Source organism: Crassostrea angulata, chromosome 9 (assembly GCF_025612915.1).
Source record: "Crassostrea angulata isolate pt1a10 chromosome 9, ASM2561291v2, whole genome shotgun sequence".
NCBI lineage: Eukaryota > Metazoa > Mollusca > Bivalvia > Ostreida > Ostreidae > Magallana > Magallana angulata.
In genome coordinates this window covers 18,025,502-18,169,680 of record NC_069119.1, presented here as the reverse complement: position 1 = coordinate 18,169,680, position 144,179 = coordinate 18,025,502, and the positions used below count along the sequence as shown (strand labels likewise).

Sequence of the window (144,179 nt, the reverse complement as noted above, 5' to 3'; positions counted from 1 at the left end):
ATTTTTTTTTTACACTCAGAAGGTATTAGGGGCATTTTTAATATATAATAGATTGTTTTTTCTTGCAACAGGGAAAGGGTGAGATGACGACATACTGGCTTATTTCTTCCTGTCAGAGCTCTCAGGTGAAAATCCGCGAAATAGTGCAGGCTGAAAATAGCGGTAAAACGCGCGGAGGAGTACAGTTTATATAGAGAGAAGCACTCTCTCTTTGTCAAGACTATTGATAATGAAGCAAGATTTAAACATTTCATTGATTTCGTACCAATAAAATGAACTGAAAAAGTATACGATTTCTTAATGATGTTCCTGAGACAGGTACATGTTAAAGGTTACTGAAAGTTTACTGATATGTAACCGACAGATGACGGACAGGTGACTGACAGGTAATTGAAAACTACGTGTAACTGAAATGTGACTGAATTGCATACTTCTGTCATTTTGTCAAATCTTTCAGTTTTATGTAACATCAGTTGACTTCATTCTGTGTGTTTTATCTTGTACAGTGTAATCAACAACTTCTTTTTTCTTATAAAACACATTATTATTCGTGTTATGAGATGAGATTTATTTATATCTTAATTAAGTTATAATTTCAAATACTAGTATATCTTTTTTGTACGATTGGACTTAGATCGGCGATTATACAGAACAATTATATAGCATCAGTTCATGCAGGTAAGGTTTCAAAATAGATTGAAGTTTTGACAAAAATTAATTTTCTTTTTATTAAAAAGGTCATGATAGAATTTCATGAATTTTTTTTCTAAACATCTGTGATTTTCCTTTTATTGTTAAATCCTGTTTTGACATTGTGTTCATATTTAACAATGATATACATGTACTATCCATACATTGTAATACATGTGTTTTATATCATTTAATTTCAACCTCCACAAAATCACTCTTTTGTAAAAGCGCCCCTTCGAAATTAAAAATAAGCAAACAAATGAAATTACATTTTGTAAAATACTGTATACAGGGAAATATTCTTCCTTGTTTTATTTTCGCCCTTTCTCCCTCATTGCAAATAATATCTTTGTTAACACAACTGCATCTGGACGAACTCAAGACGGGGCGAAAAAGCTTGCAAGTGTAAAAATTACATGGGTGGAAAATAACCCTGTATATAGTATTTTACCATTAATTAGTCTCTATACTAATTCGTTAATTTAAATTTTTTTTAAAATAATCTACTATACATTCTAAGAAAAAACCGTCCCATTTCACAAACCAAGTATAATTCAACAAAAAATGACGAAATTCTGGATATATTTCGTATTGCTATATGGAGGAAATACCAAATTGCTAGGTTCACGCTGGTACACGATGTTGCAATTACAATGCAGGTCGAGTATCTGTACGTCTTCAAACACAATGTTTACTCTCATTGACTTAAAACCAGCAAATTGATCATGTTAAAATAAACATTCATATCTTATATCATATATTATAATTGAATCCATTTGGTTTATTTATAAATGGTTTTCCATGTTTTTAATAAGTCAAGACAGTGCATATTCCCCTTTCTTTGAGCATTGTTACAACGCACTTTGAAAAATTACGCACTTTGAAAACAAATTTTCAAAGTGCGTTAATTTGATTTTTCATGTTTTAGTGAAAATAGTTGATAGTTTTATATCCAATAAATGGTTGTTTTAACCTTGTTTAGCTAAATGTGATATTTTAAAAAAAGAACCCATGCATTCTCAGCTAACTTGATCAACAGTTTCTAGATGAGAATTTTTTTCTTTTCTTATAAGACAATAATCGACAATTTACACACCAAAAAATTCGAGAGGTTTGAATTATCCAATATGACAAACTTCCTGATAATAAGATATTAATAAAACATTTCGAGAAATTTTCAAAAATCTTCTTCTCAAGAACCATAAAGCCAGGAAAGCTGAAACTTGTGTGGAAGCATACAAGTAGTGTAGATTCAAAGTTGTGAAATTTATGACCCCCGGGGGTAGGGTGGGGCCACAATGGGGGTCGAATTTTTACCTAGAAATATATAGAGTAAATCTTTAAAAATCTTCTTCTCAGAAACTTATCGGCCAGGAAAGATTAAACTTATGTGGAAGCATCCCCAGGTAGTGTAGATTCCAAGTTGTGAAAATCATGATCCCCGGGGTAGGGTGGGCCACAATGGGGGGGGGGGGGGGTGTTAAAGTTTTACATAGGAATACATATAGTAAATCTTTAAAAATCTTCTTCTCAGAAACTAATGAGCCAGGAAAGATGAAACTTGTGTGGAAGCATCCTCAGGTTGTGTAGATTCACAGTTGTGAAATTCATGACCCCCGGGGATAGGGTTGGGCTACAATTAGGGTCGGGGTTTTACATAGGAATATATAGAGTAAATCTTTAAAAATCTTCTTCCCAGAAATTAATCAGCCAGAAAAACTGAAACTTGTGTGGAAGCATCTTCAGTAATTGTAGATTCAAAGCTGTGAAAATCATGACCCCGGGGGTAGGGTTGGGCCACAATGGGGGATCAAAGTTTTACATAGGAATATAGAGAGTATATCTTAAAAAAATCTTCTTCTCAGAAACTTATCAGCTAGGAAAGCTGAAACTTGTGTGGAAGCATCCTCAGGTAGTGTAGATTCAAAGTTGTGAAAATCATGACCTCCGGGGGTAGGGTGGGTCCTCAATGGGGGGGGGGGGGGGTCGAAGTTTTACATAGGAATATGTAGAGTAAATCTTTAAAAAAATTCTTCCCAGAAATTATTAAGCCAGGAGGACTTAAACTTGTGTGGAAGCATCCTCAGGTAGTGTAGATTCAAAGTTGTGAAAATCATGACCCCGGGAATAGGGTGGGGCCACAATAGGGTCGAAGTTTTAAATAGGAATATATAGAGTAAATCTTTAAATATCTTCTTCTCAGAAACTTATCAGCCAGGAAAACAGAAACTTGTGTGGAAGCATCCTAAGGTAGTGTAGATTCAAAGCTGTGAAAATCATGCATGACCCCGGGGGTAGGATGGGGTACAATGGGGTGTCGAATTTTTAAATAGGAATATATAGAGTAAATCTTAAAAAATCTTCTTCTCAGAAACTAATCAGCCAGGAAAGCTGAAACTTGTTTGGGAGCATCCTCAGGTAGTGAAGATTCAAAGTTGTGAAAATCATGACCCCCGGGGGTAGGGTGCGGTACAATGGAGGGTCGAAGTTTTACATAGGAATATATAGAGTAAATCTTTAAAAATCTTCTTCTCATAAAGTTATCGGCTAGAAAAGTTAAAACTTGTGTGGAAGTATCCTCAGGTAGTGTAGCTTCAAAGTTGTGAAAATTATGATCCCTGGCGGTAGAATGGGGCCACAATGGGGGGGGGGGGGGGGGTGTTAAAGTTTTACATAGGAATATACAGAGTTAATCTTTAGAAATCTTCTTAGAAACTAATCAACCAGATGATTTTTTATAATTGTTAAGACTTTGGCCCAAGGACAATTCTTTGGCCTCACAAGAAGGTTCAGAGTTTGATGTAGGTTTATATCCCATATATAAACTATTGTTAAGGATCTTTTTGAGAACTGCAATACTCAACAGGTGATATGACTATAAAATCATCCTGTTAGAAAAGGGACTAAGGATTATAAACATAAGAATATACAGGGAGGAAATGGATTTTATTTATACAGGATCTACATGTATTATTGTACATTGTCAAGATAGTTTGTATTATGACACCATTAAGCTGATTTAATCATGGACCTCTTGTTTGAGTATGCAGCAAATTTACCTTTTATCTAGTATACATGGCAATGCCCGATCAAATATGATATATATATATATATATATATATATATATATATATATATATATATATATATATATATATATATATATATATATATATATATATATATATATATATATATGAAAAATGGAGATCAATGTATAATATATTTCAACTGGCTTATTGCAATTTGTATGATGGAAAAAAGGATACCTTAGTTCTGTTATTCAAAAACAATATGATCTTTTAGAAGATCAGTGTGAGAACACTAACCAACACACTAATGCTTGTTTTTAAGTTTATAATAATTTAATGTTCGGTATGTAAATATTCCTTTAGTGAAGTGATGTATTTGATTAGAATACGAAAAGAGGGTTACTGTTGAAACACATAGATTCTTCAACATACCAATGGAGAAATTATTGTTCGGCCAGCTCGGTTTTTTTTTTCAAGAACACTGCATGTACTTATACAGAGCATTTTTCTTTTTCCGATCTTTAACAGTTAAATGCTTACCCAAAGTTGCTGAATATCATGGTTTGGAAGGAAAAATGAGGGATAGGGGACCTTCTTCTTGTAATCAATTAAATGATGCACTGGTATTTGACCTGTATCTTTGGTAAACCCACACCCCCATCCCCATTCTAAATACGTTAAATTAGATTCACGAGTGTTAACAAATCATCATACTATCAACAAATAAAAACTTCAGTTCCAGAATTTCTAATATAAAAATAATTTTTTCAAAGTGCGTTAAGAGTGTCGATACTAAAAGATGTTGATGTACCTTCCTAACGCACTTTGAAAAAATTTTTCAAAGTGGGTTAACTTGGTCAAAAATTTAACGCACTTTGAAAAAAATGTTCAAAGTGCATTAATGTTGTTCAAAATTTAACGCACTTTGAAAAAAATGTTTCAAAGTGCGTTATTTTTTCAAAGTGCGTTGCCACAGAGCATCTAACTTTAAAGAAAATATGCAGTAAATCAATATATTAACACAATAACTAATTCAATAAAGAGTTAAAAATGAATACCCGACAAAAGGTAACACCTGCTATATTGCGTCCATTAAAATCCATTTATAAGATCTTTAGAACCATACTGTTCATCGTACATACATAAAGTGCTAAATAATAGTACAAAAACGACCTCGTTTATTACAAAAAAGATACATGTATGAAATGTACAGAAGTAGAATATTACATTCGCAACATACTTTCAGATTTGATTGTTTAACAATCAACTCCAAACTCCGAACCCTCTTTTTCATTTATTACAATATGCGCGGAGCTACAAAAAAATGAGGATTCTGACAAATCACAGTGTTTACTGGAGGGATCCGAAGCCTCATTTGAAGATAAATTTACTCCGAAAGTTATAGATTTAAAATAACTATTAGAGGACCGGACCACTCCTTAACTTCGAAACCAACGCATGCATAAAACGCATATAAGCTACAGTCTGTGCAATTCTTTTACAGTCTGTGCAATTCTTTTCAATACAGCTGCATTTATATTGCTAATGTTGGTTTGCCTTAATGACTCATCATAGGCACTTAGAGCCTGTCTTAGGTTCCCTGACAGCTGATGACAAATTCCCAGAATGTCCCAGGCGATGTCCCTGGCGAGCCCGACATATCGGTCATCGTCTCTTTTGAGGAACGAATGTAACCTCTGAATGGAACGATCAGCATTCGGGCTTTCTAGTTTGTAATGACACAAAAATGTTAAGAACTCCGTAAAAAACAAACGGAGATATCGCTAAGCATGCCGGAATCCCTGGTTTCCTAAGCAAACTAATTTCAATATCCAATTCAGAAAATAATGAATTTGAATAAATATAGATCCAGAAAGCCATACCTTCTTTTATTCTTACAGACATAGGTTGGCCTTGCATTTTTCTTGTGTAAGATTGCTCGACATAATCATTATCCCAGAAGAAGACATGATCTTGATAAATTCTACGACTAATTTTTTTCAAAATATCAAGTGAATGCGAATAATTTCCATCAATGTACCAAAATAATGCTAAATATAAAGGGTGCGAGGCAGGACCATACTTTGATGTCAGCCTTAGCAGTCTAATTCCTACTTTTTTATGCTTTGTATAAATCTGTCTGTTATTTTTGCACTTTGTTTTGCAGTTACATGAGCTTTGCGTAGACAAAGCTATGTCATGAAAAATATCAAAGACATGCATTGTAGTTAAAAGTTGTTCAAAATTGGAGGTATCTATGGGCAAAATTTTGTACAAGGGTAATGCTTTCAACGCATACGTGATGTCTTGACACTGGAGGCTGTTGACATCATCAATTGCTTCTGCAATGAGACGATCCGTGAAGTGTACTTGATTGAAAATTAATTCAGTCATTTTGGGCCTAGCACCATATTTCAATGCCGTCTGTAAACGTGTGATAGTAGACAAGCACTGTTTTCCAGAACAATACAGATTGTACATTTCCGTGAAAAGTCTCTCTTGATCAGCTCCTAAAATCTTGCACACAAACAGATTGTTTTGTGGAATAAAAAAGTTCGGACAGTATCCAGCATACACCCAAGACAGTAGCAACTAGTAACATTTCCAGAAGCATTCAAAGAAGTTTTCTTTTGACCATTTATACCCAGGATCTGTTTGAATGCACCAAAACATTGCCGTTTTTATGTAATAAGAACAAAGAAGTTTCTCCTCTTCTTTTGCTTTTCTGTTTAGAACTTTCTTAATGAACACTTTTAATAATGCGTAACAAAGGAATTGACAATAGTTCATTGCACGTACTAATATCTGTTCCGCCTGTACAAACGACAAACGCCTTTCTATATCACTGTTAGGGTCATTGTCATGGCGTGACTGCCTGCTGCCAATCGGAGCAAAGAAGCACCCAGACGACACCATTTTTTCAAGAGTATTCTTCGCGGGCCATCCAAATTTCTTACATCTTGTCATAAAATCATTTGTTTGCAAAGGCCATTGGCCACATGCAAATCCATCTGCCCAATCACGTTTAAAACGCGATGATGTTCCATGAAATATTCCATTGTGCCGAATATACATGTTCATTTGAATAAAATTTTCAACCAATTTAATTCTGTTGATTTTGACACCATTTGACACCATTTTTCTCAAACAGAGATAAACCGTTCCTGGAATGGTTGGATGGTGTTCCAAAAGAATGACGAAATCTGTAACTGGATCATGACTATGCAATTCTGTTAGACTCCACACAACACGATACCTTGTCAAGTAGCCGAAACAGTCTAAATCTGAAAAGTATCTCCTAAAACCTTCTTTTCTGCTCCCGGCATTTATACGGCATTTATGTCCCCCGCATGCCTCATTGTAAAGTTGGTCATAGATGTCGATTTCAATTCGTCTCATTTTAATGTGCTTTTCTTTTCCCATCAATAGCATCATGGCATTGTACAGAGAAATTGAATAATTACTACATGTAGTTTCCATATTGATATGTTTTTCATATCCCATCAATAGCATCCTGGCTTTGTACAGAAAAACTGGAAAATTGTTACCAAAAGTTTCCAAATTTATCTGGTATTCATTTTCCATCATTAGTATGGCAATGTAGAGAGAAATGAAAAACTTGTTACAAGTAGTTTCCATATTAAAATGATCTTCATTTTCCATCAATAGTGTTTTATCTTTGTACAGAAAAATTGGAAAATTGTTACATAAGGTTTCCAAATTCATCTGTTTTTCATTTTCCATCAATAGCATAATGGCATTGCACATAGTAATAGGTTGATATTGCTTCGTAGTTTCCATTCTCTGTTTTTCTTTTTTCATCAATTCCATCATTATGGCATTACACAAATCAACTAAACAATTGCGATATGTAGCTTCCATATTTGAACTGGAAAAAAATAAATTAGCTTCACTTACTCAAATTCTTTACTTATTCCATGTGGCCAAGCCCGTTTTTACAATAATTTCAATTTAACATTAAATAAACTCATTCATAAAATATCAACCTCTGAACAAACAAGTGAGGTAAATTATTAATATGGAAATATATTAATGCAAATTAAATTATATTTCCATAGTGATAAATAAAAACAACTTACTTGATTGCTCAGAAATTACTGTAAAAACGAACGGGATTGGTCCCGTGGGAGAAATTATCATTTTACTGGATTGTTTTTACTTTGTTTTACCTGTACTTTCTAAAGAAATACATAAAAATAATTTGGGGTCAAAAAAGTTTCATAAGCTTGTAAAAAGTGGTGTAAAAAATCACATAACGCCTTGCATAATTGATCTACTGAGATATGATCAGAAGTCCTATTTTCTACCTGGGGATCTATAACTAATAATCAAGTTAAAAATGATAACTATAAATGTTAATCCTCTACATCCAACTCTACCAGCGCCCCCTCCCCCCCCCCCCCCCAATAAAATAATCAAACCTGGTGCTAAAGATTCTCCTTTTATTCTTACATGTGTACAGTTGAAAACTATCAATAATTTCTTAATTGTTTTTTTCTCTAGATGCACTTTAAGATTTTGGAAACTGCTTTACAGTTTTTTAAGATAACCAAAAAATTTATATGTATTCGCGACAGTTGTTAAGTCTCCTTAACAAAGCAGGTTCATCATTAGGCTAGGATCGAATTACCCACATGAGTCAAACACTACATATGAATAAGATACAATACATTATTATGTCCAGTTCTAGAAAGTCAGGGTGTATCCAAGGGGTTATAAAATATATAATGTTTGATGTGCAATGACACAAAGAGCAATAATAACAAGAGATGTTTGTAAAACACTTATGTCCCCTCCTTTTGAAAGTAAATTCTGTGAATCTTTTGAAGGTTGCCCACATGCAAAGCCATCTGCAAAATCACCACCACAGTTCCACGACTTTGGTTCGTCATATTGAAATATTCCGTCGTGCCGAATATACATGTTCCTGCAAGAATAATTTTTAACTAATTTAATTCGGTTAATTATGTCATTATTTTTTGAAAATGATCCTTTCAAACAGAGATAAACCGTTCAAGGAATGGATGGATGGAATTCTGCAAGAATGACTGATTCAGTGAAAGGGTCATGACTATGCATTTCTGTTAAACTCCAAACAACACGATGTCTTGTCGGGTAGAAGAAGCAATCTATATCTTTAAAGTATCTTATAAATCCTTCTTTTCTGCTCCCGGTAATATCCTGGCATTTATATTCACTGCATGCTTCATTGTAAAGTTTGTCTTTAACGTCCAATGCAGTTCGTCTCATATTAATGTGTTTTTCTTTTCCCATCAGTATCATCATGGAATTGTACAATGAAATTGAAAAATTTTCACAAGTAGTTATCATATTAACATATTTTTCATTTTCCATTAATAGCATAATGGCATTGTACATAGTAATAGGTAAATATTGGTTCGTAGTTTCCATTCTCTGTTTTTCAGTTTCTGTCAATTCAATCATCATTGCATTATACTGATCAATTGAATAATTGTGATATTTAGCTTCCATATTGGTACTGAAAAAAAGAATAAATCATCTGTGAATTTCCTCTTCGAAAACTCAAATTTTATACTCGGGTACTGTTCTCTTGAAAGCTTAACCTGGCAAAAATTTGAAAACCTGACCTTCATGTACAAATATGTCTATAGAAAACACTTCATGCAAACCTAATTCAAGTAAGGCCTACTCCTGTACTCTGTGAAACGTCAAAAATATTCTGGCCAAAACTGTTGTCAAATGATATAAAAGGCAATAAAAAGGAGTTTCTACATGTTGTTTTGTATGCAAATTAACCTTAAACAAATATAGAAAAATGCCTTTTTAACAACCCATTATTTTTTAAAAATACATAGCTTATTTCTGGCTTTATTTTTCTCTCACACTGTTTAAATTGTTTATTCTACTGTAAAATCTGTTTAGTTGCTTACCTAGCTACATGTACGTGTACAATGAACCTTCATAAAACAAAACCCTGTTTTATTTTGCCATTATTTAGTGTGTTTAAGGTTACTTCACCGTGGGGTTTTTTGGCAATATTCAAACGTGTTTAAGGTTATTGCAGTGGCTTTTGAATCCGGTGGGGTTTTTTTAATTGCAGCGTATTAAATTTTCGGTTATAGTTTTGGGCACATCACTAATCATTTTTAGATGACATGCATTTCATTTGAAATATTGTACATGTATTGTTCGGTGGCTTCAGAACAGCTATATAGCTCATTTATTTCAAAAGGAGAGAAAAACTATTGATGTGTCGAAACTACTTGTCGGAAAAGGTGAGGGGTATTACTTCACTCGTTTTTGCAGATTTACCAGCTAAGATCAAAATTTGAATATTAAATAGTTATAATATACAGTTTGAATGAGTTTGTGCTTTTTAGCGAATATATAGTAGATTGTGTCTTTTTAGGAACATTAGAATTGTGTTTTATATTTGTAAACAAAAACTATTTAAAACAATAGGGCGTATACATGTTCAAGACACTATCACATAAACAGTAGCTGGTCAAATTTGATAAACTATGGGAGCTCTTTTTGATAAGAAAAATTATAGCTGTAAATAATTGTTAGTAATAATAGTATGTAAACTCTAAAAGCTTTGGGAAATTTCCAAATTATGAAATTTTGTGTCATCTGAGTTTGAGTGAAGAATAAATGCAATATCTCTTGCAATATTCTCTTCAGAAAATCAGTAAGAATTTTACATGTTATGGCCATCATTAGATTTTCTTATATTATAACCAAACATGATGTTTTTGGTGCATGATTTAATACATGTTTGAGACCATGCTTCATTGTGGTAGAATTTGGCTGTTGAATGTTTGGACCATGAGAGCTGAAGTTCATTGTAGGAAAAACGTAAAAAGTATAAATATTTTGGCCTCTTAAGTAAGTTTATGAGGGCTTTTTTTCGCTGTTCAATTTTTATTTTATAAGTTTTGTTTGACACAAATTTCTAAATAGCTGAATCTAACATACCACGAATATCACTTTGTTTTTAGCCAAAACACGCCATCATAACAAAACAAATATTTTATTTGAATTTCAAAATGGCCGTGCCCTAGAGTAATAAAGTAGTCTAGAATACATGAGTTTCGCAGGTAAGTATTATTATAAAAATCACACCGATACATATACCTGTATGACATTAACTAAAACAACTAATCTTATTTGACGATTATTGTAATTATATGCGTTAAACAAGCATGTAATTGAACTGAACTCAAACAAAACGTCTTACCTGTCTTTAAACCCGGGAGGACAAGGTCGGAGACGAAGCTATAAATAAAGTATCCAGAATTGCACCTAGCTTTTTAAATTGAATATTGAAAGTCCCATTGCAGTTTATATTTGTTTGATATTTTCTTGTTGCTAGCAACAGCTACACTCTTTAAACAAACGGAAAAGTTGAATGTATCATTCATTGATTTTAACAAGTCAATGGCTGATTAATTGTGATGCCTTACTCAGCACACCTTCCCCCATTGATTTTTAAAGTTAAGATAATTTTACTTCCTTTTGTCAATGGAAATTAATGACCTGAGAATCTTTACTATCAACATTGTTAGAATTTACTGGTTTCTATTCATTGCAGTGCTTTTAACAGTTTAACAGTAGTGTATATGGACTCCTTGTGGGTTTAACTGTGTAACGTAAAAAAAGAAACCACCGACCATCTGTGCTAGCCAGTGTAATTTACATCTATTCAATTCCGCTGTTTTAACCACCCTTACTTCTTTAATATATATAAAATGGCGAGGTTATCTGTTTAAGCTTGATAAATATTTATTTTGATAAACTTAATATATCTGTTTAATTAATTTACTACAAATCTCATGTAAGAAAGTTGTATAAGCTTTCCCCTTTTATAAAATGTCATACAATTCGTAACTTACCGTGCATATGTTGAGAAAATAATTTTCAATTGTTTTTAATAAGAGCGGATATTTCTTAGAGTGTACTTTTTTTATTTGACTACATTTAGTTAGCTGCAGTTCTATAGCTCCCGATCTGAAATAAAAAATCGGATGGAAACTTGTAGCTACCGGTCTGGAAAATTCCGATGGACGACCTAGAAGCTACAGTGCCAGCTATTGAAAAAATTGTATATTTATTGCGCACAAAAACATTCGCTACTTTGGACTAATTCACCTTATTTATACAAATTCTTTGGAAACAATTAGTACACTTTTCAATTCTTCATGCAATTTTGTGCTGCATTTTCGTTCTCATGCTTATACTTCAGCTGAAACTATGGGGCTTACTCATAGTTGCACTCAAAACAATAAATGTTAAATGAAGAGTAGTGCAAGCATATCATATTGTAATGACGCCGCGTTATACATTATTATTTCATCATAATTACATGTATATAGAATAAAAAGGAAAGTTTTACTATTGTATTAATGAAATGTCTATATATTATATATGGGTGAATTCAAAAGTAAAGGAGATCAGAAACCAAAATTTTAAAATAACAAATAGATAGTTGGCTTCATTCTAAATGTACGTATAAAAAAACATGACCTATACTCCTCATCATTTGCAATTGCTAAATCAACGTACCTATTCAAATGACGATTTAAAAGCTCTTGCGGCGCTCAATTTTAGAATTTAGTTAAAATGTAGGTTGAACTTTCTCTAAAAACTACTAAGAATGGAGGATGAATAAAAATAACACCATCAAATTTAAGGTGGCTCTATGCACCACTTTTTGATAACGCAGTACGAAAAAAAAATAAATCTGGAAGCATGCAATTCCGGTACTGGCTGATTTAAACTGAGGCGAATTGTGTGGGGACCGCACTTTTGAAAAAATTGTTAAACGAATAGATTGAATTTTGAATGTTAAGAGATGTTATATTTTTTTAGATGTCCGAAATTTGTTAAATGAATAGAATTTTGAATGTTAAGAAGTGTTGTTTTTTTTTAGATGTCCGAAGGAAATATCCATCATATGACAAAACAAATCCTCTCAATTTGGTAATAGTTAACTTTTCGAAAATCATTTTACAAAAACACAAACAAAACACTAAAAAAATTCTTTAAAAATACCTATAGTATCCTTATCATCATTTTAATATTTGAAAAGTATATGTTTCGTGGTCTTCTATTGAAAATTGGAATATACTGTTGGTCTATAAAGCCACCTTAATCAAAAGCATATTCCGAAAATTCCAAAAAACGTTATATACCTTGTATTCATGTAATAGAAATACATGATTAATTAATAGTAATGTTTTTCTTTCTTACAGTCTCTTTTTATTTCTTGTCTCAATAATTTACGCCATAGCTTGTTGGCATATATGCTACGCCCCTGCTTTAAACGAATTACAAAATAATACCTTTAATCTTTAACAAAAGTCTCAAAATTGAAAATATAGAAATAATGATATAGGGTCTATGTTGGAAAGAGTTTTGTTAGACGATCCCCCCCCCTAAATTTTAACATTACAGGTTCATTTTACAGGGTGGACCTTTTATAAAACAGCCCCGGGCAGGTAACGTTTCCTGATGATGATCGTATTTCTGAGCTGTTCTGTTGTGACTAAATATAAATCTTCTTTCAACTCAAATATGTGTTATATTCTGTCTTATGAATAACACTTACAAGATGAGAAATTTTTGTGCAACTAATATCATTCAATGGCATTATAAACATATTTTTTATCAGTTTTCTGCCTGAACTTGAATTTCTAGCTATGGCAACAGTGTGATTAGTTTACCTTCTCTACGGAAAAGCGTACCAGGGGAGACACTTCTAACAACAGTTATGAAATGCATATGCAATGAATTATATTTATGTATATATCTGTTTATATGTATAAATCGAAAACAGTGATAACAACTTTTTTTTCTCTATTTAAAGCATGAGAACTATCTTTTTTCACTTTTATTTACATTCAAGTATATTGATTTCAATGAATGAAGATCGTTTGTGAAATAAGATTTTAAAAAAACCCACACATTTATTTCATTTAAGGAAACCTAGACACGATTTGAGATGAACGGGTTTTTTTTCTTTCTTATGTCTAAAAGGGCTTACTTGTGAATGATTCACCAAAATTTAATTGTTAGAAGTCAAGTTACAAGCGAGATACAGAGGCGAAAAGTTGTTATGTAAACAAAGCTCGAGTCTTATATTTGTTCACAAATAATGTAAAGTAAAGAAATTATCATGTCTTAGACAAAATAATTATGCCAAACAAGGTAAACTTATTCAATGTGTTTATGAATAATTTATTCAACAACAAAAAGCAACATTATATTGAAATCTATACCAATACAACACATACGTAAACAAAAACAGGATTTGAGGTTTGTTTACAAAACAAAGAATTCTAAACTCTGAAACTCACTTGTAACTCGGTACTTGTAATTCAAATTTTGAAAAAGCATTAAAAAGTTTTATATTGACCATTCAAGACATTAAAAAGTAAAAAAAAAATAAATTTGAAAATATTGAGCTCAACTAAATCTTTTTAAAATTGGGATTTTTTGTGTTACTTTTTAAAACTGCTTGGTTCATTTTTTTTTGTAATTACAGTATCAAATTTTTTTCATACAAGTCATTTATCTTAGAAAGTTATGGACTTTCTCCTATTTACACCAGCAGAATCGGTCTCCTTCAAAGTTAGAAATATTCAAAGTAAATAAAAATAATTTCTCTTTGGGCATACGAAAAAACAAACCAAAATGCATCACGGGAATGTTTAAAAAAGGAAACCGCATGGTTTCGTGTCCCGAATGATTGGGGTTATTTAACCCGCATGCTTTGCGTCGATTGTAAGGAATGCAGACTTTAGAAATATTGGCGAACAAAACATACACGTTTATTTGTAATTTGTCTGATCATTTCGACCTTTATTTATAGCGATGTCAAATTCGTAATACAACCATAACTGTCTCGTCGTCAGGGGTGAAATTTAACATAAGGCGAAATAACGCGGTACCTTTAAATGCCGTTTGTTTTGTTAGCAAATTTTGTACGTATTTTCTTCATTGAAATTTGGCAGAATTGACGGGTAAAACTACTGCAATGTCTATTATTATACATATGCTAAGCATAGCCATCGTTTAAAAGCGTGCATAAAATTTGATGTAAAATTGGACCAAGCAGCTTTAATCTTTGAGTCCGAAGGTGGATTTTATATAAAGGAAACAAAACATTAGAGTTTTTATTAATATGTTTTAGAAATTGAAGTGTCACATTCTGAGAAATTTTTTCTCAAAATTTGACAAAAATCATTTCCATCAGTGGTTCATTATTGTTAATATAGAAATATGAAATAAAAAATAAAAAATCGTCTTTGAAAATAGTCGTCTTTTCTTCGAATGATGTTTATACATGTTATAATTAATTACTGAATTTGACAATGATTTTCATACATTTTCTATATTTTAGAAGCATATAAACCAAAATGCAATATATACTGGATGTTACTATAAATAGACACATCCAGTGCAAAAACAAGCATCATATATCTTACTCTAACTAGGTATATATCCTTTAAAGCCATGATAAAATTCTGTTTATTCTTGAGACTTGCTACCATAGCCATTTTTGCATAGTTTTGTCGTAAACATTATCTTAATAAGTATATATCAATCTGATTTAAATCAGATCCTCGATCCGCTCCTTGTTTTTCTTTTGTTGTTACTTCGTGTAGCGACAATAGAAAAACAAGGAGCGGATCGAGAATTTTAATCAGATTGAAGTAGATATATGAATTAAATTGAATTATGAGTTTTATTGAATTTTGAACTGCCTATCTTTTCTTGCGTCAAAACATGTTAAAAATGACGCTGGATTCAAGTGAAATATGCACCGATTGCGTAGTCTTAGCTCAAAAGCCAGACAAATCGTGTTGATTTCAATGAGCTTTCACTGAGCGGACAGCAATGAAATAGACAGGCATACGTCACATTGCTGTTTGACACAACTACCCAAAGTCCAAGCTCCTGTTATAATGGTTCTATTCTTCATTATCTCAGTCCATCCAGCTTGAATTGGGTATCACGCTTAATTATGCTGCATGGGAGTAAACCTGCGATGGACTGGTGTAAAGCCTTTGTTTACTTGTTTACTGTCAGCCTTACCGGGAACAAACTTGTGGAATAGATAAAAGACGCATTATGCATTTAGAAATTTCCTGTCAAAATAGTTTGTACAACATTAGTACCTACAATGTGAATAACTTCAAGGCTTTTCCTCTATATATAGCAAGTGGCAGATTATTACCTGCGTGACCCATGTTTGAATCCACGTATGGAATAAATTATTTCAAACAATCACGTGGGTTTACCAAGAAGTCTTGCCAAATGTGCTCACTGTAAAACACTGGCAAGTACGTTTTAAATCGCTTTCCATCAAATGTGTATGGTCAGGAATGTTTATTTGATCACTATGGTTATATGCAACTTCAAAGCTTTTTATGATTTTTTCAGATGTAAAATAATGAATAAAGTATAATTCAGCAGAGGCGCCAATCGATCCACCAACAGTATAATGTTGATTTAAATGTCTCTTCCCTCTGATTTAAATAAAACAATTCATGAAGGTTGGTTCGATTTTCCCGATTATCTTTAGGCATTGTTTAAAATGTATGCTAGTTAGGTTAATTTGAGCGTGCATATAAATCAGAAGGATCCGTCAGTGCTTAAATATTACGGGAAAAAGCAATTTTTTGATATTTTTTTTTTTTACATAAAAACGGCACTGAAAAAGGGCCTATGTTCCATAGTTTACATGTAAGTGCATTTGTTCTTTTACTATCTGCACACGCATTGCGTCTCAAATTGCACTACTTTATTTACTATGCAACGACAACCTCAATTAAATCTTCAATTAGACGTACATTACTGAAAACGTTACTTTTATCAGTTTGCATTGAAAACAATACATTTATATAGGTATATACACAATTATTTAAGGATGACGTTTACTCAGAATGAAAAAAAATTCCACTGATGATAATGAAAAACCAACTATTGTGTGTTATAGACCTTTTATTGTAGTGTTATTTTTCATTTTCAAAAAAGTAGGTCAATGACCTACTTTTTGAGTAAATGGCCATTGTATATTTTTGGAAAATTAAAGGAAAATCACTTAAAATTTTACACTATGATTGAGATTTTCTTAATTGTGAAAATAATACAAATTGCTCAACACTTTTGAAAATGAAATTCAATTTATGAATGGCAGTGACACTAAATACATACAAAACATTAAGTTTTCATTCACAATTTTAATAAATATTCCAGTCCGAATTTCCTCTATCACTTTTCAAATTCCTACCCATTTTTGATCCAATTTTACAAAAAATTGAATGATGATAATACAAAAACATTTATAGCATTAAACTACTTTTATTGGTCTTATTCTGTTGGCATATAATTTATATGAGGTCAATGATCAAAATTTTGAGATATGGTGTCTTTTCTCGTTTTTAAGCATATTTCAATATTTTTTAAATTCATGCCATACGGTTATTATAATGAATAAATGAGGAAAAACTACCAGAAAATATGCAAAATTATATAGACTAAAATATAAAATCTTAACTTTTAATATTAGAGTACTTCCAGAAATGTTTTAGCAGAAAACAAAATCTGCAAAATTTAGTCCGAATTTCCTCTGTTTGGCTAAAAGTCTATTTTTGTTTTGGCATAATTCCATAATATAGTAGAAATATCGAATGTTATGTCAATAATAATTCATTTCACAGATACTTTTTGTATTTAGAACAAATTTTACTCATGACATTTAACTTTATAACAATCCGAATTCGAGAACTCAAACCCTGAGTAAACAACACCCTTAAATCACGTTTTTCTTCACATACCCGTAGGAATATTTATCGGAAGTATATTTAGCCTACTGAAAGTAAAGCCTATTCAATCTTTTGCTATTTCGGAAATCAACAAAACGGTGCTATATATAGTTTATTTCAGCGTAATGCTTTCGTATTACATTAACAGAGATTACCAATTATATTATATGCCGATCATTCCTTTTAAAGGAATACTTGTTTATCTATTCAATAATTTTTTTCGCATGCTTTGAAAACTATGCATGCTTCTTTCTGTAGTCATACCAACAGCCGCAGAGAGAAACATATACAAGCCAGTTGACCATCTCTAAAACAAAGACAACTATCAAAAATGATTATGTAATTTCAATGCATTCCTTTTAAATACATGCAATCAATAAACATCGATAATGTGTTATTTTATGCTAATATAAGTATCATATAAATATCATCTGCGTGTCTTCTCCTCAATTCTTATAAAAACTGATTGAAAGTAACATGATTAATAATAGATAGTATATATCTAACTACTCTTCTACAATGCGCTTTACAGCAACCAGTAAGTCAAGAACAAGTAAGGTGTATTTTTTCGATTTCTATGAAAATAAAATCTTTCGTACTTTTTCTGAATGAAAACTTCAATTTATTGTAAAAAAATATATAAGGGAATCTCCTCGTTGAAAACGTTGAAACGACTTGTGCTAAAATGCATTATTTTTTAGATAAACTGTTTATTTGTTTTGAAGTTACATGTACTAATAACATTTATAGCTCTTATTGTAGAACATATCTAATTTGTCAGCCTCCTTATTTCTCATGGAGTCCAGAGGCAATCAAAAAAGTGTTTACATTAAGTACTTGTACTTTTATATATGCTGTTATATAGCTGTCGGGGAGGAAGTCAGAATATCGTTTAAGCCGTGCGGCAGACATTGGGGGAGACCTTTCGATGAAATGGAAATTCTAAGTAGTGACTTATGGTCTGTGACAAGGGTGAGATGTTTTACACACAGGTAGGTATTGAATTTATGTATACCCCGATAGATAAGATGGACTTCTTTGTCTATCTCTGAGTATCCATCATCTGCTTTTGTTCACTTAAAGGTTCCTAAAATGTATACAAAAAAAACACACCCGCAGTTAATGCCATATGAGATGCGTCTCATTATAGTTTTAAGTGACGTTCTGGGTTGTAATAGCATAACACTTGTTCATAAGCAAGCATATATTTCAACATCCTTAATGAGCATCTTGTGAATCTGCCCATCCCATCTTACCTTGTAAGGGGTCAAGAACATTAGAGTAATTTGGAATGAATCAGTGGTAACGATAAATTTTACCAGCACAAGAAATGCTCGTAGGTGGGTACTGTTTTCAGAATTTATCAGTCTCATGTCCACAGTTCAATCAACTCTTCAAAGGTTTTTGCGATGGTTTTTTGGTTCTGGGAACTTTAAAGTTGGTACCTTTTTTCGTTTGCTACATGTTCTTCATTCGCTCAAATATATTGTCGAAAATTCCAAGCTTACCGATTGCAACAGTAGCCATCTTAGAACGTACAGGTTTGTTCACTGTCGTAGAGATGAACTACAGAGTCCTCGTCTCAAATATTATAGATTTAGTTACGGGTAGGTTAAGGAGGCATATGGGCAATTTAGCGTCTTATTTTGGCTGTTATATACATACTCTTAAGATTAAATAACCGTTTTGGATCGGACCAAAAAATAAGTATTAGTCATTGAAATAAATGACAATGCAATAAAATCGGGTAGTGCATCACTGCCACATCAGTGCATTATCACGTTATAACTATATTAAATAACGTACGTACATTGTATATTCCTTAACATAAAATGATATAGAATAGCACAATCCCGCAGTTTCCAAAAAATAAATAAATAAATAAACATCAAGTGAAGGCAAATCATCTAAATTTTATTAAAACCGCAGCTAGAAACCTATATTGTCCTCTATTCAATAGTTTTCATCCGATTCTGAAAACAACCTTGATAACTTGTAAACAGTTTGTATGAAAAAACGGTATGTTACATCAAAGCAACACAAAACACATGATTCTGGCGGCACTTTTTAAGTTAGGCATTGATCAGACTATTGATACGTAAGTTCAACAACGACAGAGAAAAGCATGGCCAAGAAATAAAAGTACAATTACATACCTTTTAGCGAATGATTGATAAAACCAACATCTCTTTCAATATTGCTTTGATCAAATCTCGATAAAACACAACAAAATACTTTATTAAAGTTCTTAGATTACTTATATTTTTAATCTGAATAGAGAAACGACAATATCAGAATGTATGTTATTCCATTTTATAAAACTACACACAAAAAGACAGTACGTATGTTATACAAAATCTAGGACGAATTACATATATTATCAAAAACAAATGGGTATGAACAGTTACTTCAATACAATTACAGCAGTGTTGACCCGTAAACATGACAATAGTGACGATGTGTCCACTTATTTTAGGTTTTTATGTCTACAAAGGTATATATTAATAAGATGTACCCTAAATATAAATAAAATGAAAACTAAACTTTGTAGTATGTCAAATTACAACTATAATTGATTTACCAAGAGTTCAATGTACATTCAAAGACAGAGCTTGTCACAATTTTAGCCTATATCAAGAATTCATTTCATTGACAAATATTAATGTAAAGAAAAAGACATAATGTGTATACCATAGTTTCAATACATAGTTTCTGTGTGTGCAAGTCTTTTCTTTACAGCTTCATCGATGCTGTTAAAAAGAATCGCTGTAATGAGGTATTATACGCGTCACGCGCTTTCTCTAGATTTCCTGACAAATGATGAGAAATTCCAACGATATCCCAGGCAATATCTCTAGTGTATCTGTTAATATATCGGCCACTGTCCGTAAAAACAAAGCAATGTAGCCGTTGCAATGATTGATAGGCATGCGGGCTTTTTAGCCTATAGTGACACAAAAAGGTTAGAAACTCCAGAAAAACAAAAGGAGAGATAACTAAACTTTTCCTGGGTGTTGATTTTTTAAGCAGATCTATTTCAATATTCAACTCTAAAAATTTTGTATGATTTCTGATAAAGATGTCGGATGCCAAAGAGTTTTTTATTTTATGGGGCAAAGTTTTTCCCTGCATTTCTCTTTCATAAGCTTCTGGGTTTTGCAAATGATTATCGTAGAAAACATAGTCTTGAAATAGTCGTTTTCTTGTTTCGTCCAAAATGTTCAAGGAATTATTGAAATCCCCATTTAGATACCTATATAGTGCTAAATACAATTGGTCGGTAGCGCAACCAAATTTTAATGTAAACTTAAGCAGTCGAGCCCCTACCTTCAAATGTTTTTCATAAACTTGTTTATTTTTGCTGCATTTAGTTTTGTGGCGACAAAAGTTCTGTTCAAAAAATGCCATCTGTATACAAATATTACAGGCATGTCTAGTAATTAGGATTTTTTCAATGTGTGACATTTTTGAAACATCCATACGGACTACTTTGTACAGAGCTTCCCTATCAAAGTCGATGTCTTGCCTTTGAAACACGTTGATTAAGTGTATTGCATTATGAATGCCAACATCATTCATGTGTTCGTTAAATTTTTCTTTTAAGACAAGAGGATTGACACGAACCACTTTGGACATCACTTTTTTTACAGATGGTATTTCAGTTAGGCATCCATCTCTATGACAATAGAGATTGTACATTTGAGTAAACAATCTCTCTTGATCAGCTCCTGCAATCTTACACACAAACAGGTTGTTCTGTGGGACAAAAAAGTTCGGACAATAACCTGTGTAAACCCACTGCAATAAGACTTTATAGCATTTCCAAAAACGCTCGAAAAAATTTTCTCTGGACCAACTATAGTTGGCATCAGTTTGAATACACCAGAACATAGCAGTCTTGAGGAAGTAAGAACTTATTTTCTGATCTTCTTTTTTTGCATCTTTGTTGAGAACTTCTAGAAGGAATACTTTTAATAATGCATAACACATAAATTGGCAATGGTTCATTGCACGAACCAGTATCTGTTCAGCCAGAACAAACGAAAGACGCCATTCCATTTCAAGATTAGGGTCATTGTTATGGCGTGACTGTTTGCTTCCAATCGGTACTAAAAAGCAACCAGAGGATATCATGTTTTTAATTGTCAGATTGTCAGGCCATCCGAATTTTCCACATCTTGATATCCAATTATTTGTTTGTGGAGGCCATTTCCTGCATGCAAGGGCACAGACATAATCATATTCAGTGTCGTCAAACGTAAAAGTATGGCATGGGCCATGTTGAAATACTTTGTCATCACGGCAGTATGACTCGGCATTCTTCAGAAACAATTCGCTGCTGATATACATGTGGTCATTTTTCTGAATACAAGATAGTTTACTTATGGTTTTGTTTGATCGATGCATGTTTACCAATCGCAGATAAGCTGTCCCGGGTAAATGTTCTGGGGATTCCATAAAAATTAATGTATCAGTCGCTGGATCATAACCTTCAGAATGTGTTAAATCCCACACAACATGATGGTCTGTCAGATAGAAAAATAAATCTAAATCAGAACTTTGTGTTTTTAAACCTTCTTTTCTACTCCCAGCTGTTTCCCTGTGCACGTATCTAGGTGCATAGTGAATCTGATTAAAAAGATTATCATATACGTCAATTTCAGTTCGATTCATCTTAATTTGTTCTTCATAGCCTGCAATCAATAACATGCAGTAGTAAAGCTGAATTGAATTGTAATGGTTCTCATCCTGGTCCTGAAAATACATCTTGTTGCTGATATACTGCAATGACATTTCCATATATGTATATGGAGAATGAAGACAGTTCCTTTTCACCTTATCTAAAAAAATATATAAAAAAAAACGAACTTTTAGAATCCACAAGCACAAGATCATCATTTACTAAAAGATATTTTCGCTTTGAAAACTCTACCTCTCAATACTCAAGAAATTTGATATCCAGGCAACTTGTAAACAGGTCTAGGTCTAGTTATCGATACATAATGCAGCTATTTAAATCCATTTCATACTCTGGTATTGTATTAGCTTTAAATTTCATACACTGATCTTATTGGATATCGTACTGAATAGGACACTGTTTAATACTCTTTTGGAGAGGTAGTAAATTGGGCCTATAAAAAGAAAGAACAATCAGCAAACTAGATCACATACCCAGCCACATTGAGTTAAAATTAATGTAGTTTTGTTTGGGGGTTACATTGAATTTTTGAATAAAGGTAAGTTCTTAAATTGCTTGTATACCCTACTGAACAATCCAGCAATCTATTAAAAACTCTACCGGTATTCTGAATTCTCTGAAAATATAAACAAACATTATCAATATTGTTTTTAAGAATCATCATATGTGTAGAATATCTTTACAATGAATGTATATTAATGAATCATTTTCTCCTTTATTGTTTGAGCAATTATAGACAGGTCGATAGAAATTAAAAAATTGGGAATTCGCCAAAACTAGCAGAATTTTACTATGGTATCATCAAAATGACGGTCTACACTAAAAGTTTTAAGAGTTCACCCAGTGTAATGTATAAACTACAGTAGTTGGCCATGATTTAGTTCCAAAAATGGACGTCATTTTTAAATCGTTTTAAACTTGCCTTTTGTAAATTAAAAATATCTTTCAAACAACAATACTCTAATATTTGGTGATTTATCCTTGAGCGCAGATTAGAGCCCTTATTCGCGTCGGAAGATTTTGTTTAAGGCTTTTATCAAAGATGCCTAAACATAGGATAATAAAAAATAACAACACAAACATTACCGCATAATGATTTAATTGGCGATATAGACCACGGCTGGTTGCAATAGGGGAGCAAAGCATCAATTATTGCCTTGTTGGGCATTCCCAAACAATACAAGCAAGAATGGTGAGCCAACGGAAGAGGTGCTCATCTGCTTGATCACCTAGTATAGATTAAAATGCAAATACACAGTCAAATAGGAAACAGTTAAGCACTAATGGTGAGCCAAATAGCACCATGATACTAGGCAAAAGCATAGGCTGTGCCACCAGTATGGCAATCCCCAAACCGTTAAGCTTGAGCCCAATTAATGATTAAGTCAATATGAGTAAATTTTTATAACTAACGAGTTGTTCAAAAATCAAAATGGCACTCCTGCCGCCAAAAAAATGAAATAGCTTGCCACAAAAAAATTGAAATAGAGGTAAAATCTAATACTCGCTCTTATCATGTGACCAAGACAATACAACAAAATTATACTAGCTGTAAAAATACAAGGGCATAGACTTTCAATAGTCTATGAACAAATAAAAAAATAATCTTTGACCCAACAATTACTCATAGCGCAGCCATGGCCCATTTTGCCTAACTCCTGGCACACTTTGACACTTAAATCATTCAAAATTGCTTGTAACTCTTGTTGCAATATATACAAGAAAATGTCATTTCCCATTCCAGAAAGGTGGACATTATCTTTGCAAAACACGCCTGTGTTGGCTTTAAGTACATCAGGGTACCTGATGTACTCCCCCAACCTGATTGAAAGAGTAGCCATATAATTATTAATCCGCATTCTAGTTCTCTCCATGGCCGGCTGATTAACCCCCCCCCCCTAATGAAGGCGTGGGTGAATAATTATGGTGGAGGATTTAGTAATTCTATCACGCTTTTTAGTTTGTCAGGGAGGTCGGCTGTTTTAGCTCGCTATCAACTGTTTTGGCCGCTTTTGAAGCGGGTATGTTGTTACCCTACAAGGGATGACCAACATATTGTGCATTTTGTACCTTAAGCAGTGTTCTAACGTTTGAACAAATCTCTTCCACCCTCATCCCCCCTTTGCCTTGCCAAAATATTGGCATTATAGCGGTCTAGCACTAGGGTGGCACTGAACTGGGATTTTCTAGCGTAGCAAAATGTGTGCTTAACAAAGGAAGAAGCAAGGATCCACATCGTTCTAGGATTCAAAGAATGATATTACAAAAATTTAAAATACTAAGTGTGTTGGGTGACATTAGCAATAACCCCTAATTTCTTATGTACTGTACATGCAATGGGACTTCTATCTATCCTTGCTAGCAATATCCTGTGTGCTGGTACCCAGCAGCAAATGCTGTCCAAATTCGGAATGGATGAGGTTTGTATGATTGGTTGTCTAACCCCATTTTTTGAGTGCTAAATTAAAAATTTGGTATCTAGTGACTGGTCTTTACGAAAGGTGGCAAAAAACGTCCCCAGGTTGCTTTGTCCTGCTTGCATGAATGATTGAACTATGCATACAGGACATATGGCCAGTAGTGTGGAGGTTAGAGATATACTTGAACCTTTTCCTTCCCGGTCAGTTTTTTAATTAATGTCTAAGAAAATGTGCACCGTATTGTACATGTGCGAGATAGTTTACATCTCCATATTGAATAATATTCTAAAATACCCGAAATTTTTGGCAAGCCGAATTGCTTGCGAGAGAACTACTGACGAATTTGCGGATGACGTCACAGATTTGGTTATGTTTCTAATATCTGAAAGGCCAAAGTACCTGAGGACACTGATAATATTAATGTCAGGGGAAGACCCATATAAAACTTGAAACAAGCTTCGATAAATATATGTGTCGCAGTTGTCATATAAAAGTTTTATATTTTGCATATTTATATTTGGCGCGCATTGCCAATGGAGCGGGTATGAGAGATGAATGAGTAAACGTATGAATGAGTTTTGCGTTAGTCACGTGAGGATTTTGTTTACAGGTGTATGTTGACCACGTGTTTATTCTTTACTACTATATTACAGCTGACCAATAGAAATTTACGACTGAATTCATTAATATGCATGACTTTACTAACTCACTTTAAATAGCAAAAATCCCGCCAATTCCCCAACCCTCACGACTTTTACCTTCATGGTAGACACAGTGAAGTGTATCTTAACCTTACCTGTACAAGATATTTCATATATTTTGTTAACTCATAGTTCTGGATACCTGGTAAGCTTCCGTTTACCTTGTAATTGAAATATATTAATTGTAAATTACTTTTAATTCATTTTATTCAAATATTCTAAATTACCGTGCGATGTTGCGTATGAATTGTGAGTGTGAGTGTGTTTGTACTTATAGGTTTTATTTGATAATATACAATCCTCGAAATAAAGAACCAGTGAATACATGTAGCTGAAATCAGTACCAGCGTTATTTATTCATACAAGACCCTGCGACAATGGTGCCCACGTTAATTTTGAGGAACCAGGATCCAGAACCCATTACGAGGACGGAGACCAACGCCCAGTGAGGTTGCTGACCGTTCTATATTTTGGTGGGCCTACCGATACAACACTACCAGGAGTGGTACTTGGAATTCCACCCGAGGTTAGTCCATTCATTGCCGGCAAAACCAATACGGAAAAAAAGTGATTTGTAAAAATTTCACCAAAGTGTGCAGTATTTTGTTCTGAAACACCGCCAAAACCGTATTTAGCGTTACTCTTAAACTGGTTGGGAACCCACGGATGCGTGCAGTCTATTGTTTCCAGTGCCGCATACCGAGTTTATAGTGAGTACTCATCAGAAAAATCCGTTACTGTGTTTCGTAATGAATCAGTTCAGTTTTCATTCAAAGCCGCGGAGGACCAGTGAGGAGTGATTCTTTCTCGACGTCGATCGTTTATTGAGCTCAATTAAAAATTAAAAATCATAAAAAAAAAAATTGTTGTGCACTTCATATGATATCAAATGTGTTGTGTTTAAAAAAAATGTCTGTGTACTTGTATCTGTTGTATATGTGTTATTTTCTTTGTGTGTGAGAGTTTGAGTTATACCGGCCGGTGGTGTGCAAGGTGCAAGAATTGTATTATTTTCATCGAGCTCGATAATCATATAATTCTGACGTCAGTGTTTGTTTATAGTGATAACTTCCCGTATTTCAAAAACGTGGTTTATGATGTACAATTTACCTTGTTTCGTTTGAATTTGACATTGTCATCAGAAATAAGGACTGTTTATACTATTTATGTGTGATAGGATTGCATTTAAATATTACTTAACTTTCAGTTATATGATTAATACTTACTTTTATTGTCGATGATCAGATTTACGGGTAGATTTTTAGTAATGTTTTCTTCTATTACAGTCTCCCGCTTTCATGTCAGGCATTTGTACGTTTATAACATAAGCAGAATATAACGACGTTTCTGATTGGTTCTAATAATTTATTTTACATTCGGAAAGTTTCGTAGTTTTACATAATCATTTGGAAAACACCAGTTCGAGCTATATTTACATTCAGTCATTTTGATTGGCTAAGAGAAACACACCCCCAGAGCGGTGTATTTAAAGTCAGGTTTTGCCTTAGTCCGGCAGTTGACGTGGAATCTTCTCTAAGGTTCGAGTCAACTCACTCCCCTGGGTAGATAGGTGGGCCCCAGTCTCCGTTTCCTGTCTCGTTCATCGTTTCGTTCATAGTCTCGTTTATAACTCAATTCTCCCTTCCGTTTCTTTTATGCTAAATTTAACTTGGGAAACCTGTTAGGTTAGTTGTGTATTTCATTCAGTCCGTGCGGGGTGGTACTTATAATTTGTTCGGGCTTCTTGGACATAACATTAACTATAAGGTAGGCTTAGTAATTTATCTATTTGGTTAGGACGGTGAATTTAATGTTAGTATTCCTAGATATTTTTCATTGTGAATATCATTTTTGTGTGTCTCATTTCATGCTCATTATTAAATATATTGAAAACCTTTACACTTGTTTTTGTTCACATTGAAATTGGAATAAAGGTACTTGTTTATTTAAAGTAAACGCAAATATCTGACAGAGTGATTGAGCGTTAATATTAATTTCTAGAATCTTTACATTATTATGGAGTTTTGAATTTAGACTTAGAAAACAGACGGATTTGAGACTGACTTAACTTAAGCGACTATAGACTTAAGAATATCATGGAACTCCTGGTATAAATTAAAGTTAAAACCACTATACGATTGCATATGTGTGCAAATATGCCATCTTATGTATTGTATGTCATTTATTTTTCGTTTTGAACAGTCAGTTTTGATTTAAATACCACTCGCCCACCCCACCCTGTCCCTATGCGCTATCACTTTTGATTTGCAGCTTTACTAACAGGACTGAAAGACAAATTGACAGACAAGCAGGTCTTTACTGTGTTATTGCTAAGGTTTGTTTTCTTTAATCAGAGTTTGCACTGTGGTCAATTATTTGAATGTTGTACAGGTTGATCATGAGATTGTATGCATGTGTTTGATTGATATTTTGACAAAGTTTGATAGAGAGTGTTAATGTGATTCATTCCCGACAGATGCGCTTTGCGATAATTGCTTTTATTTGGCTTGCGATTTGTTTTCAATTTTTGAATCATTGTGGTTGTAAGATGGCAGAAGGTGCAGGGAAGGGAGAAAATCCTGAAAGTAGGAAAGAACTACAGGTTCTCATTGATCAAATCAACTCAGAACCACATTACAGAGTGATTCCGAAAGATGAGTATGAGATGTTAGTTACGAACAGTCACATGTCGACTAAGCCTCCCATAACAAGTACCCCTAGGGCTCCCTTTGCTCATTTAGGTATTGGTGCTAAGCCTAAATTTTCACCTAGAGTATCCTTACCAACCCCTGGGTTACTTAATACATCTGCTCTCTATCAGAACCCCAATTCAAACCCTGTGAATCTCTCTACATACCAGAACCCCAACCCAACCCCTGTAAAACTCCCTACATTTAGTGGAAAACAAATTCAAAAGGGTGAAGTTTTGACGTGTGGTCATATGAAGTAAGATGTTTAAAAACTCAGTATCCTGAAAGTGTTATTTTACAGTCTGTTAGAAGCTCTTTGAAAGGTACTGCCAGGGAGATGCTGATTCCTCTCGGAGAAACGGCGACAGTTGACATCATTCTTCAGAAACTGGATGACTTTTACGGAAACGTCTACACTGCAGAAAACATTATGCAGAGTTTCTACAGTGATTACCAAAGAGAAGTTGAGAGTATTGTTACTTTTGGGTCAAGATTAGAACAAACAGTTTCTAGAGCAATTAGATTTGGACACATTGATGAGGTTGCAAAGAATGCAATGTTACGATCAAAGTTTTGGTCAGGATTAAGAAATCATGAGTTAAGAAATGCAACACGAAACAAATATGAAACTGTGAAAGATTTTCATTCTCTTTTAAGAGAAATTAGACAGATTGAACATGAAGAGAAAAACTTGAAAATAGAAACCACAAAGCCTGTTCAGAGCAATACTGTGTGTAATGAAATTGAAGATCATGTGTCAAACTTTGATTTGAAAGAGCAACTTACTGAATTACTTGGTCAGATGAAAAAACTTGATGTACGAATGATTAGGTTGGAACAAGATCATGAGAATTTATCTAATGCTAATAGAGATTCTTTTTAGACACAAACTCAGAATTCCTTTATTGGAAATAGGGGGAATTCCTATGGCTACAGGAAAAGTGACCAGCGTTTTCGAGGAAGAGGAAGTTTCCGACAACAGTCTGGTAATAACAGAGGTTATGGTAACAACCAAAGAGGTAAACCTTTAAACTAGTTTCATCTTCTGTTGCGGGCGAACAGGAGATAAATTCAAGAAAAGCCCTTACTCAACAAAACCACAAAATAGAAATTTGTTGGACAGACTAGTTGGTGGTTCTAACGAATCAGAAATCATTGTTTCTGGAGTAAAGACAAAAGCACTTATTGACTCTGGCTCAGTTGTTACTTGTATATCAGAAGAATTTTATGATTCATTACACCCAAAGCCAGAACTTTTCAGTATTACAGAATTTGGATTAAGTGTACATAGTGCTAATGGGGGTGAATTACCCTACAGAGGATACATTGAATTAGACATATGTGTACCATGTCTACATAACGGTACACACTGTATTCCTGCTCTTGTGGTACCACAAACAAACTATTCAAAAAAGTGTTCCTGTCATTATTGGTACTAATTTTATTCGTATTTGTAGGGATGTTTATGACGACTCGCAGTTCCTTGATATAGATGTACCAGATGAATGGAAGCTTGCTTTTGACAGTATGTGTGATGAAACACCAGTTAAGGCAGCAAACAATCACACTGTTCAGATTGCTCCAAATGAGACCAAGGTGATCAGAGGTATTGTAAGAAATGTTCACAATATTGACTATGCTTTAACTGAACAGACAGATACTACTTTATCTGGAAATATTGTAGTCTGTCCAAGAGTTGTTCCCCTTGAAAAGGGTAGAAATTCAGTTACAATCCCTGTTCATGTGTGCAATTTGTCTGCTTCTGTTGTGCGAATCCCTCCTAGCTCATTATTATGTTCTGTACATGGAGTTAAAATAGTAGATACATGGACTCCTGACTCATCAGAAGCAGGAAAGAAGCCCAAAGTGTCACTGAAGGATTTGGACATCACAATTGCAGAGGATCATCTTACCCCAGATCAAGTAAGTAAAACAAGGGAATTTCTTTCCCACTGGACGCACTTGTTTTCAGATGGCCCCACAGACATTGGGAAGACCAATCTGCTGAAGCAGAGCATCAAACTGACCGACAACACTCCATTCAAGGAACCTTACAGACGAATACCACCTGGAATGTTTGCCGAGGTACGTCAGCATGTGCAAGAGATGTTAGATGTAGAGGCTATTCGTCCCTCACAGAGTCCATATTCTTCCAACATTGTCTTGGTAAGGAAGAAGGATGGTAGCCTTCGCTTCTGCATTGACTATAGAAAGCTCAATTCAAGGACCATCAAAGATGCTTACAATCTCCCTAGGATAGATGACACCATTGACCGACTGGTTGGATCGAAATATTTTTCAAAGTTAGATTTGACCAGCTCTTATTGGCAGGTAGAATTAGAGGAAGAAGACAAAGAAAAGACAGCCTTTTCAGTTAAGTGGTATTGGACATTTTGAGTGTAACAGAATGGGATTTGGCCTCACCAATGCCCCAACAACTTTTCAACGACTTATGGAACGCTGTATGGGTGAGTTAAACCTTAGAGACTGTTTAGTATTTTTGGATGACATCTTAATCTTTTCAAAGACATTTGACGAACATCTTGACAGACTGACAGCTGTATTTGAAAGACTTGAAAAACATTGTCTAAAACTTAAAGCTAAGAAATGTGAGTTCTACTGTGTATATGTTATTCAATCAGGTAGGGAGTTGCTTGTCTTGTTAATATTTACTGTAAATAATAGGTGATACCTTAAAAATTGCAACGATTAACTGCCAGGGTTTATCTACAATATCAAAGCGTATGGATGTTTTTGAATTTTATAGAAAAAAGGGTTATTCGATTTTATGTTTACAGGACACACATTTTATAACGGAAAGTGAACCTATTATTGAATCACAGTGGGGATATCAGTGTATTTTTAACTCTTATAAGTCTAATGCGCGTGGGGTATGCATATTGTTCAATAATAATTTTGAGTTTCATATCCACAATATTAAAAAAGATGGGGAAGGTAATTTCCTTGCTGTTGATCTTACCATAGAAGAAACCAGGGTTACTCTTGTTAATATATATGGTCCAAACTCTGACCAGCCAGGTTTTTATGAAAATATTAGAAATATATTTTTAGAATTGGATAATGAGTATTTTATTTTATGTGGAGATTTCAATCTTGTTCTCAATCCAGATATAGATACCTACAACTATAAGTATATAAACAATCCAAAGGCTAGAGAAAAACTTTTAGAAATTATGGATGATTTGCAGATAGTGGATTACTACAGGGTCTTAAACCCAGGTAAAAAAAATATATACATGGAGAAAAAAACACCTTTAAAGCAAAGTCGCCTTGATTATATTTTGATTTCAAACAGTCTGTCTAATATAGTAGAAAATTTTGATATTAAATCAGGCTACAGATCTGACCATTCTATTGTTATTTTAGAACTAAAGTTTAACCCTTTTGAAAGAGGTAGGGGGCTTTGGAAATTTAATAGTAGTTTACTGACTGACATGGTTTTCATTGATAAGGTTAAGGAAACTATAGATAGAGTAAAGAGTCAGTATGCATACAATGCTGATATTCATACATTTTTCAGTAAGGATATAGACGACAGTATATTCCTAGAGGTGCTTCTCATGGAAATCAGGGGTCTTTCTATTTCATACTCATCTCATAAGAAAAAGGAAAGAGAGAAGACTGAAATCTCCCTAGTTAATGAAATAACATCCTTAGAATCTCAAGAACACATTAATTTTGAACTAATAGAACAAAAAAAATCAAATCTTGAAAATTTAAGAAAACACAAACTTCAAGGCCATTTCATAAGATCTCGAGCAAGATTGATCGAGCAGGGAGAAAAACCAACAAAATATTTTCTAAATTTAGAGTCTAGGAATTTTCTGAACAAAACTATCAAAAAAGTAGAACTTGAAGAAGGGGAAATTATATACAAGCAATCGAATATATTGAATCACGTCAAAGAATTCTATGAAAATCTATATACATGTGCTGATTCAGATTTAATAAATATTAACCTTGAAGAAATTATTAAGGTAGATATTCCTAAGTTAGAACCAGATATATCTAGCTCGTTAGAAGCTGAAATCTCTGAAAAAGAAGTTCTTGAGGTTCTAAAAAATATGAAAAATAACAAATCACCAGGTAGTGATGGTTTTACAGTTGAATTCTTTAAATTCTTTTGGAAGGATCTAAAACTTTTTATCTTAAATGCAATCAACCTTATTTTTCTGAAAAAGGAACTTCCTATTTCCCAGATATTGAGAATTAATTCATGTTTACCAAAAGGTGACAAACCAAGACAGTATTTGAAAAACTGGAGACCCATCACTCTTCTGAATGTTCTCTATAAGCTTATATCAGGATGTATTAGTTATCGAATTAAATCTACACTAGACTATATTATATCTGATACACAAACAGGCTTTCTTAAAGGAAGATATATTGGAGAAAATACTAGAATTATTTATGATTTAATGTCATTCACTGAAAATGAAAACATACCAGGTCTTTTAGTTCTTATAGACTTTGAGAAAGCCTTCGATTCTGTTTCATGGTCCTTTATATACAAAGCTCTAGAATACTTTGGATTTGGAAATAATATTATAAATTGGATAAAGATTCTCAACAAAGATTTAAGGCTTCTGTTTTACAATGTGGCTTCCTGTCGGAACAGTTCAAAATCCAAAGAGGATGTAGACAGGGTGACCCAGTAGCTCCTTACTTTTTTTTGATATGTGCAGAAATTTTATCTTTTCTCATAAAACAAAACTTTGATATTAGAGGTATAATTGTTAATGGTAATGAACATAAGATTTCTCAGTATGCAGATGATACTTCACTCATCTTAGATGGTTCACCAATGTCACTTTTCGCAGCTCTTGATACTTTAGAATTTTTTTCACACATTTCAGGTTTGAAGATAAACAGCTCTAAAACAAAAATTGTATGGATAGGTTCTAAAAAATTTTCTAATGAAGTTTTTCACCATTCACGTTGGAAACTTGATTGGGGCTCCACTTCTTTTAATTTACTTGGACTAGAATTTTCTGTCGACTTAGATAAAATGACATCACTAAATTATAACAAACAACTGCCAAAAGTTTTTTCTCTAATTCAACAATGGAGGAGGAGAATTTTAACTCCCATTGGGCGCATCACGGATGTAAAAAGTTTGATTATTCCAAAACTTAACCACCTGTTTATTTCACTTCCAAATCCAATACAAGATGTCATTCTATCTCTTAGTAAGAGCCTGTTCGAATTCATTTGGAATTCAAAGTGTGATAAAGTTAAGAGAGAAATTGTTACTCTCGATTACCTAAAGGGTGGTTTAAAAATGGTTAACATTTCTAATTTCATGGCATCTCTTAAATGTTCATGGATTTAGAAATTAACTCAAGGCTACAAACCATGGATGGACTTTTTTTTATCAATAAATGGTAATGATTTTGCAAAAAAACTTATTGATTTTGGTGATGATTTTCTATCATGCATGGTTTTTCAAAGAAACAATATTTTTTGGCAAGATGTTTTTAATTCTTGGCTATGCTATACTAAGAAAATGATTAAAAGCTCATTAAATACCAAGAATGTTTTCAATATTCCTGTGTGGTACAACCCAAATATAAAAATTGCATGTAAATATGTATTTATCAAAGATTGGTATATGAAAGGGGTTAAAATCATTGGAGATTTTATGAATGAAAATGGAAACATATTTCAAGAATAGATTTTACTGAAAGATTCCATTTTTCATATATACCTCCAATGTTATATAATAGTGTTATATGTGCAATATCAAAATACTTGACATATTTGTCTATTGATAAGTCTACTTTGAAGAGAGACTGCACTACATTTATGCCATTTTATTATGAGTCTATTTTTTTTAAAGAAAAAGTAACAAAGCATATATACATATGTTTAACCTTAAATGATTGTGTACCTACAGCTATCAACAAATGGAATGCTGAGCTATGTGATATTTTGCCAAATGATCTCTGTGTACATGATGTGTTTAAAATATGTTTTAGAACTACCAATGATTCAATTATTAATTGGTTACAATATAGAATTCTCCATAGAATTCTTCCTGTTAAATATTATCTTAAGAAAATCAGAATTACTACCTCTGACTGCTGTACGTTCTGTAATGATATGCCTGAAACTATAAAACATGTTTTTGCAACTTGCAAGAAAATCCAGCCTCTATGGAATGCACTTAGTATACTTATATATGTGAAATGCAACAAAAATGTTTATTTTGATGTTTGTAATGTATTATTTGGTGTTTATCCCCTTGTTTGGGAGAATAGAATTCTAAACTTTGTAATCCTATATACAAAACAATATATATTTTTATGTTTAAAACAAAGTAAGCCGCCACACTTTTTCGGGCTTTTACACTATTTAAATCAGCTACTGATCCACATAAATCCACAAAAAATAAAATTATTTGTAACAAAATGCACAAGTAGCTGACTCCATAAAGAGAGATATCTGAGTAATTGTGTGGTAATATTATGTGGATGACTTGACAGAATGTTGATATTAGCATGTCTGGCATATATCTTCAATCTATATATTCAGCTACTTGAGACATATTGACAAAACTGCCAAAAAAGAATGATATTTGTAACGAAATGCACAAGTAGCTGACTACATAAAGAGAGATATCTGAGTAATTGTGTGGTAATATTATGTGGATGACTTGACAGAATGTTGATATTACCATGTCTGGCATATATCTTCAATCTATATATTCAGCTACTTGAGACATATTGACAAAACTGCCAAAAAAGAATGATATTTGTAACGAAATGCACAAGTAGCTGACTACATAAAGAGAGATATCTGAGTAATTGTGTCGTAATATTATGTGGATGACTTGACAGAATGTTGATATTAGCAAGACTGGCATATATCTTCAATCTATATATACAGCTACTTGAGATATATAGACAAAACAGCAAAAAGATAAAGATATTTGTAACAAAATGCACAAGTAGCTGACTACATAAAGAGTGATATCTGAGTAATTGTGTAGTATTATTATGTGGATGACTTGACAGAATGTTAATATTAGCATGTCTGGCATATATCTTCAATCTATATATACAGCTACTTGAGATATATTGACAAAACCGCCAAAAAAAATATTTTTAACAAAATGCAAAAGTAGCTGACTACATAAAGAGTGATATCTGAGTAATTGTGTGATCATATTATGTGGATGACTTGACAAAATGTTGATATTAGCATGTCTGGCTAAATCTTCAATCTATATATACATCTACTTGAGATATATTCACAAAACCGCCAAGAAATGAAGATATTTGTAATGAAATGTACAAGTAGTTGACTACATAACGAGAGATATCTGAGTAATTGTGTCGTAATATTATGTGGATGACTTGACAGAATGTTGATATTAGCATGTCTGGCATATATCTTCAGTCTTTTTATTCAGCTACTTGAGAAATATTGACAAAACAGCGAAAAAAAAAAGATATTTGTAACAAAATGCACAAGTAGCTGACTCCATAAAGAGAGATATCTGAGTAATTGTGTGGTAATATTACGTGGATGACTCGACAGAATGTTGATATTAGCATGTCTGGCATATATCTTCAATCTATATATTCAGCTACTTGAGATATATTGACAAAACTGCCAAAAAGAATATTTGTAACGAAATGCACAAGTAGCTGACTACATAAAGAGAGATATCTGAGTAATTGTGTGGTAATATTATGTGGATGACTTGACAGAATGTTGATATTACCATGTCTGGCATATATCTTCAATCTATATATTCAGCTACTTGAGACATATTGACAAAACTGCCAAAAAAGAATGATATTTGTAACGAAATGCACAAGTAGCTGACTACATTAAGAGAGATATCTGAGTAATTGTGTCGTAATATTATGTGGATGACTTGACAGAATGTTGATATTAGCAAGACTGGCATATGTCTTCAATCTATATATACAGCTACTTGAGATATATAGACAAAACAGCAAAAAGATAAAGATATTTGTAACAAAATGCACAAGTAGCTGACTACATAAAGAGTGATATCTGAGTAATTGTGTAGTAATATTATGTGGATGACTTGACAGAATGTTAATATTAGCATGTCTGGCATATATCTTCAATCTATATATACAGCTACTTGAGATATATTGACAATTGACAGTGATCTAGTGCAATGTACATCTTACATTTCTATTTTTGTTCTTAAGAACAAAAATAGAAATCCTTGGTATGTGTTCTCCCATGGACAGTAAGAAGTAACTAGAAGCTAAGTTTCTTTCATCTCGTAGCCAGTTACTAGTACCTAGCTTTTCTCACTTCTCGTAGCCAGTTACTAGTAGCTAACTTTACCTATCTCTTCTCCTCATAGTTCTAGAAGAAATATTTTCCACTGAATTGTTGTTAAATTTAGTGGTAAGATCTTTCAAAGTCTGCCTTCGTTTTTTCTGACCATCCATAGAAGTCGACAAACGGCTCTGCTGTCAGTTTTTTCTCTGCTGCCAGTTCATGAAATGTTTTCTTCATTACCCCTCTCTCCTATTCGTTTTAAATACGTATTTATAGTCCTAGGATTAATTCTGGTAAATTTTGATATTTTGTGGCCAGAATAACCTGTCCTACATAACCCGCAATGATTTTTTTTTCACCACCGTCAAATCTCCTCATGATCGACCCATTTTTAGCAGACGATTATCAACAATTAAATCGGAATAAACACTTAGGAACTATTTTAAAAACCAAAATAGATGTCGGTGTTTTTTCCTTATGCAAAAATATTTAATTTTCAAACGTATTGGTTAATTTAAAGACAGTTTAATTATTGCTAAAACAATCGACGGCCATATGGTGAACTAAATTATGGCCAACTACTACTGTATATTAAATAAGCACATTTATTTGTCTTGCACTCGGAATGACGGATTTCCACTTTACTTTCAAATAGTTCAGAAGGATGCATTGACCTTGACCTCTGGTTGCAACCCAATACCTTGACATTTGCTAAATATCACAAACACTCCCGGTTTGTTTGAATTTCGCGTAGAGCATTTGAATTGTTTAAAGCTGGCAATGGTAACAATATTACACTTTTTCAAGAGAAAAATTAACGTTTTCTTTGGATTGCTTGATATTTAAAACAATGTCAAAAACAAAATAAACGGTAAATTTTAAAATGGGTACAATCTTTCTTGGAAACAATGCAAACATCAATATTCCAACGGCTCTTGCTCTTACTTTAATGATCATTTTAGTCATGTTTAGTGTTTTTCTTTTTAAGATATTACCAAAGACTAATATCAATCATAAAAAGTTGACAATCATATTAAGCAGAAATATACCAATTTAATGTTTTTATAGCTTGTCAAGGGTAATTGATTTCAAACGTGTGTTCTTATTTTATTTGTCTTATTGATAAAACGACATACCAATTACGAAATGTTGAAACTTTTTTATATTTATCATGATGAGTATTTATAAGTTTTGTTAAGTGTATGGAAGACAAATCAATTTATTGACAGACGCCATTACAATTCAAGATCGGTGGCATTGTCATGCTTTGACTGGTTGCTACCAATTGGTACACAAACGCATCCAGAAAACACCACGCTGTCAAAAATTTGTTGTTTGGGCCATCCTAATTTCCTGCATCTTGCAATCTAATTTTTTGTGCACGGGGGCCATTCTTTGGATAAAAGGGATATCTACTGCAGCCTCAAATTCATAGCCAACAATCATATTACTTTGACAAGGCCCATTTATATCTACTTCATCACCGATGTACAGTGATTTTACATTCTCGAAAAGAACTTGCTGCTAATATATAGTTTCGTTGAATACAAGATAATTTACTTAAAGCATCATTTGATGGATGCATGTTCATCAAACGTAGATAAACCGTTCCAGGATTGTATTCTCAGTATTCCATAATAAAAACCCTCTCAATAGTTGAGTCGTACATTTTTGCACCAATGGAGTCCCAGACCCCATGGTGATTTGATAAGTAGTAAAATGTATCCACATCTGGAGCTTAACAACCTTAATCGTTCTTTTGTGCTCCCAGTAGTTATTCTGTGCATTGGCACATACAACATCTCATTGTATAGATAATCATAGATGTCCATTTCAGTTCGTTTCATGTTTATTTCGTCTTCTGAGCCCACCCACCATTAGTAACATGCTATTGCACAAAGTAATAGAAAGATCAGATGTCTCCATGTTAGTGCTGAAATACGATTGAAACAACTCATATTATTTCAAAAACTGAAATTGTTTTTTGAAATGCATTCCACACTTTTATTATTGGAACAAGGACTGAAAGTACGGAAACCTTTTATATAATTATACAATCTTATAATTTATCACGAGTAAAGATATCAACATTTTTTAAAGCAATATGAGCTGTATATTTTAGAAATTTATTTTGCTGCAAAAACCTGCTATTATGATAAGTCTGCCTGTAACTTAAACTTTTATGATAAATAAGATTTTAAAAAATCATTAATTTTTGTCAGGAGAAAGATTTCCCTTATAAGGAATATATAGCAGATCAATTTTTGTACAGGACGACAATAATTCAATTTTGCTCCAATTAAGGCTTCTTAATGGCTTTCCCACAAAAACAGAGCTAACAGAAATTTTAAAACCATGATATTTTTTGTCATTTTAGTACAAAATAACATTTTCTTCAAAAAAATTTCAACATGAAAATTGCAGCTCATATTGCTTTAACTAGTACAACTGTATAATTATCATGTACTTTGTTTTAAAAATATTCTTTACTATTTCGAACCAGGAAAGTCGTAGAAATAAAATAAACACAGGCAGCATGCAAAAAGTGCAGTTTTATATGGCGGAATTTTAAATTCTTTTTATTGAATATTGTCCCGCCTATGTGTGTCCCCGACTTGAGTGGCTATGAAATAATGTCAATAACTTGGTCAGGTTTTGTAATATTTTGTGTGAAAGTCGACGACATCTTTAATTTTTAACTTCAATTTCATGGGGCGTTTTATTCGAGGGTGCTTATGATATCCATCAAAATTTGGCTAACAGGAATCTGAATTGTTTAACAGATCACGAAGGCAACTAGGAAACCAGATCATAAAAATGTTTTGCATAAGTTTACTTTGCCAGACTGGTATCCGAAGTTAACTTAACAATCAATTATTAATAATTATCAATATTATTTGCATCTAAATTTATACTGACAGGTCACTACTTGAACTTTGAATGTCTTTGAAATCTATGATTCCAAGCAAAGTGGAGCACTGGTTTCTCTCACATTTAAAACATCTACAAACATGATTTTTAATACATAAACATGCTCTCTGGGTTTTGATTTGATATGTAACACTCCAAATTATGAGGAATTAATTCAAATCATCAACAGTAAACTTTGCGCCCTCTATATCTATGTATGTGTCACTATTTTCACATTACAGAAAGTTTTCCTTAAACACATATGATATAATAACTTCCCCATGTCATTTTTATTATTTTGTCGTATTATCAAATAAATTAAAAACCATTCAGTATTCCTAAACAATTTGCACCTGACAGCAGAACATTATCATGTATCTCAAATTGTGAAGCACTTTTGAATTTTAAAGGTTTGATAATAATAGATTGCCTTTTAATAAATGCATACGTAGTGTAGGTATGTATTTATCTTCACTCGTGGTGACCTCATGTTCAGATAGCAAAACCCCGAGTTTACAGGTAGGAGCTATTGGCATTGAGACGTGTGTTCATTTTTCCAAAGTCGTCATTATCCGAGACTGTGATTTTTTTTATTCTGTAAAGGAATTGATATTGTTTTAAACACCATGGCATCTTCTGAGGTAAACAATGAGAGTGTTAATTGTAACGATTTCACAAAATGTTCCATTTGCTTCGAAGATTTCAAATCGCCAAAATGTCTTCCATGTTCCCATTCGTTTTGTCACGTGTGCTTAAAGAACCACATCGAGTTTTCATGTCAATCAAAGCTAGCGCCTGTTGGGTTCTCTTGTCCCCTGTGTCGGGATTTCATTCTGGTTGAAAACATTTCAGCAAAGATAAGCGACTGGGTGAACGGTTTTCCAAATAATGACACCCTCGGAAAGATATCTGAAACTTTGCAGGGAGGTTTTTGTGATAGCTGTCAAAGAGATGGAGAAGAAGCAAAGGCAACGCAGTTTTGTTTGAAATGTAAAGAAAAACTGTGCATTGTGTGTACTAAATGTCACAAACGTAATCTTGTCACAAAAGATCATGAAGTTTTGTTATTGGACGAATTAAAGAAGTCTCCCATTGTCATTGAAACAAGAAAATCGTGTCATAAGCATGCAGATGAAATCATAAAGTATTATTGCAGAGACCATTCATTGCCTTGTTGCACATCTTGTATTTGCACTGTGCATAGAAAATGTGACAACATTGAAACGGCCAGGGAAACAGCTGAACGATTTCGTAAGACGGAACACAATAAGTTGTCCTTGGCTATGGTAGATTTAGAAAATGAACTGACAGCGATCAAACAAGAACTTGAGAAAAATGTTTCAAATATTGATGAAACGTTTGACAGTTTATCTGCGAGTGCGGAAGAGTTGTATACGAAAGTTTTGAAACACATTCAAACAGTAAGAAATGAATATCTAAATCAGTTGTCTGAGAAAACCAAGGTATGCAAAATAGAACTGCAGGAAAATGCAGAATCTATTGAAGACAAAATCTTTTACCTGAAAAGATGCAGAAAATCGCTAAACGATCTTAAAGAAGAGACCAAAGATGATCAGTACGTTCGCGAATTTCATGATGCCAACAAAAAATATACCATGCTCAGAGATCTGTATTCCAAAGACAAGTTTCGTCTAAAATTAGTGGGTTTGACGTCCATTCCTGTTACACAGGACATTGAACGCACTATTTGCTTTTGCGATGTTAACATTGTGACGACAAAGAGATTCTTTCAGAAGAAAAAATGCCGGGTAGCAGTTCGGCAAGTAATAACAATTTAATAACAAAATAAATAGAAAATTTCTTTTAAAAAGGCACACATCAAGAAACATTTTTTTGAATGTCAAAAGGATTATCGAAAATGACAAAAGTGATTAACAAAGAAGCAGTCATCAAGGTTAATCCAAAGGAATCAATGAAGAAGAATGAGTGATCCATTGATTCTTATACTGTTTTGAATGCCCAAATGAACCGATATTTGTGAATATTTGTGTATTGTATCAGATATTGTACAGTCCGAGGCACATTAGCGCCGAGAACAGTACAATATTTGACAAAATGGGTAGATAGAGGATTATAACATTTTGTCTGTTCATTGCTTTTGAACACTTTTAACAATCGTTCTGCTTCATTTCATTTCCTTAGCATTTTCAAAAAAAGTTAACAATAAGTCACCATCACGATAATCATTAGGCCAAAAACAGAACAAATTTGCGTTTGGGTACGTAAAAAACTAAATATTGAATGAATAAAGGAACACTTGTCAAGACGATGAAGCATTTTAAAAGTTTATTGGAAAACTACAGGTATTGGGGGTGGGGGTTCAGGACAACTAGAAATATACTGGACTCGGTTTAACAAAAAAAGGCGCCACAAAAATGTTTCAAATATATCTACTTCCACTAAAAATAATTCTCTCTATTTCTTAGGGAAATTAACTTTTAAACCAAAGGACTAAAATTTCCACCATCCAATTCTAACCAGTTTATCAATCGGTAGAAACTTTCAACAACCTAAGAAAAATCACGGACTGCGTTATTTATACTATGTATGTTAATATTGTTAAGGTTGTGTTATCAAGCAGAACAGTGACACTTAACATCAATTTCGAAATAGCAAAATTACGTCACACTGATCTTTGACGGCTTTGTGTTTCAATTATTGATTTAAACTCTCTATGCATGAACTGTGTTTGCATTTTTGACCATTTCTGTTTGGTTTCTCTTCACGCTTTTTTCATATAATTACTTAAATATAAATATATATTACAAACAAAAAACTGCTTGGTTTTATTTCTGACGTCGATCTTTGAATAACATCGAATTGAAAATCTTATCCCGATTAACATCAGCGTTTGATTTAATTTGAGTAACGCAGCAGGTCACCCTACCTTAGTTTTAATAGAAATAAAACTGTCTTCCATCTTTTTTTCGAACTATTTTCTAAAACCATTCCTTCTGAAATAAAGGTTACAGTTCTTTTGACCGTAACCTACTTTTATAAAGGGCTGTGTTATTTCGAATTTCCCTGAATATCTATAGTATTTGCTTACATATACAGCCTTTTAAAAATGATCAGTTAAATAAGCTGTACAATATAACTATCTTGATTATCATCGTTGTCTGTTGTTTCTCTTAGTTATTCCTTTAAGCCTGTGAGCCTGGTGAACCTTTTTCCTAAGTTTTTAACATTCTTTACTTCTTTTCTACCCTATAAAGTTTTAGATCAGCTAAAATTTATTTTGGGTCTGCTGAAACTTCAACAGCATAAGGCAAATAAGAGTTTAAGGTAAACATCACTTATATGACGTTATTCTTTTTCAAGTTAATTGGATTTTTTTCCAATATACTCCACACATTCAAAATCTCTACCAATAGGGGTTAAGAATGATATGTCATATAATAGTGCATATCTTAGCAGAACAATCTTATAAAGTTTTACAATGATTTAAGAATTTCTGGATCACTCACATTTAAAAATCATATAAGAAATGTCAACGATCTGGGTCATTAAATTAAAAATGTAACCGTATGAAATGAATCAATGATTTCTTTTTTTTTTACTTGTGTTTCTTACCATACAAATATATTGGATAGTCTTCAATGATATTGACAAGTATACACAAGCGTTGTATGATGCCGTTACTTTTTCTCTGATCTTCTCCACAGTAGAGCCATAACATTGTAATTACCAACTAAATTGTGTCAATCGATGACAGTGTTTGCTTATTCTTTGGAAAGGTCTTTTTGCTTTGTGGATTCCTAAACTAGGAATTTCATATGACATTGTATATACATGTATAATGAATATTTTATGGAACAATCAATTTTTGGTTTAAAGGACATGACTAACTTGTAACAAACATTCTTTGACTAGAAATTGGTCTTTGTTCTACATGAAACTTTTAGTTTTAGAACAGATACCTTGAATTGATGTTTTAAATTTTTTTTTAAATTCTCATTGTTTATTCTCAGATAATGTTTCTTGTGGATATAATAGTAATTTGTCTTTTACGGTTTTCAATTTAATGATTTAGCTTGTTCTGGTCTACAAATAACGCTTATATTTGTCAAGGGTATTGTTGCTTTAGTTTCCAATTCCAAATATTTGACCGTTTTAATTTTCATAATAAAAATCCACTTTTATGAAATGGAAGACTAAATATTGTGCCATCTTTACCCCGTATTTTTGTTTCAGATTCGCCTTACAACAGACTTATGTAAACTTAGAAAGAATTCTCGCTCTAACATTTCTCAATTCGGATAAACGAGGCGAGGTACTCGTTCCCAGTTTATTCAGTTTCAATTTTATTTTCGTCCTTGTACGAGTTAAATGTAAATATATAAAAAATATTACCGTTCATAAGTTTAATATAGTATCATAGTTAAGTTGAAGACTGTTTCAAGAATTCAAAATAATTTGGTTTATTTATAAGAGTCTCACTTTTGTTGTGAATATAATAATGTATTTCTATTGCGCATAAGTATTATTGCATTTTTAAATTAAAAGTCTCCTTATATCTCTTACAAAATAAAAACTGTAGAAATTGAGGTCTTTTATTCATATTAAATTGTTCTTTAGTTTGTAATCTATTGACTCTTTTTGTCACCTTTGCAATGTTCAGAATGTTTTTTATCGGCAGTGAATACACACACTGTATAACATATGCATGAAAAAGAGATATCATTTACGTGATATTTTATGCTTTCTTCTCATGTGTATTGCTCTATTTCAGGTGGCAATTGATAATTTCTTTTGAAATCTTTTACTGGCAGATCTTTATATCATTTCGTGGAAAGTGCCCGCCTGCACATTGTGGCAAAGTTGTTTCATACACATCAAAATATAAGATTGTATTCACATTATGAATATTTCATACAAAAACTTAAGCCAATGCGAAGTTGGTGTAGGTGCAGAAATTACATTAGTACATTAGACAAATGTTCAAATTTGAGTTTGTCTCTTTTACTGTTTTACATATCAAAAAATTAAATGAAATATCTTGGGGTTTTTTTCTACGGATGTTCTGTGGTTTCTGAATTGGTATTGTAAGAGAAAATGCGATAAGTAGTGTGTCATATCCACTGCGCTTTTAAGTAAGACAAACATGTGTCGATATGAACAATTGCCAATGCAATCAAATAGCTTTGTTGTGACGTACTGTCAGAAAAAGTATAATATGTACAGTGTTTTGCTTTCGTTTTAATCCACACTAGTTATTACAAATATTGTATTCCAAAAAACAACTATGTTTCATAAAGTTAAAAGCTGATCTTTATTTCTTAACTGCGAACAATCATTGAAAAATTACAATTTCGAAGTCATCATTTTTTTTTTAAAATGTAACAAGACAACATATTTTATAGAACATGAAAACTAATTTATCAAATCAAAAATGTTCGTCACTTTCTCCTTTATGGTGTAATTACTTTCAACACTTAGCAATAACCGTTTTGGTTTCATGGTAAGCAGTATCCAAGTGTTGACAACACTTTCAGTAACAGATATAAGGGAAAATATCATTTGCAGGATCAGTTCACATGAACATATGGGTAAATTTAAATATGTTGATACTTATGACATTCAACAAACTACAACAGATAGGAATATCAATATATCTATCCTTATGAATTAAGACATTTTGCCAATAAACTCAAACATGCCTGCACCAGAGTAACTGCTTACACCTTTGGTATTTCAGCACAGGACATATGATGTCCGTAAGCTATAACTGAATTTTACCTGATAAGTAGTTATTGTAAAATTAATGAAAACGTACTTTCATTTTCGATAAACCAGCCCAAATTAGCAAAATTAAGAGTAATTATAAGGTGGTGGACACGCTTTGGCGGATCCAAGTCAGTGGTAGTTTGTATCCAAATATTTCCTTGCATTGAAATGATAATGAATAATTACAAAAGAGTGAATATACACATATTTATATATATATATATATATATATATATATATATATATATATATATATATATATATATATATACCGGGAACTTATTTAAAGTATGACAAAGTATCTAAGATTTGACAAATGTTGAATAAATAAAACGAGCCCATTAGTTTTTGGAATGTGCCATTTTTGTTTTGATAGAAAAAACTCTCCAGAACGGGGTATCGAAGAACGCGGGTTGACTAAATGACACAATGGCGGAAAAAGTAGGACAAGTCAAACATGCAGCAGACAGATTCCTTGGATAATAAACTTTAGCTTAAAATGTGCATGCATTCGCGTTTAAAGACCACTGAAAGATAACTCTCTCTCTCTCCCTCTCTCTCTCACTCTCTCTCTCTCTCTCTCTCTCTCTAAACATGTTTTATATTATATTAAAAACTGTGTTAATTTTTCTACGTCTAGATATGAATAACTCATGTGAGGGTGAATTTCAGTTTAGATTTAATTCCAACACGCTCCTTCTAATATCCAGCCATTTGGTTTTAAATTCCAATTAAAAAAAAGGTTGAGAAAATAAATTAAGACAGTTATTAAGTTATTTCGCGCGCTTGCGCGGGATATTATCTAGTAAATAGATACATGTATTATATGGAGATTAATGTCGAATTCCATTTGTTGCCTTTTTTTTACTATCAGTTACACAATATTATTCAGGTATATATCCTAGGAGTTTACTTTAAACATAAGCTAATGAGAGGCATCCTGCTGGTCGACATTACGATTTTATTTATTAATTCCTCAGTAGTGACCATCTGTTTCTGAACAGAAATCGTTTCTTTTATTTACGATAGAGTTTGCATGGATATTATGAGATTGGTTATATTAATACCCTGTTTTTTAATTTTCAGTATGTATTTATCTCCTATTTTTTATGTAGCAATAAACGATTTGTTCTTAGCATTCGGCCAGCCTTAATTTAAATTAGATGCAATCATTTTTTTTATTACAGGAACAGTAAACAATAGTGTGAATAGAATTTCATTTTAAGAAAAACTGTTTCTGGGGTTTGTAATCTGATTAGGATAAATTTAACATAAACAATGTAAACAATAACTGCTTAAAGTCAGGTAAATCTCACTTTTAAGCAAACAGTTCAATAAACAAAGTCATCATTGGTGCACCTGAAACAAAATGAAGTTGCAATCTTATATATACAAAGTATAACATCAAAGATGTGCTACCAGAAATATTATAATATCTGCCTTATTCACAATGAGAGTGCAAAAACATGAGACATTCATAATTGAGATATTAGAAATGTTCAAATATCGATGTAGCAGGTTACTTATCTACGATATTCAACCATTATACAGGTAAATAAAGATACATATTAAGAAAGATATCGGATTGCTACAAATTAAAATAATAATATGTTTAAAAAGGTCAAACATATTGAAACATTCATTGTTGAGTGACCTTCAAAACAAATCGTGTTGATATAAAGTGAACAAAATGTTTATAAAACATTTGCATTGAAGATCTTTAGAAACAAACCTTGCCTAATTAATCAAATTATATATATTTAAATGAGATATGCATATCCATATCTAAGACCTTCATTAACATCGCTGAAAATCAAAGTAGGAATAAACAAACCATGTTTTGAATCTAATTGTTCGGAAAAAAAGGAAACTTTTACCTGTTGGGTCAATATACATGATCCTTTGAAGATTTTATACCGTTTATTATCTTCATATGAACAATATACTTTATATTCTTCAAGAACGGACGCAATGGATGGTAATCTTAGCTTATGTTCTAGGAATACGTTCGAATATAAAAGTTATCATTCAATGAATATATTCAGAAGACACTATTTACGTATAACTTTTTTTACATCTTCAACCCTTTGCAATTTTAGTGCAAACAGAAAAGTTATTATCCACACACAAACGCAACGACTTGTAATTGTAGCGTTTATTCTAGGTGCATGTACATGTACGTTCCGAATATAATAATGTTAATTCAACAATCACATTCTCTTGTTAAAAAATCTTTGTATTGATATCTACCATATAATACTTACCATAAATACAAACATTTTCCATTTTATGCTATTTGTAGTGAAGAGTGAAGTTAAGAAAAGCAAGGCTATTCAATATTAAATATTAATGATTTGCATGCTGTTTACATGCTAATTTATAACAGCAAATCAGTTTCAGCAAGCAATGAAGTAAAATAATATTACAAATTTCTGTGGATGTTACTCTCGAAATATCGTATCCCTGAATGCTTCACATCACTTTGAATAACAACTTTGAATAACATTGTAGACACTATTTTCCTGGAAGTCAAAATTAGCACCCAATAATAATTATATTGTTTTCAAGCACCTCATATCCCTTACTTTGTCACAAACTTGGTTGAATATTTTAAGAACTTATCTTTAGATACCAGACGAATCTTTAAAAAATAGACTTGGTGCTCTTACAGGCATTGTAGAGATTTTAATAGCAGACTAAAACTTTCGCATTTAACAAAGTTCAAATAAAATACACTGTAGTAAATAAAAGTTTTATAAATGAAAGCGTTCATTTTAACGGACTGGATTTTTATGATAATTAAAACAAAGAATAACTAAGTACGTTAGAATATTTAAGCATTGACTCATTTTTTTTATCGATCACTCGTTTCTTCCCGCCCATTTTACAGTAGAATAATAATAATTATAGACACAGTGTTTCGAAAACTGGATAGCTGTGACCATTTTAGACTACACCGGTTTATGGTGGTATGGGCGCCTCTATGTTACATGTATGTCGTATTTCCGATCCAAATAAAAAATAAACTTCATTAAAAAAATTTAAACGTTTTCTTTTTCGAAATAAAAAAAATACCTTAAATACCGATCTGTATGTCATCAGTTCAAAATCCGATGGGATTTTTATGATTTTTACCATTTAAAAAAAAATCAAAACATATTCTTGTTGAAAATTTTAAAACTATGAAAGTATTTTAATTTTCATTTTTTAAACTTAAAATCGACAAGTGTCCCATAAACCTTATTCTCCTTTAGACAAAGAGCAAAGAGTTCGATATACAGACATAAAAACTCTTCAAAATTAAACCAATGATATTTGGATTGCTTTACAATGAATAGTTTATGTCCAAAATTATCTTTTTTTAATCGCATAAGCAAAATTCAAACGAAGATGACATGTGGTGATAACGAACAGTGTTCAAAGTAAAAAATCCAAAGGAAAATAACAAATCAGGAGCAAAGCGAACACGGACCTTTCAAAAATAGAGGTAGGATCAGGTGCCATGGAGGAGTAGGCATCCTCTGTCGACCGGTCACATCCGCCGTGCGCCAAATGTCATATCGGTAAAAGGTCACTACCGGGGAAATTTGTGTAATTTGGGGAAAATACCGTAATCGGGAAAAACGTAGAACAATCCTTAGACAATTAGGTATTCAATAAATAGTCCATATATAGTAGAGCAATTACGAACCTCTGGAAAACCTCAGCTAGTAATCAATCTAGCTACTGATGACACATTTGATACATTAAATGTGTCATCAGTAGATTGATAACTAACGTAGTATATATACTTGTATACTTAGACAAAAAGAAAGGTACGATAATACTTTTCAAAAATACATATGATAATAGAAAAATGGGTAGATCCTTGTTTTATGTCATTAATAAGTCGGATTAATCAATCACTCAGATTTAAAACATCACATTTTGAATATTTTTCATTCACCTGTTGCTTTGCTGGTAATATACGTTAGGTAAAACGTACTTAAAGTTTCAAAACAGTTTAACCATTATGTTTAGATGTAATAGATATAAAAAGCCGAAATGCAACACAGTAAAATAATGTTTATAGAAATATACATATATGTTTATAATAATGTTTATATATATATATATATATATATATATATATATATATATATATATACATACATATATATATATATATATATATATATATATATATATATATATATATATATATATATATATATATATATATATATTTATTATATTTGTACGTGAATTAATCATAAGACATGAAATGACTTACTTGATGGCGTTGTTACTGTCACATCAGGTGCCACAGAAGGAGTAAAATTCCCTCTTTGGGTGATACAACTCCCACTGGTTTGTTGACAGGGAACCCCTAGCGGACAAGCACAAACCAAACTACAGTACAAGCCATAGAACCCAGTCACACAGCTGTTAACACACCCATTAGGACCACAGGGTTGTAGACAGTTTGAACACTCGTTCATGGTCGGCGTGTTCAAATCTTTCCAATCGCAAAGATGGCCTTTGTACCCAGTTTTACACCCGTACCAACAGAACGAGGTCGTCCTTGAACAGCTTCCGTCCCCTCCACATGTATCCGGGCATTCATCTTCGCACCAGAAACCCGTGTACCCAGCTTTACAACCGTGCAGACAGAACAAGTTACTCTTTATACAGCTCCCGTACCCTCCACATGTATTCGAGCATTTTTCTTGGCACAAGAAACCCGCGTACCCGGATATGCAGTCATTTTTACAGTATCCGTTTGTTTTGTAGCACGTTCCGTTCCCGCCACATTTTCCACAGCTTAAACTGCAGTCTGTTCCGTAGTAGTTCCCGGGACAATCCGAGTCATACAAACCTACAATCATGGAACTAAATTTTGAAGTGAACTAGATGGTCATGGCCATTTTTAGGCTATATGAGCATCCTTATGATGAAGAGCGCTAGATAAAGATATAAGGAAATACTCAAATTTCAAAGCTAAATTATTTGGATTTTTACTTTAATAAACGTTTAACTTAGTTTATGGCCAAAAATATCATGCCATTGTATAAGACATATACGATGTTAACTTGTTGACCACCCAACCTCCTAAAGTAGACCGGATGGTCAACGAAAACTTAAATCTAATTATTTCGTTATTAGGCACCGAAGATTGATCGAGTCTTTATTTTTATAAAGTAGGGCGCATGCAGACACTTTCCTCTCTACAGTGCGTATATACTTTCAACAACAAAAAATTATTTTTAAAATGTCAGGGGCTCAATCATTATGATATGACACATCGATAAAAGAATAAAACTCTAACAACATATCCAAACTACAGGAAAATCGATATATGAGGAATGAGATAAGAACTACAACTACCCCTACCCCCAGATCCAAATAAAATTTTTATATATGATTTTTTTAGCTATAAACTTTTTTTCAGTAACGAAAAATTTCTGGTCATTTAATCCTTAAAATTTAGATATTCTCCTTTATCCTTAAACACAGCTCTTTTTAGGGAGATGAATACAATATAGAAAATGGTGACGACCATCCTTTTCTCAAAAAAACGAAAAAGATTAAGTTTAGAGCCAATATGCTGGGCTCCGTGGTTTTAATTCACAAAGATGCTTATCTGATATACATGTGTTTAATCGATCTATTTCTTACCACTAATTCTTAACTTTTAAGTTAAAAAAAAACCATTCGAAACATTAGACAAGTTTTTCATCACTATGTTAAACTTGAAATAAAATTGATATTAAAACATACCCTGGATGGCTTGGCAGTTAAGCGCTATCAAACCCAAAGCAGCAATCATCACGCGACACTGTTACATGTATTAAAATCGTTAGTCCAATTAAACAAATATTTTTTATATGTTCTTGTTATCCGACTTCATATCCAACCAAAACCGGATTTTTAAATATTTTCTTTTAGATGTGCTTTACAATACTTATATAATTAAAAGCAACGCGACAATTGATGACTCACTTAATCAATAGCTTGGATGTACAAGGTTGTACATCGGGGATCAATGAGGGACTGAATTACAGACAATTGTTTCTGTAATAAAAGTTGACACTTTAGTAATACTACAAGTTTTATCTGAAACAAGTGTCCGAGGACTTAATTGATTCGTCTTGATTAAATGCCCTATTTTGTAATAGTTTTGTTAATTTACGCCATTCAAATTAAAAAAAAATATTGAATAAAAAACAGAATCATAGAAAAAAAAAGAAAAAGAGGGGAAAAATAAATATCATAAGCAGTAATTTTAAATAAAACTCAGAAAAATACATATTAAAAGTTTAAAAATTGAAAGAATAATTTCAGAATAACTTAAAATTCGTTTTTAGGAACTGTTGTAACCACTATTGCAATACAACCATTATTGATATAAATTAATTCAATTGTGGTTGGGGATGTATGCAATTATAAGGACTTTGCAACTACTATTGAATTTAAACCACTGTTGAAATGATTATTTCAATAGTAGTTAAGAAAGAATTTCATTATGAATATTACTTTGTAACCACTATTTAAACACAGCCAATATTAAAATTAATTATATCAATAGTAGTCGGTAGTGCATTTCATTATTAATATAACTAATATGACTTGTGTTTTTGCATATCCATTTGGTGATATTTTTTGTAATTGTTTCATGTTATTTTTCAATACACAGCAAATTTGAAGAAATATTACAGACGAAATTGTATATATAAAGTTAATCAATTATCATAAACATGGAACGGAACGGAGGAGACGGTCATTTTACAATAACATTAATCAGAATACGGAGTCGTGTGTACGCTTAGGAGATCAAAACACTGAATGGTTTAAATGTACTTCAGGTGTAAGACAAGGTAACAACCTCTCACCGACCTTATTCGCTTTGATTATTATTGGCCTTGATAATGAAGTTTAATCGCTTCAAGGGAATCCCTATTAACCAAACAAATATTAGAATTATTCTTTACGCTGATGACACCGAGGAATGAAGAGGATATGCAGGAAATTCTTCATATCTTGACTAGGTGGTGTACGAAATGGCATCTAAAAACCAATTTGGCCAAGTCAATAATTATACATTTCCGAAAGAGAAACATGAAAAACTTAGGATATGTTTCAGTTTACAAATATCTTGGTGTTTTATTTAATGAAAGCAAAAAATTCAAAAGTACCACTGGTTAAAATCAGGAAGGCGAGCGTTAGGATCGTTAATATAAAAAAAATCATAATTTGAAAGAGATGATATTTTCCTCTTTCGAAAAACTTTTTAAAAGCTTCGTTGCACCTGTCCTCGATTACATTAGTGGAGTGTGAATTTATCAGAATACTCACTCATTGGATCAAGTTATGGATCACGCTATACGATATTTCCTTGTAACTCACAAATTAGCACCATTATTAGCTATACGAGGATATTGTGGATTGGCACCTGCCAGTTCTTGACACAATCAACAGAATCTTAAACAATTTTTTATGTGTGATAAAAATTCACACAACGAGAGAAGTTGGAGCCGTCGGCTGAAATCTTCGAATCGACAAATATGATTAATATATACCAAAACACAACCATCTGCGACATCCAACAATATATTGTTATTTAACATGCTATATTGGAACACATGGCTATCAGATCTCGAAAACTCTGCGAAACTTAGAACACACCGGCTTATAAAAGGACATTTTATCGCTGAAAACTATGTGCTGATGGACATTAAAAAAACATGAGATCCATGATGGCATAACTTAGATGTGGGATACTCTCCCTTTTGCGTGGATACTCGGCGGTTTTGTGTTGAACCTCTCGACGATAGAATCTGCATCGTTTGTGAGTTAAACGAAATTAAAACTTAAGAGCACTTCCTTTTAAAATTTTCATTATACAGTTACACATATAACGACTTGCACAATTCTCTTTTAGAAACCACAATAGGTTCCGTAAATTTTAATGACGGCCATTTATTTTAAACATTACTCTGTAACTTTCCCCGACAATGTGCTCAATTCATATTTAAAGCTTTCAGGATGAGACAAACCAAACTTTCACGCTTACTTTTATATATGTATTAGAATATAAAACAGTGACATATAGATCTAATGGGCCGGGTGTAACAATAATTTGTTATATTTACATCGACCAGGTATCATTCCCTCTTCTTACGGAAACTTATAGTCATAGCTCTATAGAAACAGACAGGAAACTGACAGGACTGAAATCGACATGCCCTGTTTATCAATTTGTCGTAACCTACAGCGACCTGAGAAAAATCAGGGACTCCTAAAAATAATCATGATGATATCAGACTCGAAGTCTCACAGGAGACGATTTGATTGTTTCTTTTAGCTAACGTACTTGTGTACATTAACAGTAATTTAGCGAATTTTAGTAACTTTTTATAATCAATTTATCAATTGGTTAAAAGAAAGATTTAAATTTAAACAATAAAATACTTTCTATGATGATTCATGCGGGTTATGCAGAAAAAATTTACATAACCCGCTAACGCAGGTTATATACTTTTTCAGCAATATTGCCACCTTCATATCCCGAATGAATCTCCAAAGTGAGCATTTTATTGTTTAAATATCTCTGTGTGTATATATTCAATTGAAACACATGTCACTATACTAAATGGTTTGCTTTAAATTTACTTACTTATTAAATTATAAAAAAGACTTTGCAACTACTATTGAAATAATTATTTCAAAAGTTAAGAATGAATTTCATTATGAATTTCACTTTGTAACCACTATTAAAACACAGCCAATATTGATTTGAATTATTTCAATAGTAGTCGGTAATACATTTCATTATCAATATAACTAATATGACTTGTGCTGTTGAATATGCATTTGATGAATTTTTAAAAATTGTTTGCAATGAATATAACAGATAAAATAATATAATTTGAAGTTAATTTATATTCGTGGACATGGATTGCTTCTTAAAATTTCTAAAAAAAAAAAACAGCAAACAGAATTCGACTTATTACCAAACTCTTAAACATTAAAAACTCACATCGTTTATTTTTAATTATTACAACAAAAAATGTAATTGAAATTTGCATCATGGATAATAACGTCTGTAGAATTTCATGTAAGTATCAATGTTCTACTATAGCAGTGTTGCCGTTATATATAATTGTTTCCAAACATTATAAACTTTTATTTATTTGATAGTCATCATTGCAAAGAGGATGACACAATGTTTGTCGTTTTTAAATTATTTCCCGTACTTTTATTGCCGCCCTATTGACTTTTGGACATTTGCAATTATCTTCATGTGATATAGTGGTGATTACATTTTAATTAGATCATCAACATATATTTCCTTGATTAAAATCCAATTTATTTATTAAAAGTGTTAATTAAAAAATTTAATTGCCTATACGAAATTCTAAATTATATAATTTAAAAGAGATCATCCTAGTCACATTGATACATGTAGAAACCACACACAAAAATGCAACTGGTAGCGTTTACTCTAGGTACGTTCCGATAAAAGTAATGATAATTTAACGAGCCAATTAACTACAAACGCCTTGTAGTGTTGTATTGTTATCTTCCAAATTATACTTACCATACATAAACACTTTTTCCAATCTTTTTTCAATTTTAGCAAAAATTGTAATTATTTAATATATATGTAATTTACAAGATTTCTTCAACAACAGGAAGTTAAGAATTACAGTATTACAAACTGATACACATTAAATACTATTTATTGTTATTCCTTGATGCTTTTCGTCGCTTAATTTGAATTATTTACCTTATAAACAAGATGTTCTTATTCAAAAGAAGCACCTGATAATAATTAATACATGTATATAGTTTTCGAGCACTTCTTCTCTTTTTAATTATGTCCAAAACTTGTTTGATTAATGTTTGAAAAGTTATATAAAGAAAAAGAACGAACTTGTAGATAAAAAAAAAACTGTCTAAAACGGAAAACCATTTTGATTTTAAAATCATAACTTTAGCATAAAAACGTCGAACGGAAAACACTAATGGAGTTTAAATCATTTTGTAAGTTTTATACTATTCCTGATAAATGTACTTATATTCTAAATAGTGTGAAAACCTAACAACACTTAAAACAACAATTAAATATCATAAAATTAAAAACAAATATTGCTTAACTCAAACCTTCAATATATCATGTAAAGTACTCTTTATAATACAGAACGTTCCTACCCCCGTAGGGTTTTGGTGATGAATATACCTGTAACGTTTGCTCCTGTATCACATAGATATTGTATATGGTTAGGTGTTAGGGAGCAGTAGGAATGGTCACTGTCAGCTATGAATGGTTGCTTGCAATCCGGTATATCTTTCAGAGAACCCTGCTTGACTTCAGTGCAGGCAATTGGCTAAAATAAAAACACACATTAAGATGGGGAAATTAGATGGTTAAAAATATGCCATTTATAGACATGTTTTTCGGAGATAAAATTTTATGTCATTTCTTTCCGAGACTCTAAAGAAAATTTGCTACTCCTTGAGTTAGAGAAGCATTCCAGCATCGTTCCCAATCGAGGATAAGGATCATATTGTACTACATTTGTCTTCATCCTTTTCACCATTGTCTAAATTTGATTACTAATAAAACTTAAAAATTTCATGATTCGGACTTGCAATCAATTAAATATTAACTAATTTAAGTTTGTTTTTGGGGTTTTTTTTAAGAGTCATTTTCATTGGGGATTGGGATGGCAGGCTTGGATGTGTACAGATGTACAGTGGGTCGTTTCTTTGATGTTAATTTGTCTGTAAGTACTAGTAGCAAGCGCATCTTGGCTGCACTGCTAGCCGGTGGGAAAAGCTAGCTCTAAAACCCCTACAGATTCATGAAAAACATTTTTGGGCAGCATCACGGTATGCTTTCTAGCCCCCGTAGTGCTATGCCAAAAATGACTGACGTTTAACTCATAATCTGAGGTTCTGTGAAGTTTGAAGACATACTTTGAGTATTTTAAAAGAATTGATGAGATAAAGGAGGTTTACTATACTCTTCCATTCAGGACTTCGTATTGTGTCGAGATACGAAAACAAAGCAACCAAAAGTTTATATATGATGACGTCATAGTAATCTATCGCTATTTGTTTTCCCTCGGACTGAAATGTCACACTTTCATTGGTTTGAACATACGTGATTCATACGTGATTGCCTCATATATCTCTTTATTTGTTCTGTGAAAAATAATATTAGGGAATATGGCCGTCATTGGTCGACGCTTCGCTTACTCATTTCAACATTTCATAGTATTTAATACATAAACTGCATGCCGTATTTGAAGTAGTTGCCCTTTGAAATTCTTTAAAATTAGAGTAGTTGCCCTTAGAATATTGACGTCACATTGTTTTATCTGGAGCAGAACAAAATGGCAGCGTCGAAATTTTCTCAAATCTCTGCAGAGGAAAGGGAGAAAACATTGTAAGTAAACATGGGTGAAAAAAAGATTTTTTAAGAGTATTTGAAAGGTGAGATTGAAAATTTTGAAGAGTTTAAATGAGTTAAATTGAACGAGACGTTAAGCATCTTGTACATGACTTTGCGTAGATCATCGCTATTTGTGAATAAATATGTCGTTTGATAGTCCTCGGGAAAAACAAAACACTTATTAGGTTACTTACTGACTCACTACGGCAATATATTTGGTTGATCAATCTCATAGACGGCGAGGCGAATATTGATCAACCCGATATATTTCCGTAGTGAGTCAGTAAGTAACCTAATAAGTAATAATATCCTAATGTAATTTTCTTTTGTAAAAAGGAATAAAGAGAAAAATGAAACGGTGAAAAAAATCAATGCAGATATTGCATATGGTCAAGGGAAATTACACACGTACAAGGTTGGGGGGGGGGGGGAGGTTATGGATACAACGTATATTTAGCAGGCAAAAATAAACAATTTGAAAATAAAAAGCAAAATGTGTAAACCAGAGTAGAAAATTAAACAGATAACAAGAAGGAACAACAGAAAAATAATATTCATCGTTTACAGATTCGATCAAATTACGGATAAATTACAGATTATGCAGACTGATCAATTCTCTCCAAAAGTAATGACGGTTTTAGGTCTATGAATTGTATTCAATTTGATTTATTCTAAAAACCTAGAAATATTATTTTTCTTTCTTTTAAATGCCCTGGTGATAATTTATAATTTTCAATAGTTAAAATATCACATACATGTAGCTGACAATGATGCGATAGACATGTGTACTTCCTGCTGCGTTCGCCCCAACTGTCTCACCATAAAACACATTATACTGGCTTTACAATTTGCTTATATGCATATCCATGTCTTTCAGTCCAAGAATGATACGGTAAAAGCAATGAAATGTTATTCGCTGTTAACTGTGTTCACATTATATACCTTACTAACAGTGTCGCAAAAATCTCCCGAAAAGCCCGGTTTGCAGCTACACTTTGCATCGATGGCTAGTTCTGTGGGGTTTATTAATTCTCCACCATTTTGGCAAGGTCCATTATGTGTGTAGCTATACCTTTTGCAAAAATCTACTGAAATAAAAAATTATGACATGCTATACACGTCAAGATTACAATCAATAAATAAGAATAAAGAGCCTTGAAATTGTCACAGCTCTGTTGCCTAACTTAGCCCTGGAAATTGTCACAGTTCTGTTGCCTAACTTATAAATCTTCTTCTTTATTGCATCATTTCAAACAGTTAAAAGCGTAAAGTGTCTTACCTTTAACGTGGTCCAAACTTCCATATCTACGTGGATCAGTATTATAACATATATCAAAAATTTCTTGCGTGTACATGTCGTATGCACACACACATCTTGGGTTTATTGAATATCCATTGCATCTCGCCTTTTCTGTTCTGAAGTCTGAATGAAAGAATAATTTTTGAGAAAAGTTTTTTTCCAGATTGTAATTCATCTTGATTTTAAAATGATGACGAGGCTTACCTTTTTCTCTAGTTAAACATACTGTTTCATAATTACTACGGTTAAATAATTCTGAAAAAACAAAAGAAAAATTAATAACAATTGGCAGTTCTTTAATGTCTTTTATGGAAATTGTCTATTGCATAATTGAACGAGGGATTTGTTTCTATTCTTATGTTGTTGAATTTACCGAATGGCATTAAATACAAAATTTACAACATCACACTATTCCAGGCATTGTGGCTATTTTAATATCATGTATGACGAACTCAAAATATTATAATTGCTTTTTCGATGTAAACAAAAACTGATTTTTCAAAACCCAGTTCATAATGAATTTAATATGTAAAGATTAATGAAAGCCTTATTTTAGAACACTTTTGAATTAATAGATTTTCCTAATGATTAAAAATACAATAAATGAATTTGAAGAGTTAATAACGTTTTAATTTCTCTTTGTTTATAGTCTTTATGAATATTGTAATACAAAAATATGTTTACTGCATATGTTTACTGTCATTATCATAAAATAATCTTTGACAACATTTATTTTTAATAAGTTTTATTTGTAGGAATTGTAGATGTGGAATATGAAGGAAAATTTTCAAAAATAGATCACTTAAGCGTTGAAGCAAGGGGCTGCATCAAAAATAGTTCGGACCGGAAGTATATGGTAAAGTATCACCCCTTTGATAAACTAAGCCTAGGTTTATCATACGGGTTGTATACACCACACATATGAGATAAAGGTGAATATATATATATATATATATATATATATATATATATATATATATATATATATATATATATATATATATATATATATATATATATATGTTCAAACTTCTTTAACTTACCCTTTCCTCTTTTGATAAAAAGAGCATCATATATAATGTCTATAAATGAAGAAAAAACAGCATTTAACGGATTTCCAAACTATACTAATCATCAATTAAAAAATTAGTCGCATATTTGATTACGCCTGATCGTATTTGGTCACCTCATTACACTCAAACAATGATTTTCTAAGAAATAAGGTATAATTTTGGATATATTTCGGGATATGAATAAGGGTTGGTCACGTGATCAAGTCCCATAAAGCCCTTGTAATGGATTCGATCATGTACCAACCCGTATGTATATCCCAATATACATCCACAAATGTTACCTTATTTCTTATATTAACATTTGTTGTCAATTATGAGGATAACATTGCTCCGTACTCTCTTTTTGGCCTAGCTAGATAGCTTCTTCCAGACATTTTGAAAACATAGTCTGAAATATCTTAAGTTTTCCTGGCTTTTTGAACGATTTAGATACTTAACCTGCCAGGAAAACTAAATCGAAAAAAAAGCCAGGAAAACTTCAGTCAAATCGATTGAAAGTTGAGTTGGGTCTTCTTTGGTATTTTCAGAGGAAATTCTATCGCAGAATCAGATTGAAGAGAATTAATAATGATTTTAACATACATTGTAGAGAAATTTTTTAAGCTATTCTATTTTCTTTTACGGGACAAAACGGAGAGAGTTTCAGATCGAAGGAGTTTATTTTGACCGTGAATGGACTAAACACGAAAGGTGTGTGATATTAAAAGCTATTTTGATTGAGCCTAGTTACAAATGTCAGAAATAAATTATTATTTTGATAAATTGCGATTGTAATTTTCAAGAAAGCTTTGTTATTATGTCGATCCATTAATATGATTTGAGTGAATCATGCTCATTTATCTCCGCAATTAATGTTATATATTGTAAAAAAAAAAATGAATTGATGAAGCTTCATTTAACAAAATACAGCTAAGTTTTTGGTGCCTAAATTATGTTTTCATTACGATATTAGGTGTGTTTTTGCGTAAGTCAGTTTGTTTGAATAGATTATTCGAGAATAACAGCAGATTGTGCAAACAGTATCATATAAGGAAAAACATTTGCAAGTGTAAATATTATAATAATTCATATTCAATATAAAACTTTCACCAAATGTCAGTTAGACATTGAATTATTGAACTTTTTACGTTATTTTCAATTCGTAAAATTATGCAAACCCCGCTTGCGCCGCACAAAACGTCATTTGCGATATTGATGAAATAAATTGAACTATATGTTATGAATTTGATTCATAGTTTTATCACAGACAATGATACTGAAAAATATTATTATATTTATTATACATACAATATGATGGTTAATTGTAGTATCTTCACAAAGAGGATGACACAATATCAATCGTTCTTAAAGTGATATTCCCTGTGGGTTTTGTCACCGCCCTACTGTAAAGCCGACATACGCAATATCACCTACAAGCGGCATCGATGATTCTCAATTTTAATTTAATCATTAACATGTATTTCCTTGTTCTATTTCCTATAAAATTAGGCAAAAGATTAAATTTCCCATAGTAAACCCTTAATGATACGATAATAAAAAGAGCATCTTAGTGGCATTGACTAGTTGGATATAAATATAAATGATTGAAACAAAACTTAATTTAAAAAACAGTTGATAAGAAAGAGTTTGACATGTATTCACGATCATTAATACAGCAATAAATTTCTGAATTCTATACCTGTGGCCAAAAATGGTAATAGAAAAGCCAGATAAAATACAATCAAGTTGAACTGTAGATCCATTGGAATCAAAATGACCTGGTTCCTGCAAAAATTATTATAGATTTACAAAGTTTTCTCTTGAGTTTTTTTCTTTTTTTGTTGTTTTTTTTTCAGTCACCAAGATCATAAAAAATGTTGCAGACAGTAAATAATCATGGTCCATGGGACAGGGATCTTAAAAAAATTGACAAAAGGAATGAACTAATGCTTAAAATCTTTGAGAAACAAATCAAAATAAAAAATTCCAATTTTGGGTGTAATGAAACTGTAGTTATTGCATTTTTTGCTAACTTTTTTTAATAACTTACTTTTTTTTATTTTTATTTTACTTTTTTTTTAATAATATGTAAAATTTGATCTCATATGACTGTCTATCAATATTAAAACAACAATTACAAAATAATCTTTTGTAATTTAGTATTTTATTTCTTCTTTAAAAACATAAATAATCGTTACTCTTTTTTAAACTATATTCAGTAAACTATTCAAACTTCAAAGATAAATATATTAATTTTTTCTTTACTAAGAATATTATATACCTAAGAATATTTATATATAATATATAATATAAATATCTCTGTAGGTCTAATGGGAAATTTGTTGACTAACCAGCCTCCATAACGTGACAACATTTAACATGATACATGTATTTTTGGGTTTTTTTTGTATTCTTAACTTTATATTTACAAAATAATGTATTAAAAACACTAATCTTTAGTTAAACGTTATATTATCGTTATTATAATTATATTTTTTTCACGAATTCTTTTTTTTATATCTATGCATGTAACCTTACCTTCTGATATGTTCACCATGCTCCTATCTTTGGTCTATCTAGATATTTTGTACTGACTGAGTATGAATATACATAATCTCCACATGACAGCTGTTAGCCAATGATTTCCTTACAAATTAGCAGGAGGTAAGATATATATAAATAACAGATTTTCATTAAAACATAGCTAAATTGCTTTTGAAGAAACTGACATACAATGCACAGATGAAGAAGCTATGAAGTTTAATCTAAAGTTATATTAAAGGGATTGAAAAGACCTATAAAATTCTAATAAGAAAAATTAAATAAAACGTAACGAAAGAATACAAATTGTATCCAAAATTCTTGTTAAAGTTAAAATATTGTCATACTTTTTTTCCAATGCAGACGGTACATGTACATTATATGTGTAAAGTCTATAAAAAAAGTTTTAAAATTAAGCTGAAAAACTTCCTTTACTCCCTTTACTGTAAAATATGAGAAACAAGAATTGAAAATTTTTATTGCTTTCGCAATCTGTAGCAAATAAACAATTATACAATGTGACTTTTTTGAGAATAAAACTTATCATGTAGTATTTAACTTGGAAAAACCGGGTATCTTATTTTCCCATGATTTATTACATACGTTACTATTCAATTCAGAAGATTCAACTTTCAGAATGCATACGGCACTTTACTAATCGTTTCCCGGTTTTGCAATTTACGTCCTAATTTGAAAGTGATCACAATTTAGTAACAGCTGCATGTTCAGATTGTATAATTATATGTATTTTATTTTCGCTTTAAAGAAACGAAAAATTAGGTCAACGTTTAGAAAATGGCGTATAAATCCCCTTTATGGACAAAAATTTTTCTATCCGTTGCACTACATGTAAAAGCAGTTTAACGGATAAAAACACGTGGATTCCGACGATGAGCTAAGGTAAGTAAAAAACAAAGAAAAATATTATATATAAGGCACATTAGAAAGTTAACATGAAATCAGAGTGGAAACATAAATATTACTATTTCTAACATTAAAAGGAGCAATTACTTTACTTTTGACTATTCCACCTGATTGTATGTTTTTGCGCAATGTCAGAGAATGTTCATCTGTGCTACCTTTATCCTATATTTCGCAGTCTTTTTATACATTATGTCATGGTTTGAACCACATATGTCTTTCTTTTCTACATTAGTTTTCCCTCTCATTTTCTTTTTTTTATCCCATTATACATTTGTATGCCACGGTTTTGTTTTGGGGTTTTTTTCTTCTTTTCTTTCTTTTTTTTTTTGGGGGGGGGTCGTTTTGGTTTTAATAGCCTCGCCTTCTCTCCCTACTTCTCCCCTTTTTTTCTTTTATATTAACTTAAAATTCAATTATTATCATTTAAGGAACAATTATCCAAAGGCATAAAGATAAGTTATCATCAAATGCTAGTTTAGCAATGTATTCAATAAACTAGCAGGCATTAATATATCTCAATATTCATCATTTAAAATTCATTAGAATAATAAGAAAACTGCATTTTGGATTTGTCGAAACTTTGTGTTAAATTCTTTGTCATAATAGTATAGTAAAAAAAACTTGAACTTTTTAAAAAATTTAATGTGGAAGAATCAGATCGAACTTTTTAAAAAATGTAAATGTGGAAGAATCAGATCATTCTTTTAATTTTACCGTGATTTTAAATGATTAATAATGATTCTTATACGGTACTTTTTCAAGTGAAAAGATGCTTCAACATAGAAGCACCAAATGAATGCAGTTTTTTCAGTAGAATTTTTCTGTTCAAGTCTCCATCCTCAGAAAAAATATAAGAATCATTTCTGATCGTCTTTGAATTCATTTCCAGCTCTTCTTTCATCGTTATCAACATTTTATTAATGCATTCCACATTTATAATATGCACATAATTTCCAGTGAAGAAACAAACCTGATCAAAATAAATTAGGACTTTTCCCTTCACTTTTAACATTGATTACACAATTCAGCCATGCCAAGTGCTTCTCTTTGGAGAAACACATTAAATGTACATAAAATGCATGAGAACTTGACCAGCACTACACAATATTTCACATTGTAATAATTCACCTAATGCCACCATTTTGTTTTGATGAATTTGGAAGAAAAATGAAAATTCAGTAGTATAATAATATATAAATTTGGATGTTGGAAAAAAGCAAATAATATAATCTTTTGTGTTGGAGCATAAAGATTTTGTGCCTACACTACAGTTTCAAAACGGTACTAAGTATAATTGATTTGGGTTTATCAAATTTGATTCAAAAGTAAAACTTATCATATTGGAAAACTAAATATAAATGTTCAATTTATGAATTATGAAACTTAATAAGCAGAATAAGTATTTTTTGGCAGAAAATCTGTTAACTCTCTCTACCTAAAGTTTAACTCTCTCTATCTTTGTTTGACTTTGAAAAACTTTCAGCTTAATTTTACATCTCATTAAATGCTAAATATCACACATTTCCCTTCAAAGAGAAAAACGAAAAGAAAATATTGACTGGTGTAATGAATTAAAGCTGAAATTTTAAAGCTTTACAAAAAGGTTGTCAAAACCAATGGTGGTATTGGGGTATATACTTGTATAAACCTTTGACAGTATAGATGTACATGTTTATACCAACTGTAGCAGAGCTAGGGACCATTCCAGCATTATTAATGCAACTTGAATAAAGACGTACAACCAGGTAATAAAAAGATGGCGCATCTTTGACACAGGTTTTTCTTTACATCTTTGCTAGAGTACTTATAGTACTTAGTACATAAGTAATTAATATTATACATGTACTGGTGTCCTAAGTCAGTTATGACGATCACTCCAGGACGCTGAATGGTCCTATGAATAATCATTATATTTTCCTACACAAAAGTAATGTGTGGGTAGTTGGTAGATGTACAGAGCTCCTCTCATTGCTACAATACCAGTCATCTTTTTCCCTAAGGATAAGCTGTATGTGAGTACCAATTACCGGTACTGATGAAGTCCTCTCCCCAAGCTACTATACCGGTAATCCCTTAGTAGTGGGCTGTTTGCAAGTGACAAGTACTAATGTCCAAGCTACAGTAGTCCCTCAGTGGCGCTGAAGAGTCCACAAGATTATGAATACACTAATTGGCCATGCGCGGTTTGGTTCCAGACTTTTCAGCTTTTTTTTCCACAGACGGATTCAGAATTCCTTATGAAGGAAACTTCCAATCCTGTGTTTATTTTACATGTATAGCACTATTCCAAAATAAAATTAAATCTAACAGGAAGAAATTGCCTCTTTTTCTCTCTCTCTCTCTCTCTCTCTTTCTCTCTCTTTCACATATCTGGAACTCCAATCTTTTAATAGAATGAAACTTAATTATCCCAAGTCAGTAGGTTTTCCATGTGCTGTCTGACACACGGAAATTGTCATTTTAAACTAATTACTAATTAGCGTTATGCTATATAGCTGTATTCGTCTGAGGAATTGGCAGTCCTTTCAAGATACGATTTATCTATTAGTGATTCAATGCACTTTTTAATCATGGGTACACTAGGAGCAAATCTGGCCCGGGACTGACTAATCACCTGAAACACACAAAAAACAACACTTTACTCAATATCCATCTTATTTTCATAGTTAATCATTTTCCATGCCCAGGAAGGTTTAAATATTTTCACATTATTTTTCCAAAAATTGCATTTTCATGTGGAAACCCTGTTACATGTATAATTAAGTCATTTTTCTGATGATAGATTTCCATGGTCTTTTAATTATATCTAAACCATCATTAATTAACCGATTTTGGAAAAATAATTAATTATAACAGTTACATAATGTGAAAAGGAATGGAAGTCAACAGTTCTATTTTAATCTCAATGGTTTACCTCTTGAATGAGCATGGCATGCTTCAGGATTTTCCGAGCTTTCATTATGCGAACGATTGCTGCTTGTAGGTACATTTTTCTGTCTTCCTCTACTGCACTGTGGGTCTGTTCTACTTCCTGTTGAAATTCAAATTTACGACTTCACAAATCACTTTATGGCATTGACAAATTTATGTTCATTTTAGATTCTTTATTTTAAATCAAGTACCTTATCCTGCAATTTAACAATATGTATAAAATCAAGTGAACATAAAATTGCTAAATAAAATTGCTTTTCCTGCATTGTTAATGTCATAATTTAATTTAGCTAACATATAAGTAAAAAATTGAAGCAAAATTCTAAAATCTGCGAGATGTGCTTCTCGTGCTTTAACGTGCCTGGATATTAATTCCTCGCGTTTAATTAGAGATCTACAGTGTACAATGAACACAGTGTTCTACAACAGAGAGGCAAGCACATACACACCTGAGAGGAATCTTTCTGAATGGCTGTCGTGATCTTGAACTTTGTTCTTTTGTTGGTGTATCCCAGATTGAGTGAAATACAGCTGCATGCATTAACATCACCCTGCCAAACAATACAAACAGTTGTCAAACCATTGAAATACAATGTAATCGATGTTACTGCATGGCCATGCTACTTCATTGGGTGATTGGTAAGAACCTGCATCTACGATAAATAAATGAATTGCATTTTACAAGTGTAAACTTTAACAAATATCAAAAGACAATACACTGTAACGGGATGGGAGAAATAATGACGGACCAGACCGGGTTTCGAACTCAGGCCCCCTGAATCTCTAGTCAGGTGCTCTACCAACTGAGCTATCTGGCGCCGGTATTCGAAACGGTCTGACCGTCACAACACATTTAAGAAGGGGAAAATCTGTGAAATTGTAAGAGAAAAAACAGTAATATTGTGAAAATTTGCAATTTAAAACAGGTTAAAACCAGAAATGGTAAGATCAGAACTGTATTTTATAGTTCAATCATCTAAGCAGATGGTTTGCTTCACTAATCAGCACAGTTCCTTTTAAATACATGTATATAATAATACACAGAACCTTTATAACATTTTTAACAAAAATATGAAAAATGAAAAATAATTTGTTTTTTGTCATATCACATGTAAAATAAACATGGTTCTGAGTTTTTGATTGTCAAAACAATATATTGATATTTTTAAAATGACCTCCCTTAATGAAGAACTCTTACCTCTGTGCAGACTATTTTAGTATCTAATAAGGTCTGGAGCTGTTTAATAAGTTCTTTTTCTGGTAAATTTGTATTTTCCCGTATGTCATGAAAAGTTTGAATATCACTATTGTTAAACAGCAACAAAATGGCCATCTGAAAACTTCCCATTGTCACAAAGTAGGGGCGCTTCAAATGGTTAAACTTTAACTCAGCTGAAAAAAAATATAACAAGAAAAAATGATTTATTTGGTAGATTTTAGTTTAATATAAAAAATAATAGCGAGCGCAGCTCGCCGGCGCACAGCGCCGGCGCGAAGCGAGCTCTACCGGCAAGGCGTGTGTGAATAGAAAATTCGGACTAGTTGCACATTCATTCAACGGATTTTTTTTGCGTCAGTAAATCGGACCAGTAATGCATCGTTTTAATCGTCCCAGTAGTTCCCTGTAATCATGGCAATTTTTATCACTTCATACTCTCACGAGAATCAGCAAGACAAATTAGACAGTAAAAACAATAACGATGTAAGCGACATACAGTCAATGTTACCTCTAAAGTTCACCTCAGTACACTTTCAATCAAAAATAATCGTGTGACGTCACAAACGTTTACACATTGATCCGATATATTTTTTCGGAGTCAGTAAATTTTGACCCACAATTCATAGCACCAATGGTTTCCAACCTCACGTTCCAACATCACGTTCTCTCGAGAATCAAAGTAAAACCTTTGAAAAGCTTATAAGATGTGTAATTTTATAAACATCATGCTTTTAAGTAAATAAAACAGTATACTTCGCATACTTTTATTTCTATGGGGAGTTTTAAAGAGTAAGACGACACTTAACCGACGTCAGCTTTGACGTCACAATAAGCACTGATAAGGGGAAATTACTCTAATTGAAGTTATTGTAAAAATGCTGAAATGACCAAAATCGTCTCAAAATCTTGCAAAGGCTAAGCTAAAGAACAGCTGACATTAAGGACATTTCTTCAGATAAAGGAAACAGTTGTAAATTGCACTAATTTGGATGAATGCTCACATTTATTTTATTCACCATAATTACGGTAATTTCCTGAAACGTAACGTTATACGTAGCAGCGACTTTTTTTAAAGGGGGTGGGTGGGTGGATGGCAGCCTCATCCAAAAAATCTTTGCAAGCAAAAAGAAAAATAAATCATGAAAATTCTAATCATTCAGCTCTTTAGCAGCTCAATGGTTTCTTTATTTTCACTTCCATTTATTACATGCGGAGGGGGGGGGGGGGGACAACACCATGTTCTTTTAACATGATACGCAAATATTTTTAAGCGTAAATTAAAAATAAAATTAAACATTAATTTTTTTTTTAAAGTGGAGGGGGCAAATCCGTGGTAAGTCGATTTTCTATGTATAAATTGACAAAAATAAAAAAAAAATTAGCATGGGGGGAGCTCTATGATGAGTCAAGTATTATATGTAAGTTTAAGAAAAAATGTCTACTGCAAAAAAAGGGGAAATCAATCAATCAATCAATCACAATCACAATCACTTTAAAAGAGGAGATGCAGTGCAATGAATATTTATATATTAAAATCTTTATTATTTAACAACATTGTATCTGAGATTAAACTACTGTTATACATATAAATAAATAAACTAGTGGGTATTGTTTTTTTATACAAAAAAACACATGTCTCCCCTTCTCCCAAAGGATTGTAATATGGGGCAAATTTAATAAGTGAAAAAGAATGAAGTCAGCTTTATGTTAGATATCATCCATATATGATACAGTTTAGAAAATGAATTAATTTGAGACACAAGATTGGTCAAGGTCAAAAATTATGGAAGCGTGCACTTCTTCTCAATACCATCTACCTATGTTCCAAGTTTGAAGCCTTAATGTCAAAAGCTATCCAAGTTACCACCCAGACAAAATTTAATTATTTTTTTTTTAATTTGACCTTGAGTAAAACAAGGTCAAGGTCAAATATTAATCACTAGTACACCTCAGTGTATTATAATTAATCTTTGTGTAAAGTTTGAAGTCCTTCTGTCAAAGAATATTTAGGAGGTGAACAATGAAGTTTTTTCTAATTTGACCTTGAAATATAATTTTTAGGTCAAGGTCAAAAATTTTGGTAAGGTTGAACTGGACTATATACCATCTATGTATGATACAAGTTAAAAGATTGTATGATTAAGGAGTCTTGTGTTATGGTCCGGACTATTTATTTTATAAAACGCTTGACCTTGAAGAAGATAATAAGTCAAGGTCAAAATTTTTTTATGGCGTGCACTTCTTCTTAATACCATCTACCTACGTTCCAAGTTTGAAGTCTTAATGTCAAAAGGTATCTAAGTTATCACCCAGACAAAATTTAATTATTTTTTCTCAAGTTGACCTTGAGTAAAACAAGGTCAAGGTCAAATATTTATCAATTGTACACCCCAGTGTATTCTAATTGTTCTTTGTGTAAAGTTTGAAGTCCTTCTGTCAAAGAATATTTAGGAGGTGAACAATGAAGTTTTTTCTAATTTGACCTTGAAATATAATTTTTAGGTCAAGGTCAAAAATTTTGGTAAGGTTGAACTGGACTATATACCATCTATGTATGATACAAGTTAAAAGATTGCATGATTAAGGAGTCTTGTGTTATGGTCCGGACTATATTTTTTATAAAACGCTTGACCTTGAAGAAGATAATAGGTCAAGGTCAAAAATTTTGATAGCCTGCACTTTTTCTTAATACAATCAACCTATGTTCCAGGTTTGAAGTCTTAATGTCAAAAGGTGTCTAAGGTACCACCCAGACATAATTTAATTATTTTTTCTCAAGTTGACCTTGAGTAAAACAAGGTCAAGGTCAAATATTTATCAATAGTACACCTCAGTGTATTATAATTGTTCTTTGTGTAAAGTTTGAAGTCCTTCTGTCAAAGAATATTTAGGAGGTGAACAATGAAGTTTTTTCTGATTTGACCTTGAAATAAAATTTTAAGGTCAAGGTCAAAAATTTTGGTAAGGTTCAACTGGACTATATACCATCTATCTATGATACAAGTTAAAAGTTTGTATGTTTAAGGAATCTTGAGTTATAGTCCAAACTCTATTTTTTATAAAACGCTTGACCTTGAAAAAGAAAATAGGTCAAGGTCAAAATTTTTGGTGGCGTGCACTCCTTCTCAATACCATCTACCTATCTTCTAAGTTTGAAGTCTTAATGTCAAAGGGTATTTAAGTTACGGATTGGACAAATTTGGATGAAGAAGAATAAGAAGAACTAGACACGATCTCGTTGCGAGCAACGAGGAGGTCTTCCGTCTGATTTTAGAATTTGTTCTATCTTGATTTTGCTATTTAACAGTTAAACATGATTTAGAATAAAAAAAACAGGGTCTACATTCTAGGGGGCCAGATACTATTTTGTTACAGGTGTAAGAGCTTTGTTCAACAAGTGTTTAGAATTCGTCACTGTTCTTGAGATATCTTAGAAGAAAAAGTTTTAGGGGCCGGTCCCTTATCTCCTTATTGGAGCCGCTGAACCAAATTTTGAAGATTGCATGTTGTTAAGTACATCATTTTTAGCATCTTTTCTTCTAAACTGCATTTCAAAATATTTTTTCTTTTTGAGATATAGATGGTCATAGTTTTGGACTCTTGACCTCTAAAAAACCCTCATTACATAACACATGACATTACATTGCTTGGATACATAATTGTAAGATAAACATATTTGCTTCTATAGCCTTTCACAAAATATCCCTCAGTAAAGAGCTACAGATGAAAGACTTTAGAGCCCTTTGGTCCCCTAATTTGAGGGGCCAGCCCCTTTTTCTTGATATCAAATAAAAGGTCATTTAAATTTTAACACATTTTGTTTAACAATTGTTAAGAGATTTGTTACCGTTCTTGAGATATATAGGAAAGAACGTTTCAGGGGGCGATCCCTTAACTGCATTTAACGAAATTTTGAAAATTGTATATTATTTAGTACATCATTTTGACTATCTTTACTTCTATACTTTATTTCAAAATATATTTCCTTTTTGAGATATGGGTGATCAAAATTCTGGACTTTTGGCCCCTTAAAACCCCTAATCACGTAACACACGATAAAATCATTACATTGCTTGAATAAATAGCTGTAAGATAAACATATTTGCTTCTATAACTGTTCACAAAATATCCCTCAGTAAAGGGCTACAGATAAAAGACTTTGGAGCCCTTTGGTCCCCTAATTTGAGGGGCCAGCCCCTTTTTCTTGATATCAAATAAAAGTTCATTTAAATCTCAACACATGTTGTTCAACAAGTGTTTAGAAATTTGTTACCGTTCTTGAGATATATAGGAAAGAACGTTTTAGGGGCCGATCCCATAACTCCTTATAGGGGCCATTTAACGAAATTTTGAAAATTGCATATTATTTAGTACATCATTTTGAGCATCTTTACTTCTATACTTTATTTCAAAATATTTTTCCTTTCTGAGATATGGGTGATCAAAATTCTGGACTTTTGGCCCTTAAAAACCCCTAATTACGTAACACATGATAAAATCATTACATTCATTGGATACATAACTGTAAGATAAACATATTTGCTTCTATAACTGTTCACAAAATATCACTCAGTAAAGGGCTACAGATGAAAGACTTTAGAGCCCTTTGGTCCCTTAATTTGAGGAGCCAGCCCCTTTTTCTTGATATCAAATGAAAGGTCTTGTAAAAATTAATCTTTTTTGCATTACAAGTGTTAACAAAATATTTTTCAGAAAAGAGACAAACTAAGAAAACCAGTAAAAATTACGACGTTTTTTTAGTATCAATTTTCGGGACCAGGCGAGCTTAAACGCCTTTTGAGCATGACAAATATGAACGCCAAATAGCACATCTACAATCTCTTGTCTACAATCCCTGAAAGTTTGAACTCAATATCTTTTACCGTTTAGGAGGAGATCCCTGGACAAGCCGACCCTCTGAAAATCGTTAAAACGTCATTTTCTCAAGAACGGAAATGACGTCATCAAAATAAAAAAATGTATATTAAGTTCGGATTAATATCTATTAGATCTGAAAGTTTCACGAAAATCGGCTGAGCCATTTTCGAGAAATCGCCTGCACAAATTTTGTAAGAAAAAAAATAATAATAATAGGGAAAAAGAAACCGAACGAAAACAATAAGGTCTTCCGTTGGAAAACGGAAGACCTTAACTAGACACGATCTCGTTGCGAGCAACGAGGAGGTCTTCCGTGCGATTTTTTGAAGGTTATATGACCTTGACTTTGATATTTGACCCTTTATCTCCTTATCGGGGCAACAATAAAAAAATTGATGGTTGAATTTTGTTAGGAACATCATTCTCAGCATTTTATTCTATATTGATTTTCAAAATGATGCTTTTTAAAATATTTGTTCTGTTTGAGGTATGTTATCAACGTTTTGTACTTCTGGCCCCTTAAAACCCATTAAAAACCCCTTAATACGGAGCACATGATAAAAATAATTATAATATATTGTTAAAAAAATGTGAGATGAATATATTGCTTCCTAAACATATAACAAAATATTTTTCAGTGAAGTGCTATGGAAGAAAGACTTTAGAGCCCTTTTGGCCCCTAAATTGAAGTGCCAGCCCCTTTTTCTTGGCATCATACGAAAGTTCTTTTGATATTAAACATATTTTGTTCAACAAGTGTTTAGAAATTCTTTGCCGTTTTAGAGCTTTCTGGGATAGGACATTTTAGGGGCCGACCCCTAATCTCCTTTTTGGGGCCAGATAACGAAACTTTTATGATTGAGTATTATTTAAAACATCATTCTAAGCATCTTTTATTCTATATTGCTTTTCAAAATATTTGTCCTTTTTGAGATATATTCGATCGAAGTTTTGGACTTCTGGCCCCTTAAAACCCCTAATTACGTAACACAGAATAAAAATTTTATAATGTATAGTTTTATTAGTGAAAGATGAACATTTTTGCTTCTTAAACATATTACAAAACATTTCTCAGTAAAGTGCTATGGAAGAAAGATTTTAGAGCCCTTTTGGCCCCTAAATTGAAGGGCTAGCCCCTTTTTCTTGGCATCATACGAAAGTTCTTTTGATATTAAACATATTTTGTTCAACAAGTGTTTAGAAATTCTTTGCCGTTTTTGAGCTATCTGGGATAGGACGTTTTAGGGGCTGACCCCTAATCTCCTTATTGGGGCCAGATAACGAAACATTTTATGATTGAATATTGTTTAAAACATCATTCTAAGCATCTTTTATTCTATATTGCTTTTCAAAATATTTGTCCTTTTTGAGATATATTCGATCGAAGTTTTGGACTTCTGGCCCCTTGAAACCCGTAATTACGTAACGCATAATAAAAATTTTATAATGTATAGTTTTTAGTGATAGATGAACATTTTTGCTTCCTAAACATATAACAAAATATTTCTCAGTAAAGTGCTATGACAGAAAGACTTTAGAGCCCTTTTGGCCCCTAAATTGAAGTGCCAGCCCCTTTTTCTTGGCATCATACGAAAGTTCTTTTGATATTAAACATATTTTGTTCAACAAGTGTTTAGAAATTCTTTGCCGTTTTAGAGCTTTCTGGGATAGGACATTTTAGGGGCCAACCCCTAATCTCCTTATTGGGGCCAGATAACGAAACTCTTATGATTGAGTATTATTTAAAACATCATTCTAAGCATCTTTTATTCTATATTGCTTTTCAAAATATTTGTCCTTTTTGAGATATATTCGATCGAAGTTTTGGACTTCTGGCCCCTTAAAACCCCTAATTACGTAACGCAGAATAAAAATTTTATAATGTATAGTTTTATTAGTGAAAGATGAACATTTTTGCTTCTTTAACATATAACAAAATATTTCTCAGTAAAGGGCTATGGAAGAAAGACTTTAGAGCCCTTTTGGCCCCTAAATTGAGGGACCAGCCCCTTTTTCTTGTTATCAAAGGAAAGCTCTTGTAAATATAAATTTTATTTGCTCTATATGTTATAGTAAAATATTTTCAGGAAAGGAGATAAAGAACGAAAACCATTAAAAATTACGTCGTTTTTTCAAACTCGATTTTCGGGTCCAGGCGAGCTTCGACGCCTTTGAAGTCAGACAACCATAAATGCCTTTAAACACATCTACAATCTTTTGTCTACAATCCCTGAAAATTTAAATTCAATATCTTTTTTCGTTTAGGAGGAGATAGCAGGACAAAATGACCCTCTTAAAATCACTAAAACGTCAATATCTCCCGAACGGAAATGACGTCATTAAAATAAAAAATTATATATAAGGTTTTTATCAATATCTACAAGATCTGAAATTTTCACGAAAATCGGTCAAGCCGTTTTCAAGAAATCGCTTGTACAAAAAAGCGTAAGAAAAAAAAAAATAATAAAAGGGAAAAAGAAACAAAGCAATAACAATAAGGTCTTCCGTTGGAAACGGAAGACCTTAATAAGAAGAATAAGAAGAAGAAGAATAAGAAAGTCGACAAAAACAATATGTCTCCCCTTTGAAAGGGGAGACATAATTATAACAAATCTTATAAACTATGAATAATGAAAATCTACTGAACCATAGGTATGTTTTATTTTTTTGCATTCAAATTTCACGTTGTTAATTTTATTTTATCAATTTATTATAATTCATTGTTTAATCACATGCTGTGCTCGCCCCAATGGTCGCACCGTAAAACATATTATAGATAGCTATAGAACATATTAAAAAAAAACTTTCCTAGAATTTTAAAGAATGTTAGAATATATTAATTCAAAGAATATAAAAGCTCTTAAATAATCATATTTATCCGTAATTAAATCATATGCCTTTAATTGTTCACTATATTTTTTAGAATCAAATTTCTCTCTCTCTCTCTCTCTCTCTCTCTCTCTCTCTCTCTCTCTCTCTCTCTTTCTCTCACTCACTCACTCACTCACTCTCTCTCTCTCTCTCTCTCTCTCTCTCTCTCTCTCTCTCTCTCTCTCTCTGTTCAATACATACCACTACAGAAATTATGGAGCCAAGTCAGCTTTCTTCCACTGTATTTTACATTATAGAAAGCTTCAAACTGCAAAGAATCCAATAATATTGATTACAAATTGTTTCAAGCTTAATAAATCTATTAAATAAATGTACTTCATATAAATATAAGGATGTAAGTATGTGTATTTTAATAATTATGTTAAATGGCAGCTGCTGTAAATCAAGCAATATTTGTTATTTTTCAGAGTTCATTTTCAACTTAATACTTTTACATTCAAATTTTGAATACTTTAAAGGTCATAAATTTCTTTTTCCACTTTTTGATCAGAATCCAGAGACTCCATCATACAGACAAAAGCCTCTGAGAGACATGCTTCAAAAGATGAATGGGGGAGCCACCTTGGTTTTAATCACTGGTTCATGGGCTCATAAACCTCAGATGCACTCCGCTGACATCACAACATGTACACCCAACAGGGTGACACAAAGTCAGGCTCCACCCACAAATCTCTGCTCTGCCTTTTACCTTTCACACACCTTTTTCTCACCTTTTGCACCATTAGCAGGATTGTTCACCCTCTCTCTCTATCATATCAAGAGTATTTGTTTCAATCATCAAAGGACTAACTTGTTTGAAGAGTTTTTCATGTGAAAAACATCATTCACAGTTAACCCTTTTCATATGACGAACAGAGGTCTTCACAAAATCTACGAAAGACTCTCACCCCTCTACCACACAAGGAATCTTCAAAAGACTTCCACCCCTCTACAACACAAGGAATTTACTTTAAAAATGACAATAGATAAAAAATGCACACATTCTCCAACTCACTGGCAGAGCTAGAAGCTACATCTCTATTTCATCACTTCATTTCTAAAGCAGATCATCATGCAAATTCTGAATCGCCATGATTATGTAAAACAAATAATTTACATAAACAGTACATAAACTAGTAAATGTTATCTATATACATATTAACATTATACATTATCCATGTACGTTACTAGAGAAACTTCAAATGAATCTGCATAGTACATATAATATTTTTGTACAAAAAAAATGTACTTGTATTATGTACATATACCTGATACCTTTGTTATGAACTTGTTAAAAACCTTATGTATAACACCGTAAACAACAATGCATACAATGCATTGTGCTACATAAAATTAAATAAACATTAACCTTTCAACATTGTACAAATCATCTGACAACTTTGTACAGAGGTGTGTTCAGCAGAGGGAGAGCTAGCTCACAAAAATTTGGGTTGCAAAAATGGGCAATTTTTGCGAGTGCTCGTGAGCACATGCTCTTTTGAACACATCTTTAGTTTAATTTGTTCCAAAGGCCGCACGAATATAATTTCTTGTTTGTCGGGCCCTGTGCGCTCGTATCTAAATAAAACTATACAAATAATATTTTTATTTATTTCCCGCATCCAGAAAATTCTGAGCTGTTTTCCGTTCTATTTCCACTCTTTTTTTTGCATTTTAGATAGTTTTAATTTATAAATCGGAAACAAGTAGAAAAAAATATAACCATCTGCACAAATTTATTTCTGTACCGCCTAAAAATTTGGGCAACAAAAAATAATAACTTTATTAAATTGCTTGCCCGTTCCCACCTTTTTTCACTGGATGTCTGACAAACAATAAATTATATTGGTGTGGCCTTATATCTCAAAATATCTCCACAACATTAATATACACTTCATATTGTTAACCAAATCACAGCAGATAAAGCTCACTTGTTCACACCAAGTCTCGATCACTAACTGAATTTATGTCATTCTGTCTATTTCAATAATCTGATCAATTCAATGCGACCACATTTTTGGGAAAGAAGTGGAAGGTACAAATGCAATTTGTAACCACATGAATATCTTCAGCAATTTTTTAATACCGGTAACTCATCTAACAATAAATTTTAAGTTTTTGATCAGAATCCAGGGACTCCATCATACAGACAGAGGCCTCTGAGAGACATGCTTCAAAAGATGAATGGGGGAGCCACCTTAGTTTTAATCACTGGTTCATCTGCTCATAAACCTCAGATGCACTCCGCTGACATCACAACATGTACACCCAACAGGGTGACACGAGGTCAGGCTCCACCCACAAATCTCTGCTCTGTCTTTAACCTTTCATACACCCTTTTCCCACCTCTTACAAGATAAACAGGATTTTTCACCCTCTCTCTTTCTCTCTTTAATCAAGAATGTTTGTTTCAATCATCAGAGAATTGAATCTTATGAAGAGTTTTTTTTTCATTAAAAAAAAAAAAACATCATGATTAACTCTCTTCATACGACGACCGAAGTCTTCATAAAATCTTATAAGAAAACTTTCACTCTGCAATCACACGGGGGCTTTAAAAATTAAATCAATCAAATCATAGATAAATGTTATCACGCATTCACCAAACTCACAGACAGAGCTAGAAGCTACGTCTCTATTTCATCACTTCACTTCTCAAGCTAAAATTCAAGCAGCCCTAGTAAAACCAGATATGCTGGTTTGAAAAACAGTAATTCTCGGTTAGTAATGACATACACTGGTCCATTTCCTTTCTTTTCAAAATAATTTTAACATCATTATTCAAAATATTTTACAAATTTTCATCATTGCTAAACATGTCGAAAAAAAATTCTTTTAAGATAAAGCATTAGATAAGGGAAAATTTTCTTTAAATGTGTTCTTCATCTTCATTTGTGATAAACTTTTTATCTGGTTGTCAACAATTCAGAGCCAAGGGACTCAATCACATTTGAAAAAGGAGAATCCCAAGAGAAACATGCTTCAAGGACCCACAGAAAAGCCACAATCACCTTCTATCATTGGTTAACAAAGGGATAACCTCAGATTGCGCTCGTGACATCATGCCTATATATAGCATCAGGCTCTTCTAGCAGATCCAGTACTCGAGTTGTCATGAACTACCACCCCCTCCCATCTATAAACTACTCTTAGCCCCTCCCCTATTCCTTTTTATCTACATCTGCCCCCTCTAAGCCCAAATAATCAGATATCAGTCAAAAATTGATCTAATGAAATCATCAGTTGGCAGGCAGCCAACTTCATAACGACAGAACAGAGATCATTTCTCTGATTATTTGAGCATCCCTTTTTGGACACACCCTCCCCCCCCCCCCCCCTTTTAAAAAAGAGACCTAATGTCCCATATCTAGTAGTCAGAGGTCAGAATTATGATCAGTAAAGTAATCATTAGTTGTTTTTGAGTCAACTTCATAACGACAAACAGATATCATTAATCTGACTACTAGATAACTTGTACACATGTTCATAGGTTAAAAACAAGAATATGACAACTAGGGCGTGAAGCAAGTTTCTTTTTCATCATAATACATGAATATTGTATGTTTTGTCATGCAGTTGGTATCAAAGTTTTTTTCCTGAAAATTTTTTGTCAACTGATGACCATCATGTATTGAAATCACCAAGAATTTTTTTTTTTTTGAGTCTATTATTGTTTCTTATAAAGCAAAAGACCCAAGTATCAACAATCTGGGGCTTTCTGATGAAATCATGGCTAAACATCTTAGGTATGGAGAAGCATGACAAAGGCTCATTCTGAAACATGACTGTAACCATTGTATAAAACAAGGGAGGCCTACTTACCATTTGTACACTTTTCTCTAGTTCTTGTGGTATTGAGAAAGAAGGGAGATTACTCTGTCCTATAGGCCAAGCTCCTGCCTGAAAAAGGTCAAAAGTCATTCCTAGTTTATACCATTGACATTATGTTCAGAGATCCATTCAAAAGATATGGAAAAAAAATTTGACAAACAATACAATTATAAAATCTTTTAAAGAGCAAATGTTTTAATCTGTTATCATATATTTATGACAAATTCAAATGCCACTGACCAGCAAAATTGCAAGTGGCCATATTTGGTACTTAAAAGTTAAACCAATCAATTTGTCATATTCAATTAGAGCAAGAAGTAATTTATGACAATCAAATTTTTTTTCACATTCAGTTTACTCCTGATGTTCTTTTTATTCAAAAAATCTTTCAAAAATCTTTGTACCGGTAATCTATATTTCAAAATTCAAAAGTCATGAAAATTCAATGTAAATTTGAAAACAGAAAGTTCAAACAAACAAAATATACCACAGAAGCTTATTCAATACAGTTACCTGTAAAACCATTATAGAAAAGTTAACTCCCAACTCTACATTTTCCTTGGATTGGATGAAATCAGAAAACTCTTTATTTAAAGTCGTGCTGATGGAGACATCCGTGAACATCCGATGTAGTTTGTTGGTGAATTCATAGCCACAGGCTTGCTGAAAATACGACCAATGAAACAGATGAATTAATGACGTAAAACACATACATAGTACACCTGAAAACACGGTTACTTAATCCAAAATGTCCACAAATCAATATAAACATTATATTTATGCTGTCCTGTTCATACTAGTAAATCTAATTTTATTTCGATGAAAATTTCTTCTGCCTTCAAATCAAGCTAATAAATTATATGTGTGATCAGAGTTTGTGTACTAGAATTGAATCAATAATACAGATATCAAATGCTTAGAGCTACATTGTAAATACTACATTGTAAATACTATGTATATCAAATGAGGAATGAAGCCAAAAACTTTAGGTGGGGACTTACAGTACTTGCAGACTTGATATCAAAACTGAATACATGATAGCAATTAACCGGTAGGTCTGCACAAACCTTGAGTTTATTTATCATGGCTTCCTCTGCATCCATTGAAGCTGATTGTCCATATATCAGTCTTTTTGCCAACATGCGTGAATAAAACTGCAAAAGAAAAAAAGAGAGAGAAATTACAGTCAGCTTAGCTGAAACAAGACTCTATATGTTTTGTAGCTTCAAACAAATTGATGTAAAAATGTTCTTTACACAACATAATCAACTGATGACAAAGGTTGTAACTTTCTCAACACACTATATACAGGGAAATATTCGCCCCGTTTTATTTTCCCTCCTTTTGCCCTCATTGTTATCGAACGAATTCATGAGTGGGTAAATTCTAAAGTCTCATATTATTTTTCTTAAAAACACAACATGGTTTGGGTGAATTCAAGACAGGGCAAAACTTTTCATTAGTGCAGAAGGGCGAAAATTACACAGGGCAAAAATTAACCCTGTATACAGTACTGATTACTTTTCTAAATTTCAGAGATTTAGTAATTAGCTGAGCCATTTGTTTTTGTTTATTCTCTCACTAAAGACACTACAAATCCATATTATTGAGATATTTGAAGATGCTACACCCTCTTATATTTACCTTAAAACTACAGCCTACCCTTTGGAACAGATCTTTATCGTCGAGATATCTGAATACTGGGATACAGTTTATAGTGAGCTACCCCCACTTGGGAACACATCCTTATCGTCAAGATATTTTAAGATGCTACACCCTCTTATATTTACCTTTAATCTACAGCCTATCACATCTATATCGTTGAGATATTAGAAGAATGTGATACATTTAGTGAGTTACCTACCCTTGGCACACATCTTTATTGTCGAGATATCTGAATACATGTACTGGGATACAGTTAGTGAGCTAACTACCCTTTGGCACAAATCTTTATCATCGAGATATTTAAAGAAATGTTTACATTTAGTTTGCAACCTACCCTTTGGAACACATCTTTATCGTCGAGATATTTGAAGACCGTGATACAGTTAGTTAGCTTGTCATCCATCTCAGACTCAGAAACTCCTTTCGAACTTTTCTTTAATAGGTTATCACAGTATTTTGAAAGCTGTAAAAGAGAAAATATCTCTGACATATTTTGTAGATTAATGTTTGACAATCTAACCCTATTTTTTTTTTAAATATTAATAAGGAAATGCATTTAATTTCATACATTCAGATTTAGTGAACCTGTTCAACTTGGTTTCATTCATTTCAATTTTTTCAAATAATTTTTCATAGAATTGAAGAATAAACACTCTATACAAGTCAATTAGTTCAAGCAATAAATATTTACATAGATGTTACTGGGGCAATTCTATTGTTAATACATGTTTATCATTACTCGTTAGATACAATGTGTAAAGATTGACACAAATCTGCATTTTGTATGTGTTCTTTATGCTCAAAGACAATCATGTACATGTGCACTACAACTGTAAGAGGTAAACTGGGACCCACCATTTCTGGAGATTTACACATGTGCTTCACACTCTGTTTGAAGTTAATGGCAGCTGCACAAGCCTACAAATTATTTTTTTGAAATAACAAAAACAAAAATAACATAAGAATAAAATAGGTCCAATATTCCACATCTGTCAACACTACACACTTACAAAATTACCTATTAAATATGAAAACCAAAACTACCACTGACAATAATTTTTCGCTTTGAATTATCCTAAATAATCCAGTATAAATCCTTTTTCTATGAACATTCTCTAACTAGCTACATACAGTTTCTTTTAAAACAGTTACTCCATTAATCATATGCTGAAACAATGTACAATAAATTTAAGTTGCTACAGCCAGAGTTTTGAAATCTGGAGTCTGGAGTTACCTTGTCTAGAGCCCCGACGAACTGCTGATCCGAGTGAAACACGCCCTGGATCATCTCCGTGTATTTCTGGTGGACTTCCAACATGGACTCCACAAACTGACCAGGAACCTTGGAAATATTCAACAGAAATAATCAACTATAATTGTTCCCAGTTTAGCACTTTTTGTACAAAATATCCCAGTCTAAAGACCTAGAGTATTTTCCTAAAACTGCCAGAACTCTGCATGGTATCTGGGAATAAACTAAAAGTTAACCAAGAAAAATCACAGAAAACTGGAATGTAAAGATATGGTTTTAAAATAATGCTATAAAGAACAAATAATTAAAAACCCTTTAGTGTACTACTTCACCATAAGCTTGCTGCATGTTACCTACATACACAGAAAAAGGATTGGACAAAACATCCATTCTATTTTTAGTGTAGTAGAATGCCATAGGGCCTGTTACTAAATTGCAGGTCATGAATTTGGATTGGGGGGGGGTGTGTTGGAGGATCCCCAGATTGACTTACATTGTCTCCTTTGAGGCTCCTGACCGCCTCCATCCCGGTCTGCTTGATGTGGCCCTCCACTTCCTGTATGAGGACCCCAAGTCCTCCGTGGATCGGCTTCAGGAGTTTGTACATGTTGGAGAGATCTGCAAGGCAAAAAGTGATATCATGTAAGCCTGATTCAGTAACATGATAATGGAGTTTCTAAGTATGTTAGAAAGATACAAGAGCGTGTACAGGTTCAAGAGATTTGTAAGGGAAGACATCATACAATGTGAGCCTGATACAGTAATGATATTCAGCGTTTACTCAATACATCTTTTGTTTATTTACAGTTTCCTACAGTGAGTCACTGCATAAAATGTATTGGCTTAAATTCACATTAGGATAAAATTTTTAACAAATAATATTTTACTTTCAGATTACAACAAATGGAAGGAGCAGACATAGAGTTTGTTAAAAATCAATAACATGGGTCAGATTTATAACTCTGGCTTTTTATTCCTGTTAAAACCAATAACATGGGTCAGAATTATAACTCTGGCTTTTTTTTCCTGTTAAATAAGTACCTCTCCTCCTCTCCTGTTTGACCATGTCCTTACACTCCCCGTGTAGGAACTGGAGGTGATCGGCCACCATCCTCTGTTGACACTCGTGGGTGATTTTGTTGTAGGAGCTGGGATGTAGGAACTTCCGACTTCGGAAATCCTCATTGTCCAGTCGCATGATGACCTAAAAAACACAAGACATCACAGGGTGAAATACTGCAGTGAGATAGCCAATGGACAGAAAATTTTAGATAGTAATCCATAATCTGTGACAAAAATTTGACAATTGTTTTAAACCAGTGAAGATCCAGCTGGTAGCTGGCCATCTATGGTATTCAATACCTTTAAAATATTATATAAATAACCTGTATAATATGAATTCTGTTGAATGCACCCTTGCAATTTCAGTTTACATGTACACTGTATTATGGAATTTTATAAAAATAAATAATTTATCCAAAGAAAGAGTTACCCCCCTTATATAAAGTAGATAATGTACCATAAGTATTTATCTAAATCTCGCCTACCTTTTCCATGTACTCAGAGCATGTGTGCTCATCCTTGAGTTTCGCCGCCTCCTGTCGGTAGTGAGCGCCTGTCTCGAGTTTATAGGGATTCTCCAGCAGCTCCTCATACAACAGGAGCGGGTGCTTCCTCTTGTACTCCTGAACATTGACAAAGGAGTTTATGACCCCGTGAACCACCGTCTGGTTTACCAGCTCCCCCATCCGGTCCCGTGATACCTCGTTGAGGATCAGTTTAAGGAGGGTCTCCTTCAGGGGCTCTATCATTAACCTCTTCCATGTATCCAGTGCTAGCTGTTAACATTAAAAAAAAATATTTTTCCAACATGCCTTTTTCCATACTTATCTCTAACAGCTTTAAAGTGGTTATTGCTCTCAATTACAGACCAGGCTATGGGGCCAAAACTTAGATAAGTTAACATTTGATCAACAAATTCCCACTTTTACATAAAAGAAATGAGAGAAACAGAGTGAAACTGTGATAAAATGCTAGCCCCTTCAAGGTTTATGCCCCATGACCTGACTTCTGCGACCTTTCATTGACCTGTGACCTTTTAATGACCTATGTCATTACTGACCTTTTGAACTTTTATTGACCTGTGACCTCTTATTGACTTTTTGAACTTTCTTTGACCTACTTACCTCCCCTATTTCCAGCAGCTGATCAGCTGTGTCTGTACTGATTCCACCATAACTCAGGTCAGCATCTGTGTACTTTTGTTTCTTTATGTAAGTTGTATTCAGGTATCTATGGGAAAAATTATCACCATGAATCACTTGGCACAATATTAATTTTTTCTCTTTTACCATTTCTATATATCAGCAATATACAAAGTTATACAAAATGTCACTATACCCATGCAGTTAGTTCAGATAACATGCTGATACATCTGGTTCAGATATCACAAACTCACCCTTTCAACTGCTTTAGATATCACATGCTTACCCATACAACTGGTTCAGATATCATTCAATTACCCATACAACTAGTTCACATATTGCACACACAACCTTGGTTATCATACACTTAACCATACAACTGGGTCAGAAAACACGCATTTACCATGTTTACCCATGCAAGTGGTTCAGGTATCAAACACACACACACACACACACCCTTACAACTGGTTTAGATATCACACACTTATCTAAACAATTGGTTTCGATATCACACACTAACCCATATATTTGGTTACGATATCACACACTTAGCCATGCAACTGGTTCAGATATATCACACTCATCAATACAACTGGTTCAGATATCACTTACTTACCCATACAGCTTGTTCAGATATCACTTTCTTACCCATACAACTGGTTAAGATATCATTCACTTACCAATACAACTGGTTCAGATATCACTTTCTTACCCATTCAACTGGTTCAGATATCAGTCACTTACCCATACAACTGGTTAAGATATCCTGACCCTTTACTGTACTCCTCCCAGTGTCTGTGGTAAGTTGACAAACAATTTTCCTCACCATTGCCTTGTACTTTCTGCAGATAATATTGTTTACATTTAAATTTGATATTCCACATTGGACTATCTCACTATCACATCTGAATATTTACTTCAAAACTTCCTTTATAAATTGAATGTCTTAGATGAATTTTTTCCTAAGTTAAAGGCTTAGTAAAATATACTTAGAATACTTAATTCTTTTACAATGCCTATATACACTATACACGGTAATAATTTTCCCCATCGATTACAATGAAACATGTTATGAAGTTGGTATTATTATCAAGTTTTGTTTAAGAGCAGCATTCATTGATTGTTCTCTCAATTTAAGCTATACTCTCATTTGGTAGGGGCCATTACTCACATTGTAGAGGTCTGATACATGGTTTTCCAGGAACTTCTTGGTTTCAGTGTACAGTTTATCACTCAGAGGATCGGGGCAGGCAACACACAGAGCATATACATCTGTACACAGCTGTTAAGGACTCTCTGTTGTTTCTCTATTTCTCTTATTTTCATTTTTACCATGTGCTTTTAAAGTCATGTTTTTCAAATATGATGAAAATAAATGAGGGATGAAAAATCTGTTTTGTTATGTCTACTTAATTAATTTGTTAACAAATGACATTAAAGTTTATGAGTTATTATACTGCACAATATTAATGGCAGCCCCTGTAATTGATTATTTCAAACATATTGTTCTCACATCAAAGGATATGAAAATCTGTCATTCCACGTAGCTCGCCCGACTTTGGCACATGTAACGACCCCTTTTACTGTTTCCAGAAGTGTCGTCCATGTGGATTCAAAATCAACTTTTCTTGGTTTTAGAGACATCTCCTACAACTTTGAATCAATAACAATATCACTTCTATGTAATATATTGTTTGCCAGAAAGAACTATATATGATAACAATTAGATTTGGCCCCCATGATTCACCATTTTTTAAGTGTTTCAAGTACAATAAAATATTTACTTATTTTTTAGAAGAGTTGATATAAAACATATTTTTCATCTATTTATTTGCACTCACTTGCAGTATATGACGTCAAAAGTGACGCCATTTCTATAATTAAAACAAAATCAGCCAAAAATTGACATTATTCTTATTTATTTACAAATGGGAAATATAGAGCGCATGCTTGAACAAGGAAAATTTTATTGTCTTGGCTAGATACATCTCTGATTAAAATATTTTGTTTGTTCAAGCATGCGCTCTATGTTTTCAGAAGGAAAACCTACTTGAAAACAAGCAGTTTTATGCTAAAAATGGCGGGAAAAGGTTGTCTTTACAATGTCATATTTCTAAATTGTGGGCACTTAATTGAACCAAATGAATATAATGTAAACACATCACATACATATATGCAGGGACCAACCTAGAGCAAAATTTTAGGGAGACTTCACTTCTCCCTAACAGAAAAATAGAGAGAAGCTTGAGAAATCAGGGAGACTTCCATTACTTGACAACAGCATAACGCTTATGACTCAATTTTTAATAATTTTATAAAATTAGATTAGAAGTCAATAAAAAATAAAACAACTTCTAAAAATTAAAAAAAAAAATTGACCAATTTATTAAATTTAATTTATTTGATGTATTCATACATTTTATAGATAAAATGTGTTGTAATTGTGTTAGCTAAATGACAAATAAAATCAGTCTCTGTATTTCTGTGTATTTTGGAGGTATTAGTCTAACCCTTTGACCCAATTACAACCGTTATGTAGATGATCTTTTCTTTTTTTTTTTAAGATAACTGTAAATAAACGGTTTTATGATTGTTTTAGCATTTAATTTACTTTGGCAGAGTTATTAACTAATTACAAGTTACCAACTAATTGTAACATCAACACTAAAAGAAATAAACATCGGTTGCACAGTATGTGGTCGCATCATGCATCACCCGTATTTTTAACCCCCTAAAGATCAGACAGTCTTGAGTAATTAATCACAACAGGGGTTAAATGAGACTGTGAAAACGTCTTTAGAATTAGTTAATTATCATTTTATTGCCTTTGGGGTTAATTTACATGATTGTGAACTCATAATAAAGGGCGACTTCAACTTCTCTTTTGGAGGAAATTCCAGCGAAGTTACCGATCAAAAAGCGACTATTTCGCTCAAGTCGCCCCCTAGGTTGGTCCTTGTATATGTACTAAGAAATCAAAGAATTTTAGAAAAATGATGATGTTCATTTTAGGGGGCCATTTTAGGCCCATATCATATATAGTCCTTTCATCAAAAACAGCTAATACAAATAATTTCGGAGAATTTTTTTATGAAGTCATATGATTAGTTTTGCAAAATGCATTACCATTTGCATAGTTTTGAAAAATAATTTCTGTTTATTGATATGAATAACTTAATTATTTCTGCCAAATATTGTACACGCCAAATACAATACGTTCACAGTATATGTTTAAAAAGTCCCACGATCATTAATTAAATCTCATATCAAAACAAGTCTTTAATTAAAATAATCTAAGTGAAACATGCAAGAGTGTAATTTATCATAATATGTGTGTAACAGGATGGGAGAAATAGCAATGGACCAGATCAGATTTCATATCTAAGCCCCATCAATCTCTAGTCAGGTGCTCTATCAACTCAGCTTTCTTGTGCTGGCACCACCACACCCTCCCCTTTACCCTCTAAGGCAAACTTCCCAAGTTCTTTCCCCTTGACAGGAGTTAACCTGTCAGTTCTAGGAGTTGGCCACAACACTGAATGCCACTGGTTAAGAGAAATAATGCAAACTTGACCAGGATTTGAACCGTCACTTGTGATTTCATCAGGTAATAGCCAGGTCAAATTTTAGCACTATTTAGTAACAGAATGAAATTGCTTCCATGTTACTGTACTATTTTGACATTTATTGGCCACAAAGAATACTTTACTCTATTGGATGCGCGTGAATGAGTGTAGTTTCAAGTGTGTCATGTCCAAAAACAGCAATGACGTATTTTCATTCAGGTACAAAAGATAGATTTGATTCCCGCATCTGACACGAGTTATCTACCCGTAATATAGACAAAATTAACGCATGAATGGTGTTTTATCAAAATGTTTCGGTTCTTAAATCTTTCAATTAACAACTCAAACGGGTTCTAGTAATTACCTGTATGTGTAATGATAATGCAGTAAGAACTTTCTTTACGAGGGATCAGGGTGTCGCGAAAAAGACCTTCATTTTTCACATTGCTCCAACTTTCACCAATTTAATTTGATCTGAGTTAACAATGAATATCTCTTTTTCGAGAAAACTCTATTTCTGAAAAGTACCCTTTACAGCTTACTTCTAGAAAGTGCGATTTCTTCACAGTGGTTTTTCCTTTCCTGAGGAGGTCGCCATATTGATTCAGATATCGGAAAACGAAAATAGAAAATTATTATCTGCACAACAAAGCAATCATAACTATAAAATCATGAAAATAAGATAATATAACATTTTTACACGATTATTAAAATAATTATTTTTTTCACATGAAAATGAGTTGTTTGTGACAAATAATGTTTCTTTTCGTTTTGTTAAAATTCAAATTTCATTCGACAACAACCTGCATGAACTTGGTTACAGATTCCTATCCCAACGCCGAACGTATTTAGTTGTATTAGTGGTGAGTAAAATAAAACGTACAAAACTCTTATCTTAAAACATATTTTCAGTAGTCTCTGTACGAAAGGTGAAGAAAATATTGCGCTTCTACCTTAAAATCAGAAGAGTTATTGTGCAGAATTTTCCTATTTTCGGTTTTATTTTTATCATGCTTTCATAGAAATGAGGAGGAAATTGAAAGACTTTATATGGATTTCTTCGCAAAGACACGTAAACCTTAAATACACTGATATCTTTATTATTCGGAGATATCCGTGTACAGTTATTTTATAGTAAAACTTGACTGTTCAATAGTTTTGGGCTTTTTTTCAAATAATTTTTTTCTTTCAAAACATGAATGCATGTAGAATTTTTGCCTTCAGTGTTTATTTAGCAATGCTGCATGTATGGAATTTTTTTTTATGGATTTATATATGATTTTGCTTATTTATACATGCTTGACAAACAAGTATTGTAAACATGAAAAAACATAAAAGATATAGAATTTTTTAATAATATTTGTGGAACACAAATTATAGTGAACTATATATATCATGTACGGTATATAAAGAAGCTTTTTATTGGCATTAACTTTAGAAAAAAATTGACTGACTTTTACCAAATTGATCCAGTCTTTTAAGTCTTGAGTGGTAATGTTTCAGCTCTGCTTAACTACAATCGGATTTGACAAGGGTCAGTAAAAACTTAATGTTGAAACTTTTCTGCAGTTAATTTATGTCTATCAAAAGCTTCTACGTAGTTCACCATATTTAGACTTAAATATGAAACAAATGTTTATTGAGAAACAGTATACATACAGAGTAGAAACTATAGTTTCACAAAATGATGGAGTAACAGTATATAATCATGACAGTCAAAATGGTAGTTGGTAGAGCACGGTCTGGCTTGAGATTCAGGGGTCTTGGTTTGAATCCCATTCTGGCCTGTCATTCCTGTTACATAATGCTTTCAGAACTGTTAATGTTCATTCCATCCATTGGATAGTAAATGACACACCTGAGTTTTAATTTGAAAAATGTGTAGACTTAATTCTGCCTTATGACTGGACAAAATGAAATCATTGACAATCAAATTTGATTTTATGCAGGACTGTAGCTGATACATAAAATAGCTCCCAACATGTCTGCAGCACAGGATGCTAGCTCTTTGTTGAACATGGGCACTACCAAGAAGTATGATATTCCCTTGGCCCACTTGGATTACAAATACATTGAAGAATGCAATGATGTCAAGTACCTGGAGAAGATTCTTAGAATTCTGAGGTGAGCTTATGGGGTTTTATGTAGACCTAAAATTTTGTAAATATTATTTCATCATTCTTGATACATTCAGCTAGTTAGCCGGAATTCCTGAACTACCAGCAATTTTAGGGGGCATTTGATTCTTCCTTCCCACTCAGCTGTGAGTTTCCTGGATTAAAAAAAAACTGCTTAAAATAGCAGTTAGATAAAACTGGATATTTTGAAAGTACCAGTTGCATTGTTGATCAATTTGTATTCATCATCAGTGGTAATTGCTGAGAGCAGCCATTCCCTGGGAAAAAAGGGACTTTTGATTGTCAGGAAGTGGGACTTTTGAAAGTGATCCCCTTTCAATTCAATAATGGTACCTTTTTAAAAAAGAAAATAATGATTATTAATAACCTCCAATCCTCAAAATTATAAACATTTAATGGGGGGGGGGGTGTTGTGTTACATAAATATCAGTAGTTTACAGTAACTGCGATGGTTATAACTTCTGTTTACAGGTCAGGGGAGGAAGGGAGATACCCAGATATGGAGAGACAATGTGAAGAGAAGATAGAGGCACTCAACCCCACAAGGTCAGATTTATAATGAGTTTTTAAGAAGATTCAAGTTAACATGGCTTTGATTTTTAAAGAGAAAATGAGCACAAAAAGTACATCTGTTATCTGGTATATAAGATCTTGCTGTATAATTACCATTAAAGAAACTCAGATTTTTAGAAAGAGGAAGTATCTATTGATATATATATCAATGACAAGTTTTTTCAAATTGATTACTTAATTTAATGGAAGGTACTTTACGATTTGCATATCAGTATGTCTGATAATTCTATGAATGTTTTGTAGTCGGATTCTGAGGAAAGAGATCCCAGTCAGAAAGATAAATGAGATTGAGCGTACGGAGGGACAGAGTCTGCAGTCAGATCTACAGGTAACCATGCCAGGAGTGTCATATTTTATTTTCAGTGGGTTATTATGATCATTCAGTTCCCACTTGCATATCAATTTACTTTGTAACAGAAAGCTGCGCTTTAAATTCATGCATGATTTTTTGTCCTTGGCTTTTTAATGTGAAATTCCTTAAATACATATTGAATTCAGATTATTAGATGTGAAATATGCTGTTATTAATGATATTTAATAACTTCCTTATTTGGAATCTCTCTCTCTCTCTCTCTCTCTCTCTCTCTCTCTCTCTCTCTCTCTCTCTCTCTCTCTCTCTCTCTTTTAACAATGCTTGGAAGTGAACATGTATATTTAAATATTTTCAGAACTGGACATCTGAAATGAAAGTAGCTGAGGGTTCTGTGAATGGAGAGTCTGAATTTGATGATGACAGTCTCCCACCAATCAGATCAGGTGTTATATCACTCAGTGGTAACTCCACTCAAGTAAGTATCTATCATGAAGCTTTTTCATAGGATGAAATTAGCAACAGCTGAAATACATATTTTAAAGCAAGTTATTTGTTAATTTACTGTATATTCTCTTAAAAAATTGTTTATATTATTTATTACTAATTGAGAGAGCTAATGAACCTTAAGCAGTCATTTACATATTAAAAATTCTAAAAAGTATTTTCTACAGCAAAATTTCATAGTTATTATTGTTGGCTTTTTGATTTTTTAAATAAAATCAAGAAACATATTTCTTTCTCATGTATTAACTGAGTATGATGTTAGTTCAATGTGTATTAATTTTTAGCAAGAGAAAAAATCATCAAAGAAGAATGTGATGCCTCGCAGCTACAAAGAGTGGGACAAGTAAGAAACGGTGTAATAATTCATAAGGCACAACAGAGGCAGTGATATTTAAGAAATGAACAGCAATTTAAAAAGTTCACCGGGATATGAAGTTGGTTGGTCACGTGATCAAATCCTGTGAAGCTCGAAGGGCTTCTCAGTAGATTTGATCACGTACCAACCAACTTCATATCCTGGTGAACTTTTTAACATTGATGTTTATTACTTATATTTACATTTGAAAAAGACAGATTGTTCAGAACTGTTAAAATTACCGAGATTTTAAGTTTACAATAATCCAAGCGACAAGTGATAAGCTCGTGCTATGATCATTGTGACATCATGAAAAGTTCATACAGAATTGAACGTTTTCACTATTCTATAGGTTCATATAAGGAAACATATTTGCAAATGTAAATACACGATCATATTACTGTATATAGGGAAATATTCGCCCCGTTTCATTTTCGCCCTTGTGGTCAGTAGGCAAATTGTAGACACGGAGAATTCCAATGTCTTAAATTATATCTCTTTAAAATCAACTGTCTAGACGAATTCAAGACAGGGAAAACATTTTGCAAGTGTAGAAGGGCGAAAATAAATGGGCGAAAATAACCCTGTAGAGAGAATGTTTTGATTTTAATTTTTTTAAAATCACCCTCATGTGTATCAAAATTAATAAAGGAACCAAAGTCAGGTCAAATTTAGAAAGTCTCATATCAAATAATTTTCCTGTTTTATTCCAAATCTATTCATAGAATCCATATGCTTGTAAAACTGTATGCACCACTTGACTTTAATGAAGGTTTGATGTGGAGAAAGAAGTGGAAGAAGTGGAGAAAGAGAAACCCAAACAGCCAGGCAAATCCGCCGCTCAGCCAGTCATTGAGAATGTGATCAACTCCACAGGTGAGGGCAATAAAAGAAAGGGCCCTTTGACAAGGGCAATAAAATAAAGAGCCCTTTGACAAAGGCAACAAAGGAAATAGTCCTTCAACAGGGGCAAATGAAAGAGCCCTTTGTCTTTTTTGAAAAGATAGATTTTTTTTTTAATAGATTTAGATAATAGAAGCAAAATTTTTAAACAAGAAGGCAAAAATTGGAGGATGTGTTGACAAAGGCAATGTATAATAATATGCCCTAGCAACGGTATTAAACAAAAGAACTTATGATAAGGAAAATTCTGATTCTGGTATTGAAATCACTTATTGATATTATGTTAATTTTATGATTACATAGGTGTTATATAGAAATGTTATAATATTGTTGATTGTATTTTTGATTAAGGAATGTCTGAACGAGAGAAAGAGATGAAGGCAAACAGAGAAAAAGACAAAGGAAATGAGGTATGTTTATAAAAAAAAAAGGCCTAATGTTTATTTATATTCAAGACAAAATATATACTATTTTCCTTCGATTAAGTATTTCTTGTAAATGAATTACACATGTATTTAATGTTAAAAGTTATTTTTGATATCTAAAAATATTCAAGAACAAAATAGCTATATACATAATAGTTGCATGCATTTCCTGAATAATAATCATTTGTTTGGCACAAAAGTACATACTATAGCGTATGTACTATCAAGATTAATTTAGATAGTGTTAAAATCTAATGAATTTCCTCAGTCTAAGCTGTGTCAATCAATTGTAAAAAGCAGAAATTTATAGAAAATAGAAAAAAATTGAAAATAATGAGAACTTGCATTGTAATTTCAGGCTTTCAGAGCTGGTGACTTCCAGGAGGCTATAACATACTATTCCAGGAGTATATCCCTCCAACCCAACCCTCCCTCATACAACAACCGGGCTCTAGCCTGTATGTACTTCTCTTTTTATCTCTCTCTCTCTCTCTCTCAAAGTTCCCTGAATGCAAAAAAGTGAAATGAAAGGGAAAAAAATCCCTTGCTCCTTTGTTCTCTCTCTCTCTCTCTCTCTCTCTTGCTCTCTCTCTCTCTCTCTCTCTCGCTCTCTCTCTCTCTCTCTCAGTGAATGAATAGATAGATAAATGAATATTAAAAGTGCTACACGTTATCCACCCTCTAATATTTCTAGTGTATTTTGTTCTTCCCCCTCAGATTTAAAAACCAAAGAGTGGATGAAAGCGGAGTCTGATTGTAACAAGGTTCTGTCCTGGGAGCCCAAAAACATCAAAGGTATTCAACCAACACTGTTATATTCAGAAAAAATTTATACGAATACACTAATGTTTTAAGGTAGAATATTTCTTTGGTAAAAAGTAACTTGATCTCATCAAAAATGAAATTGTTAAATAGAACTTTGTAATTTTGTTACTGTTTTCAAAATATGCCTCTTGTATTTATTTTGATTTGATATGAACATATTTTATTTTATATATATATATACATATATAGCATACATATACAAATGGTTAGGACACAAGTTCTAATAACTTACAAGGTCTTCACCATTGTATTTATAAAAAGCTCTTCTGAGAAGAGGAACTGCACAGAAAGGAAAGAAGTGTTTCAGGGAGGCTTTGGCCGACTTTCAGCTTGCTTTAGAACTGGAACCTAACAACAAGCGTGCAGAGGTAAAACATCAATCACAAAGGTCATGATTATTAAAACTTATGTGATTTTTCCATTGTACAGCTCTACCCCCCTTCCCCCCCCCCCCCCCCCCAGAACCCGGGTTGGTCAGTACTGTAGATACTTAATTCAATGTTAGGTTATAAATTTCTCACTTTTTCTGATAGTCTTGAGTTATGATTAATTATAACAAAAGTTTTGTGCATGAGATACTATGTTATCACGATACGATACACAAAATGGCGGAATCATGAAATTAAGTACTTGTGTTGAATAAGGAATTTATGGTAGATCTCTTCTGCTTCAACATTTAATGTCTCTATGCTTTTGAAAATTTACTGAATACTTTCTTTATAAAATGAATATAACTTGATTTGGTGAGATTATTTTTTTTTTTCTGTAAACACAAAATCAATGTTTTTTTCTTAAATAATATTAATATGATCTGTGTTTAAGGAATTGATTCAAGAACTTCATAAGGAAGAGAAGAGGTATGAAGAAGAAACGAAGGCTAAGAAAGAGAAGGGGAGGAGGATGGTCATTGAGGAAGTAGGAGAAGAGGAGGAGGAAGAGGAGGAGGAGGAAGAAGAGAAGAAGACAAGGAAGGGAAAGAAGATGGTGATTGAGGAAGTTGAAGAGGAAGAGGAGTCAGCTGATGAAGAGATTGTTGTAGAAGAGGTAGGAATCTGAGTCTATTGAGTCTGTGAGTTGAGTCTATTGAGTCTGTGAGTTTAGTCTATGCTACCCTTGATCAATACGTATATTAAATATTTATCCTAGTAGGATGCAAATACACATACAATATACTGTAAACGTATTATATTTTGCATGTACGATATTTAACAGAAATAAGTTTTTGAACAAGTTGTCGTGGATTTGAATTTGCGTATTCCTGAATGTGGCTATTTTTATACATATTTGCATGGCATTTAATGATGTACTTGATTTAGCGTAAGCCGCATTCCACCAAAAGGGCTAAATAGAATTCACAGCCAAATGTAGTACGTTTACAGTATTAAGACAGAATGCTCATTTAAATGAAAGACCTTTACATTGTTAACTTTGCATTTTCTAATTCAGAAGAAAAGCTTTGAGAAAAAGAAAGCTACAGTAAGTGTAAAATCTCAAGAACTGAACAAGACAAAGAAAACTGAAACCAACAAAAAGGAAAACAAGCCAATGGTGAATGGGTTTCACAAATCGCCCAAACAAAAATCTGACAGCAAAGACATTTGGGAGGAAGGAGAAGTTTCTACACAAGACAAGGAGGGTTTTACCACTTTACGAACAAGACCTGAAGAACAAGACATCAGTAATGTTGAAAGTGAAAGTAAAAATGTAGGAGAAAGTGAAAGTAGCAGTACAGACACAGGACCTGCACAAAGTGTTCCGCAGACTGAATCTAGTGGACTTTCACTTCAGGAAATTGAGAATTCTGAAAACGAGAACATTGCCAATGCTTCCGTCGAAAGCAATAGAGTAGAGGAGGAACCAAGCAAGAAAACTGGTTCCCACGAAGCAATGGCGTCCAGCGCTGTTGTTGAGAAACCTCCGGAGGAGCTAGCCCCTGTTAGGCCAGTCTTTATACAGTACCCCTTACCTGACCCCATTGCGAAACTGAGGGAGGAGGGAAACAAGTTATTCCGGGAGGGTCAGTACGGGGATGCTGTTCATAAATATACAGAGGCCCTCAACAGGCTTGAATTAGGTAACAATTAAATTTCTTACATTAATCTGTACCACCAACTTCTCTGAACATGCTGAAATAACAAAATATTATTGTAGTTTTTTGATTGAATAACATAAAGGAATCAATTTGAATCATTTGTACATGTTCATATTAAAGTTGGTAGTGTACTGGTGGTAATTATTATTTTAGAGGTTTAGTTTTTTATCTACATGTAACTCACATACTAGCTGTCAAAGGATTTGAGGTTAAAAAAAGTTCTGTGCGGTATTTTTGATGCATTGTACAAATGTACTATAAATTGACTGACAGTCATAAATGAGTGATCTACAGATAAAAGCAACTCAATAAAAATATCAGATACATGTGAAAAAAATTACATCTTCATGCATTTGAATATTTTGATAAGGGAATACAATAACTTTGAATTATTGCAATTTCTTCTAGTGATGTTTTAGAACAATGCTAGACAAATTCATGAATTTTATATAAGAAATTTCATTTATATGGAAAAACCAGACAAGGTGGAGAATAAGTTACTGATAGCCTATTAGATTTTTTAGAAGATTATTTGTATATATCTTCAGAAAAATCAGACCAGGTGGTGAATAGATCCCTGATACACAGTAACAGAGCCGCCTGCCACATTAAGACTGGGCACTGTGCTGCCGCGATCAAGGACTGCACCGCGGCTCTAGAACTGCTGCCTCACTCCATCAAACCGCTACTGCGGCGAGGAAACGCCTACGAAATTCTAGAAAAGTGAGTGGTTTAATTATGTGTTGAAGGAGAGAAGGTGTAATGCTTGCCAAATAATTACAGGTTGTTATCACCAATATCAACTGTGGTTTTACTTTTATTATAATGATGAGATAAGACTGGAAATTAATTCCTTTGAATGTTTATAGTTACAGGGAAGCTTACGTAGACTTCAAGCATGTTATCAACGTTGACAACTCAATTGATTTTGCTCATCGTGGTTCGTCCAGGTAGGTTTTGTAAGGCAAATTGCAAGTTAGTACCCAGCTGTGCATTATTCATATTGTAAATGCACTGGTAAATTGGTAATTCAATAATTCCATTGTCGCTCTTTCAGAACCTATAAAATGTACTATTATGATAACAGTTATAAATTTTATGACAAGTGTTATCAGTGACTACTGTGTTTTCATTAATATTCAAGGGTATCAATTTTCATGGATAAAGTGAAAATCACAGTTTCAAGGATACATAAATTCGTGGCCAATGACCCTATCAATACAAGATGTTAATAGAAATTGCACTTCAATGAACACTTAATTTCGTGGATTAACTTAATGATGAAACGAAATCAAGAAAAATTGGTATTCAATGAATATTGATGAAACCACAGTATTTAATTTGTAAGAATCATTTTGTTTAATTAGATTTTGGTTATTATGTAGGAGGAATTTTTTAACCTTGTTTGTGGTAATTGATTTTCAGGTGCCAAAGTCATCTACAGTCTGTAGATGGTCCAAGATGGAGAGAAAAATTACCCAGAATTCCCTCAGTGTTACACTGGGAAGTCCCAGATATACGGACACCAGAGGAAGCTGCTGGCTCTTCTTCATTTACATCTCAGTCATCTCAGAAATCATCACCCTCATCATCAGTATCTTCTTCACAGACACAGCCTTCATCGTCAGTACCATCATCATCCACATCTTCATTATCAGCAACATCAGCACCTACATCCACTCCAGACAAAGCCACCAGTGATTCATTAAAGAAACCTGCAAAGGAAGAATCGTTTGAGGAGGTTAAGAGCAGAGGAAATGAGTGTGTTAAAAAGGTGCTTAAGAAATAAGCGTTATCATAATATTACAACAAACTACCCCACAGTCCTATGCATCTCTGCACACAGATATGGTACAAACGAACTAAGTGGAAGTAGGATATTACAAAGTCCAGTCATACGTTACAGTGTTATTATTTTTGCATTCATTTAGAAGAGCTCAGCTTATGAATCAAAGTTATTGAACATTTATAATCATTTAATGAACTTGTGTATTTATAAATTAAATAGTTGTATAATAGTAACTCCACATATGTATGTCCATTTAAATATGCAAGTTCCATATTTTGGAATAACAAAAAAGATCAAAATTGGTAAGCTTTCTTTAATCGTTAAAGTTTGACGGATACAGTGTAATTGCTATTTGTATTTTATAGTCGGAGTTCAAATCAGCCATCGAGTGTTATACCCGCTGTGTGGAGTCAGACCCCAAGCAGACTGTCAGTTACACCAATCGAGCGCTGTGTTACATCAGGATCAACCAACCAGAGAAAGCGGAACAGGACTGTACAGCAGCATTATCAATAGAAAAAGACAATGTTAAAGCTTTGTTCAGAAGAGCCCAGGCCAAAAAGGTACTAGAAAAATTCATTGTCATGTGAAATACTCCATTACATACATATTTTCTTACATAATTTTAGAGATAAATTCAGAGAAGAAAAATGTGTATGGATCAAAATTCATTGAGGCCAATTTTCATAGATTGCTAATTTTTTGAGGGAGAGTCTGTGGGGTTAAAATATTATGGGCATCCTGTACATATGTAAAATATTAAATACAATATTTTAAATTGTGTGGAATATACTATGATAATCATTATTTACCGTAATTTGTAAACGAAGAGTTCGTAAGAAATTCCTGAAAATCAAGCCACATTGAATTCTAATGGTTTTACATTATGTCTGTAGTTTTAGTGCATAGTACATTTCCTGTACGCCCACTAATATAGAATAAATTCAATGTTTTACAATTTTTGGAAAATTTTCATTCGTCGATGAAGAGTATCCAAGAAATCTATGAAAATTAAGCCCCGATCCACAAATTCACATGATTCTACAGTATGTCCAAAATACAAAGTTTCTCTGTGTTAAAACATACTGTGGTTTCATCAATCTTCGTTGAATACCAATTTTCGTGGATTTCGTTGTTCAGTTGATCCACGAAATTAAATGTTCATTGAAGTGCAATTTCTATTAACATTTTGTATTGATAGAGTCATTGAACATGAATTTACGTATCCTTGAAACTGTGATTTTCAGTTTATCCACGAAAATTGATACCCTTGAATATTAATGAAATCACAGTACTGCTTTAGCAATGATTTTGTGTTGTGTGTTGTAGATGCTGAAGAGATATAAGGACAGTCTGAGTGACCTGGTTCACTTACTGAAAGTGGACCCCAAAAACACGGCAGCACAGCGGGAAATAGAGGTGGTCAAGGACTACTGGAGAAAGGTACAGATAATGTACATTTATATACTAAAGAAAAAAGGGAAAAGTCGTGAGGGATGAATACACATTGTTAATTGTTCAAATATGAAACTATTGGTGATCTCTGGGATTAAGAGCCATGCAAACAAACCATAAAGTGTATTGTACTTAAATTTCCTTAGAATTCTTGAATAAGATGTTAGGAAATTCATCTGCCATCTTATATAGCTTTTATGTTGGTCTTGGTCAATGTTTTCACTATTTCTATGCATATGTTGTGTGCTCTTCATTAACCACTGAAAATTTCACTGTATAGAAGATTTACCGGTATAAAGTTTTATGTAATTATGTACAGTCATATACATTTTATTATAAAAAGGAAAATTCTACAAGTACAGATTGACTGAGATGAACAAAGCTGCTCTATTAGTTTAATTATTTTTTAATTAATCAAGTTTCTACTTATTCCAGGAGCTAAAATCCCGTCCAGCTGAAAGCCCTAGCAGTACCGGCTCAAACGAAAAGGAAACAAAGGCAGCCAATGAAAACAAGACCTCAAAGGTCAAAGGTCAGTCATCCTCCAATGAAAAGTCAGCTCAGGTAGCAGCGAGTTCAAAACCTAGTGCACCAAAAGCTGCAAAGCAAGAGTCCAGTCAAGCAGAAGAAAAGTCCAACTCCAAGAAAGGGAAACAGAAAACAAGGAAGAGGATGGTCATAGAGGAAATGGACTCCGAAGGTAGGACAACTCATGGTGTCTCTCAGATCATGACATACATGCAGTAATGTGGTTTCATCAATATTCGTTGAATACCAATTTTCGTGGATTTCGTTGTTTAGTTGATCCACGAAATTAAATGTTCATTGAAGTGCAATTTTTATTAACATTTTGTATTGATAGGGTCATTGGCCACGAATTTACGTATCCTTGAAACTGTGATTTTCACTTTATCCACGAAAATTGATGCCCTTGAATATTAATGAAACCACAGTAATTGATTTCAGAATGTCTGTGTGGTGTTCATTATGGGTTAAATTGATATAATTTTTTCCTAAAACTTCGTTGCTTTTTGGGAATTGTGTAGCAAAAATCATAAATTTTAATGCATTTTCATTGAAAATATATATGTAAACCTTATGTAAACATTACTGCATTTATAAATTGTTTATTTCTCTTAGGGAATAGTGAAGAAAAAATTAAAATTTTCATAAACTTCTTGACTTTAAACCTCATGTAAATATTCCTGCAATCATGAAAGGAATTTGAAGATCTTTTGAGGATCAGGTTTCTTTTATCTTTTGTACTCTTTGGGTAATTAAAGTTGAAAAACAGCATTTTTTGCCATTGATAATTTTCTATTGAAAATTTTTTTTAAACAAACTTTAGAGAGGAAAATTCTTGTTATTTTAGAAAAACAGTCAGACAGCAAAAAGGAAATTGAGAAAGAGGCTCCAACCCCTTCGCATCAGTCTGGTGTAAAACAGACGACCCACAAACAAGAGCCTGCTCCAAAATCTGGACACACCACCCCTACTGCTCCACCCCCTAGTCATCACCCAAGTGCCACGCCCACTGAACCCCACAGTCATCAAGAATCCAAGTCCAAAAAGAAGGGGAAGAAAAACAAAGCTTCAGGGGAGCAGTCCTCGACGAGACCAACAGAAACAAAGTCAAGTTCGGAGGAGAAATCTCCTGTAGCTTCATCAAAGTCTCAGGGTGCTGAAAAGTCACCGTCTTCTACCAAACCTGTTCAGAAATCCAGTATAAAGGCCACTAGTACTGGCCTCCCTGTGGTTCCCTCCACCGCGCCTCGACTAGAGAAGGCCACGCCCTACGAGTTCATTCAGGCGTGGAATTCTCTGAAGAACGTCTCTGAATTACAGCCCTATGCTGACTTACTGAGGCAAATTCCTCCTAAAGACTTGCCTCAAGGTAATATTTCTAACATAGTATGTGTATTTTTTAGCAGCTGGATTTTTTTATTTTTACTTTGAAGTTTTTGATCTATTTGTTTCGAATTAAAATTTCTTAAGTTTTCATGTGCTTTGAGAATCATAAGACTTTAAGCCAGTTCTCTCTCTCTCTCTCTCTCTCTCTCTCTCTCTCTCTCTCTCTCTCTCGCTCTCTCTAAGTCTGTTTGATTGAGGTTTTCTCTTAGATTTTTGTCTTACTTGATTTTGCATTGACACTAAGTTTTGTTCAGTTACACAAAATGTTTATCAATCCATTTATTTTCAAAATAAGGCAATTAATCACATGCCACATTTATTTATTTTTCATTTACTTCCAGTCATCAGCAACAAACTAGATGGTGGAATGCTGAACCAAATCACCAAGTGTGTGGCAGAGAAATTGATCAAGCAAGGTAAATCTTCAATATCAGCCTCCATCAGGAATTTGGCAGACAATTCTGAATCTGAGAAAAATCTATAGTGGCCTGAGGAGATAAAGCAGGCAGAATTTAGTGAGCAACGTTTGAAAATCAATTTTTTTTTGTCTTACGCAGGTGAATTGGATCTAAGTTACAGTATTCTGTCTCATTTGACCAAAGTTCCGAGGTTCTCGACGATATCCATGTTTTTGTCTTCTGCAGAAAAGAAAGGTAAGCCAAGATTTGTACATGTACATGTATCTCTGCTTTACGATAGACTTTTATAGAGTCATTGGTGTTTCATTGCTGTAGATGTGGTCAATTGATTTCTTGAGATGATTGATCCATAGGGTTTAATTGTTTTAAATTTCTTCTCAAATCCATGTTGTTTTAAAAACAATATTCTTGTGATTCCTTAGAGACCTGCTTATATATTTCTTACTTACATGTATGAATCTACCATATTTCTTGAAACGTCACCCTGAGGCTCCCTTGTTTCTATGATTCTTAATTTTACTTGATGGATCTAAATGAAAAATTTTAACGACGTGTGTATGGATCATCTGGATCTCTTTGGATCTCAGTCTCTCTTGCCCACTAAATTTTTCTTTAAATTTGCGAAAGTTTGAGATTGAGATCAAAAGTGAGCTAGTCTACCATAAGTGTCAGGAACGTGGAGCCAAATTAATGGAAACATTGATGGAAAAATTGATGGAAAAATTGTCAGTATTGCAGTTACCGTTTAAGTTAATGTTAAGGGTCTAGCCTCAAAGTATTTTTATCATCCTAAAAATGATATTTATCCTTCAAACTTTATAAATGAAATGAAATTAAAAAAAAAAAAAATTTATGCATTCATGCATTTTATAAAGTCACTGCAATTTTGGCCGAGATGAATATAATGGAATTAATAACGTATACATGTTGTGATCTAATTAGAAAAAAAAAACGGCTGTACCAGTGCATCAGTCACTAGAATCCCTTTACCTCTAGATAGTGGATCCACCATGCCAATCAGTTCATAGAATGAATTTAAGTAATATTAACAATTCAAGATATTCAAGACTATGGTAATTAAATTGACTATATAAAAGGCAGATTTATAGTACATTTGAAAAAATTCTGGATAATTTAGAGTTATCAAATATTGTTGAGGATCGGAGGTCGTTAATTCAAGATTATTTTTAAATGAATTCTTCTTTTGTTTATTTTAGATCTCCAGAGTGTGTTTTCTCGCCTTCAGCAAACTGACTCCACTCAGTATAGCTCTGAGGACTTGTCAAGATTGAAGAAAGACTATGGAGTCTAACTCCTATAACTCATAACTAAATTCTTGTGATAATAATTATGCTAATTAAAAGAACTAGGTTGGGAAGTCCTGGTAATTACCCAAAGAAGGTTTCTTACTAAGTGCTTAATGTTGACCATAAACAATTACTATTCATCTCTTGTCAAATTCACCTGCAACGCCTTCATAACTATGCACTTTTAGTAGATTTTGGTTGACTTGACCTTTGAACTTGAATTCGCACATATCAGCCAATCAGACGAGCTCATGACTTAACACCTACACATACATGTACTTCTGGTAATGATGTGTTGTTATGCATTATGTAGAATTTTGCCATGAACCATATCTAAACACTGCACACATGCAATTTGAAGGCTATTTTATTGTAAACACTTCACTACATGTACAAAAGCACCTTAAATTTTAAATTTCCACTTTGTATTTCTATGGAGTATTTTTGGTTTTCATTGCAAATTTACCAGTAAGGAATTGAGTGTCCATGGATTTTGTCCTCTTTTCATTACAATTTTTCTTTTAGAAAAGTTTTTCTGTTTCTTGATAAAAGGTTGTCTTAATTTTGTATCATCCATTGATTTTTAAGCATGATTATCCATGGCTTTTGTCTTTTTTTATACCAAGTGGATGTTTTTCTTAATTAATGAATTCTCCTGATTCAGGTCAGACCTTGAAGATTATTTGGTCTATGCAGCCTTTTAGATTCATTTAACAATTTCCTGTCTGGTAATTAATTACTTTATGTGGTAATAGATAATTACCTTAATTAATTCATATTTTCCCCTGTTTATTACTACATTTCATTAAGTTAGCTTTATGGGGGAATTTTTTCTTCTGTTTAGAAAATTGCATAATTTGTACATTTGTGTTCATTTGGTATGATAATCTGAGACAGCAATTTTTTTGTTGTTTTTTTTTTTTTGGTGACTTCTTAATGAAGTGACACTGGTTAAGGCTTTGTAGTAGAAGAATAGGGGAAAAAACATTGTAAAACACACTATAAATTAGAAGGTAATTTCAAAATAAGAAATGAGTGTCTTGATATTCTACAGCATTGCTATTACCAGTAAGTGCATTAAATATCAGCACACAGGAAACTAAATGTTACAAGGCTAAGGTAGTTATCTATCTTGCTGCAGATACATATATATATATACATGTGGCCGAGTTACTTCAGAAGGTCAGGATATCCCCCCCCCCCCCTCTTTTAACCCCCCAAACCCAATGAATGCCAGGCATATCTGTTCAAAACTATAAGAGTTGTTGATGAGGCAGTGGAATGCATCATAAATTTATCCATTAAAAGGCCAGGCAATAAATCACATCAAAAAGCCAGTAACTTGTCTTTATTCATGCATTGCTATTTAATTTTTTTTTTGGGGGGGGGGGGGGGGGGGGGCTGTCATTAAACCAGATATATGACACTGATTGTTTAGCATCTTACGGTAAATGAGTTGTAAAAAAAAGAAAGTAATAATTATGCAAAAGAAATTGAGATGATGTCAAATGAAAAGTTGCAGGACATTTTTTTTCAGAAATGCATACAATTGCATAGTTGTACATGTATATATTTTCTTTTTTTTACTTTTGGTGCAATTTATGAATAATTAAGATGACAAATTCCATATTTTGGATATTTATATTTGGATATTTTGGATATACATGACTGTATCCATTGCTTAGTAATTTGTCATTCCAGAGGACTGGAAAACGTGGAGAGAAAAAGTATTATGTGGAGTGATTGTTGCATTTTATTACAGTGTTCTCTGTGTGTGTCTGTTTTTTCATTATGATGGAGATATTTATGTGATTGACATTAAAACGTTGAACAAAGCCATTCAGTTGTTGTTATGTATACATGTACTTTACATTACGCGTTAGGAGTTTCCAACTAGCATACGAGATATCCATGCAAGCACTTAACTCCTGGTGTTTCCCATTCTAATTTAGGGTTGTATTTTCCTTCAAAAGAAAGAGAAAGAAAGAAGACGATGGTTGAAAAACAGATGTAGAAATTGACCTTTTGGCCTCAAGATCAATATGGTTTTATTTTAGCTTATAGAGTTCAAGATTTTACATTTTTAATTGAAAATTCTTCAAAAATAAATCGATTAAATGAATTTTTTTACCTTTACCATCACAATTTACTAGTATACATTTATATATATATAACATAGTGACCATGTCGTTGAACCTTTTTGGCTTCGAAGTCATTGTATGAAAAACATTTCAGTGAAAGTGGGGGACAAGAAGATAATATATACTTCTCCAAAAATATTTGATTTCATAAAATATTTATACATGTATACCTTTAATTGGTACATGTATTTGATTTGGTAATTAGCATCTTTGCTGGGAGAGAATATCTAACCCCAACCCATTTGTTTCCATTCTTGTTCATTTATTTAATATTTTTTCGTTTTTTCAGCAGTTTTTCGTCACCTTTGGCTTCTATAGATGGTAGTCATGCATGCAAGCCAAAACTGACGAATTTAACTTATTTCACAGATAATAAACCTCTTAAGATTTTTTAGGTGGATATATTTAATTTTTAATGAACTGACAAAATGATAACTTCAAATGAAAAGAATTAAAGATTTTGTTCGATTAGAAAACTAAGATTTTTTTAGCGTTTGTGCAGACACACATTCAGATTTCTTGCAATAACAGTTGGCTCAACAACCTGTCATCAGTCCACGATTCAAAACAAAAAAATAATTTGGGGAGATGAAAGAAAGTTGATGTCTTTCATTCAAGTGGATTCATTGCCAAAAATTCTAATCTACATTTTTGGAGTGTAGAAGTTCATCTGAATATTCTTCTTTCTTTTTTTCGTCGAAAGATAAAGCCACCTGGATATAAGTAAAATTTTAGGGAGGAGGGCTCACGCTTCTGCAAACTGCATATCCCGCAAAATTAATGCACAGAAGTCTTAATTTACAAATGTGTGACATATATCACTACACTTTGTTGATATGCATTACCTTTTTTAAAAAATGCATACTCAGTAATTTGTAGTCAAATATTTTGTCCTTGGTCACATAATGGAATATAAATGCTGCAACTGTATATCACCGACGCTCTAGACTTTAACAACAGTGCTTTCTTCTAAACATCCTTTAAACTTTTGTGTAATTTTAGACTTATGGGATTTTAAAGTTCTGGGACATTATCATGATATTTCTTTTATATAATAAAATCATGAATTTATGTTAAGGCTGCATTTGATATCACATATACATGTACTTCTACATGTGTATACATTTTATGGAATTCATAACCACTGGTTCCGCTTACAGTACGAAACAAACGTTTCCAGTATGCATGTTTGATACTAATGCGTGCGATTCACATTATACTCGTTTTACAAATGAACTTGTAAGACGTTATACGAAAAAAGTTTAAAAATGGATAAAAGCATTATATTTCTTTTTCTAAAATAATGTTTAGTATAATTATGAATTGCGGAAAAATGGTTGTATGAATCGTACACTGAAAGGCTGTGTAATGTCATCGACCAATTTTAGAATAATTTTAAATTTAAATTTAAATTTTAAGTATAGAGTTTTATTGGTGCATCGACACCAGGCGGACAAATTTTTATTCGTTTTCTGTACGTATGTTTAAAATCTTTCTTCAACACTAACAATCATTGAACAGCAAGTCCGCAGCGGATCTCTATCATTCTGCCTTAAACCTCTATGTTTACTACTTGTATACATTGTAAATATATGTGTGGTCTTTAATACACACAGTGGGATTATCGGATTTAAATAACTACAAATAGTTTTTCTTTACCATTTTTCATTCATCTAGATCAAAGCTATATGCGCTGTAATTTTGTGCCAAGACTGTTAAGTGGGCTGTAATTGTTTGCCAAGTCTTACACAAGGTTTCAACACGTGCTAGGCTTTTGTCCCATCCTCATCGCTGCCTTATACCGTACCCCGTTTGGGAGGGGCTAAACTCTATTTGACCTCATGGGGTCAAATCAGGCTAAGTCACTGTGGTTCCGTCTGAATTTCTGTCTTTATTATTTATTTCATATATATTAATTAATATACGTGTGTCAAACATAAACAGATAGAGGTTCATACTTGCATGAAAACTTGTCTTTTTGCAGAACTGTAGGTTCTTAGCAACCAGAACGAAATGCGCTTGATCGGCGAATAAATGGGACAATTTTTCAATCAACAAATAATAAAAGTTAGGGGGGGGGGGTTACAGTCAGAGGAGTCTCAGATTGGGTTTAGACTTCAAAATGAAGCTTAAAATGCAAACGTGAGACACTCTGACATGTTAATCTAAGAGTTAATATGGTATATAGGTGATCGTCAAGGCCTGTGGGGCTCTTGTTATATACTGTTAAGTTTTCGTAATCTTTCAAATTTATCAAAACAAAAATTAAATGCATGTTGGCATTAGGTGAATTATTACGATGTGAAATACCGTGTAGCGCTGTTCAAGTTCTCATGCATTTTATGTACATTTAACGTGTTTTCTCCTAATTTATTTCGATCAGGTTTGTTTCTTCACTGAAAATTAAGAGCATACTAGTACCATAATTGTATAATGCATAAATTAAATGTTCATAACAATGGGGAAAAAATGGAAATGAATTCAAAGACAATCAGAAGTGAATTTTTATATTTTATTATGAGGATGGAGGCATCAACAGAAAAAAAAAATACGGGAAAAATGCATTTTAGTGCATGTTTAACTTGTACATTGATGTATATTTTTTCATGTTGCTGCATCTTTTCACTTGAAAAAGTAAAAGAATCATTATTAATCATTTAAAGTCAGGATAAAATCGAAATACATGTAATAGTACAGTGTATAATTTTTCAACATTTACATTTTGTAGTTGCGGCTCGGGTTGTTTTTGTTTGATAATTATGATAAAGAATTCAACACAAGTTTTCGACCAGTCCAAAAGGCAGTTTTTTCATTATTCTAATAAATATTAAATGATGAATAAATGATCGAAATTGTCGAATAATTTATGAATGTGTAGTTTATAGAATGCATTGCCACACCAGCTTTTGATGATTTTTAATGTCTTTATATCTCTATGTCCCCAGAGATTTTTTTATCACTACTGAATATTTCAGACACTAAAAGAGAAATAAAATAGTCGAGGAGTGAAGTAAGGAACGCAAAGCAAATAAGGAGAGAAAAAAAACCCAAAACAACAATAAACACAAAATCCCGAACACCAAAAACGTCACATATAGTGAGAAAGATAATAAATAGAGAGAGAGAGAGAGAGAGAAAATAATATAGAAAATTTGAGAAAGGAAAAGACATACATGTATGGCTCAAACTATGACAGTTTAGGATGCAGACTATATTTTTGAAAATATCGCTCAAATGACCGTGAAAAGTAGATTTTACATTGTCAATATACATGTCTGATACAAAAACTTTTCTCAAACCTGGACTTTTTCATTGTTTTAAAGCGAAAATAAAATACATATAATTAATTAATAATACAATCCGACCTTGCAGCTGTTACTAAATTATGATCACTTTCAAAGTATGGCGTAATTAAACTGGAAAACGAGGAAACTATTTGTAAAGTGCCATATGCATCCTTTAAGTTTATAAATTGATTCTTCTGAATTAAATAGGTTTGCGTATATAATAAATTACACAGTTTTCCATGTGTTGTATAGTATAGTTTATTAACTCAAACCACATGGTCTAAATACATGTAAATACATCAAAACTGACAGGTTAATCTTAAAATATCAAAATCGCATGGTGAAACAATAATTCTTATAAAAGGGGCTTTTTTAAAAAAAAAACAGGATGTAGATAAATTTCTACCGAATTCAAATCATTTTCTATAGCAATTAAATGTCCGGTGGCTTTCTACTCGGCAATTTCTTGGTTAAAACAGTGTTTTTCTTTTGAAATTAATTGTATGGGTCTTCTTATTGGTGGTGTATATAATGAACATGAATATATCTTATACATAACACTGCATGGATCACATCTCTTCAAGTTTGTTATATGGTCTCATCTTCATGTCTAGATTTGATCTGGTGACCAGGAATTCAGCTCCTTCTGTAACATCCCACAGGAAGCAAGTGCACGTGCATTCCGTGCATTAATCTATCAGGAATATCATTATGATAAATATGGGACTATGAATCAAAAATGCGTATACAAAAATTTGAACATGCATGTATGGTTATATGTGAAAAGTGATATTAAGGACGAGAATCATTTATTGTACACGTTAATCTTACATGGAAGGCATAAAAACATACATGTATATGTAGATTTATATTATTGTATTCATAAAAGAAAGACAACTCTTACTCAGGTATATTATAAATATGACTGTAGATGCATATTATATTCATATACGGTTGGCATGCTTGGCGTGGTGAGACATACATGTAGTGTAATGTTGTTTTGATCAGTTTTGATAATTAGTGATCACCGGAAGATGTATCCTTTGTCTGCGGAACGAACTGGGTGACGGAAAGAGTACATTGTAGCTGTGTTATTGTGACGCTGCAGGCCATCAGATCAACACAAACATACCCTATACTCTGTTATGATACATCGGTCTAAACAATAGAACAGACAGAGCAACATGTCGGAATTTAGTCAGACGAATGACCAGCCTTGGTTTCTGGATAAACAACTGGTCAGTAAGGAGTAAAATTTTGTCTGAGCTCTGAGTTTGAACCAAGAGTCTGAACTCTGACTCTGAACCCTGACTCTAAACTTTGAGTCGATCTGAACACTGAGTCAGAATTCATTCTGAGTCTGAACTCTGAGTTTGAATCCTGAGTCTGAAACCTGAGTCAATATTAAATTAACTTTGAGTCTAAACCTAGAGTCAATCAACTCTAACTCCGAACCCCAAGTCAGCTCGGGATATCAAAGCTATTTTTTTCAGTGGATGCTTAGATTTATATCAAGTGAAAAAAGAAAAAAAATGAAAACGTATGAATTTCATTAAAACTCTGAATAGAGACTCTAAATAAAGTTATGTTGCATTGAAAAATGATTTAAACAATATATTTTCTTACGGTTCACAGTGTTCTGCTATTTTTTTTTTCTTCAAATAATATTGATATTAGACCGACAAGCTAGCCATCCATCAATATAATTCCGGTATTAATCAAAGAATATAACTGTACATTATTTCATTTAAGATTAATTTTGATCAACACAAGGTTGATAAATATTATTTTATTAGTCCTGCATTGTTCCGTGAACAGTAAATATAAATCGGTCATCCGTGGACTATATATAAGAATAAAAGAATATTAACGTTCTGTCCAATATTTCTTTCACTTTGCAATCGGAATTTTAAAGTACTTGTTTCGTATAATTTATATCTTGCAGACTAGCTTCAAACAAAAAATATGAATTCCCAGACTGTAGATCTTAATTAATTAACCTCCGACACCGTTGACGGGCAAAGAAGCAGGGGAAATAACTCTGCACAGTCTGCAAGTCGGCCAAAAACAAAACTTAATCCCAGTTTGGGCAATCAATACCTTTGTGTGTTTTAAATTAAAACAAAGAAGTATATACAAGCCTTCACCTTGAACAAGAAAAGACATTTATCTGTAGCCGTGTAAGGTTATTTGGCAACCCCATTTGGCGAGACGGCCCGTTTTTGGCTGGGGGTCTCAAAGCTTTTGTGAAACGCAGCAACTTCAAAGGTATATTGTTACTTATATATATATACAAAGGATATGTGTCCGTGCATGTTGAAGTTATAACAAGATCTGTGTGATGTTCTTTTGAATGGAATTTGTCAGACCAGCAAACACGAACAAATGAACGAAAGAAATCAAAGACCGAATCTATGAATGAAAAATGCTAACTTTGAAAATCTGTTCAAGTGAATGTTCTAAACACGACAATGGAAATTTTATTTGCAAGATGTCAATAAATATACGAGATCATATTGTACTCATATTCTATAATTATTTTCTGTAACAATTCAATAATCTTATATGATACATTTAAATCCATCGAGTTTATTTTATTTTTTATCAAAACCTACAGGTCTGTATGTTTAGCGGATTAGCTCTCCTGTCCTTGTTTATTCAACTATACTGAAATTAAAATTATGCCAATATTGTTCGATTATCCTATTTATTCTCTTTAAAGTTCCTTCTTCGTGTACATTTTATTAAAATCGACTGATAAATATTAAGGAAGTTAATGTAGTTTCTGATCATAAATAAAACATTTTATTAAAGTAGATTTGACAAACATTGTGTAAATAATTTGAGAGATATTCAAAGAGAAATATCATTACTTAATAAATATGAAAAATGAAATGCTTTCTTTAGTGTTTCACATTGGCTAGTATAAAGGTGTTTTACGCTGGCAATAATTAACGATCATAACAGAAAATTTACATTTTACCTTATTACATTTACACGAATTATGCATTTTTTTTACTCTACAATACACGCTGCACGTACTTCATACCCCGATGAACAACCGAAAAATAAGTTTAAAAAAACCGCAGTTTATCTGATATGGACTTATAGCAAAGTGTTTTCACACTAACAGCTAGTGCTAGATTAAGTATTTTTATTTAAAATAAAGTATGACTTGTCTTATAGCATACTAGAACCGACAAACCAATGCCAAAATATCTACTCTTGGTACTGATTTATTTATCTGCATTATCAATGCTTTAGAATATAATCATCGATTGATACTGATTCAAAGTAACAGCGTAACCGACTAGATAAAAAGCTCGTAAAATTAAGATATCTTATCCCGTAATTGCAATTGCGAGATAATTGTCGTACATGTAATAACGAGATATTTTCTTAATTGTAAATAGAAATAGTGATAAGGAGATAGTCTTGTAATTACGAGATATCTCGTTTGATTTAATTTGTGAACCTTCTTAAATTAAAAAAAAATGAATAGGAGAGCAAGTGTCTGTTTTGAGTTTTTTGTAGTACTTAATAATTTAGCTTTTCTTAAAATTTTAATTAAATTTGTGCATGATATTTTATTTTTTTTAAATAAAAATATATATGACAATTATAAATTTATCTTAAATATTTTAAATTTGATTGAGAAGCACATCCATATCAAAGTTTTCCTTTAATTAATGTCTGAGTTTTATTTTTATAAGAATATATATATAATTTGTAAAAATATTTGTTATTTCGTGGACATTAGACCCAAAAATGTAACTTTCTATTAATTAAAAAACAGTTTATTAAGGAAGATTTTCAAACCAACATGAAATTAAAATGAATTACAATTTGAGGAAAAATAGCATGGTATAAAATATTTAGGAAAGGAATAAAATATTTAAGAAATCAAAGTCTTTCATTGACAGGTACTCTATTATACATTGCATAGTCCCTACTATCTAAAAAGATGTGAATGGATTTTGAAAAAGCCATAATACATGAATTGTGAGGACAAGAACTTGTTCTGTGCAGTTTTTGGCACTGATTTTATTCTCCCTTCAATTACGGTCTCCCGGAGATTGTCAAATCTTTGTCCGGGCTCAGCTGCTTGTGTAGTTTCATATTTCCACAAAAAAGCCCACAACAAAAGCCTGGACCGTTTTATAATGGAAGGGCTTGATTAACTCGTCAAAAGTATGAACACGGCGAACAATGCATGTATTTACTGTTGTGTTAAGTGGCGAGATTGTGCTCAAGTGTTTAAATTTTATCAATGAAAAGAAAAATGGGCAGGCGATTTAATTCTTGCAAACAAAGCTCAATCGCGCATTAAAGGAATTCTGCAGGGGGATAATTGATTTATTTACTTTTCTTTTCCAAATAACTTGGTAAAATTAAAATATATTTTTCTTTAATTTTCATTCATATTTCACACACGTTGCAGTAGCAAGATTTTCCTGTGTAAAGGTATATTACACTAAATATAGAAACATCACCTGGATTTTGAAATCCATTTAACGAAGAATATACCTTCACCGTGCCCCTCGAAAAAGGAGTAGCGAATCTAGCGATACGATTGGTTGGGAAATCACGTGGTTCCCAAGTCATTGAGAAAAATTAGCTATCACATGGTTTTCATTTCAAGAAGTCTCCCATGTGTGTTATGGTGTGCTAGAACGTCGAAGTAAGGTAACCCGACATTTTGTGTAACATGTGAATCGTTGAAGTATACAAGGAAAACTTCGTACGTGTTGAATTGCTCGTACTACAGTGGTTTAATACCTTTTAGGTGATATATATTATTTTAAAAGCGAGTGCCAGATTAGTTTTTGCCTTGGAAACGGTGCATAGTGAGGGGAACCCCCCTTTCTTGTGAACATGGTGGTCTAGAAAAAGTTTTTTTAAACGAGATCTTGATGTTGAAATCTAGAACCCTGGACAGCATGGGCTCCGATGGTGAAAGGAACCCACAGATGACCTCAGTGAAATGTAAAATTGTGATTGTGGGAGATAGCGAGTGTGGAAAGACTTCGCTGATTCAGCGCTACATCAAAGAAAACTTTAATGAGGTAGGTAATCAAACCCCTCCCTCTTGCTATTTCTTTCTTCTATCTGTCTATCTCTCCCGTTATTAAGATAGACAATTAACACACCATTCTCTTTCTTTCTGTCTATCCCTCCCTTTATTGAGGTACATGTACATGTAGGTAATCAGTCCTTTCTTCGCTCTCAGAACTTTCTTTCTTCCTTCTTCTATCTGTCTATCCCTCCCTCCATTGAAATATTTCTTATTATAATATCAAGTTTTTAAAATACATACATGTATATCATTTCTACTAATTCTACCCCCCCCCCCCCCAGTCTAATTTTCTATTGACAGCTGTGCAATTGAGTCAGACGTTATATTAGTAATTATTCTTTCATAAGGAACGTGTCTGTTGCGACTTAGTGGTGCAATGTCCTTCGACCATCTTTTTTTTATATTAATACGTCCCTAGTCATCGACAATACCTGTGTGCTTATTGTACTGTTACTAACAGACTCAAAGAAGCATGAATAGGGGATAGTTCAATTCCCACTGGGGATTAAGAAAGTTCTCCAACCGCAAAATCCTCGACGGTTAGATTATCCGGGTCGCTCCCACACAGCACACCTGGGAGTGTTTTATTGGCGTATAAATTACATTTACCTGTGTTACGTTTGTACGTTATACGTACTATGTACAGTGTCTTTTTAAAAATCCGAGAATGCATTTATAAAAAAAAATTAGTTTGTTATCTATAATGATCTTTCCATGGGTGTGGTTACTATTTCATAGCGGTTGGTTTTGAAAAAGAGCATTCATTTTACGGCTTTTGGAGTCTATCACGCATCAATGGTATTATCATCAACAAACAGACACAAAATTTTTTTTTCGTAACTCGCATGGATACACAGTCTGCTGCTAAAAATAGATCCTACGTAAGGAAAGTAGACAGGTAGTAAATATATTCATGATGTGACCTGTAAAGAATTTATGTAGATTTAAAAAAAAAAAATAATTTATGCGCTGTGTTTTCTAGAATGAATGTGTACATATATTTAGTCCGCGACCAAAGTCCACTTAAAATTGCAGCAAAGTTTCTATATATCGCCTCGTTTTGCAAATGCCACTGTCGGCGTGGCAGTGTCTAGATCTAGATTTTAATCAAAACCTCGAGGGGGTCCGAATTGTGTGTACACGGGATTGATAAAGCAACATTTTAACGTGTATCTCTCGCGATCTGTAATTCCTTCTTGAGCCCTGACAAAGAATTGATATCACCTTGAAAGGAGCGCAGCTGTTTGCCGTAGATTTTCAAAATATAAGGCTGGCTGATTTGATCGATGGATGGGAGAAAGAGAGGATAGAGAGAAATTATATTTAGTTTTAAGTTGATTTAATATTTTTATTCATAAACACGCACACTAGAAATTTGTGAATATATATAGACACAGTAAGAGAATGTAATAAATAGCTTATATTATTTGCATTAGATTACAGTGTCCATGATAACCAGAGAGAGAGAGAGAGAGAGAGAGAGAGAGAAACCATAACTTATGTTTTATTAATATGATCTCTTCATCACTCATGCGTGGGACTTGACAATGAATGCGATATTTTTTTATACTGTGAATGGGCCATGTTTCATCAATGTGTCAAACGTCCATTAAATTCATCGTTTCATTGATATCATAAGTCACAAGCAGACGACACTGCACTGGGTTCATTAATGATGGCGGCGGGACACCGGCTATCTGCCGTCAACTGATCGCCGTCACTGATTGACGAGTGGCAAGTCCTGACAAATACAGTGTCATTGACTGACATAAACAGTGTTAGAGAATAGAGAGAGAGAGAGAGGGAGAGAGAGAGAGATTTAAATATGAGAGTCAACGATTGAGTAACAAAATGAAGAAAAGCCAAAAAAAAAATCCGTTAAAAGAGAGCATAGAGATGATAATGTAATGAAAAATAAAGAAGGAAGCAGAAAAGAATAAAATCAAGATATGTCGACTTTTGGCGGTAATTCCCTTTTATAAGGAACTACGAAGGTTTCGTTTGCGAATTGAAATAGAATTACATTTACATTCAACACATAGTTTTCCGATTGTAAGTTTTTAGAGAACAATGAAACAGGAGAGTGTGGTCCTATTGTCGTGTGTAACCGTGCGTGACGCACTGAAATGGAATCTGCACAATGAATGGTGGGCTATATAGAGGGAAATGTCACTCTGTGGTTTATTCTCGGAAAGGCCACGTGGAATATATATTAATTTTATTAATATATGTAATGATATATATGAAAAAAGATAATTTGAACCTATATAAAGTTTAGGAATTCAATGTGAATCTAAAATACATGTAAGGCTGTATATTATATAAATATTTTATAGCAAAAAATATAAACTCATTTTGTTGCCAAGAGTAGGGCGCCTGTAAAGTGCGAAACGAAATCGAAACGAAACGAAACGAAATCAAACGAAACGAAACAAATCGAAACGAAACGAAATCAATCGAAACGAAACGAAATCAAACGAAACGAAATCAAAAATCGAAACGAAACGAAACGGAATTTAAACAAAACTAATATCAATTTTGACTACATAAAAGTGAAAATAAATTCATTGAAATAAATTTTTGAACCATAAAATATAACTACCTGTATGCATTCAGTTTTTAACAAATATATATGGGAGTAGAGAAGAAGATTTTCTAAGATTTAATACATTTTTACTATTTGGCCACATTGGCCCCACCCTAGAGCCTAAACCCCTGACCCAGGGGTCATGAATTTCACAATTTTGAAAGAGCGTCATGGACATCATAATCATGCATTTAGTTTTTAACAAATATATATGGGAGTAGAGAAGAAGATTTTCTAAGTATTAATACATTTTTATTATTTGGTGACATTGGCCCCACCCTAGAGCATGAACACCTGACCCAGGGGTCATGAATTTCACAATTTTGATAGAGGGCCTCATGGACATCATAATCATGCATTTAGTTTTTAACAGATATATATGGGAGTAGAGAAGAAGATTTTCTAAGATTTAATACATTTTTACTATTTGGCCATATGGCCCCACCCTAGATCCTGAACCCCTGACCCAGGGGTCATAAATTTCACAATTTAGGTAGAGGGCTTCATGGACATTATAATCATGCATTTAGTTTTAAAAAAATATATATGGTAGTAAAGAAGAAGATTTTCTAAGATTTAATACATTTTTACTATATGGCCATATTGGTCCCACCCTAGAGCCAGAACCCCTGACCCTAGGGCCATAAATTTCACAATTTTGGTAGAGGGCTTCATGGACATCATAACCATGCAACCGGTTTTTTCCTCACATGCGTGGGAGTAGAGAAGAAGATTTTTGAAAATTTGGCTTTTTTTTTGCATATTTGGCCCCGCCCGTGGCACCCCAAGGGTGGTTGAGCCATGAATTTCACAACTTATATTCTTCTTACCATAGAGATGCTTCACATCAAAAATGGTAACGATTGGCCTAATAGTTTTCAAGAAGTTAAAAATATAAAATTGTTAACGCACGACGCACAGACGCACGACGCACGACGACGGACGAAGACCAATTGCAATAGGTCACGTGATGTAAATAAGTGAAATTTCGGATAATCGGCTTAAAAATTTACAGCGCCAATCTGAAACATACAGGTGGTTATATTTTATGGTTCAAAAATTTATTTCAATGAATTTATTTTCACTTTTATGTAGTCAAAATTGATATTAGTTTTGTTTAAATTCCGTTTCGTTTAGTTTCGATTTTTGGTTTCGTTTCGTTTGATTTTGTTTCGTTTCGATTGATTTCGTTTCGTTTCGATTGCTTTCGTTTCGTTTCGTTTGATTTCGTTTCGTTTCGATTTCGTTTCGCACTTTACAGGCGCCCCCAAGAGTAGGGAAATATTTGAATTCAGAGAAAAATAAAATTGAAGTGAAGTAATAATCAGACGCAAAGATTCGTTGGAATTTCCCCTATTGATAATTAGCGTCCACTTTCGATGAAGATTTTTTCACATGCATCTTGTTGCACGCTTCGGGCAAACATTTCTACAAAGTCTTGACTCGTTTGAGGTTTTTGACTAATTAGTGTACTAAATACATGTTTCTTAGACATGGCTACAAAGCTTATCGTGTGAAGATTTGGGTGTTTTATTTCTTGTGTATTTTGGCCACAGGGTTTCGTTAAATCAGCACAGATACATGTTAAACACACTGGATGACGCGTTAACCGTCATTAAACAAACCCATGATCCACGCACTTGCAGGCATAGTTGTAAGATTTACTACCAATCGGAACGCTAAATATGGCGACGATTTATCTTTAAGAAATTTGAATTGTAGTTTAAATATGATACCTTTTTGGATTTTCGAATTTTAAACGTACGTGAATAAAAGCCAAGTCATTTATCGCAGGAAAAGTTATCACAGTACATTTGTACCTATCTGAAACCCCGTAACCTGAGTGAGGAAATTGGCCGTGCTAATGGGAAAGCGATAGGCCGTTTAGGACGAGAATCGAGTTCGACATCTGCCAAAGATAACTTAATAACGCTAAGTAGGAGTAAGCAATTCGATATAGATAAGGTATTAAATTACCAGTTACCAAACCTGCATGATTGCGTCATGGACTTCCGCAAAGAAGTCAGACAAAGTTTTCGCTACTTCGCCCTACCCAGACTTTTGTCCCAGCAATAGTTTTATAGTGCATATAAAAGTCTCGAAGTACTCGGCATGGATAAGAATGACCCGTATATACATGAATCGACCAACGCTCACAAACCAAATGTCAAGAAGAAACATGTTCATTTGGCAAACAATATTGGGAAAACATCTCTAAAAGCTTTAAATGTACATGTAACTAAAGCTAAATTTGATTTTATTTTCACTATGTGAATATGTAACATGGAGACTCAACAAAGGGAATCCCAAATAGCTAACGAATTTTTTTTTTTTTTTGGGGGGGGGGGTATTAAAAAAAGTTTTATAAACTGCAAACAGCTGAGGGAATGAGTGAGTGAGTCAGAGCAGTTGATGAGAGACGCTCCATCAGTGCGATATGACCCCCGATTTAACGTGAAATGTCTGCTCGGTGGTATCGATAACGCGGGAATTCCTCGCCTATCTCGTGGGAATGCTGACCCAAATCAAACGAATGCATTCTGTACCGATTTACCAAACGGCGCTCTTTCTGTCGAGTTGTTGTTTGTTTTGGTTAACTTTACCTATGTAGATATGCACGTGCGAAGATATTTATAATCTTGCAATGGAAACCAAGTCTGATTGCACTAATAAAAGTTTAATTCCAGTTCTAGAGATCTGCTGAATAGTTGTTGTATGAATAAGATGTCAGCATATGCATAATCTTGGATAGTTTTATCCCAAATTTCTACACGCACCAGTACAAAAAAAACCCACCCAAGCCCATCTAAACTCTATAATTATGCATTTCAGGTATTAACCATAAATTAGATTAAATTCCGCTGTTGTGGTATTCTTGTAGTGTTGGCGAAAACATAACAACATGTCTGTTCGTGTTCGATTTGTTAACGTCATGTATCTAACTTCCGGTTCCGGTTTCTATTTTTAGGTCTACTCACCCACCGCTTTCGATACCTACAACACAACGTACCATGTCTCGGAGACCTACAGAATCCAGATGTCCCTGTGGGACACCTCAGGTAACGTAGTAATTACATTAGTAACTTTAGTTACATTAGGTACCGTATTCCTCAGTAGTTACGGTTATTAGTACATGTCATTGTTCGGATATTGAATACAGTAACTGTATGTAGAAGGGAAATCAGCAGTTCAACCTTTGCATGGGTTTAAATTCAGCCATCGACCAATACACCAATGTTCTTTTATATGTACTTGCAAACTTGTTCTTTTTATATATAAAACCAAAAACGAAAATTTTGACACGATTTACTCTATAATAAGGTTCAACGTTGAACCACTGAGTGACTACTTGGATTTCATATTGAAAATTATGTGCAAAGTTCTCGACTCTCTGTTAAAGCACTCAGAGTCTAGTGCTGACTAAAATACACTTCTTGTTCAAATGTTACTCTCAACAACCACAAATGAATAATTAAAACTTATTTTAAGCAGTCATGAGAAGTTATATACTAAACTCTATGTGCAAAGTCCTCGACCGACTGAGACCTGTTGAACACCTCAAAGTAAAGTGCTGACGTATCAGACGCCAGACAAGATGTATATCATTGATAATTCGTGACCTCGAAATACAGCCTCTACAATAAATATCCCTCCCTCCCCATTTACCCCCGATACTATCAACTCCATATGTACAATACGGAAACTTAATACTTCAAATCTCGTACAAGTCTCGTGTGCGTGACGTCGACGTAACTTTAAACCCTGAAGGTTAAGAGGGTGCGGAATTTGTCAATGCCCCGTTTCGTCGAGAGTTATTGATAAAGTACATTTTGTCGTGTGTGTTAACAAAATCTGTTTGAACGTTGCGTCATTGACTATTTCCGCCATACCTGGGCCCTGCGACTGTTTTAGTTTGTTCGTAGTTCGACGTAATTAATCATTTAGTGAAATCTTTTTGATAACGTTCGTGTATGTTTTAACAAACATACTGTTTCTATGTAGTTAACACGACACAATCTCTCGATTTCTCCGAACTCATTCAGAAGTAATGATACAGGAAAAATCACGGGCACACCTTTGTTGAAAAAAAAAAAATTACGAAATTTCACCTGTTGACCCAAATACCTTTGTGGATTATATTATTTTGGCGTGGGGGATGGGACTTACCTGAGGTGTTTAATGAAATATTACACGCCATAAATCAGATTAGCTTACTTCAACGTCCAAATCCTGCATTCCAAAGCGGTATACTTGTATTTTATGATAATCTAAATGACCGTCTAAGACATGTCATTCTTTGTGTGAAATGCATTTCATAGGAGAGAGAGAAAGAAGAAAGAGAAATCCCTGCGGCTTAACCTGATCTTGGTATTAATAAGAACTTTTTAAGTACAAGTTTTTGGCAGAACTGTCCATTGAGTAATGCACGGTGTGAACCCGGCAAAAAAGACTTGTCAGCTTGGGGAGGACTTATATACATATTTTTGCATAAATTTATATAGGTATGGGATTGTAGAATGAATATTTAATTCATTGGAGTATTTCTCGAATTAAGGCTTGATCGTCCCACGCAATTATCCTATTGCAATAACGTCTCTCCTTTTAAAGGAATAAAATTTGACGGCCCTGTTCAATGGGGGGAAAAAGCCCAAACCGCAACCACAATTTATGGTGGTTTCACAAGTATAGGGACATTGTTTCGGGATAAGGGTTTTTAGTTGGTCATGTCTATATAAAGTATAACTTCGTCTTGCATAGTATGTATGAATCCGGAGAAAGCGGAGAGGCGGAAGGGGGGAATGTTAATAAAAACCCAAAAGACGAAACATTTTCTTATGTTCCATTTCTGAAAAAAAATTCTCCATATCTATATATAAATTTGCAAATCGTGTGTATAATGAAGAGGAGAGCAAAAAAAAAAAGGGGGGGGGGGTGTTAATGTTAGTACACAGAATCTCTTTACCCTCAGGTTTGATGAGCTCTAGATTTAGTTAGGAGCTTCGCAAGAACCTATCACCTCTAATAAGAGATCGTCGCCCCTGTCTACAATTCGTGGCCTAAATCATACACACCCCCCCTTCTGTCCCCCTTTTAACAATTTAATAATAATGATCCACGGTCTGTCTCCATTCACCATCTGCATCGTATGAAAAAAAAAAAATTCGTTCAAAGTTAATTATCTCTCAGAGGGGACCAGGTATTAAAAAAAAGAAATGTCTTGCATCAAAGTATTCCCATTCACTATTAAAACCACTGAATGAAAAATCAATTAGATGTAAAAGAAGACCTTCAGTGCTATTTCTTTGTTCAGGTTTATATGTATAAGCCGCTGTATATATTATACTTATAGATATGTATATATAAGCTTTTTCATGTTCGATTTGTGACCAGCCATCGGAAAAAAACGCTAAACATTATGACAAGGGCGGAGAAAAAAATATATAATGATGGTTATCAAAGCAAAGATTTTTTTTAAAAAGCCTAGGAAGTTATGGCATTCTTCGACTCTAGGTGTCTTCGTTTCAATGACATCTGTTTTAAAATGCGGGAGTGTTTACACAGTTTTATGGGTGTACGCGACACTTTATAATATGTGGGTATATTTATAGCATTTAAATGCATTTTTTTTCTTCAAGTATAGGACTCCCCCTCGAGGGTAATTAAATTTGTCTACCTTCATACCCCATTTAAAAATATATATCCCCCTCCCTCTTTAGAAATATTTCGGTTGTTGGGAGACGAATAGATCAAGTGCTGGTTTTATTGTCAGACTACATGACTCGGCGTTTCTTGGTAAATATTACGGAAAGACCGATCTTTCGTTTTGAATCCTTAGAAGTTTTCTTGTATTCCCATTTCGACAACATTCTTGGTGTGTTTACACGAATGCGACCTGAAAAAAAAATGATTCGGAACATCTGCATTTCATTTTTTTTAAAAATGAGGGGTGAGGAACGCGTAAAATAACATTTCAAGGTCAAATGATTGCATCATTGTCTGGATGTGATATATAAATCATGATGATAAACCAATTTCCAAAAAAAGGAATTCCAATGCGTTTCTGTAATCTGTAATCTTTTTGTTGCTAAGATTTATTTTATTAGTAAATTAACAATCTTTCTGATTTAGAGAGGAAATAAGATAAAACAAAATCATATATACTTTTCTATTCGAAAGTGTATTAAAAACTACCCATGGTCGTCTTTTTAATTTCACATTTCTGCCCATAGTTGCTGGAAAGCAGTTCTACCCTTAAAACGCATGTAATTATCTTAAATGTAGAAAAGACCGAAAACCTGTTTAATAAGGTACATGTAAAAAACAAATAAAATCAAAAACCACAAAATTCAAATATCTTGGTAGAAAACCAAATCTCGACTGAACAACTGATTCAATCTTGTTTGGGGCCTTTGCTGACTTTATAAGGAGTGTATCGCTCTCCTGTTTATTTGCTCAGTCAAATGAAAAAAAAATTTAAATATTCCTACAAACAAATTCCATTGTCGAACTGGCGGTTGTTAAATCTGACTTTGAACATTTCATTGAACTTCTTTTTTTAAGAAAACGAAAATCAGACGAGAGCGTTTGATATTGGTGTTAACAGCGTGTCGAGTGATAAACGCTGTAATTGAAATCACGGTTATAGGAAATGTTTTAAAAAGAGACGGGCCAAGGTTCTGGGCCTTTCAGCGCCGGCAGAAATCAAGAGGACTGCTTGCTTGCGTAGAAAGAAATTCTTAATCGGCGATTGACGATGATCGATTTGTAGGCTGAGGTTTTTGTCGCTTTGATTTTCAACCGTCGTTATCTCGTATAGCTATTGAAAATAAAAATTGATTTTTACTTAAATTCCACGTACCCCCCCCCCCCCCCCTTCCCACCTCTAGATTAGCAAGGTTGTGAACTTTACAGTACGTTCACCTTTTTGTTGAATGAATATTGTGAATTCTGTTGAGTAGAGAGAAATGATTAAAAGAAATTTAAAAAACCCATACCAATAAATAATCAAACAAACAATATATTTAAATTAAAGGAGAATGATCAGCAATGAATAAAAGAAAATGATTGGTAACTGCATTCAATCAATATAAATTGCAGAAACTTGCTATCATTAAACGAATGACTAAGTTTTGTTTTCTCTCTTTGTTACAGGATCCCATAGATACGACAGTGTACGACCTCTATCGTACGCCGATGCCGATCTCATTATGATTTGTTTCTCAGTCGCAGAACCAGACAGCATGGACCATGCCATCTCTAGGGTAAGTGACGCAATTAATGACGTCATATTTACATTTAATGAAATTAAAAAAAAAAAAGCCGTACACTGAGTTTTATGTGTGGGAAATTTTTTTCATTCAATTTTAGAAAAAAAACCAATGAGTTTTGAATTTGTGTGTGAAATAATTTCGGGTTTTTTTTTCTTTAGTGGTCAAGTGAAGTCCGAGAACATTGCCCAAAACAACCTATCATATTGGTCGGCTGCAAAACGGACTTGCGGACAGACGCCGCGACGGTAGCGGAACTTGCCAAAAGAAGGACTACGCCGATCATGTACGATCAGGTATGTAAACTCTTGATTTCTACAAGAACACGTTTTCAAAAACAGTTACAACTCTTTATTTTGGACATAAACTCTTGATTTCTACAAAAAGATGTTTTTAAAATCATTATTCAAGAGATTATTTTTTTTACCAACTTTGAGGTACCAGAGTAACTTATGTTCGATTCTCTGTTTTGCAGGCCTTGAAAACAGCAAAACAAATTGGTGCATTAGTTTATTCGGAAATTTCTTCCAAGGATTCCCAACGAAGCGTAAATGACGTCATTGAAGTAGCAGCGCTTTCTTCGGCCGGAAATAAAACCACCCCAGAACAGAGTCCCACTTTTCGCCGCCAGAGGTCGTTCATGCGGCGGAAACGTTTCAACGGAATGGGAGAGGCGACAGTGCAATTACGAAAAGAAGCCGCGAAAAGTTGTAGCATAATGTAAAAAAAAAAAATGGACAGAATTCTCAAGAAAGCCTATAGACTTGTGATCTCTTGACTTTCCCAAAGGAAAGATATATATATACTGTTTTCCAAAAGCTTTAAAAAAGCTTTCTATGTTACTGTTGAAATGGAATGCATTTTCTTGTGCTTACATGTTCTTCATCAAGTTCGCATGCTCTCCAAAATGGTTCTCTCTGTCGTTTGTTCATTATTATAATTCAAACGTCTGTGGAAATCAGCCTTTACGTCCTTCTGTGATGGCACGTACCTATGCAGTGTCTGTTCGTTATAGCGACAATAATGAGAAATTCATTAAACTTTAAAATAACCAGTCTCATTTTTGAGATGATATTCACCGCAAACGGTAAATTCATTCATTTTCCTTGTTTGAAAACGCAGAGAAATATGTTGTGGTAAAGACGCCAGGAGAAGCAGAATTCGTAGAAAGAGATGATCGAGCATTGAGTAGTGTTAGAGGAGTGAGACAAGGGGTCCTATTTTCCCCCACGTTCTTTATAGCTAGAAGTTATTGCAAAGGTGCTAGAGTGTGAATGGAGAGAGAGACTGGCAATGGAAAGTTGTCGAACAGTTTGTCTTTCATATTTTGCGTATAGTATTGAATGCAACGACTAAGATTATTTATTTTGAGCAAGAGTGTGTAAAACAACTGTGTGTAATTTTTTTTTCAACGAGATGCTGTGTGCAATATTAAAAGGTGTGGATGTTTGATTAATATGTTTCAAATTATGTTTTTTTTTATACACGAGAGTGTTGCAAGTGGAACAAATTTGTCAATGAAATGAAAATAAACCAGAAATGTTGAAATTGTTGCTCGTTTTGTTTTTGTCTGCCTTGACGCTAAATGAGAAACCAGTTATTAATTCCGATTAATATATCGTGTAACAAAATTTTGACGGTAGATCTACTATTATTAAACTAATAAATATGTATGGTAGTGTTTCAAAATGGTTTGCCGATATAGATGACGTTGGAGTTCATCGTTTACCATTTGCAAATATTACTTTGGCCTTTCCGACTGAGCTGGGATAAACACATCAAAACGTATTACCATCATGGAGTCGCTCCTCAGCAATTTGAAACATCGGCTAGACAGTCTGAATTGGTTCTTCTGTGGTAAATTCTAGGTTATATAATTGAAATGAATAAAGATTAGCTCCAATTTCTACAAATTATAAATTGCTCTCTATCTATTTCAATGGTTATGAATGAGAAAGGGGCTACCATGGACGCGTACATAATATTTTCGAGAATGTTGATGATGCGATTAAGGGTTCAGTAAAAAATATAATAACGTTTAATTGACATTTGTGTGTCTTTAACAAAGATGAAATCAAATTGATGTCGTTTTGTGAATAACTGAGATCTGAAATTGACATTTACATAACTACTATAGGTTCGTACTTTAATTTTTGCATAAAGTTGTAGCATGACCGATTTGTAATCATTTATCCGTATTAAACATAACAAAAATATGTACTTGAATGAAGATAAAATCCACATAAACTCAATATATAATTGGCCCTGTCGTTAAAGAAACAACTCAATATATCCATCTTATTTTAATTGTGTAATTATTTATTTTTAAAATGTAATTTCAGAGAAAATTTATTCATTGAAATGCACAGTGCATTTGTACAGATCACAACAGATATCAACGTTTAAATATTTGTAGGTAATTTAAAACTAATAATAAAAATACGAACAGAAGATAAACATAAAATTGATGAGAAATTGTCTGATAACACGATTCAGGAAGAAAATGTGATGAATGATGCAACACAACAGCGTGATTCTTGTAAATACCGGTTCTTTATATATCAAGACAACTCGATTTATTTGATTATTTCGCGGCTCCTTCGCGATGTGAATATGTCTTACAGTCACTGTGTTAATCCGCAGCGGTGACTCAGCAATTCTTATCATTCAGTGGCGCTGTGCTAAACTATAAGTCACCGAATTATTAACTCTTGTCATTCTGCGTCAAACTGCATGAATTTCTTTTTTGTGCTTAATTCGTTTAGATGTTGAAGAAACAAGTGATCCTCCAAAGGGTTATTACGCCCTCGAATACACTGTTCACATGACATGATAATTTCATATTCAACATCTGTCTTGCGTTCCTTTATCATTATAATTCACACGGGTCCCGTTTCAAGCTGTGAATAGTAATTGTGTTTTCTGATTGACTTTATACTCGGGTCGCATATTTAATATGTCATTCGTTTTATCATAATCTGAAAGAAGACGATTAAAGTCTGTCACTCATTAAAGTATTTGCACGCAAGATGTGCGATTACTGAAAAGAAGTTAATGTCAATATTCAGGTGCATACCTCTCTTCATAATATAACGATAATTAAATACTAAGTGCATGCATTTAGGTGTTCTATATGTGTTGCAGGCATTCTATTTCATCAGATTTATAAATACTGCAAATCTGATCAAACCCAACCCTACCCTGTTGAAAAAGAAAACGCGGACTTCTAAATTCAGCTCAATTTTTACACAGGAACTCTTGGGTTATGCATTACTTGTTTTAAAGAACCATTTTAACAAGACTTTGGACTTGCGGTTGTACGTTTGCTATCCATCTCTTGCGTCAAAACAAGTTAAAAATGACGCGTTTTCAAGCGAAATATGCACCGATTGCGTAGTCTTAGCTCAAAAGCCAGACAAATTGTTGATTCCAAAGAGCCATGGCTGAGTGGCCAGCAATGAAATAGACAGGCCCACGTCACATTTCTGTTTGACACAACTACCCAAAGTCCAAGCTCTTGTTAAAATGGTTCTAATAACAAATGCTCTATTTTTCAGGTGCGACGTTTCTTCGCGTACATTAAACGACTGGGTGTGAAAAGTTTTATCTCAAACTTCGTACAATTCAAACTGTATTAATACAGTGCATTGGACACCGTTTCGTTTGATATTTAACCAGGAAGATAAAAAGACCATGAAAAGCACGTCGATGAGGAAGTCTGGAGTGGTTTTCAGGGTTTTTTTTATAATAAAATGTGTTACCTGTGTGCAGTGCAAGAGATCGTGTTCGTCTGATATTGCTATGTTTTATCATCTTAGATTAACCTTTGTACTCAAAATATCTTATAAAAATATATCAATCTTAGATTCTACGAAACGTCTGGCTTCCACGTAAAGTACACATACAGCTATTATTGAGTCTATCTCAGTAGGAAAGCGCTTGGCATTTTCAATGTTTCACCGGCTTGCTCGTTTTATGTGACAAAATAATATGTGATGCAAAATTGGTCTAGAAGTTTAGGATCCTAGTTTTCTTTTGGGGGTAACTCTTAATTTTTCATGCAAACAAAAATTTATCAGTCACTGGTTTGTTGGCTCTGTCCGTCCAGTTTTGAACCGAACAGACTTCCGGATCAGCGCCATCTATATAGTAATAAAAATCTCGTTCACCAGCTATTTGGAGTAGGTCGGTTAGCTGGGGATGTATTGCAAACATTTTAACAAAATAATCTCAATAATGGAATTCACATAATTATAACCCAGTACATATGTTTCAGCCTCGTCTTTTGAATCAGATCTCTAAAATTTGCCCACACCAAGAGAAGTCGATATATATGACTAAAATCCGCAATATACATGTAGGAATGTCATCATTAGCTTTAAACGTGTGGTTAACGCTTATTTTTACCAATTTTACAAACTCACAAAGATTTAGTAGCATCAGATTTTATCAGACAAAGAGTGAACACACTAACAGCTGATGCGTGATTCATTCTGTTGGAGAGTAGACTCACCCACCTCAAACTTATCTTAGATACACGTGATTTTAAACAAGATTCTCTATATATTATGTAATGCTGAAATCAGAATTTCTAATAATAATGAGAAGTAAACAGATTAGGGTTTTATTTTATTTTAACTGCTTTATTTCTGATTGAATACCTTGTCTCCGAGGTAAAGTCGGCGCCATATCTTTTTTTTCTTCCCAAATCAACCTTCAGTATCAATAGATCAAATTCAGTCAGTCTTAGAAAAGTTTTTTTGCATCTGCACATGCGAATGACAACTCATGATAACTGCTTGATTTATTTGTCCCAAAGCGTTCGACATCGTAGTTACAAAAAAGTATACAAAACTTTTAACCCCCCCCCCCCCCAAAAAAAAAAAATTAAAGAAACTATACTAGTAACACATTGATAAAATCTTTATGATGTAGTATCTATATCCCTTCCCACATGTGTTTATGTGGGTTTTTTCCTTCCCACATGGATTAATTAATTTCTTTAAGTATAACTAAATTGTATGAACTAGTACAGTACATGAACAAAACGTTTTTGATGTCTTAAGTCAGAAAATCTCTGCAAGGAAAATTTATATTTCTCTCTTTACAGCTTGTTGACAGGCGTAAATGTATTATAACTGGGGAAAATCATGACTTAGACAATTGCAAACTCTCTAGAATAATATAGGATCATTTCAAACAAATAACAGCTCAAATATCCAAATTTGAATTAAGTGTTTTTTTCTTCTTCTGAGAGATGAAGTATCGTAAATTTAAAAAAAAAAACCCACCAATATCACATTTTGTATAAAACTAGATTAATATTCCAATATTAAGATCACACACCAGTTACCTTTGATTCCCTTTTGTGTTTTAGCAATATGCTCTGGTTTACAATTTAAACATATAGATCCAATTTACTATTATCTTATCCAAACTTAAGAATAGAAAACTTTTTATGAAAAATTATAATCTATGGCAATTTAGCATGTACTGTACACATATGCAAAACCTTCCATATTTTGCGATAAAGAAAGATAACTCTTGCTGATTGAAATTGCTATTCTGAGCTAAAAGGAACCGCTTCATTATATTTTGTCATATGAATTGCCAGTGTGTGTAACTTGATATTATTTTCATATACATTTTATGCTGCGATGGTAGATATCTGCTTTTTCAATTCATTATGTCTAGTTTCCGTAATAATTTGATAATTTAAGACACATTAACAATTTTCGAAATTTGTTTCATTCAGACTTTTGAATGTACTGATATCAAATGATGAAATATATGGTAAAATTAATAGCAGAGGGGCATTACATCTTAAACAGTGGATGATCAGGCCCTTAAATTATAATTTTGACAATTCATTGTAAAGTTTCATTGTAAAATCAAAATTACACGTGTACCACACATGCGCGGATTAAGAATTTTTGCCCCACTGGAGGTCCGAGAAATAATTTGCTTTGCCCAAGGGGGAGGGGGTACATATATCATATCTTCGTGTTTTTTCCGGTAATTAAATCATTTTTAAGTTTACAGGAAAAGCCCCCTCCTTCAAGTAATCCACCTATTACAAGTGAAGGACAAACAGTTGATACGTTGTTTAAAGCGATGACTGCAGAGGACAACAAACTTCCGGGCCCCGGGCCCCGGACCAAAGCACGCAATCTAATCAACTGGGTGTACAGTACGTCTTCAAATTGTCCTTATTCGAGTCTGTACAAATGTCTAAGCTTGCGCTTCAAAAATCTTTAAATTTAAAAATATTATTGGAAGAATTTCTTGGACATAAATACCTTTAAGGAAACGAACTTCGATCTCTCGAAAAGAAAGACAACTCAAATTATAAAAGTTCTGATGAAGCAAAAACCATTGGACATGGTATTCTACAGTGGGACTGACACAGACCACAATTATTTTTCCCTTTTATTCCTTTATAGAACAAAAACTCATATAAAAAAATTCCAATGGCTCAAATCTATTCAAATATGGCATAATAACAGACAAACATTTGTCCAGCAACAGGAAAATCAATCGAGAGGGGGCTGAAAAATGGCCCCTACAATAACCCCTACCTTGCAATATCCACTTTCACTTCGGAATATTTATAAACATTGGCCTCTTAACACCCTTCCTATTGCGCCTTTAAAGATTGATTTTACCAATTTTTTACAGCTAGTATTTTTTTTTTCAAACTTTCTTCTTTCCATCCATGCCCTAAAAGGAACCAAATTCGCCCATTAAGCGCCCCTCGGAATTTTTTAATAAAAAACCCTTACATTTTTAGAATGGAACTACTTGCGTGATAGTGGTATGTGACCAGTGTACAGAATACTAGTAAATTAAATTAATAATCAACAGGATCTCAATTTTTAAAACTTGTATAATTCCTTAAAAACGTCAAATGTGGATCCGCTCCAGCTACAAATCTCCAGATGCGTGTTCTTCAAAATAATTTCCCTTTCCACTGAAGCGCAACGTAAAATGCCCAATCGGAGACTTGACGGAAAAGGCCGAGCGATGTTCCGATTGGTACATGTAATATGCCATCTCGCGAGAAACTTTTGACGTAGTTATTTTATTGTGACGTCATCAGTATTGTTAATCATCTAATCATCAAGAGAGTATAGTAACAGTGTTTGTTGCAAAGAACGTTTTAGCGATATGGACAAGACCGACATTACAGAGGTAACCGTATAATTTTTAGTCTGAAACATCATTGTCTTACTTATATATGTTCCAATTTTTATCTCATGATACCAGAAACTAACGAAATATCATAATTTTGTAAGGAGATCATGGAAAAACCACAAGAAATTATGCAATGGTTCCCGCCTACCAACCTAAAGGTATGGTAAAAAAAATTCATTACATAAAACATTTACTTCTTAAAAATTTACAACCTTCTAGCACCAATTACCGTATTTAAGCTGCTTGCTCTATTGTTATTTTAGATCTGATATTGCATATTATATGTCGTTCCTATGACCCACATACAACTAATTCAAATCATCAACTAAATTTACACCATCTTAATTTTTAAAAAAAATATACTGGATTCGTTGGCAGGAACTGGACGTTTGTGTACGTTTTGCTTCTCAGGAAGACTTCGGGAATCTCCGTCAACTAGCGACTGATTATTCTCAGTATCAGGTTAGAATCTCTCTCTCTCTCTCTCTCTCTCTCTCTCTCTCTCTCTCTGAGATAGCCATTTCTTTTTTTACAATACCATGCATTTACAGGAGCTTTATAGCTACACAGTTTTAAGATACCGAAAAGACTATGAGGCCCAGCGAGCACTGCGAATTAGGACGATTCATGCATTCTTCCACCGCCATAAAATTACAGTATATGTGGATTTTATTTCAAAATACCTGAAAAATTTAAATTATTGAATCTTTATTATCTCTGAAAATTTCGTTGTCGTCATGGAATTATTAAAATTCGTGGTGTCTCAATTTTTGTGCTCTTCGTGGGTAGTCTTACCCAACTAATTTACATCCTCAAAGGAAACTAAGAATTACAGTTATCTCTTTTTCTAAAACTGAAAACCGATGCATCCACGAAATTACATCCCCATGAATAAGCAAAAAACCCCACGAACCCACGAAAATTGCCCCCCCCCCCCCCCGAACTTAATGATAGGTCCAAGTTTTTTCTTATTAGGTTATTATGATAATTGCTTTGTATGTAAACAGGTGGCTGGCGCGGAAAACATGGGCCGAGAGGAGCTTGAAATGAAATATCAGCTGGCAAAGCTATTCATGTATAGGAGACTTGTACAAGAAAGATTTATGGTAAGCTTTGGCAATTACTTTCCTTTCGAAAACTATGCTTTAAAGCAAAGTTTTCAAATTTTGCATTTCAGTATTTTTAATTAATTTTTTTTTAAAGCCATTCTACATATGTATATAATTTTCAAAAAAACAACTAACAAACAATACACATGTAAGAAATAATGTAAACAAAAACAACTTGTGATAAGTATCACTCCATACAAAATTAAAACTAATCAAGTTGATTAGAACAACTTTATTTTTAATTCTAGGCCATGAAAAGGGAAGAAGGGAAGTCAACATGTATCATTACAGAGGTAAATAGGCATGCGCAGAAAGATTGATGTATATCTGTATCAACTTTTTCTACTTACGAAGCATGTGCGGATCTGGGGGGGGGGGGGGGTGTTCCAACTAATTCAAATTTCTTTAAATTTAGATTACAAAATTATCAAAAATATGCATTAGACCCCTCCTGGCAAACTCAAATAACTGTCAGAACCCCATCCTGGAAAAATGTTATGGATCAGCGCATCCGAAGGTTTAATAGCCACATCAACTTTTTTGGAATATGATAAATATACATGAATTTTTTTCCAAAAACAAACTCTGCTTGAGAATTACAGCGTATACAATGTATAAAAATAAGACCACTGGCATGTTTTTTTATGTATCGTTTATAATTTCCCCCACAGATTACAGATGACCAGGATACCCCGTGGTATTATCGGCTAATTCCGTGCTGCGCAGGTACCCAGAAACCAAAGGTATTAACTGACTTATAAGTATCGTCTTTTCGATTTTATACATTCAATTTGTTTTCTTTTATTTAAAATATACCATAGAACCTGTGTGCATGAATTTACCGCTACTTGAATAATTTATTATACACAAAACCACACAAATCAAAAATATCAAGGACACAAATAATACATAATTATATTGCCTGCTTTAAGATAATTCCATCTCTTCCATGACAAGCTTTTAGGCCTACGAATCAGTTATTGTTAGCAAAACAGTTTTTCACTTTAGTTTTAAGGTTCATAATTGACATTATTAAAAAATAAGAGTATGTTAGATATACTTCCTACTTTTTATCGTCAGGTAAAGAAACAAAAAAGAAAGAAAAAAAGCACTGGAGGATCCAGACTGTTTGGAAGAATTCGAAAATTCTTCTGCCGACGCTCTCAGAAATTAAATGAAAATTGAAAAGGATTTAAATTTGAAAATGTTATATACGTATATTTTAAAATTATAAGAACAAAGAAGCTGTAGATAACGAATGTTTAGAACAACATATTTCTATCAAAGTATAGTTTAATTTGTTTGATTGTGTGACCTGTTTCTCTCTCTCTCTCTCTCTCTCTCTCTCTCTCTCTCTCTCTCTCTCTCTCTCTCGATCGATCGAGAGAGAGAGAGAGAGGGAAAGAGAGAGAGAGAGAGAGTACATTATGTAAGTACACTAAATACTACTACATGCCCAAAACTATGAATGCAAAAAGTGATATAGGTTTTAAAACATATTTGATTGAGAAAGAATCAACATCATTATGAGCAGTATGCTTGCTGATTATCCAGAGTTATCGATCATACCTCACAAAGTATCCTAGCCATGCTAGCGCTGATCCAGAAAATTTTTCCAGTGCGTCTCAGAAGGTACAATTTGGTTCTCTAGGCCGATGGGTGGTCCGCGACCTATTTTCCGGAATCTATGTTAAGTTCATATATTTGAAATTTTTTGGCAGAAGAGGTAGTCCGGACTCCCCCCCACCCCTCCCCTGATCGGCGCAAGACCTGTATCTTGTAAACCTTTGAATATTGATAACATTATTACACACCCTCTGATTAGACTAAATTCAGCCTTCAGCTCACTTCGATCATTGTGAAGTAATTCTGCATGATGATAGTTAAAATTCCTATTCATAATTTCCGAGGCATTTCTGATTATGATGAATGTGCACATATATGTATATGGAATTTTATTTTTGTATATCATAGTATTCATTACATAGAGAAGTTTCTTTATTCTGAACGATCCCATTAATAGAAAAATGAGACTACCTATATACTGTATAAAAAATTGACCATACTCGAAATCTGTTTGCTCAAATGAAACAAAAATTCATGTGGTCCAGCGATTCAGCAACGGGCTAAATCCGTATGCATGCATTGTCTGTGACATAGTCAATTTGTCAAATCCTTCAAAAACGGCGTTTTCTTTTTTCATTTGTTCGCATACTTGAGACAAAGTTAGGTCATCGATGTCCGCCTGGAAGACATCGAACGCAGAAAAATTGCCATCGTCCATTTCATCCTGCATCGCGCAATTAAAATGAAAATAGCGCGAATTCAGTCCGTGCTAATTTGGGTGGAGCTAAAACAATGGGTCAAGTGACCAATGATTGACATGAATCAAGTTCCTTATTGAACAATTATATTTTGGGTATCACGTGATATTCTGATAGCTAACGCGAACTGGTCACCATCCATCAGAATATCTCGTGATACCCAAAATAATTGTTCAATAACTGTAACTAGAAAGTCAGTTTTAACATGCACATGATTTAACATTTACAGTATTTATCTACCGGTACATGTACTTTGTTGTTCATTAGTTAAACAGATTCTTAAACGTATCTAAGAGAAATGACTAATCGTAGAAATCAATTATGAAAATGTTCAAATGAAACGCCAATTATTATTCCCTTTCCCGAGGCTGAGTAAGATATTATGGTGAAATGTTAAAATTCACGTAATTCAGATTACCGATAATTGTCAACGATGATTATAATATCCATAAAAACGAGAGAATTTGTAAACTATCTTCATTATCACAGATTAAGGAAGAGTTTCATTTTATTATAATCCGTCCATTTTACAAATACGGAAGAAACATATATCATGATATATGTAAAACAAAATATTATTATAAAAAGTCCTCTGTCTTTAAACTTGTTCAATTACTCTCGACAAAGAATATCAATGAATTGTGTAATTTGGACAAATACCTTTATAAATGCTCAAAATTAAGATAGAAATATATTGTTTTTGTTTTGAGAATATACTCTTCATTATCCTGTTTACTTTTATATCAATTTAAAAATCTTCATTTTTTCATTGTCATACATGCAGTAGTACCTGTTTTAAGCAGCCACTTGTGGGACAATGACAGACTGGCCGTTTAAGACAGGTGACCTCTTATTCCAGGTTTCAAATTGATGAAGAAAAAAACCCACCGAGTTTATTTTGGCTCTATTGCACGGATTTATTAATAGCAACTGTAATGGCGGCGTTTACGGAGATGGTGAATGCACAGCTCGGATTGCAGAATAAACAGGCACGTAGCATCGGGGGGGGGGGGGGGGGGGGGCAGGGGGGGCTTGGTCCCCCCACTTTTTCTCGCAGCAAGAAGTTTTTTAAAATTTACATATAAAAATTTGAACTTTGATCGAGTTGCCCCCCCCCCCCCCCCCACTTTTTGGGAAGTATGTAAAAAATAGATAAGAGAATAAGGAAATGAGAAGTGAAATTGAAGTTACATACTACGTCAGCTCCCCCCCCCTTCCCCCCCCCCCCCCCCCACGGATTAGGATTCTGAAGATTGTGGGAAACTTTACATTTTCCTTTTTTTTTTTTTTTTTTTGCTTGTCAAGAATTTTTGGATGAGTCTGCCCCCCCCCCCCCCCCCCCACTTTCAAAAACGATGCTACGTGCCTGAATTAAACAGTTTATATAAATTTTAAATGGCCGTTTTTATTTAATTTATCTATCAAGGGATTAAGAGCAAAACATTTTCTGCTAAATACGCCCAAATAAGAACTGTCAATCGATTAAATGCGGTAAACAATTAGAAGTAGCGTTTCCGTACAAAGGCTTTGTACTGAACTACGATAGCCAATGTTTAACCTCTAAAAAATTTAAAATCCCATTGGGTGTATAATAACCATCCCTTTTATTCTCTCAAAAGAATTTTCTATAAAAAATGTGGGTATTATCGGCAAATTGCTGTACATGCTGAGCGCAAGACTGGCCATTTAATGACGTGCTATGTTTAAGCCGATAAAAATGTGACATTTTAGTCCAAGGGAAAACAAAAGTACATGTAGATTAGTTAACAACACAAAACAGTGTTATAATCAATTATCTGTCAAAAGTCAAAACTGTCAAAGTTTTGCTTCTTTCAATACGAGGTTACATGTCAGAGTCAGCAGTCATGTGACAAACGTGTCCGTAACAGCAGATGGGACTGTATGTACACGGCATTCAGCACTGCTAGGTACGCTCTTACGTCCACCGCAGACTGATAGTAGATTGTGATTTTAAAGAAATGTCAACACATGTACACTTATCTTATGTGCATGTGTTAAACCTAATTAAGAGTCGTATTGGTCTTGGTAATTAACGATACAAAACAATGCAACGTCGGTGTGGACAAGGTGAGCAATCGCAACTTATCGGGCCTTTTCGACAGGCTCGGAAAAACACCTCGAATGTATTACCTAGGCGTCCTTGACATTCGAGGTGTTTTCTGTTTTTATAAAACTTGACAGAGATGGGGTCAATAACTTTGAAAAGTAATTAATTTCTTTCAAATACATTGACAATTTTATCAATTACTTGCAATTACAATTACATTGATTTTTAAAAATGTAATTAATTACTCTCAATTACTTTGGTAATTGTAATTAATTACATTTCAATTACTTTAGTGTTATTTTTTTAAATCTTGAGAACATATACATATATTAACGACATTAAGATATACAGGGTTTTATGTACGGTTATTTTTTTTAAAGGTTATATAGTTCAGTTCAGATCAGATTTCTTGAAAATTTTCTTTAACATTAAATTCATTAAGTACAATTGAGTTCATTTTTGGTTCTGAATAATATTTTCTCTATAGTGAATTAATTTTTATTCACATATTAAAACTATGTTTATTGAGAAAGTACAACTTTTGGCAGTACAGCATATCAGTATATAAATAATAATTGCTATAATTCACAAGAATGAGATATTTTGATTCCCTTGAGTCAAAAATAAGTTCAGGTCAGTCTAAAACCAATTGGGGTTCTTGGGTATTGGAGGAGTTCACACCTCCGCAAAATTATATCTTTACCTAATGCTCTGGGCAGTGTTTCATACTGTATAAACATATGAAACATTATGGGACATTCAATTATTGTATAAACAAAAGTCCATGCCAAACATGTATAAAATCTATTTATCATTATAAGACACCTTTATTATATCTTGGAGAAAAGTAATTGAGATGTATTTGAAAAGTAATTGAAAATACACAATATTTTTGGAATGTATTTAAATACATTCAATCACTTGTAATTGAAGACAGACTCAATTACCAATTACTTTCAAAAATTACTTTAAAAATGTTATTAATTACACTCAATTACAAATACTTTTTTCAATTACCCCATCCCTGAAACTTGATATAAATACAACACATTTTACGATCTGTTGAGATGTAAGCTAGACTTCAATAAAGTAAATGATATACCCTAAAATATAACACAGAGGCGACTTATAAGGCTTATAAGACTGTCTAGCTGATACTTATTTCAATGGGAAGCAACTCCATTTTGTATAAATTTTTACGTCCAGTAATGTTAGAATGAATCCACCCGATCAAGTCACCTGGTGTTACATTACGAGGAATCAACAAGTTTGGGACAATAAATGTAAGATCCTGCTACACTTTTTGACAAATTTCCAAGTGATTCTTTTTTATGGGACATTTAATTTTTGTATCAATTAGCCCATGAGCGTGGCAAAACCGTTACATTTTGGATCAGAGAAATGGAAACGCACATGTCAGAATCAAGAGAGGTATTTTAATTTTGAATTGAACATTTCTCTTAATAGCCATCAGCAATATCTTTATTATATTTTCTTTAAAATCAGTTACTTTTATGAAATATCTTGATTTTAAAGGGAATTAAAAAAAATCAACAGATTTCCTGCAATGGATCTTGGTTAACAACCGAAATGAAGGGGAAATTACAATTTTTTTCATTACAATTACCATTTGTACTAAGATTTTGTGTAGGAGCAAGGTTGTGCTTACAATTAAGTTCTGTTTCTCTCAATCTAATTAAAATTAGATCTTTGATCCGCTTCTAATAGATCGCTACACGAGAATCTGAGCCAAAGATTCCGTAGCCAATGCGCTGATTTGTGGACTGAAAAGGTCACTGGATTTGACATGTGAAAGGGGTTTCGTTAGATCTTTGTGTAGTGATATAATAGGAGCGGATCAAAGATCTAATTTTAATTAGATTGTGTTTCTCTATGATGTACTTGAATACAACAAATTAACTTTATTTCTTTTAAAGTTATTACAACGCTTTATTATTATTATTATTATTATTATTATTACAACGCTTTATTAACTGTCTTTTAGCTACATCATTTTAAGTTTTAGATATTGTTTGTTTTATGTAACCTGTTACATGACATTTAAAAGTACCCAACTAAATTTGAATGCTGATGCTGTAAATATAGGTTCTATAGATTCATTCTCTTATAATGATTAATGCTGAATTGGTCTGCTGATACAGGAAATCTCTCTCTCTCTCTCTCTCTCTCTCTCTCCAAAACTATGAATCAACTTACAGGAAAACACCAGATACCAGGAGGCCCAGCGAGCGTTGAGAACTTCAGCGATTCTAACGTTCTTCAATCGATATCGGATAACAGTATGTACATGTATATAACTTTAAATGACTTGAAAACTTATTCGTATGTATTTTTGTTCGGCTATTTGTTTTGTTTTTTTGTTTTGTCGTTAGTATGCATGGTTTATCTTAATGACATTTGTATTAATTTTTTATTTCATGCATTTTTTTAAACAAATTATTTTTCGTTAAGTGTGTGAAAAAAATTAATAATTATTTGCTGTGTAAAATCAGGTCGCAGGCTGTCTGGAAATGCCCTTGGAGGTATTAGAAGAACGACTACTAGAAGTAAGAACTATTGTATGTGTAGTTTGATCGAATTCTCTATTCTCACATAAATTCATCTGTTGAGTAATATTATCAAAACTTCTATCCGCTGCTCGCTGGGTAGTAGAAAAAAAAACCCACATACAAGTAATTCTATGCTTTGTTATAACACAACACCATCTATATGGTCACTGGTCAAATATTTAATAAATGCATGTACATTTCTTCAAATACATTTGTCAAAATATTTAATATTCATTTTGAAATTTCTCAATATTTTCAATTATTTTTTTTTATATTTTAGGAGCAGAAAAAGGAGGCAGAGAGGCTGGCCTGTTGGAAAGAAAAGGTAAAAAGATATATGTACATGCATATGTAGATGTTTGAACATTTAACATGATATATCCGCGACAGGCACGTATAGCTTCGTTTTTGAAAGGGAGAGGGAATGACACTTTTATCCGAGGATTTTTGACAAGCTACTGTAAAAGAAAGAATCTGCAAGTCTTCAAAATCCTTATCCGTGGGGATGGAAGGGGGAATTTGTGCAGTATCTAAAACTTCTATTTTAGGCTTTAATCTATCATTATACCTATATATTTTTCCTCCCTCTTAAAAGTGGCCGGGGGGGGGATGGACTTAATTCTCTAACGTTCAGTTTTCTGTATGTTAATTTAAGAAAAATAGTGCTCCCTCCACCGATGCAACATGTCTGCGTGAAAACATAAACACTGTAGTAGCATCATATAGTGAATTTTATAATGACTTTGGATTTTACTGAAAAAATATTATTGTTTTTTATTGAAATAAAATAAACGAGTATTTTAACATATTACTTTTTTTCAATAAAAAAGAAATATTCGCTCCCGTTTCATTTTTGTCCTCGTTGTCAGCTTTCAGACAGCAGGAGAATTCTTAGGTTTTAAAATATCTTTCTTTTAACACAACTGTGTCTGGGCGAATTCAAGACAGAGTGAAACCGTTTGTAAGTGTAGAAGGGCGAAAGTAACCTTGTATAACATGATATGCCCAATGTCTAGCTTTATATTCTATTATCTTCCAATAGAAAACGGGTAACCAAAACCAGAATACCCCGTGGTACTACCGGATTATACCGTGCTGCGGCAGTACCCCAAGACCAAAGGAATATACATGTATATATTTGTTGCCTATAAGCATTGTCCTTTTGATTATAAATAAAAAAAATGCAAGTTCAATATCTGCTCTTCTTTTTTCTCGCCAGGTTATGAAAATGAAGAAGAAGGGAAAGATTGGTAGACTCTTTAGAAGAAATCAGAAGCTGTTCAACAAAAATTCTTAAAAGACATGAATATTTTAATTTTTTTTACTTGCTAATTGTATTTATTCAGAGAGAGAGAGAGAGAGAGAGAGAGAGAGAGAGACTTACGTGGGCAAGAGTGGGTGAGAGAGAGAGGGACATACAGTGAGGGGTGGGTGGGATAGAGTTTGTTTATAAGACAAGAGGAGATGTGTGTGTGTGTGTGAGAGAGAGAGAGAGTTGGACACGGATGTGTGTGAGAGAGAGGGATAGAGAGTGTTGGGCGAAAAGAGGAGAGGGAGAGAGTGTAAAGGGCGCAAGGGGTGAGAGTAAGACATAGCGAATACGATTTCTATTTCCCTATAAAACTTGCAATATATTGTTTCACTTGCATTCGTGTTTTATCAAGATTAAACAAATTGACAAGCGAAATACTTATAATTAATCAGGTGACTCTAGATCTATGAAAACGTTTGAACGTCGAAATGAAAGCCAGCGGCGTAGCTAGGGACAGAATACTTGTTAGCATAGATCTGTGGGCAGCCCGCAGAAGCTGAGCATATTTTTCTATTACGTTGACAATATTTTTAATCTACAGTGGATCGATGTTCCTCCCTGATATTATTTGCTTGTGGTTTGAATAATAAATTTTTAGCAAATGTGGAATTTTATCTTCTTTTTTTTTTTTTTTGACTTTTCATCAAATTGAATGTAACTTCGTTACTGCAAATGAAATATAAGAGAAAATGTGATGATTGATTTCATATTTTGAATGTGTATTTTACGATTTGTTTTAAATGAAAGAAAGAATTATTAAACATTAAACTTAAATATAGCCGTCCTCTGTTATGACTCTAGCTACCCAACAGCCCCACCTCCAAAGATTTTGCGTGCACTTAAAGAAACAATGATTCGATATTCAGCTATTTCTATATTCCATGTCAATAAAAATTTTCTTAGTAAAATGATGTTCACAAGGATCTTTTAAGAACTTGTATAAATCCTTAGAAACGTAAAATGTGGATCCGCTCAAACTGACAAATCTCCTGATGCGCGTCCTTCGAAATAATTTCCCTCTCTGAAACGTAACATAACACGCCATCTAGCGAGAGACGAATTACGTATTTATACTATTGTGACGTCATCAGTATTGTTGATCATTTTTTCATAAAATAATTACAGGAGCACTATAGCTACACAATGTTAAGATACGGAAACGACTCTGAGGCCCAGCGAGCACTGCGAATTAGGACGATACACACATTCTTTCACAGCCATAAAATCACAGTATATATGGATTTTATTTCAAAATACCAGAAAAAATTATTGAATCTTTATTATCACTGAAGATTTCGTTGTCGTCGTGGAATTATTAGAATTCGTAGTGTCTCAATTTTTGTGCTCTTCGTGGGTAGATTTACCCAACTAATTTACATCCTCAAAGGAAACTAAGTATTAGAGTTATCTCTCTTTCTAAAACTGAAAATGGATGCATCCACGAAAGTACATCCTCACGGATAAGCAAACAAACCCACGAATTCAAAGATTCCGCGGTAATGTATATGTTCAAGTTTTTCCTATTAGGTTATTATGATAATTGCTTTGTATGTAAACAGGTGGCTGGCGCTGAAAACATGAGCCTTGAGGAGCTTGAAATGAAATATCAGCTGGCAAAGCTATTCATGTATAGGAGACTTGTACAAGAAAGATTCATGGTAACCTTTGACATTTTCTTTCCTTCCGAAAACTATGCTTTAAAGCAAGGTTTTCAAATTTTGGGGCACTTTGCATGTCAGTAATTTTACTTGAATTTTTTTAAAAGCCATTCAATATAATTTTAAAAAAAACAAGTTACAAACAATACACATGTAAGAAATAATAAAAAAAACAAATTGTAATCAAACAAACCAAAAATAATTAAGCTGAGTACTCATCACTCTATACAACACCGAACCTTTTCAAGTTGAGTAGAACAGCTTTATTTTTAATTCTAGGCAATGGAAAGGAAAGAAGGGAAGTCAACATGTATCATTACAGAGGTAAATAAGCATGCGCAGAAAGATTGATGTATTTTCTACTTACGAAGCACATGCAGATCGTGGTTTGGGGGGGGGGGGTGGGGGGTCCAGACCCCCAAGACCCCACCCCCCCCCCCCCTGTAAATTCAAATTTCTTTAAATTTAATAAAGAGATAATAAATTTGTATAATAACATAATAACCTCTTTACATTACAAAATTATCAAAAATATGCCTCAGGCCTCTCCTGGCAAACTATCGGAACCCCCATCCCGGAAAAATTTTCTGGATCAGCGCATGCGAAGGTTTTAATAGCATCATCAAATGTTTTGTTATATGAAAAAGTTTTCACTGTTAGTGATAAATACATTAATTTTTTCAAAGAACAATCTGTGCCTGAGAAATACGGCTTATACAATGTATAAAAATAAGACCATTGACAATCTTTTTTTTATGTTATTGTTTAATTTCCCCCACAGATTACAGATGACCAGGATACCCCGTGGTATTATCGGCTAATTCCGCGCTGCGCAGGTACCCAGAAACCAAAGGTATTAACTGACTTATAAGTATCGTCTTTTCGATTTTACACATTCAATTCGATTTCTTTTATTCAAAATATAGCATAGAACCCGTGTACATGAATTTACTGTTTCTTGAATAATATACTACACACAAAAGCACACAAGACAAAAATATCAAGGATACAAAAAATATATAAGTATATCGCCTGCTTTAAGATAATTCCATCTCTTCCATAACAAGCTTTTACGAATCAGATGTTGTAAGCAAAGACAGTTTTTCACTTTAGTTTTAAGGTTCATGATTAACATTATAAAAAATAAGAGTATGTTAAATATATTTTCTTCTTTTTCTCGCCAGGTAAAGAAACCAAAAAGAAAGAAAAAAAAGCACAGGAGGATCTGGACTGTTCTCAAGAAGTCGGAAATTCTTCTGCCGACGCTGAGCTCTCAGAAATAAAATGAAAATTGAAAAGGATTTAAATTTGAAAATGTTATATACATGTATTTTAAGATTATAATAACAAAGAAGCTGTAGATAACGAAAGTTTAAAACAACGTTTTTCCATTAAAGTATTGTTTAATTTGTTTGATTGTGTGTCCTGTTTTTCTCCACAGAGAGAGAGAGAGAGAGAGAGAGAGAGAGAGAGTACACTGAATACTAATACATGCCCAAAATTATGAATGTAAAAAGTGATATAGGTTTTAAACCTATATAATACCGATGAAAAAAAAGGGGGGGGGGGCTATGTAGTGAAAAGCATGTAAGTCAAAAACAATTCCTTTAATGTATGCAAAAGGACAATGTATGCATACACATTTGATTGAGAAAGAATCAACAGCATTATTAGCATGCATTATGAGGAGTATGCTTGCTGATTATCCAGAGTTGTCGATCATACCTCACAAAGTTATGAATATGTGTTATCCTAGCCACGCTAGCGCTGATCCAGACAATTTTACCAGTACATGTCCAAGAAGGTAAAATTTAGTTTTCCAGGCCGATGGATGGTCCGCGACCTATTTTCGGGAATCTAGGTTTATTTCATATATTTGAAATTTTTTTGCGTAAGAGGTAGTCCGGACCCCCCCCCCCCCTCCCCCGGATCGGCGCAAGACTTGTATCTTGTAAACCTTTGAATATTGATAACATGAATACAAACCCTCTAATCAGACTAAATTCAGCCTTCAGCTCACTTCGATCATTGTGAAGTAATTCTGCATGATGATAGTTAAAATTGCTATTCATAATTTCCGAGGCATTTCTGATTATGATGAATGTGCATATATATATATATATATATATATATATATATATATATATATATATATATATATATGTATATGAAAATTTATTTTGTATATCATAGTATTCATTACATATAGAAGTGTCTCTATTATGAACGATCCCATTAATAGAAAAATGAGACTTCCAGTATACTGTATACAAAATTGACCATACTTGAACCGAAATCTGTTTGCTCAAAGAACAAAAATCTATGTGGTCCAACGATTCAGCATGTGGGCTAAATCCGTATGCATTGTCTATGACATAGTCAATTTATCCAATCCTTTCTTTTCAGGCACGTAACAGCAGGGGGGGGGGGGGGGCAGGGGGGGCTACCCCCCCCCCCCCCCCTCACACTTTTTCTCGCAGCAACAAATTTTTTAAAATTTATATATAAAAAATTGAATTATCATGAACTGCCCCCCCCCACTTTTTTGGGAGTATATTGATATGAAAATAAGGAAATGAGGAGTGCAATTGAAGTAATATACTACCAACCCCCCTCCCCGGATTAGGATTTTGAAGATTTTGGAAAAGTTGAGATTTCCCTTTTTTTCTTTTTTTTTGCTTGTCAATATTTTTTGGATGAGTCTGCCTCCCCCCCCCCCCCCCACTTTCAAAAACGATGCTACGTGCCTGCTTTTTTCATTTGTTCGCAGACTTGAGTCAAAGTAAAGTCATCGATGTCCGCCTGGAAAACATCGAACGCAGAAAAATCGCCAACGACCATTTTGTCCTGCATCGCGCAACTAAAATGAAAATGGCGCGAATTCAGTCCGTGCTAATTTGGGTGGAGCGAAAACAATGGGTCAAGTGACCCATGAATGACATGATAGAAGTTCCTTATTGAACAATTATATTTTGGGTATTACGTGATATTCTGATGGGGTGTGAACGCGAACTGGTCACCACCCATCAGAATATCTCGTGATACCGATAATTGTCAACGATGATTATAATATCCATAAAAACGAGAGAATTTGTAAACTTTGTTCATTATCACAGATTAAAGATGAGTTTCATTTTATTTTATTTCGTCCATTTTATAAAGAAGGAAGAAACGTATATTATGATATATGTAAAAAAAATATTATTATAAAAAGCCCTCAGTCTTTAAACTTGATCAATTATTATAAATGCTCAAAATTAAGATAAAAATATATTGTTTTTGTTTTGAGAATATACTCTTCATTATCCTGTTTACTTTTATATTAATTTTATCATCTTAATTTTTTCATTGTAATACATATGTACACGGCTATAAAAACTGCTATGTAGGCTCTTACGTCCATACGAAGACTGATTCTAGATTGTGATTTAAAAAAAATGTCAGGACAAGTACACTTTTCTTATGCATATATGTTGAACCTTTAAATCGTTTGTTTCTTGGTAATAATCAATACAAAACAATACCACGTCCGGGTGGACAAGGTCAGATGCATCCACCCGATCGAGTCACCTGGGCGATATTTCATCACAGGGAATTAGTAGATTTGGGGCGATATTTCAAACAGTATTATACACTTACAGGTTAAAATAATGTTACACCACTTAACAAATTTCCACGTGACCTTTTTATTAGGTTAACCAGGCCATGAACTTGGTTACATTTTGATCCGAAAATGGAATCATACATGTCAGAAGGAAGAGAGGTATTTTATCAGCAATATCTTTCTTATGTTTTCTTTTAAATCAGTTACTTTTATGAAATATCTTGATTTCAAAAGGGAATAAAAAAATCAAAAGAAATCACGCAATGGATCTTGGTTACCA

At 33.1% G+C, this 144,179-nt stretch overlaps 8 protein-coding genes and 1 pseudogene across 11 annotated transcripts in view; 6 read left to right on the top strand and 3 right to left on the bottom strand.

Moving 5' to 3' along the window:
* Positions 1-344, top strand: part of LOC128164088 (guanylate cyclase soluble subunit beta-2-like) — a 4,560-nt gene extending 4,216 nt beyond the window's left edge. The window contains exon 4 of the mRNA XM_052827818.1: positions 72-344. Within this exon, the coding sequence (XP_052683778.1) occupies positions 72-194 (123 nt within the window). The 3' untranslated portion in view covers positions 195-344. The remainder of the gene's footprint in view (positions 1-71) is intronic.
* Positions 345-39,744: 39,400 nt separating this feature from the next.
* On the top strand, positions 39,745-42,009 carry LOC128163920 (E3 ubiquitin-protein ligase TRIM56-like). Its single transcript, XM_052827613.1, has one exon. It carries the CDS (start codon positions 39,896-39,898, stop codon positions 41,066-41,068), a length of 1,173 nt encoding a protein of 390 aa, XP_052683573.1. The 5' UTR covers positions 39,745-39,895; the 3' UTR covers positions 41,069-42,009.
* Positions 42,010-46,335: 4,326 nt separating this feature from the next.
* LOC128162176 (multiple epidermal growth factor-like domains protein 10) lies at positions 46,336-50,826 on the bottom strand. The gene is made up of 4 exons (XM_052825362.1): positions 50,778-50,826; positions 49,639-49,875; positions 49,291-49,536; positions 46,336-46,376 (listed from the first exon to the last, which is right to left on the bottom strand). The coding sequence occupies exons 1-4, from the start codon at positions 50,824-50,826 to the stop codon at positions 46,336-46,338; spliced, it is 573 nt and encodes a 190-aa protein (XP_052681322.1).
* A 4,381-nt stretch (positions 50,827-55,207) lies between these two features.
* On the bottom strand, positions 55,208-61,366 carry LOC128162175 (uncharacterized). The gene is made up of 6 exons (XM_052825361.1): positions 61,348-61,366; positions 58,801-58,839; positions 57,953-58,012; positions 57,737-57,880; positions 57,400-57,545; positions 55,208-55,387 (listed from the first exon to the last, which is right to left on the bottom strand). The coding sequence occupies exons 1-6, from the start codon at positions 61,364-61,366 to the stop codon at positions 55,208-55,210; spliced, it is 588 nt and encodes a 195-aa protein (XP_052681321.1).
* Positions 61,367-64,624: 3,258 nt separating this feature from the next.
* On the bottom strand, positions 64,625-87,355 carry LOC128163339 (cullin-2-like). 4 transcript variants are annotated; one of them, XM_052826908.1, is made up of 19 exons: positions 87,234-87,355; positions 84,652-84,778; positions 84,297-84,400; positions 83,870-83,967; positions 83,108-83,213; positions 82,469-82,759; positions 81,963-82,125; positions 81,415-81,539; positions 80,904-81,011; positions 80,525-80,587; positions 80,004-80,132; positions 79,072-79,158; positions 78,518-78,667; positions 77,996-78,073; positions 74,375-74,441; positions 66,404-66,597; positions 65,655-65,756; positions 65,189-65,305; positions 64,625-64,888 (listed from the first exon to the last, which is right to left on the bottom strand). In XM_052826908.1, exons 2-19 carry the CDS (start codon positions 84,767-84,769, stop codon positions 64,757-64,759), a joined length of 2,232 nt encoding a protein of 743 aa, XP_052682868.1. In that variant the 5' UTR covers positions 84,770-84,778; positions 87,234-87,355; the 3' UTR covers positions 64,625-64,756. The 4 variants fall into 4 exon arrangements, with proteins under 4 accessions (XP_052682868.1, XP_052682870.1, XP_052682867.1 ...); XM_052826910.1 differs by having other exon boundaries at positions 84,652-84,772; positions 87,234-87,295; XM_052826907.1 differs by lacking the exon at positions 87,234-87,355 and adding an exon at positions 87,056-87,210.
* Positions 87,356-87,476: 121 nt separating this feature from the next.
* LOC128163550 (sperm-associated antigen 1-like) lies at positions 87,477-103,539 on the top strand. Its single transcript, XM_052827180.1, has 23 exons — positions 87,477-87,554; positions 88,641-88,815; positions 89,301-89,375; positions 89,646-89,730; positions 90,071-90,190; positions 90,504-90,562; positions 91,347-91,450; positions 91,829-91,887; positions 92,261-92,360; positions 92,620-92,697; positions 92,989-93,095; positions 93,550-93,771; positions 94,174-94,801; positions 95,368-95,542; positions 95,689-95,769; positions 96,245-96,593; positions 96,974-97,171; positions 97,938-98,051; positions 98,499-98,763; positions 99,436-99,957; positions 100,316-100,390; positions 100,532-100,627; positions 101,611-103,539. Exons 2-23 carry the CDS (start codon positions 88,673-88,675, stop codon positions 101,703-101,705), a joined length of 3,750 nt encoding a protein of 1,249 aa, XP_052683140.1. The 5' UTR covers positions 87,477-87,554; positions 88,641-88,672; the 3' UTR covers positions 101,706-103,539.
* An 8,216-nt stretch (positions 103,540-111,755) lies between these two features.
* LOC128163465 (rho-related GTP-binding protein RhoE-like) lies at positions 111,756-123,608 on the top strand. Its single transcript, XM_052827069.1, has 5 exons — positions 111,756-112,194; positions 117,761-117,851; positions 121,945-122,054; positions 122,222-122,356; positions 122,536-123,608. The coding sequence occupies exons 1-5, from the start codon at positions 112,042-112,044 to the stop codon at positions 122,782-122,784; spliced, it is 738 nt and encodes a 245-aa protein (XP_052683029.1). The 5' UTR covers positions 111,756-112,041; the 3' UTR covers positions 122,785-123,608.
* A 5,619-nt stretch (positions 123,609-129,227) lies between these two features.
* Positions 129,228-131,548, top strand: LOC128162174 (uncharacterized). Its single transcript, XM_052825360.1, has 8 exons — positions 129,228-129,251; positions 129,356-129,412; positions 129,633-129,716; positions 129,806-129,910; positions 130,262-130,360; positions 130,612-130,656; positions 131,035-131,106; positions 131,444-131,548. Exons 1-8 carry the CDS (start codon positions 129,228-129,230, stop codon positions 131,546-131,548), a joined length of 591 nt encoding a protein of 196 aa, XP_052681320.1.
* Positions 131,549-137,286: 5,738 nt separating this feature from the next.
* Positions 137,287-141,564, top strand: LOC128162172 (uncharacterized; annotated as a pseudogene).
* The last annotated feature ends 2,615 nt before the right edge of the window (positions 141,565-144,179 follow it).

Coding starts and splice junctions, on each gene's coding strand:
- LOC128162176 (XM_052825362.1), bottom strand. CDS start 50,826: ATGATTGCTGCTTTGGGTTTGATAGCGCTTAACTGCCAAGCCATCCAG. Junction 49,876..50,777: donor TAACTGCCAAGCCATCCAGG/GTATGTTTTAAT, acceptor CCATGATTGTAG/GTTTGTATGACTCGGATTGT. Junction 46,377..49,290: donor GACAGTAACAACGCCATCAA/GTAAGTCATTTC, acceptor ATTTTGTTTCAG/GTGCACCAATGATGACTTTG.
- LOC128163920 (XM_052827613.1), top strand. CDS start 39,896: ATGGCATCTTCTGAGGTAAACAATGAGAGTGTTAATTGTAACGATTTC.
- LOC128162174 (XM_052825360.1), top strand. CDS start 129,228: ATGGACAAGACCGACATTACAGAG. Junction 129,911..130,261: donor TCCACCGCCATAAAATTACA/GTATATGTGGAT, acceptor GTATGTAAACAG/GTGGCTGGCGCGGAAAACAT. Junction 130,657..131,034: donor CAACATGTATCATTACAGAG/GTAAATAGGCAT, acceptor TTTCCCCCACAG/ATTACAGATGACCAGGATAC.
- LOC128163339 (XM_052826908.1), bottom strand. CDS start 84,769: ATGTCTCTAAAACCAAGAAAAGTTGATTTTGAATCCACATGGACGACA. Junction 80,133..80,524: donor TGTGTAAATCTCCAGAAATG/GTGGGTCCCAGT, acceptor TCTCTTTTACAG/CTTTCAAAATACTGTGATAA. Junction 64,889..65,188: donor ATGCCATGCTCATTCAAGAG/GTAAACCATTGA, acceptor TGTGTGTTTCAG/GTGATTAGTCAGTCCCGGGC.
- LOC128162175 (XM_052825361.1), bottom strand. Junction 57,546..57,736: donor AAGTTTGGACCACGTTAAAG/GTAAGACACTTT, acceptor TTTTTATTTCAG/TAGATTTTTGCAAAAGGTAT. Junction 55,388..57,399: donor TTTGCGACACTGTTAGTAAG/GTATATAATGTG, acceptor TTTTTATTTTAG/CCAATTGCCTGCACTGAAGT.
- LOC128163550 (XM_052827180.1), top strand. CDS start 88,673: ATGTCTGCAGCACAGGATGCTAGCTCTTTGTTGAACATGGGCACTACC. Junction 92,361..92,619: donor CAACAACCGGGCTCTAGCCT/GTATGTACTTCT, acceptor CTTCCCCCTCAG/ATTTAAAAACCAAAGAGTGG. Junction 93,096..93,549: donor CTAACAACAAGCGTGCAGAG/GTAAAACATCAA, acceptor TCTGTGTTTAAG/GAATTGATTCAAGAACTTCA.
- LOC128163465 (XM_052827069.1), top strand. CDS start 112,042: ATGTTGAAATCTAGAACCCTGGACAGCATGGGCTCCGATGGTGAAAGG. Junction 122,055..122,221: donor TGGACCATGCCATCTCTAGG/GTAAGTGACGCA, acceptor TTTTTTCTTTAG/TGGTCAAGTGAAGTCCGAGA. Junction 122,357..122,535: donor CGCCGATCATGTACGATCAG/GTATGTAAACTC, acceptor TCTGTTTTGCAG/GCCTTGAAAACAGCAAAACA.